At 38.3% G+C, this 144,179-nt stretch overlaps 1 protein-coding gene and 1 pseudogene across 2 annotated transcripts; both read right to left on the bottom strand.

The window, feature by feature from the left end:
• Positions 1 to 5,690: 5,690 nt before the first annotated feature.
• On the bottom strand, positions 5,691 to 83,336 carry A1CF (APOBEC1 complementation factor). Of its 2 annotated transcripts, XM_065893809.1 has the most exons (12): positions 83,245 to 83,336; positions 57,923 to 58,066; positions 40,682 to 40,816; positions 38,752 to 38,882; positions 33,620 to 33,858; positions 27,164 to 27,328; positions 20,304 to 20,401; positions 15,582 to 15,855; positions 13,429 to 13,634; positions 9,813 to 9,949; positions 8,945 to 9,096; positions 5,691 to 5,888 (listed from the first exon to the last, which is right to left on the bottom strand). In XM_065893809.1, exons 2-12 carry the CDS (start codon positions 58,019 to 58,021, stop codon positions 5,737 to 5,739), a joined length of 1,788 nt encoding a protein of 595 aa, XP_065749881.1. In that variant the 5' UTR covers positions 58,022 to 58,066; positions 83,245 to 83,336; the 3' UTR covers positions 5,691 to 5,736. The 2 variants fall into 2 exon arrangements, with proteins under 2 accessions (XP_065749881.1, XP_065749882.1); XM_065893810.1 differs by lacking the exon at positions 83,245 to 83,336 and having other exon boundaries at positions 13,429 to 13,610; positions 57,923 to 58,021.
• A 56,050-nt stretch (positions 83,337 to 139,386) lies between these two features.
• Positions 139,387 to 140,349, bottom strand: LOC136136017 (heterogeneous nuclear ribonucleoprotein A1-like; annotated as a pseudogene).
• Between the last annotated feature and the right edge of the window lie 3,830 nt (positions 140,350 to 144,179).

Below are 144,179 nucleotides of genomic sequence, written 5' to 3' on the forward strand. Positions count from 1 at the left end.
GTCAGAAAGAAGTGGCAGGGCCTTTTAGTTTAAGCTGTATCTGCTCTAGAGAGGATAAAGCCAATTCTACAACAATAAAAAAAACAAAAAGAGCCATAAAAATGGGGTCACTGTATAATCTGTTGTCTAAACTGAGACAAATTTGAGAGTAAGGGGGACAGTTGTTCATTTTAATTGTTGATTGTTAATATTTATAGTGGGACAACAGACATAAGCCTGCACTGTCCTGGCAAACCAGGATGTATTGTCACTCCAGAGAGATGGTGTTAAACCATGAGTGGGATGGATGCTCTTCTGTCTTCAAGAAATTCCTGCTGGCAGCTAACTTTCTTTAAAGACCTGTTTCTAGGTATCTCTCCTCTCCCTAGACAAAGTACCATATGTGAAGAGAGAATGGGGTATATTATTTTTCTTGATTTCCCTCTCAAAATAAGAGAAAAGTCCACAAGGGAGAGGTGATGCAGAAGAGTTCTATATTTTATTCCAGGCACTTTTGAATGAATGGAGGCTCTGGTTTCCTAATTACTTTTTACTTCTAGATTGGTTATGAACTTCTCTTCACTATTAGCTAAACTATAAGGAGTTCTTTTATCTTTCCTGCAAAACTGAGGGTAACTGGGGATGCATAAAGTCTGCCGTTTCCCATGAATGAGTCTGTGTGTTCAAGGTATACATTGCTGTCCCTATTAAATTTGTTCATTCTATACTCTGTATCAACATTGTAAGAAAAAGCTGGCTTTTAAAATGTTGGACATTTTGGGGGCAATAGAATATTCTGTACCCATTTTTTATTGAGTAAAAAAAATATTTTTAATGTTTTACTCCATAAGTAAAGAGATAGGTATGGAGGTCAGAAAAAAAATCTTATTTTCCTAATAGTTTCACTAATTATAGCAGGACTTGCTTTGCTTTGTTCTAATGTTGGCAAACACAAACATACAGTTTGTGGATACTTTACACTTTCTATGAATATGTTCTCATTAAACTGAGAGCATTTTCAAGATGTCACTAAAATGAAGTGAAATTTCAACATCAGATTTGACAATCAATTTAACAAAACCCAGTAGATAACCGTTGCCTGTCAGGTAGGAATGTCTGTTGCCTAGTTTCTCTTTCAATAAGTATTTTAAAATTCCTAAATTATGCTATTACTATTTTCTCTTAAAAGTGTTTATCATAAAGTTCACTTATGGTGTCATATTTGAAACTTAGTTTTGTCTTTAGCAGATGTCTCTACAATATATAAAAATATATCTACAAAACATAAAAACCTAATTCTTAACCTAATTCTCTAGGTTAAGTTGTAACTATGCTTTCACCCCCTGGAAACTTCTGTATGAGTGCAAGGGGGGAATACATGATCATGGCCTTGTGTGGATACTGGGCACATTGTTCCCTTTTAGTTGTAAGTTACTTTCAGGAAATCTGGGACAGGGCTGGAGTTGCACAGCAGTAATAAACTTTATCAAACTTTGTAGCTTTGAATACAAGACAGTTTACTGAAAATCCTAACTTTGACCCTTATTCTGCCAAGGCACCCTGGAAAGTTTCCCTATCCCCATGAATTCAAATCGTGACCCAGCTGCCCAAGAAAGAACGATAAAATAGTCATTTAAAAATATAGCGAAAATTAACATAAATTAAAAATTATATTGAAGCAATATTTCTGAAAAGCTAATCTGTGTGATTGGAAGAATGCTTTTTAAAAAAACTTTTATGTAAGACTAAAACTTCCTGCATAGCTACTAGCAATACATAGCTATAATTTAATTTCCATCCATCATTAGAAAGTTAAACACCTGTGGTTTGGAAATACGTTCTCATTTGTTAGATATTTTTTGAAATACGTTCTCATTTGTTAGATATTTTTTGAAGTCGGTGTTTTCTTAACACGAGGTAGCTTTCTAGCAGCATTTTGGGTGCTGTCACCCGAATATCGTGTGGTTTGGCATGATACCAGGTTTGGGCGGGGATGGATGGGTGTGGATAGTCATCTAGGAAAATTATGTTTTGTGGCAGTTAAAGGCAGTTCTAGCTAAATTAATGGGGTGGGAGAGGAGTATAGCAATTTAAGAAGAGGAAGCATTTTTATAGATAAGAAATTGATAACTAATCACTGCTGTTTCATTTCCTCCTAAGTAACATAGGGCTGATTTTAATTCTCATTAAGCTATTAATTACCCAAATTTAGAAACCCAATCCTAATTTACTAGATGTTTCTAAATTATTGGTTTGGGTATTTTGTTGTTGTCACTTAGTGGGTTGACTCATTTTAATTTTGTTTCTATGAAGATTTTCTTCTATTAAGCATTAAAGTAAGAAATAGAAAAAGAGATATTGATACACAAGGTATGATAAGTATTAAATAAGTGCTAATTGGGCTTCCCTGGTGGCGCAGTTGTTGGGGGTCCGCCTGCCGATGCAGGGGACGCGGGTTCGTGCCCCGGTCCGGGAGGATCCCGCGTGCCACGGAGCGGCTGGGCCCGTGGGCCATGGCCACTGGGCTTGCGCGTCCGGAGCCTGTGCTCCGCAACGGGAGAGGCCACAATGGTGAGAGGCCCGCATATCACAAAAAAAAAAAAAAAAAAGTGCTAATTTCTGAAGTTCAAAACTATAAACATAATGCAAAATAAACCTTTGGTTCTACACTTGATTTTTTAAAAATCCCAATTTTTAAAGTTTCAAACTCATCATAACTGGAGTTGCTCTACATTACTTAATTTGGGCAAAGGCAATGCAAACATATGGCATGGCGAACACATTGATACTTTCTATGATTTATGTTCTAAATGGAATTCTCTAGATTTTACTAGAATAAAGTAAGATTTCAGCAAAAAATAAAACCACATCTACTCACTTGAATAAAACTAGTTCTCAGGAAGTAAATGCTATGAATACTTGTGACTATTTTCCTTGAGCAAGTAATGAGACGATATTCCAGTGGTAATTTTCTTGATACTTTGCTATTATTGTATATTTATGTCTCTGCTCTTAATCTTTTTAAAAAGTGATTATGATTTAATCTGGAATAATGATTTTTTCTCATAAAATGATTCCTGTATTAACTAATTGTTCATTTTGATTAAATTTAAAACTCTCTATCATACCTTCTTTTTTGCATATACTAGATATGCAGAGTGCCTTTTTATGTTTATTTTCAAAGATTTTAAAGAACATTAAAACATTTGTTCTTGGAATTTGGAATGCTTCTTTGGACTGATTAGCAATTTGCCTGCCCCCACTGTAATTACTCTCCTTGAGTATGAAAGCAGGTCTGTGGAGGAGTGTAAATTTGGACCTAAGAATTGCTTAAGGAGGAATGTTTCACTTTCTCATACTTAGAATTAGTTTGGCCCAAGAGTTAGTTTGAAGCCAATATGAATTATATTCACATTCATACTTTTCATGAGATGAACATATGTAAAAATATCTGGCTATCTATTTTAACTTAGACAATTTTTCTTGCATTTTTCTATTTAATAAAAGTGAAATAAAAAAGTATTAAAATACCAGCTTACCCTTCCCCCTCCCCATATCCTCAAGTTCATTCTCTAGTAGGAGAGAGTGTCATGGCCATATATACACTACCAAATGTAAAATAGATAGCTAGTGGGAAGCAGCCGCATAGCACAGGGAGATCAGCTCTGTGCTTTGTGACCACCTAGAGGGGTGGGAGGGAGGGAGACGCAAGAGGGAAGAGATATGGGGATATATGTATATGTATAACTGATTCACTTTGTTATAAAGCAGAAACTAACACACCATTGTAAAGCAATTATACTCCAATAAAGATGTTAAAAATAAAAAGTATTAAAATAGAGTGGAAATACAAAGAATACAGCAGTTCCCAAACTTAGTTGTACACTTGAATCAGCTAAGATCTTTAAAAACAATCAAACAAACTGATGTCCGGCTCAGATCCCAAGACATTCTGATGTAGCTGGTATGAGGTGTGACCTTGGCATTGGCAGTTTGAAAAGCTCTCCAGGTATTTCTAATATGCAGTCAAGTCTGGGAAACACCGTCCTCGGAAATATGAAAAGCAAAACAAAGCTGAAAGCATGAGGCCTTTCAGAGTTTCAGATGTAGCCTTGAGGCCTTTGATATCAGATTGGAGTTAATAGAACAGAAAGGTTACAAGGACTCTTAATTGTTGTTGGAATTTACCTGATTTTCATTGGAATCTGGCCTGATTTGGGGTAACAGAATTCCATTCAAGAGTTGACAGATTTTTCTATGCTTTGGTGTTTATGTCTTCCCTTTTAGTCTTGCAGAATTTTACAAAAGCCAAGGGAAATGGAAATCTAGTACTGTATGTCTTAAACCACTAATGAGACTGGAGTGGTAGTAATAGGTATTTTGTGTTTGGACTTTGATTATTTCTGTTTTGAACAAAAAGCCATCATTTATAAGTATGGAGAGAAAGCAGTGCCTTCTTCCCAGTTTTTGTAGCACACTCACCTCAGATGTTCTGGGGAAGAGACCCAAAACTCTAGGAGATTTTGATAAATAACACCCTTGCTGAATATCTGAAAAATTGGCTTCTGATAATAATCAGTGATGGATATAAAGTTCTCCTGTGATAACTTCAAAACCAAAGGACTCAGATATGGTAAAGCTGTCTGATACTTATTGAAAGTAAAAGGAAGAGAAGGCGGTGGATTTCTCATCAGATTTAGTATAAGTGGGTTAGATAGTCCAAGGCTGAACCCAGGTTAATAACTGTCTCTGAATGCTGGATGGTGGGCTGGGTGCTACAAAAACATCATAGAAACGAGAGTAAATCTTCACTCCTCCCTTTGAAATGACTTTTCAGCCAATTTGCTGAATAGCAAAAAGTATCATAAATGATATGCTGTAGATTTGATTTATTTTTTTTATGATATTGGAGATGAGCAAAATGAGATTGAGATGAAAATAAATCAATATGGACAAGTCAAAATGTTTAAAATGAGAAAAAGTCATTGCAAGTTGTCATGACTATTATGGTGTGGGCATCCTTAGGAAGCGTAGGAGTTCTAGGGAAAAAGAGGTGTGGGCTAATGAGTTTAATAAACGGTGGGCCTGGATTTGTCTTAACAATAGCTGTAACATATCACATCAATTTCCTAGTCCCCAGGGGCTGCAGGGGATGAGAAGATCCTGACCTATGACAAATTGACTGGATGGAATTTTCAGACTGAAATGATGCTGACTCCATTAAACCTTGGATAATCTGTCACGAGGTCCAGGCTGTGAATATGCCTCAGGCAGTGGGCAATGGGAAATGTGCTTTGAAAAGCATCTCCTACTGTCCCTCAGCCTTTTGTGACTTTGTGTATTACAAAAGCAGCTGTAAGCCAGGGGTTAAGACTCTGGAATTACTTGGCCCCCTTGGTTGTTACTGGTTGTCCAGGTCTGCTTAGCCCCTGAACTCTTGCGGGCTAAAAGATCTCTCTCCACTCTGTCAGGGTTTGTAAACATACTCCCAAGACACTCAGGAACCTTGGAAGAACAACTTGTGGGGGCAATTGCTCTCTAGCTTCCTGTTAGATAAATGGCTCCTTAACGTTAGATTTCATTAGAAATAAAGTTCTCATATCATGATTCTACAATTAGTATCAATGTAAGCTGTACAGTCTCAGGAAAGGCATCACTCTGGGACAAGTATTACTTGTGATCATTAGGGGACCGAGTTAGAGGTGTATTTCTTCTAGATTGAGTTTTGTGTGTTTTATTCTTAAAAGAAAGATGTCTTCAGAAGGTTCCATATCCATCCCCTTGGGCAGTCACTGCAAAAGTGGGGTAGACCTCATACGTTGCATATGCTGCTAAGTCTTGTCCCAGGGTCACCGCTTGCTTGAGCTGGGCTGCAGACACAGATGCAGTTGCGTTAGGGACAGCATAGCCTGGAGGAGAAGGCAGAGAAAACTTCATGAAAGGGATTCGATTTGCTTCCTTTTGGCTTATGGTCTTTATGAAAGATGAAAATTTAACGTATTGCTTAAAGCCAAAAGTTAACGTGTACATTTTAAAAGGTGCCCTCAGGGGATGTAATATCTGGACTCACTGATTAGGGAAGAGTGTTCCTCAAAGTGGGGTCGGCCATTTATATCGGAATCGTTTCGCTCTTAGAAAACTGGCAACGTGGGGGATAGACCCCAAGAAACAGAAACTTGACAGGATGCTGAGCTGATTAAAGTTTGATGTCCAGAACTTTTTCAGAGGGTCTCAGAACTTGTAAAGGAGGGGAGGCAGTTGATAGGTTGGCAAGGAGATCGGGGTGGGCCCTGTGGGTCTGGTTCTGCTGCATCCCCACCCTCACCTAAATAGAATATTAAAAACCATTGCCTTTACCCAGGGAGGTTTGTAGGGACTGGGTAGACCAAGAGGAGAAATAGTTAAAGTTTTAGCATATTTCTATATAGCACCATAAAAGCAAATACCTAGGGTGTCCACATTTTGGTCTAAATGGATAGGACAAACAATACCTCACCCCATCATCAAGCTGTGTTTGATGTATGCAGAGGTCTTCGTGCTCGTCCTTACTGTCAGAGAACTAAGGGGTTTGAGTGATAAGGAAATACTCATGTGCTTTTGTATTACTATCATGTCTAGCTGATTAATACTTTTGAAGAAAAGAGCATAATAGCTATTATCTAAAAGCAGTATTTCCCTGATAATGTTTTAGACCCAAATCTGGTTATTTCTGAGATGATCCCCAAATTGTGAAAGAGGATGAGAAAAAGGGAAAAAGTATACTTAAGCAGCAAATGGGGACCTGATTTAAAAAAAAAAAAAAAGAAAGAAAGTGCATTTGGTTTATGTGTTGTGGAAGTCTGCCCAAACCCAGGCACATTGATTTCTTTCTGGTGGCTTCTCAGGAAGTGGTGGTGGGAAGCTGGCTGGACTATTTGTAAAAAAATTGAATCCACTCCTTGGCTCGTGCACTTTGGGCAGTAATGCTGACTAATGTGCTGGTGAAGTTTGGTATATTTTCCAAGGATATGAGAAATATGTTAACAATTACTTTCATAATTTTGGAAACAGTATTTCTAAAGTAAGTAAGTAAAATATACGTGTATGTGCGTGTGTAGCGTAGGTTTTACCTTTAGGGATTTTGAAAAGAAAATTGAATTTTCTTTTTCAATTTGGCTAATTTCTAAAGTACAAGAGCATTTGTGTTTTAAATAGATTCTTCCCTTGGAGCCTATTATTCTTTGCTTGACTCCATAGCAAGTTATAAAAGATCTTCTCAAATTCTTAGGCATTCCCAAGGCAATTCTCATGCTCTAAATAATTTTTTATTTCTTGTAGGAGCAAATAAAAGTGAGGATAAGATAAAATATTTTTGGGCAAAGAGCAAATCCTTTCCAATGTAAAAGCAAACTTTAAAATTCTCCTGGCAGTGGCTCATTTATTTTTATAGTACATTAATTTGGTGTCTTTGGGGTACAGCTTTCTGCAAGACAGGGCCTTAACTTTCTGCAAGAACTGAGAAGCCTGGCACAAGTCCCCAGAATATGGATGTGTCAACACCCCGTTTCATGGAAAGCAAGCGCGGCGCTGATGGCTGCAGCACAGCCCAGGAAGGACCTGGCCCTTCGCAGTGGCTGCTGTTGCCTTGATAACCTCGAAGGGGTGCATCACACGTCTTCTCTACGTTCTAAGAACAAAGCTGGAATTGAGGTCACGTTTGTGTGGGAAGCATGATTAGTTTCGGCTTCACTTGCCAGGATGGAGGCCACATTTGCATTTGCAAGTTTTGAGAAATAAAAGGAAATGAGAGCCAGCTCAGGTGTTATGGATGTGACGTATATAGCAGTTCTCATACCTACACAGGACCAATATATGAATTAATCAATTGATAGGAATGTCTTATTTCTAGGTCTAGTCAGAACTCTCTGATTTGGGCTTATGGGAGGAGGTATGCCAACACAATGACAATTCAGAATGACAGATTTCTTCGAAAGACCTAAACTTTTATTACCAAGAAAGAGTGGAGTTGCTCAAACTAACTGCTGAGGGAAAAATTTCCAAAAGAAATTTCTTGTCTGGTCCTCTTTCATCTCTAGAGGATTCATTTTTAATTATTAGCATTTGTTGTAGGTACATAATAAATGGGGAAAAGTCTTTTAAATGTGACCCTGAAGGCATGTTGATCTACAGATAGACTTTAAGTAATCAGCATATGCCCCAGACCTAAATTATAGAACAGATAAAATAAGCCTGATTAGCCACTTACTGAAATGGTCTCTCTCTTTTTCTTTTTCTCCATCTCTCTCTCTCTCTCTCTCTCTCTCTCTCTCTCTCTCACACACACACACACACACACACACACATAGAGTTTTTGTCTTAAAATAATTTTTAAAAATCCGATCTACACGTTTCTTTCAGAAAGCAAAGCAATACAAGTAGAATTGAGTAGAACTGAAGATTAGAATTGGGGAGGGAGTCCATGGATTGCTTAAAAGCTGGCTGGCCTTGGCCAAATGACTTAATCTTTCTGTTGGTGGTACTTGGTTTCTTCATCTGTACAATGTGCATGACGATAGAACCTGTCTCTTGTGGTGTCATGAGCATTGCTGAGATAAGTCAGTGCCTGGCACATAGTAAGAGTTCAAATAAACATCATCCACGAATGTAGTAGTAGTAGAACGTAGTAGTTCTAAACTCTCTTACTAAAAGTAAAAACCCAAACAAACTAGACGCAGAGAGATTGATTCATTTAAGGTCACACAGCTGCTTATAGCTGAGCTGAGACTAGACCCTCCTCTGCTGCCCAGCTCAATTCTCTTGCCTTGTTAATGGCTCGCTCATCGGGCAAATTCTTTTTGGTCACAGGTGGTTTAAATCAGATTTATTGTAGTTGAAGTTCACAGATAACTCTGTGAGTCCATGGTCCCAAAGAGGGTCTCCCAAACACTCTCTGCAGGGTGCCATTTCTGGCATTATTTTTCCATACCTGGAAATGCGGTAGCAGAAGCGGCAGCAGCAGCTGCGGTCTGGGCATCGGCTCCATCGGTGGGGATGCCCAGGGTCTGCAGGGTGTACTCGGCTGCATATGTCTTTGCTTCATCCACATAGGCACTTAGCTTCGGGGGTGTGAAAGGGTGGCTGGAAAGCAAAGTCAGTCAGGGTGTGCATTTTAAACTTATGTAGCTGAGACAGGTGAAAACCTAAGGAAGGCGCTGTTCACTTTTTTGATCGGATAATGGAATTTTGCGTGGGGACTTATCACTCTCTGCTTTTAAAGCTTCCAGATATACATGCATGTTGGAGCATTTGTGAATGGACCTAGAACATCGGTGGACGATGACATTCCTGGAGCGTACTTGCAACTCATTGTAAGTTCTTTCTAACGTACGTGTGAAACAGGATGGTTCCTAAAACATGTAGAAATGCAGGCTCAAGGTAAAATTGAGAAGGTGATAACCACTAATAGAGAGGTTATAGCTTTGTTTCAAAACTTAAATGCAGGGCATGGTGTTATTAGGTATAAGAGGGCAGTTTCGTATGGTTCAACCCAAATACTACACAGATAAAAGGATGGGCTATAGTTTTCACTTCTATTACACTTAACATCTGCAGTTTTCCATTGGTTGGTGAGAGTACACAGTCTTCATTGTCTATATGAAATTTAGGGGCTTTGAGATGCTAGTCTCATAGCTGTCACATATATCCCAAATACACATCTCAACGTTTGCACTGAATGAAAAATGAGTAGGTTGTAGACTTGAATATTTATCTTATTTAGATAGTGATAAAATACACTTAATTTACAAGACTCATTCTAAAATCGAAATGATTAGGAATTTGGAGAAGTTACACACATGGCAGGATTCTGGCTGGACAGGGCAGGAATAGTTATTTTGTATAAGAAGAGTTGTCTTTGATCTTGTCCAATGGCAGAGTGCAGCTGATATACAGGTTGTCCCCAGTTATTTTTCTGACAAACTTCTTCTAATATCTACAAGAGCAAAAAAAAAAACAACAAAAAAAGTGACTTCCCTTCCAAATATCACATTTGCATTATTTCTCTAGCTTTCAGGTTTTTAAACTTGAATCTTCAGAGTTTAAGCAAATATAAGAAGAGATAAAATGCCACATGGTTTAATGACTCATAAAATTTAAGTGAACTCAATTTGAACTCCCATTTAAAATGTTGTGTCTATTAATTCAGGAAAATCATTTTCACACCATTTATTCTAATACACTTTTAGTTTAGTCCATTAGCTCTAACTTTTAATGTACAATTTGGTATATTTATTCCGTTTTTTAAAAAATTGATATTCCAGGGCTTCCCTGGTGGTGCAGTGGTTGGGAGTCCGGCTGCCGATGCGGGGGACGTGGGTTCGTGCCCCGGTCCGGTGGGATGCCGCGTGCTGCGGAGCGGCTGGGCCCCTGGGCCGTGGCCGCTGGGCCTGCGCGTCCGGAGCCTGCGCACCGGGCCATGGCGGTGGGGGGCCCGTATACCGCAAAAAAAAAAAAAAATTGATATTTTAGCACTGTGTAGCTGGATTTACTCATTATTACCCTGAATCCTTCTGTTTATAATGGTTTAGAGAAAATAACCTAAGGATTTATTCCTATTTCATGTCATTTGTCATAGGGTTTTAACTTTACATTTTCATAAAAATAGAGTTAAAAAGTTTAATGTGTTAGTATTTATTGATGAACATTAATAGAGGGGTGTTGAGGGGCTTCCCTGGTGGCGCAGTGGTTGAGAGTCCGCCTGCCGATGCAGGAGACATGGGTTCGTGCCCTGGTCCGGGAAGATCCCACATGCCACGGAGCGGCTGGGCCTGTGAGCCATGGCCGCTGAGCCTGTGCGTCCGGAGCCTGTGCTCCCCAACGGGAGGGGCCACAACAGTGAGAGGCCCGCGTACCGCAAAAAAAAAAAAAAAAAATAGAGGGGTGTTGATAGTTGCAATGTCTTTGTCTGGCAAAACACCACTTCTGGCTATTTTTATGATGATCTGATTTTTGGAATCTTCCTTCATGCTTCTTTCTTCTTTCATTACTCCAAACCAAACCTTGCCTGAAGGCACATATTTTCTTCATGCCGAAGCCATTTCTGGTGGCCCACAAGCCTTGATGCTCCCATTGGTCAGCAGATCCAGTAAACTGTGCAAAGCAGGGTGTAAGTCCTAAAAAATAACTCTTGGGACAAAACAGTTCCCAGGTTGAGTCTGTGGAATTTCTTATCTCATTTGCTCTAATGCTTATCCAGCTGTAATAGCATGACATTTTCCAGTTTATTGAATTTATAGATTGCTCCTATCTCCTCTATTAACTGTTGCTTCTTAATACTCTTAGTTTTGTAGCATCTCTTGTCATCTATAAACTGTTCTCTTAGGTTCCTGGGCAATAGTCAGTTACTTGAGCTGGCTGATATTCTGCCTGCTTGTTTGTGCCCATTGTGCAAACACATGTAAAGGATTCCAGCTCTAACTTCTGACTCTGCAGGGCAGCCTGCTCTTCTTGTTGGAAGTTCATAACTCCACCATGGAGTTGTCCAGGCTCCATCTATGCTGGTCGGGGGTGGCATGGCATCTTAATTTGGCATCTTAATTTCTAAGATGCAGTTGCAGAAATTCAGAGACAAATTAATTAAGAAAAACTTTCATTAGTTGATAGAGATAGTTACTCATATGTTACTGTATATATATTTTTGGTACATTTATTTTATTTATTTTTGCCCACGTTGGGTCTTCATTGCTGTGCGCGGGCTTTCTCTAGTTGTGGTGAGCGGGAGCTACTCTTTGAGGTGTGCAGGCTTCTCATTGAGGTGGCTTCTCTTGTTGCGGAGCACGGGCTCTAGGCACGCGGGCTTCAGTAGTTGTGGCACGCAGGCTCAGTAGTTGTGGCTCACAGGCTCTAGAGTGCAGGCTCAGTAGTTGTGGCGCACAGGCTTAGTTGCTCTGCAGCATGTGGGCTCTTCCTGGGCCAGGGCTCAAACCCGTGTCCCCTGCATTGGCAGGTGGATTCTTAACCACTGTGCCACCAGTGAAGCCCCCATATATTACGATAAAGCATGACCAATTTCTAACCTGGATTTAATATAAAACCAGAGATCATTACTCATGCTATGGCAGTTCTTAGAACTATTACACAGAATTTATGACAATGATTATTTTTTATTTTCTAAAAATATTTCTGGGTATCCTAGTACTTTAATTAGGTTGTTTATTTTAGGTTTTAACCCAAGATAGATTGGATTGACTAGCTTTTGTGTTTTCTGAGCAAAGCTCCATCATGGCACTTACTAGATTTTATTGTAATTATTATGTGTCAGGATCCTCTCACTGGATTGCCGTATGATTTTTGATGGCAAGGGTTGTGTTATATTCACTTTTCCATCCCCAGCACCTAGCACAATACTCGGTGCATAATGCGTGCCCCCCTATATGGTTTTTGAACAGACACATGTTACTGTTTACCACTCTGATAGGCATCCTTTAAAAAAAATTGTATGGGGAGGGGTAGCAGAAACCGTAGATGAGCTAATTTGTATGTATAAGAAAGCCATTAATACACCAAAAACAAACAAAAAAACCCAGTCAAGATGAGATTTTAGAAAATCAAGTTTTCTACTTGATTGCAATCATAAGGCTACTCCCATAAATTTGGGGCTTATACCTTCGGGGTGGGAATTGGGAATTTTCCTTTAGGATATGCAAACTGTCACTCTGAACAACTGGATATTGATTATTCAGCCAAAGTGTCTCTGCAGAGAGTCCAGCACGTACTGCATGTCCAGAGGGGACAGTGTAAGGGTTAACACAGATCCTGTTTTGTTTTATTTTTAACCCTGTTGTTCAGTTTCCGTACTGGAACAACTTTTATAACTTTTAATTTTCCGATAATAAAATCATAGCCTCATGCAGAAACATGGAAACTTAGAATTGTGAAGTGAAAGCAAAAAATTTACCTTAATGTTACTGCCCGAATACAGTCATTGTAGATGACTTGATTCGATATGGCTGATGGCATCTTATAGTTAATATGAGTAATGATACACCAGAGATAGCACAGTGTTTTCTCTTAGACACAGAGCTTCCAAGAAAAGATGTTCTAAATGATCTATTCATTCCCTGTCATGAGCGCTCTTCTTTTGCCAACCAGTCTTGCTTCATTTTATTCTCATTTAAAGTATTGGTTGATAATTCTTGGTCATGCTCAGAATCCTTGCATTTCGGTGGAAGATTACTTAAGATGTCAAATTTCATAATTTAAAAAAAAAAGAGTCTAAAATGAAACAGTTGTACTCAACACCCACTTTTCTCTCACAGTACAGTTGATTGGCTGCTATATCTATTTAATAAAACAAAACAAAACAGCAGCTGAAGTAGGGATCAAGTCAGATCCTTTGACAAATGGTGAATGATGGTCTTTGGCCCAACTTATACAAACTATCCAAGCTATCTCTGGAATAACGTTACCTACCTGTGGAGCAAGTTTAATTCCTTGGGGTTTTAGAGTGACAGGATTCATTGGGGTGAGCTCCATCCCAGGCAAAAGATCATAGAGTTTGTCTTCTCTCTTGTCTCCTTTGACCTGGTATCCTCGACCCAGGCCTGTGTAAGCCAAATAGCCACGGCCGCCCAGTCCTCTCACTCCCGCAGCCCCTACAGGTACATTCATGTAAATTTCTAGGAATGTAAGAAGGCATTAAACCGAATCAAACCACCAGAAAATCACCCTGAATCTTACTGTAATGGAAAAGTTAGCCCAAGTCACATTGATTATTTCCCTGAAGACAGATAAAACTCCAGGATTCTAATGTAATGAAACTCAACATAAGATAGGGTTCACCACAGGTGTCTTTTTTTTTTTTTTTTAACTGTAGAAGAAAGCAATACTATCAAAGCTATGGATAAGTACACATGCAACTTTAAAACTTTGGTACAGAGAAATTTTGCAATTTCTCTCTTTGGTTAACCTTTCGTTGATGTTTTTCTATAGACTAATAAATGTTGGGAAGGTATTTATTAAAACATCCCAGCATAATACGACCACATGTATTAAAATAAGTCTTGCCTTTTTGGCTTTGATCAGTAAATTAGAAATGAATTCTAGTTTCCCTAATATTCCATTCGTGATGGCCTGCTGGAAAACCAACATTTAGAAAATGTGTTTTAAAACTCACCATTTTCTCTCTTATATTCTATCAATGTGAGGCTTAAATTTCCATTGAGTTTCATTAATAGATTCCTTTTGATTTTTTGTTTTGCCACATTGCTACTTTGATTTCCTATTGGTGGCATAAAGAGATAAAAAATTAAATTGATTACCCTTTATCCATGAATATCATTCATTGATTCCTTTCTTGTTATAAGACAGGTATTTTTTCCCTTGGAGTGAAGTTTGTTTTTTTCCTACATTACAACTGGTTGACAACTTATACTTAATGTAGGGATTGTTTAATGATGTGATTTTAGATTATAAATGTACAGTGTTTTAATGACATAATTATCAAACCTATAGACAGATCATCTTGAAGGAAATCCTGAAGATTTCTTTCACATTACAATTTTGGGTGGAGTATTATGAGTATGGAAATTTTAAGGCTGTTGAAGACTAGAGTTCCTAGGATGGTCAATTCAGTTCTCCTGAAAAATAGTAAAACACAGTAAGATAATTGTTTTCACAGTAATCTGGACATGCCCCTTTGCTTCTAGTCAAACCCAAGAATAGAATTAAGTACACAGTTTGCTGTTGAATTGCTCAGACTGGTGTCATATTTGGCAGACAGATCTGAGATTCTGTAGGCATTGGTTCCTAGCAGAACCACTCTGAAGGATCCCATTAGGCAGAGACAAAACAGTTTCTTGAAAATAAAACATGCTTTCCTTATCTTTTACATTTTTTGAAATAACTGAGCTCAGAAAACTTCTTGAACATTTGGAATTCTCACAGGATTCAGCAGGAAAACGTGTTGTTTGGCAGTAAGATTGAGGTCGCGTTTTTTTTTTGTTTTTTATTTTTCTATTTGGACTTTACTATTTGTTTCCTGATATCCTGGAGAAACAAGTTGATTTCCTTAGTAACGTGGCTTTTTAGAAGGCATAGCACATATTTCTTGGGGGAGATCAGATGAGAGCATCTCATATATCTGTTAAATATATTTATGATGAATTGTGATTTATATATGGATGTGATGGCACTGACTCACCATCCAATACTCATGTGTCTTGATATTTGAGGTAACTGGTTTCCACTGAACCATACTGCTCTCAGTTGGAAGTTTTGTAATGAGTCACATATGACTTCAATTTGGTAGTACAGTGATAAGGAAGAAACTAATAATTGTAGACCCGAGTTTTAGTTTGTACACATTTTACGGGCCCATGCAAAGATTAAATGTGTACATCAGACTCATTTATACTATGTTCCGACCAAGTTTTTTCAATAACCAGTTGTAATGTGAAAAAAGATTCATATGGAAGGAAAACTATTGATATAATATTTGATTTTCAATAAACAATTTTCCAGTTCTTGTCTCCCAGTGGACCTGTCCAATTTGTCTAAGGCTATTGCAATACAAAGCATTTGAAATCACAGAGATTTTTTCTAAGGCAAGAGCTGATTAATGTTACCTCTAACAGAAGGGGCTCTGATAATGGCCCTGTTGCCAAGATGTCCTTTGGTGGCTGGGAAATGAAGGCTGGGAATTGCTGTGTAGGCCTGGGGGGCATAGAAGACAGGAGCTCCAAGGTAGGCTGTGGTGGGATCATAAACATGGCCCAAGGAGTAGGTGTACTCTCCCTGAAGCATGGTGCCCCTTCCACCTGTTCCTCGGGTGTACCTAACATAACTATCCTTGTCCACTGGTTTGGCTAGGGTCACTTCGATGGGGGACCCATCCAGCACCTGTTTTAGACAGCAAGGAAAAAGCAGTGTGAAAAGATATGAAGACAACCAGGTGTGGCTGAGCCCTAGTAACACGTCTCCTTCTAAGTGTTAGTCTAGTTGCTGCTGTGTTTACTGACTGTTTCACTTATATGTGTGAATGGAAAATATTGCCTCTCATATCACTAAACAAAGGATGTTGCAGCCATTGAGCCATCACATTACATACTCCCCCGACGGTGATCCTGAGGAAACTCAGGATGTGAACACACAGGATACTGGCCCCAGAGCGCTGAGGTGCATATCAAAGGAATGATTTCAATAAGCACAGACTCTTGCATCTTCCTATACATAGAAAGTGCCAAATTCCTTAACTTGAGATATCTGGCTTTCTTTAACTAACAGTAATCTTTTGGTGTTCCAACCACCTGGTCTTTGTTGCAAAAACTCCTACATATCCTGGCTCTTCTCTTCCCTCTTCGGAGCAATCCCTTAGAGCTATCTGAGAGGCTGTCTCCTGGGCTTGAAGTCCTCAGAATATCCACAGAATAAGACGTAATTCTCAACTTTTAGATTGTGTACTTTTTTTCCATTGACATATGTATCTTATCGTTTCATAGGTTCTTGTTTTGTGTGCCAGCTGAGTTTTCCCTGAGTGGTTTGTTGGTAAATTGCATATAATCTATCAACAGGTTTGACAGTGAAAAATTGGCCACTGTCTATTGACATATTAGTTACAAATGTATTAAGTGAATACAGTTACTGAGACAGAGAATTATGTAATATTTATATGTGATATATATTTTTAATTACCTATTTATATAATTATTCTAAGAAATTTTCGGTTAATTATGGATGGAATATAATCTCCAGTACCTAGCACAGTGTAATGAAGATAAAAGGAAACCAATAAAAGATCTTACCAATTGTTAACACCTTGGCATGGGCAGCATATCAGGCCTTTCCAGCTGCCGGCCAGGTATGTGTCTTACTTCTTGGTACTGTTACGCAATAGGTGAATTTTTACTGGAAGAGAAGTGAGGCTTAAAAGTGGGGCCCTACTTAAGAAAGAGGAATCATTGAGGGTACTGCATTGTCCCCTGTAGGTGCTTCCTTAGGAAGCAACCTTTTGATCTGCTAAACAGCTGGGAACTAACAAACAGGGATGGCAGGGCAGTACTGAAGTTTCTCAAGTCAGGCACTACTTAAAACTTGTCCTCAAGAATTGTTGAAGTGTTTTTTTTCTGACACAAGTTTCTGACATTTTGTAACCAGATCCAGATATTGAAGATAATGGCTGTGTGTAGATCTACAAGTGTGACTTGCTTTTATGTGCTGCTTGCATACACAAAAGATAAAGATAGCTCTCAACAAATACTTGATAGATGGGTGAATTTCTTATCAAAGGGACAAGGTGTTTTGAGGAAACAGTTGGTGGCTTCTTTCAAATAAGAATGTCGTTTGTTATAAAGAAAAGAAATGATGTAAAGCGTTCCTGCAAAAACTCCCTTTCACAGCAGCTCATGATTTCATGAGTGATTCAGTGGCTCCTGCATCACTGATGTCTGCTGGACAAAATTTGTGCTTTATGGTCATCCTGATCATTTTGGTCAGCCTCTCGTTCCTAGTTACATGTATCTACCCTACTTTTTAGTAGCGGGCGTCAGTATCAAATACGTTAGATGGACCACACGGAGAGATAGAATTCAGCTCATACTCAACTCTATTATATTGATGTTGATGTAATTAGAAGAAACAGACTTGGAGTATTAAAGAAATGGGGTGACCTTGGATGTAATTCTTTGTCTTCGGTCCTGTCTTGAGGAAGATAAGATACCCAGATAGGTCTCTGCTTATAGGAACTTCCATATCAAGAGATGTTTTAAATATTTTAACTGCAAAGTCAAATTTCTTACTGTAATAGATTCTGTTCTGCATTACTCTGCCCCTCTAACCGTGTTTTAAACCCAGTACTGTATTTCACTTATTTGGTTTTGACGTTTCAAGATCTAGGACAATATCTTATTAACCTGTATAGCCACAAGCCCAGCAAAATTTCTCTCACATCGTAGACATTCACAAGTATTTACAGAATAAGTGAATAATCACGTGCAAACTTCAATTCATCACCTTTCTTTCCAAATAGTTTTCTCTTCTTGACTTCCCTATTAGCCTTCTTCTGGTCTCCTATATTGAAAACCTATAATGACTCATCTTTATTTCTCACTGCTATATACAATCAGTTGCTTGATCCTTTGAATTCACCCCCCCATATTCTTGTATAGAGATCTCTCCTACATTTCATTCCCACCCTTATTCAAGCCCTTATTTCTTCCCATCTGAGCGACTATAATAGTTTTTTAACTAGTTCCAATTACATCTCTCACTCTACTCTATGAAACTTCAACTCTTAAGAGGTTAATTTCCCTAAATTGTTAACATGATCATTACTCCACTGCCCAAAAAAAACTTCAAAGCCTCACCTTGTCTAACAAATTAAATATAAATATTCATATGTATACTTAAAAACCTTCATAGTTCCTAGGCAAACTTACTTCTGATTTTCCCATACCACGTTATAGTTAAATATTATTATAATATTTAATATATATATTTATAATTACACTGAATATGTATTTAACTACATAATACATGTATACATTGCTATAAAAATATCTAGCTCTAAATATATTAGCTGCAAAAATTGGAAACAATTCGAATACTTTTCCATGGTGATTATTCCAATGTAATTATTTAGCATTTAATTTATGATGATCCCTTCTCAGTAAGCATCATATATCCCTCAAGAATGTTTTCAAATTGAGAAACTAATCTACAAACTGTTTTCAAAGTAATAACATTGTTTTGATAATAAATGTAATCATCAATGAAGAAGAAATAATGTTTTGCTTCATAGATATGCAATTAAATATACATTAATTTTTGCGCTGCAGTTTTCCTTTTGTGTTTTGGAGTCAGTACTTCCCCCACCCCCCACCAGGATTCAAACACTTCTGTAGGCTCATAAGCCCAGGCCCCACTGTGTCTGAAGGGCCTGTGCTGGGAGACCATTTATTTGCCCTCCAGATCCACTTCCCACTGGTCTCCAGCCTCCCAGCTCCGGGAGGGTGTTCTGCATGGCATCCTCTTCAGGGTCCTGGGCTTTCTGGATTATGATTGGATTTGGCCAATGGAGAGGCCTGGCAGGAGGTTGGAGGGAGAGAAAACAGTGAGTTCAAGCTATTTCTTCTCTTGCCTCCCTCTCTGAGAGGTCGCCTTGGCCTGGACGTGTCCACTGGCCAAAGTTCATTACTTTTCTCAGAGACCTGCTCTTTAGAATCCTGTCTCCTTTAGATTTCCTGTTCCTTCTGTAGCCCCTTGTCCTCTTGGGTTCAGGAGTGGGTGAGCCCCATTTTCCTGCACTGTCTCTTTTAATTCCCCTACCCCACACTCACATGTTTGTAATTAGTCCCTTTGCCAACTGTCTCCTATTAGGACTGACTGATGCAAGGTCCGGCAGGTGAATCAGCCCTATGTGCATTAGGTTCGTAGCAAAGCAATCTACTTTTACTGTCTCCAATCGTATCTTGCTCTTTCCAAATTCTGTGCCTCTGTCTGAGACTACCTCTCCTTTTCCATGTTTTTTCTTTTGGAATTCTGCCCAACTTTCATGGCTTCTCTTAAATATTATCTTCTCATATCCATGAAGGTTTTCTGATTCTTTATGACCCACTCCTCTTTCCTTTGAACATTCTCACCACTTCTTTTTTTTTTTTTTTCTAAACAAAACTTATCTGGCTGGACTTTGCAAAAGTTCTGCATACTTGTCTTAATCTTCCAGCTGACTTTTAACCCTTTGATAAACATCTTTGGTTTGATCCTTTTTGTATCCCAAACATTATTTAGCATGATAAGTGGTCCACAAAAGCCTTTTAATGTTTATTGGAGTAATAAGTAAATATTATATTGGTTTCTATATACAAATCAGAAGTAAGGATATAGTATCTGAGTTTTCCCCAAACCTTACTCTTGGCAAGGTGAAGAGATTCCAAGGCTCCCAGAATTTGGAAGATCAAACTCTGAGGGCAAAATGATAACCTTGACATCTTTTTAGATTATTAGCCTCCAAAATACTGCACTACAAAGGTGATAGTTTCTTTGAAATAGAGAAAACTGAATTGGGAAAAACACCTCGGGATAATCCACTCCAACTCTCTCTTTGTAAAGAAATTGAGGGCCAATGACATGCCCAAATCAGCCAAAATTAGAGATAGAATTGGACATATGAGCCGCATCTCCATTGTATTTTCCATCACTTCTCTTTTGTTCATCTTAGATGGATTGAGGCAGCCATGTCAGAGATGGAGGAAGGCTGAGTAAGAAGGACTTGCAGGACTGTTCCCTTGAATAAAACTTCCACACCAAACTTTGATGGAACCTGTACATATTTTTTCTTTGTCCTACATTACCTTCCCATTTAAAGCTTTCATAGCCTCCACTGCATCTTCTCTGTTAGTGAAGTGCACGAAAGCATAGTCTCGGATCTTCTTTACCCTCTCCACAGCACCTGGAAGCAGATTGAAAGTAGCCCCATTAGCAAACCTGAGATAGCATTGAACATGATATCTTTAAGCATTTGGCTTCCAAGAATATTTTATCCTTTTTTTTTGGAGACTCTATTTAAGTAAGGAGGTCATTGAAAATATTTCCTGTGTCTAGGTTTAAAATTCTGCACATTCAACAGAATATTTTTTTCTAATTTTTAAATAATACTTATATTCTGCCTTATTATAATTAGTTGTGGATTTGTGTTTCCACTTCCTAGATTATAAGATCTTTGAGGGTAGGAACGGTATCTTGTTTTGCATATTATATAATATAAAAGATAGTAACTTATACATGGTAAAATATTATTGAGTTGAACTCAATTATTGGTCATATTATAAATATATATTTAGGTTATTACCTTTTAAAATTTTATGGATTTTTCCCCAGAAAAATACCTTGTCTCTTTTGATTTATATAATAAAAAGTGTTAGAGTTAGGAGAGACTTTAGTAATAATTTAATTTTTAATTCATTTTACCTTAATTTATTTATTTTTAACTTAATGATTTGGAATGTAAGGTTCTGATAAGTTATGCAAGGTTTATGAGTTCACACAGCTAGGAACTAGAACTCAGATCTCCCATCTGCTTATCTCATACTCCCTTGATCAAAACAAACAAACAAAAAATAGTTTGTGAAAGAACGTTTGAAAACCAAGATAGTTCCTTATGATGCTGTTCATAATATCTAAAAGTTGGAAACAATGTAGATATCTACTAATTCTACCTTGAGGTATCTCTTTTACAGAAGCATTCACACGTATGCAAAAAGATCATGCATAGGGGTATTAATTATACCAGTCAGTTGAAATAGAAAAAATAAAACAATGTCCAATTTCATGAGAGTGATTAAATTTGGTATATTCTTTTTTTTTTTTTTTTTTTTTTGCGGTACGCGGGCCTCTCACTGTTGTGGCCTCTCCCGTTGCGGAGCACAGGCTCCAGACGCACAGGCTCAGCAGCCATGGCTCACGGGCCCAGTCGCTCCGCGGCATGTGGGATCTTCCCGGACCGGGGCACGAACCCGTGTCCCCTGCATCGGCAGGCAGACTCTCAACCACTGCGTCACCAGGGAAGCCCTCTTCTTATTAAATAGCACTAAGGAGTCTTTAAAGAGAACAAATAGGCCTATATATACATGGATAGATTCAGAGCCTGTTGTTAAATTTAAAAATTTACAAAATAATAAGTATAATATCATAGCATTTATGTTTTCAAAAATCCCAACCGGCATACATGTGCACATAAATATGAATACACATACACACAGAAAGAGAACTGGAAGGATAAATATCAGACCATTAGTAGGGGTTACTTCAGGAATGGGGAGAAGAGTTGGGGAGAAGAAAGGGGACTTTGATATTTTAATTTATATTCTCCAGTATTCTACAAATATTAACAAGGCTTATTTATATTATTCGTGTAATAAAAAAAATAACAAACCAAACTATCCTATTTTCATGTAGAGGGATTGCTGAATATGTTGATGGTAATGTGTAAAAATAAAGTTCTACTGAGATGGTTGAGCTTTATATTTTACATTTTATTATGAAATGTTGCTTACTCAATTTTAAAAATAGAACTTTTGCCTAGAGTGAAGGTAAGATGGAAACTTGTTTAACATTAACCTGTTAGTTTAGCATGTAAATTACCACCTTTTAGTTATAGTCTCTTGGGTATATCTTGGGAGAACAGGTTTTCTTCTATCTTTAGTTTCCAGAGACAACCTAGGATGGGACCCCATGGCAGGGAGGACCAGAAGAGAGGAGAGAAGTCCTCCTTTTCCCCTCTCCCTGTCAAAGTTCAGTTATCTACCCTCTTAGGTTCAAGGTCACAAAGGCAATTAGGCTTCTACTCTATCATGTGGTTCAATGGCTATAAACTGTCTTCCTTTGCAATAATGTTAGGGTTCTAATGGAAGGATAATTTAAAAATATTGCAGTACTTCTCTTCTCTCACCGCTCAGCATTCAACCCATGACTTCTTATGATAGTGGTTGTACAGAGCAAAATGGTCTGGCTAAGCTGAAAATAAATAAAGGTATTTGAGACCATGAACCATGAGACATGTGATTAACCAAACTTCTAACGTGGTCCCTTTATTCCTTCAGTGTCAAGTGGGGTAATTTTTGTGACTTAACCTTATGGCTTATCTTGGAAATTAAGTAAAATGTGGGCCAATGAGGACCTTTACCTTTCCAGTGTTTGCCCCATTCATTCTCCAGTGCCATCCTCCACCCAGTCTCCACTGTTAGCTCCCAGAGGCATTTTGGTATTGTCTTTACCCTAGATCCTACCTAGTGTTTTGTACACAGGGGCTGAAACCAAGTAGGGCCCTCTGGGGCCCCCAGGCACTGAAACCGAGTGGGACCTGGGCACAGAGGATGAGCAAATATTATCAGTCAATTCACACTCCAACTCCTATCATTCACGTTAGTTAGGTGGCACTTCAGATGATAATGGATTTTGATGTTCTCAAATTCTGCTTGAAGATATTGAAATCAGCTTGCATTTTTGAACAGTAATGTCCAGCCACACATGCTTTTGGAAATCTTCTTTTTTTCTTTAACTTTATTTTATTTATTTATTTATTTTTGGCTGTGTTGGGTTTTTGTTGCTGTGCACGGGCTTTCTCTAGTTGCGGCGAGCAGGGGCTACTCTTCGTTGCGGTGCACGGACTTCTCACTGCAGTGGCTTTTCTTATTGTGGAACATGGGCTCTAGGCACACGGGCTTCAGTAGTTATGGCATGCGGGCTCAGTGGTTGTGGCTCGCAGGCTCTAGAGCACAGGCTCAGTAGTGGTGGCGCGTGGGCTCAGTTGTGGCCTGTGGGCTCAGTAGTTGTGGCACGCAGGCACAGTAGTTGTGGCGCATGGGCTTAGTTGCTCTGCGGCATGTGGGATATTCCCAGACCAGGGATAGAACCCATGTCCCCTGCATTGGCAGGTGGATTCTTAACCACTGCACCATCAGGGAAGTCCTAGAAATCTTAAGATGTGAAAATTTAACCTCATAAAGCAGACAAATTAGAAAGTGAGAGTTTTTATCATAAAAGCTTGTATTCTCTACAATAGTATTCAACATATGGTTTATTTTAATATGTTCCTTCTTTGTGCATAGGAGTTTGATTATTGATTGATCCTCATTTGGCAGAGGGTGAGGCAATAAAATACCAGTGGTCATCCGTAAGACTCATAATGCAGAGAACTGGAAAACAGTTACTCTGTTCATTACCAACTTGTCAGAGACACATCAATTACCTGAAGACAAACACATCTGCAATCCCAAGGGGAGACTTTCAGAGGGTCATGGTTCCCAAAGTGTGGTCCCAGACCTGCAGTATCAGCTTCACCTAGAACTTAATGGAAATGCAAGTGCTTGGGCCCCACCCTAGACGTACTGAATGTGAAACTCAGGGGGCAGGGCCAGCAATCTGTTTTAACAAGCCCTCCAGGTGATTCTGAAGGTAAACCCCTTTAGGAAAATCAGATTTTATAGAATGACTATAATTGGAATTTCAGCAGATACCCTTAGACTACACTGGGGAAGAACAAACATTTTCAGGCCCCAGTTTTTGTTCTGATTGTCATTTATTTCTCTGAGTACCGATATAATATTTTCAGGTTAATCAGGGTTAAAATAATACATTGATAAATATTTGCAGGGAATATTCAGGATCCTCTGAGGGATCCAAACTTCCAATAGAATTTTTAAAGAGTTATTTTTCTGTTTCTCAAATTTTTCTAGGTAAGTTTAAACACATCCTTTCCACTGGAAGAGAAACTGGTTAGCTCTGACTTTGTTTTTCCCCAATACAGCAGATGTCTGCTAGTAGTCCACCCTTTGCAATTCGTTTTCTTCTGCAGAGTGCCAAGAAGCAGCCACACATCGTTATGGAGCCCTGAGAGTTGTCCCCAGCCTGAGAGAGAGAGAGAGAGAGAGAGAGAGAGAGAGAGAGAGAGAGAGAGAGAAACACACCTGGCATTTATTATTTTCATTATAAATAAAAGGGCCTGGACACTTGTCTCTCTTCAACACACAGACTGGGAAAGCTGATAGCCAGTGACTATGAAAGGCAGCAGCCTTTTAGTAGTTTCTCATTCCAGCCTTTCCCCCCTAAAAAGAGTAATTTTTTAAAACATCTTTATTGTAGTATAATTGCTTTACAATATTGTGTTAGTTTCTGCTGTATAACAAAGTGAATCAGCTATACATATATATATATCCCCATATCCCCTCCCTCTTGCATCTCCCTCCCACCCTCCTTATCCCACCCCTCTAGATGGTCACAAAGCACTGAGCTGATCTCCCTGTGCTATGCAGCTGCTTCCCACTAGCTGTTTTACATTTGGTAGTGTATATATGTCCATGCCACTCTCTCACTTTATCCCAGCTTACCCTTCCCCCATCCCCGGTGTCCTCAAGTCCATTCTCTACATCTGTGTCTTTATTCCTGTCCTGTCCCTAGGTTCATCAGATCCATTTTTTTTAGATTCCATATATATGTGTTAGCATACAGTGTTTGTTTTTCTCTTTCTGACTTACTTCAAGGAGTAATGTTTTAATTACATAAAAATAAGAAGTATTATTCACTATGGGAAGGAAGAAAATCAACTTAAAGTCATGGTGGAGCAATGCTTATACATTCACAGATCAGTTCTTATGCTCATAACTGCATCAACTTTCAGATCTCCAATTATACGTCAGTTCTCCTAAACATGCGTCTTCTCTACACCTCGGGAGTTAGGCTGCCATTGCTGTTATTCTTCTGGAGCATCTTAAACTCCTTCCACACACACACATCATACCTGTTAGCTCCTCCCACTGTGCCTGGCACCCATGAGCTACTGAAGCAATGACAGGTGAATGAATGAGTGAGTGAATGGAATAAGCACAGAGCACAGGGTCCTAGAGTTGTTAAGAACATGCTGTTAACCAGACCTGGATTCAAGTCCAGAATCTGCCACTTGCTGCTTGTATGCTGGTTGTACGACCCTGGACAAGCCACTTATCTGCTCTGGGTCCTGGTTTTCTTATCTTTAAAATAATGGAAGTAGTAAGGTACCCTACATCATAGGGTTGTTGAGCCACACCGTTATACTAAAGTAGCAGGGAAGGCAGAGTTCCTGAAGGCTGGAAAAAGACAAATCTCTGATGAATCTTTAAAAAGGGAGAAATGATAACCTTACTAATTACCTTTAGAGTTAATTATCAATTTATTCTGTTATAACTGACAGAGCAACCAGAGTTGGAAACAGGCAACATGACTATGTAAAGTGAATATCCTCAGGCAGTTTTAAGACGATGGCATCATGGCCCATGCTTATCAACAATCTAGAGAGTTACTACCTGAGAAATTCTCATTTATGGAAAGATGTCACCACGGTGATAGACTAATACGCTCCAAAGCATGCTAATACCACAAGAGCTGCCAAAAAATGGGATCCATGGCCCCCAAATTGGGAAGTGAGTTATCCTACAACTCTTCTTTTGGAGACTTCCAAAGCAAAGTAGAAGATGAAGGATTCTGGTAAGTCCCACAAGCAAACAAACCTTTACTTTTGCTGAATCTGTTGTTAACAAACTTATTTGACCATGGACCCCTTTTATCAGTAACATCTACTAACAGTTAATAGAATTAATGTTATGCAGAACTGGCTTTGGGAAATGCTTGTTTGGACATTGTTTCTTAAAATGTTTTACTTGTCTCAGTGTTGCAGTTTCTATATGAGAAAAAAAGAGATAGGGAGTCGATCTCATGGCTTAAAATTGATAATGAAAAGTATTGGCAAAATGAACAGTAATTATTCTTCTCCACCTTCCTTTTTGCTTTCTCTTCACCCAAATTAGTTTCCTAGAACATATTGTCACCTCCTTACTTATGTACCTAAAGTCACAGTCATATTCCATTAGACCAGCAGTTCTCAAGTGGGGGCAATCTGCCTTCCCAGGCACAAAAATGTCTAGAGACATTTTTGGTTACAAAAATTACAAAATTATAAAAATGTCCAGAGACATTTTTTGTTATTACACCATGGACTGCACAGGACAGACCCCCACAGCCAAGAATTATCTGGCCAAAAATGTCAAGAATACTGAGGTTGAGAAACCTGCATTAGATCTATAGTTATGGCCATGCATTCATTAACACAGTTAATGTTTATTGAGCATCTACTAAGTCCCAGGCACACAGACAGGAGCTGAGGAGACAATAGAAACAAAAAGAACTCATGGAATTTATAGTTTAATGAAGGAAATATGTATTCATTAAGTAATCACACAGAAACATGTACAATTATATCAATAAATGTTATAGGACCTTAGGTCCCTATTTTCTAATCCAAAGGTAGGAATATAGTTTTAATAGTCTATGCAATTATGAAAGTAAGTGAAAGCTATCTTATTTAAAGATACAGGAAGTCATCACAAGCATAAGTGTTTTTTGTTTGTTTTTTGTTTGTTTGTTTTGTTTTTTGGCGGTACACGGGCCTCTTACTGCTGCGGCCTCTCCCGCTGCAGAGCACAGGCTCCGGACGCGCAGGCCCAGCGGCCACGGCCCACGGGCCCCACCGCTCCCTGGCACGCGGGATCCTCCCGGACCAGGGCACGAACCCGGTCCCCTGCATCGGCAGGCGGACTCCCAACCACTGCGCCACCAGGGAAGCCCAAGCATAAGTGTTTTTAAAGTATGTTTTGAAAAAGTAATGTTGTCTGGTATGTCCTACCTGGTTTAATATTGTTGAATTCTTTCTCAATCATCTCTTCAGAGGTAGACAGCATTAGGTTTCTTACATATAGGATTTTCACGGAAGACATTGTGTCTTCATCAACTTCTACTTCTGGTTCTGCCCAGTCTACTGCAATAGGATGTCCCCATAACTGAATTCTTCCTGTTGAGAAAGATCACAAGTACGATTAATTATATAGAAATTAGGACATCATCTCAGTTCATACTAATGGACTTTTAAATTGAACCTTGAGGTCTTGATTGAGCAAGAAGACTAATATTAAAAGAGGTGATTATTGATTTTAAGAGACATTTCAAATAAGACCTGGCTAGAAGGGAATTCTGTATGACAAGAGGCTTATTATAATGATAGGGTATAAACGGAACTAGAACGTGGTTTAGGAAAAGAATGGATGTAGGGCTCAGACATAGAGTCTAGCTTCCTGAAGCATTAGAGAGGTCATTAGGAAGTATATCTGCTGCGGTTGGAATCTGAGTGATTAGGTGCCACCACTGAGCTGTCCAAAAATGGTGCATGTGAAGGGTGGGTAGGGCTCAGGTACCCCTAGTTTGTTTCCGGTCGCTTACACTCGGTCAGAGCTCTGATCAAATATATTCCCTCCTGATTCTCGCTTTGTCAGAACATAGACAACTCAGAAATCTGGAGAAAAAGTTATTATTATTTTCCAAATTAAGACAAAGAGCAATGAAGAGTCTATGATGGGAAATTGAACTCATCTTGAAAGGGTAGCTGTTATCCATGACTACATATATATTTATATTCCTATATAACTGCAATTTATTGAGTGTCTTACACTCTACTGTGTATTCTCTCAGTCATAGTAACTCTGTGGGGAGGGGAATGACTTTCCCAATTTTACAGAAGAGGAAATGAGCTTTTGAGAGGATACCTTACCCAGATCTATTTCACTTCTCCACTGCTCCCTTTTGTTTTTTGTTACTCAACCCCTGTACCCCTACACAGTACAGATCCATGTTGAAGTGATGAGAGGAGGGTGAGGGTCAACTCAGTTTCTTAATTTGATTGGAAATGTTTGAATATTACACAAGAGGCAAGTATTTTTAATCAAAATGCATCTTTTTATTCCTTAAAAAACAGTCAGTTGGGGCTTCCCTGGTGGCGCAGTGGTTGAGAGTCTGCCTGCTCATGCAGGGGACACGGGTTCATGCCCCGGTCTGGGAAGATCCCACATGCCGCGGAGCGGCTGGGCCCGTGAGCCATGGCCACTGAGCCTGCACGTCCGGAGCCTGTGCTCCGCAACGGGAGAGGCCACAACAGTGAGAGGCCCGCGTACCGCAAAAAACAAACAAACAAACAAACAAAAAACAGTCAGTGAAAGCATCTGTAGCATTGACATTCTAAAACTCAAACAAAGGATAGATGCATCCTAATGAGTTAGCGAATCCCAGTGAGTTAGCGGGAGGCTGGCTCCTGCCATCCCAGTTGGCTGGCTACCTTGTTCTGCCTTGTAGCCCAGACGATAGTTTTCTCCATCACTCTTTTCCCCCTCCTTTCCACTCCCCTTCTACATCTCCTTTCCTTTTTATTCCATTCCCTTCCTTTCTATGCTTTACATAGACTTTACTACGGGTCTTATCCCCAAAACCCTAAGGCTCCCAGGTGACTCTGGTTTCTACAGCTCAGTGGTTCTCAATCTTGGCCCCATAGTAGAAGAGCTTACAAAAATATGGATTCCACTGTGTGTGCTGGACTCAGGTCCTTTCTACCTGCAAGAATAGACTGTTAAATTTTCAGAATTTTGTGAGTCAATTGATGTCACCTTGGTGGCTTGAAATGAGCCACAGTGGGAGCGTTAACAGTATAGAAATCCAAAAATATTACAAATCAGTGCTTTTGATTTTCCCCTGGGAATCGTCTCATCACTGACCTCTGGACCCTCTTTTCCAATTCTGATTTATGTGGTCTAGGCCTCAGGATTTTGAAGAGCACCTCAGTTATTTCAGCCAAAATTGAGAACACTGTTCTAGCCCATTGGCTTTTGCCTTTCCAGACTGGGACCACGGTAAGTCATTCACAGGCCTGAAGATGTGGAAAAGGTTAAAGTGGATAGAAGTGAGAGGAGGCGCAGGGAGCAGTGATTTCCATAAGCATCCCTGTGAAAGTCAGTGTTGGAAAGTGATTTGTGAACTTGAGCTTTGAAGTCAGACAAGTTCAAATATCAGATTAATGATCCTGGCTAGGAAACAACCTTTCTAAGCATCAGTTTCCTCATCTGTAAAATGGGGCTAATAAAAGTACCTGCTTCTCAGGGTTGTTGTGAAGACAAAAGAAGGTGATGCATTAACGCATATATGAGGAATCTAGGAAAATGCTACAGATGAACCTATATGCAAAGCAGAAATAGAGACATAGACGTAGAGCACAAATGTATGGACACAAAACGGGGAAAAGGGGGGTGGGATGAACTGGGAGATTGGGATTGACATATATACACTACTATGTGTAAAATAGATAGCTAATGAGAACCTACTGTATAGCACAGGGAACTCTACTCAGTGCTCTGTGGTGATTTAAATGGGAAGGAAATCCAAAAAGGAGGGGACATATGTATACATATAGCTAATTCACTTTGCTGTACAGCAGAAACTAACACAACATTGTAAAGCAACTATACGGCAATAAAAATTTTTAAAAACCCACCTATTTAAAACTTTAAAAAAAGGGACTTAATTTATCGCTTTTAAATGATAATTCAATAATGTACATTCCTCTTGAGTGTTTTTGATCTATTTTTTGGGATGTATAGTTTCCTCAGAATATGCATTCTTTGTGTCCAATGTGAATAGTGTCACTCACTCAAATTAGGTATGATTTTTTTTTAGAACTTTGTCATTTAGAAGAAAGCAAATTACATTGTAGACACAATAAATGTTTCCATACTGAATGGTTCCCCAGGTGTTGCTATTTACTTCCCATGCAGGTGAGTGGCTAGTGTCATTAGCTGATAGATTTAGCAGTGGATCACAAAATTTGGCTACACAACAGAATTATCTGGAAAACTTAAAATATCAGTGCTCCAACGCCGCCCCCCAGAGTAGCAGATTCAATTGATTAGAGGTTGATTTGGGCACTGGTATTGTTTAAAAACCTCTTCAGATGATTCAGATTTGTAGCCCACCATGGGCCACCCTTGATTTAGATGATCAGATCTCAAACTTGTGGTCTCAGGGGCAGTTGCATCCTGGGAACTTGTTATAAATGCAAATGATCAGACCCCATACCACACCTACTGAATCAGGAACTCTGGGGTTGGGGACCCCAGCAATCTATGCCTTAACAAGCCCTCCAGGTGATTCTGATGGAGGTTAAGATTGCAAACCACTGTTGGAACTTTTTTTCAGAGTATCCTTAGAATGCTTTGATAATGCCTGAACTGGATGCATCAACTTTGTTCTACGTACACCTCAGTAAAGATGCAATGTCAAGAGGGAGCTTCCACTGTTGGAGGAGGTAGGTGGTGGGAGGCAATATACCACTTTAGACCACAATTTTCTCTCTGTCTTCAAGTCTGGATCAATTAAGAAGGAAAAGCTTCTTGTGGTCCTTGCTTATCACGTTTCTTAAAGCTCTCCTTGTCCATTCAAACTGGGGTCTCCAGAGGATTGCCCATTACTGAAATCCTGTAGTGTTGCTTAATCTATGGTGAGGTCATAAGTAGATGTCCAAATGGGTAATAGATTTTACTCTCAGGCTTCGGCAAAAAGGAAGCAGTTTGCTCTGGCTGGCTTACTCACCGCCTCTTGTTAATCCGCTGCTGAGGCAGTCTGACTAAACTCCAGCGGACTGAAACTCAACCAGCTGAGGCCAACTTAAAGGGCAACAAGCAAAGTGGGCGGGGCTGCCTCACATCATGATGAGGATGAGAAAATGCCTGGGAGAGTGAGGCAGCCTATATATTGCTGCGTCCTGGCCAGAGCATCTATAGGGAGAACTCAGGATCTTGGGTGGAAGCATAACAACGGTGGTTGAGAATTCTTGCCGCCTAGCTGCTCAGCCTTGCCCGGCCTAGTCAGTTCAACTCAGGTAAAGAGAAGCTCTTTCTGTGGGTCAATGTGCTGTTTTCTTTGAAGGAGGGAAGCTGACGGGAAGTTTTAATTTCGTAGGAACACTGATTGGCTGCTGAAAACTCTTTCTCCCATTTTGGACCCTCTTTCACTGCCATCCTCCCCCATCCCCCAAATGATTGTACGTATCTGTTTTTACAGGTAATGAAGGAGGAAAATGATTAATGTGGGGTGGAATAGTGGAAGCTGGTTTCTCAGTGAAGTGGTGGCTAAGCTGGGGCTTTGAATGCTGTGAGTCAGTAGAGACGGGGAGGGGCAGGTCATTCTAGGAGGGGATACAGCCTTCGAAATAAAGGATACAAGAAACGAGCATGGTGTTGTCTAGGACACTGAGTTTGTCCTGATGGAAAGGAGGGTGTTTATTGTGAAAAAGAAGGTCCAAATTATGTTTGAAAAGAACTGGGGCCCCGAGTGAAAGGCCGTGAATGACAAGCTCAGAGGTTTATGCTTTATCTCATATGCAGCAGCAAGTTGGTGAATATTTTTGAACTAATGAGTGAGTGACATCATTCAGCCTCTTAACAAGGAGAGATTGAATTCCTACTATTTGGAAGAACTTGTGGAAAGGATGATATGTTATTTTAGGACCACTACTCTGGTGGTAATGTTTAGGATGGAGTAGGTGGGGGAGGTGGGGGGCTGGGGGGCATCAAAGAGAAAGTAGAGCTGGGAGAATACTTAGGAGACCTTGAAAAAAAATAATCCAAGGTTGGGAATATATGTGTTTAGCCTACAGTGATGGCCTGAGAACAAGATGGATAGGAGGCACTTTTCGAAAGCAGAATTGTTGATGTTGAAGAGGACAGCAAAATATTAAGTTCAGGTCACTGAGAGGCTAGGTAAGCAGCGTGGGGAGTTCTAGTGATTCTATGCACCTGTGAGTCAGGCGACTTGACCACTGGGTAGCGAAGAAGTAGTGAATGGAAGCTTCCCCATGAAAAATATCCACCTCAGATCAAAACATTTTTACTGTCAGAATTTTAAATATTGATTTCATCTTCCCTAGTCTTTGCAAAATTTCTCTTTCCTATGTTTTATAGCAATACTATTACACATGTATAAAATATATTAATAATATTATATTGAATCTAAAATATGTCCACTTCTCAATAGATTGAGCCATTTTGGGGGATATCTCAAATTTTTTCACTTTAAGCTGCCTTCATGAAAATTTTATTAAAACATATCCCCCAAGCTCAGAAGCCATCTTTCAATTTTGAAAATTTCTGGAGGGCTAATCCTATTGGTTTTATTTAAAAAAATAAAAATAAATGTAGGTGTTTTTGTTGCTGTTTTGCTTTGTTTTAGATTCTGGTGACTTCCAGAGTGCTTAAGAGAATCCTTGATTCCAGTGTGTTCAATATGCCATTCTTGACATACTTATCATTTTAATATTCATTTTAATACCTTTGTGTAAGTTTGGGAAATATTTTATAACAAGCACAGGACTTTCAACAATTTTTCCTAAGTTGATCTTAGTGGGGCAGTGTCTTGGTGGAGTCTTCTAAACCCAGGAATCTATGGCTGTTGACCAAATAGGACCTACCTCGTGGTTGTAGCATCTAACTAAGGTGTCTTTCTATGGAAAGCTATTATTTCTATTACCTAAAATTAGACAAATTATTAGACACTAGGGAGTTATAATAAAAGTACGTCATTTTGGGCTTCCCTGGTGGCGCAGTGGTTGGGAGTCTGCCTGCCGATGCAGGGGACATGGGTTCCTGCCCCAGTCCGGGAGGATCCCACGTGCCGCGGAGCGGCTGGGCTCGTGGGCCATGGCCGCTGAGCCTGCGCGTCCGGAGCCTGCGCGTCAGGAGCCTGTGCTCCGCAACGGGAGAGGCCGCAGCAGTGAGAGGCCCGCGTACCGCAAAAAAAAAAAAACCACGTCATTTTAATTGTCATTGGGATAATGTATCACTTGCATATTTATTATTTCTACATTATAATGGATAACATACCCTATTTCTAATAAGCCTGATAACAAAAACTATATACAAAGATAACTGTTGACTGATAAATTACTTTTAAGGAGATTCTTCAGTTTAAAGATTCAGTATGGGGTTGCTATAACTTCAAGTTCTGGATTTCTCCTGTGCGATATACATTGGATTTAATGCACGAAGTGAATAGTTTTCAGAACCCAATCTGTGAAAACTTCAGGGAACTGAATCAACTGTGAGATAACTAAGAAAGACCGAGAGTTTAAAAAATGTAACATAACCAGAGATAAAGAGCAAAAAAAAAAAAAAACGAACAACAGGCTTCTGTTTCCTTTGCTAAGGAGCACAGCAGCCTGAGGCAGGCAGGACGGAGTGGAGAAGTCTCCTCTTTGAGGAGGGGTCCTAACCTGGCAGAAGCTTCCTCCGGGCCATGGCAGCTGCCCGATGATTCTCATACTCCACGAAAGCAAAGCCCCGGTTTTTGGTTTTATCGGCAGCACTTGGGTAGACAATGACATCCACAACTCCTTCGGTGACCTTTTTCATCTCTGATAAGATTTCTTCTCTCTTTTTGGTTTTTGGGATTCCCCCAACAAATAATCGGCAGTTGTCCACGCTGGCACAAACCCCTAACAGACGCCCATTTCTGCGAAAACAGCAGGGATTTTGATTGGGGAGAGTCCTTGCTTGATTAAGGTTTAAGACGGCAAATGAAAATATATATTGAAATTGAAAATATCAGGCCGGGACCTGATATGGCCTGTGGATATGGAACGTTTGGTCATCTTAGTGTTTAAACTGGTTTTGGAAAGTGGTAGCTGCTTTTGAGAAACTGGAAGTTCTGTCAACCTTGGTTCTGCATTTTTAAAGGAAAAAAATAGTTGAAACTGAGTTGCGTCTGCTGTCTTTAGAGTATATGTAGATTCACTAGTTATTGTGAATCCTCGACCCTCCCTAATACATCATCAATCCTGAGGTCTTTACACCTGGCTCAATGTACTCTTGTATCCTGCCCTGGAGGTATCTGAGGTTGCAACCCCTGGTGCTCCCTTTTTTTCCAACCAAATAGAGAAACTATTCTGACATGATCATTATTAAAGATAGTCCCTTATACAGAACAGAGTTTCACATATTATTTGGCCGACACAAGGAGCCCGTGAGATGCGCAGAATAGGTATTGTTTCCATTTTACAGTTGAAGAGCTTGAGACTCCAAGATATTAAGTGACTTGCTTAAGATTTTGTGGATTTTGAGAGTTAAAATTGGCCTCTGGATTCAGTTTAATCCCTGTTTCTTCCACTGTGCAGTGTTGCTTATCAGCCAGTTGGTGGATACCTTCGTTGGCAAGGTGTAGGTTGGTTCAACTTTTCTGGGGGACATGTGGGAAAATGTATCGAAAGTCTTAAGTGTGCGTAACCTTTGGCCAAATAATGCCCCTCTAGGGGAGTGTCCTTAGAAATAAAGATGAGCATCAGCGTTTTTGTGTAAGGTTATTCACTGCTACTATTTACAATAGCTCCCAAATTGGAAATGAGCAAAATAGTCCATCGTGCAGCCCTGGTTTAATGTGTCTCAGCTGAGGTGACTGACTCTGGGGCTGGACATCTCCTCATTGTATACCCTGGTATGTTTGTCATCCCTGGTTCTTGACCACTAAATGCCAAGTGCCACCTGTTAGGTCATCCAAGAATGCCTCTTCATCTTTCTCTATGTCCCTCAGGGGGACAATATTGCTCCTGGCTGGGATGCACTGGTATATAAAAGATGAGCGTTCATAACATAGGATGCTCCGTGGTCAATGAATAAACATAGTAACGTAGGAGAGTATTTGATGGTTGAAAATACCAGTTCGCGCTATGCTGCTGGGTTAAACAAAATGTAAAATGAGTATATGAGAAAGCCATTTTGATCAAAACTATAGAAAATCTAGAAAGACTATAAAAATTCAACATGGTGATTCTCTTTAGGCAATAGGGTAATGAAGGAACGGTTTGAACTTTTATTGCTGTTTTTTGGCTGTTTCTGTGTGTTGTGTATTAGGCCATGTGACTTTTGTAATAACTCAAAGTTATTAAAAATGGGTAAAGTTTGCTTAACGGAAACCACTCATTCCTCCTGAATAAGAAGTGCTCAGCCAGGTGAGTGGGAGATTGCTCTGATTTCTCAGAACTAGTGGCTCTCAGCTGTGTGGCAGGTGTTCTCACCCAGGTTGCACCCTGTCCCAGTTGTCTTCTGTGCTTTGTTGAAGAACTAAGGACCGCATATCAGATATGTAACAGGTCCATCTCCGTTTGTTGAACATTGTCCTAACAATGTGTTTTTTCTGGAGGGAGGGAAGGGTCGATAAAATGATCTTTCAGGGTTTTTTTTTTTTTCTTTTTTAACTTAAACCTTTTGTTCCAAGATACTATTTATTTAGAAATTTATATTTTTGATCATTCGGGGGCCGGTCAGTTACCAGTAGGGGGAGCCTGGAGCCTCCATATCCTGTTTTTAAATCTATGTGATTTGTCAGCAAATCCCAGAATTGCTTGGAGACGAAAAACTCTCAAAAGCTGAGGGCATGACTTTAATGTCGCCAGAAGCCAGGCATTTAGACGATGCTCAGTGGATGTTTGATGACGAGGAGGATATGACACCTGTGGGTCTTTTCTGTTAAGAACCTTATCTATCCCCTCAGAGACAGTGGCTAAAAACAAACCAAAGGTTTGTAACAAGAAGAGGTAACAAACAAACCTCTTCTCTACAAGAAAGGTTCTCTCTCTGACAACATCCAAGGCAGAGTGGAAGTAGGTGAGGTTGGCCCTGGGGTGTCATTTCTGCTATTTCACGTTCCATTTATCCTACTCATTAAAATCCAAAGTCACTCTGTGCCTTCACCTTGCTTCTGGCATCCAACCTGAACTTTAACTGGAATTTTGGCCACCAACTTTCTCTTTCCAAACGCTTTGCCATATTTTTCCTCTTCCTTTTCTGCACCCTCCTGCCATCATCATAACCATCAGCAAACATTTATAGAGCATCTGATATGTGTCAGGCACTGAGCTTTACATGCGTTATCTCCTTTATTCTTCCTAATCCCCTCCATAAGGTAGGTATATTTTTGTCTCTATTTTATAGATGAAGACATTGAAATTCACAGAGAGGATACTGTTACTTTTTAATGGCTTGTGTTCATTGTTCATACCCCATCTATTTTCAGAAAGTCTTGACAGGCTCCAGTGTGTAACAATGTATTAAGTAGATTCAGCGAACTTTGTTGATTCCCTACAGAAACAATTCTACATCCATCTCAACTTAAAAGCTATTTTGAGAATAACCTTTGCTATTAAGATGTTTGGTTTCTATGAAAGACCAAGGAATGGAGAATCTTCTAATTCCTGAAAACATCATTAATATATCTTAATATAGCTTTTTATAGCCCTTTATAAAATAACAGTATATATTATTTCATATGATGGATGCTTGGAATAACTCTGTGTGATCAGGTGATAATATAAAACGGGTGCTGAAAAGAGGGCAAAGGATTTGTCCAAAGGAACCTGGGCTAGACCTCTGGTCTCCTGATTCTCATACCAAAAAATTTTCCGTATATCAGAGCTCTTTTGGATCCATGGTGGCATGTGTGGAAGGGGAGCCTCCTTTATGTTTTTTCCAAGAATCTGTTTCAGAATCCAATCCTGGTACTGAATGACTAGGCTACTAGTAGTTGCCAAGTCCAATCAATCTTTTCATGGCTAAGGGGTTTAAGATAAATGACCCAGTAGTTGACTGACTACAGAATTACAAGGATAATGCAGGACTTATTTTGAACCTCTAGGAAGTGAGAGAAAACTAACGACAGGAAATCTACTCTCTGTATTCATTAAATTTAAGATTTCCTCAGTTTTAAAGTGCATCTCTGTTACAGGAAGAAAATATAGGTGAAAGACTGCATCTCAGAATTAATGTGCTAATACGTAAGAGTTCTATCACTAATTGACGGATTACTATGTTCCAAACACTAAGCTAAACATATTGAAATCTTGATAACATCCCCATAATAAACCTATGAAATAAGTAGTATTATTCCTACTTTATAGATGAGGAAATTGAGGCTCAGAGAGGTCAAGTCACTTTTTGACACTCAGCTGATGCCCATCTGACCCCAAGCTATTGCTTTTTCATCTAACACACTAATCTTTCTTCCGTGTGGCCCTGGGCTTCCTTAAGAAAGGATTTATGGCAGTTCCCTCTGGTTTAGATTTTAGAACGTAGATAATTTCATGTCTTGTCAATTTATAAAAACCAGTTATTGATTGTATGGGGTCAGTTATGTCCTGGAACCCTGTGCTAATCCCATGGCTTCAAATATTGCCTATATTTGGCTGACCCCCAAATTTACGTTCCAATCGTGACCATTCTCCGGACTCCAATATCATACAATCACCTCCCCAGCAACTCCCCTGGGACGTCTAATGTGCATCTCAAATGTAAATTGTCCCAATCAGAGCTCTTCATGTTTTCCTGTTATTCTCCCAGCCTTTTCCATCTCTATGACACTATCACATCCACACAGACTTGGACCAAACTCCTAATTTTCCTCCCTGAATTATAAATACACTCACACTCTAAATCCAATATTTAGCCAGTCTTGTCTATTCAACCTCCAAAATATATCACACATCTGACTTTTTACCACCTTTACCACTAACCCCTTATGCAAGCACCACCGTCTCCCGTCTAGTTCTAGACACAGCAGCAGCCTTTGAACTGCCTTCCCTCTTCCAGTCCTTACCCTGCTACCGTCCATTCTTCACTTAGTAGTCAGAGGAATGGAATGTTGTAAAAAAGCATGAATCTAATTAAAACCTCCTGTAATTTCCCCTTTTTTTTAGAATAAAATCCGAATTCTTAATGATGAAATATAAGACTCCCCAACTGTATTGCCTGCAACCCTCCTCTCTTTACTCTGTTCCGAAGGTTGCCTTTCTTTCTGTTCCTTTAACACATCATGCTTATTCTCATTTTGAGACCTTTGCACTTGCTGTTCGTTCTTTCTCTGAAAGGATTTTCCTCCAGGTCTGACTGTCATGGCAGATTCTTTTCATTCAAGTCTCAGATCAAATTTTACTTTCCGGAAGAGTATTTTCTCAAATACATCAAGTTAGAGTAGCAACCTCCTCATACAACTTTACCCCATTTCCTGGTTTTTATTTTTTCAAACTCTTTTAAATCTTATACATCCGATTGCTCACTATGAGAGTAGGAAAGTGTACCTTGATACTTCTAATATTTTCAACAGTGTCCAGCACATATGTTTGAAATGGATAAATCAATGAATTTTGCTTCTTTGAACATGTCACAGAACTTAGTCTGGCACCTTACATAGTGATGGTTAAATAAACATTTCATTAAATTGATTTCCAAGAAAAAGAACTAACCTTTTATTTCTGTTTTTGGCTATAGTTTGCATATACTATATTAGATAAACTTGATGGAAGAACAGGTAAAGGTACATTGTCTGATTCACTTTTAATCTAGAAAAGATGGGTCTTACCTAATTTCATAATTATTAAGTTGCTTGATTGCATTCTTGGCTTCTTGTTTATTTGAGAATGTTACAAATGCATATCCTCTATTGTTGCCATTAAAATCCATCATCATTCTCATTTCATAAATTTTACCAATCTACAAGTAATAAGAGAGAATTCATATTTATACATTTGTACTTCCAAATGAAAACACACACACGCATACACAACATTTTCTGAAGTCTCTGCCGTGTTGGTATTTGCATCCCATGTGTAATAGTTTGCATGTTTTCATGCTGGGTTCAGATCTGTTATCTGACTCATGGGCAAAGTCAGGATAAATAAAGAAAACACGTACAAGTGGCATTTCAGCCGGAGTTGCCAGAATGTATATTTTTGGCAGAGCAAGTGACCTTTCATCACACAATTATCTGGGGATTTATACGACATCTTAGGGACCAGAAAACACATTTGTCATCAGGAGCACAATTTCTTGATAGATTTGTCCTTGCCCTTTACATTGGCCTCTGAGGCCTCCATAGTTTTTATCTTTACTTGGTCAGACTCACCAGTGATGTTTAAAACCAAAACCAAGAACACTCATTTGGAGCCTTGTGAAACTGACTTCTTAGCTATCTTTTCCACCTACCATGATATAAAGGTGAACACAAAAGGTGTGTTTCAGAGGATGGTCCTGGGAGCCCTGTTTTCTCCATCTGTAGGCTGAAGGTAAATGCTAGCCTCAACACAACTGATCCAGGGCCAGCACCTCCATGGTACTCATGTGTACTCACTCTATCCCTCTCAGTGTAACTCCTCTGCTTTGCTTATATACTATTCCCTCCTGCTACCCCAACTGTTCTCTATAATCCAGACACAGTAATTCATTATTGCTGGCTGCTGTAAGACGGGTGGCCCACACAGACGTGAGGGACACGCGTGGGGAGAAGAGGCATCATTAAGCTACTTCTATTATGTCAGTGGTGTCTGACCCACAGGTCAGCCCCACGCCACCCCCCGGTACTCAGTGATGGACACCTATTTTTTTCTGGGCTCATTAGGAAAGAGTTCAAGCATATTTCATCTCTGCATTTCAAGTGTTTCTTGGTGCTCATTTTCATGTTCAGTATATAAGATTCTTATAGGATTAAGTCCTTGTAATTTATGCACGTGCCAAGTGACGTTGTTTGTATAAAATTAAGAGTAGTTCTGAAACTGAGCTGAACTACACACACACACACACACACACACACACACACAACTGATTTTGGCATTTAGGAAAAGAAATAGCTAAACTCTCATTAAATTTTCTAGGAATTTTAAACACCATTTGGTAAATTACCGAAAATGTTAATTTTGTATTTTTACTTTAACTTTGGGTTTAGTAGCAAAACATCATTTGGAATTCAAACTGAGGAAATTTATTCCTTAATTATATAGTGACTTTGAAAAACCATGTTATTAATCTTGTTGATTGCATTCAAATTTGTAGAAGGAAATTTCATTCTCGATCAATATGTATGGGGACACGGTTGAGCCATGACATACATATTTTTTAATGTGAAAATCTTACACTTTATAAAACCATATTAACATTTCAAAGTTGAAGCAATATCTTATCTTAGACAGGTTGTTGTGGTGTTATTCTAGATTGATAGACCAGTTGAGTTTGTAGTAAGATGGCTATGCTAGTGGAGATGGGGGATTGAAATATAGATTAAAAAGTCATCAGCAATGGTAGTTTCAGCTGTCAGTAACAGGACAGCTGAGTCAAGGCAGTGATAATTCGGGGCCAATCACTAACAGCTGGGAAGGTTTTAACTTTGTCCATGATTGAGGAATGGTAATTGGAAAAGAAACCATCACTGACCAAGAAGAATGAGAGTGAAAGCAAGGTGAAGAGAGTAGTATTTTTTTCCTTGAAAGATTAAAAAAAAAAACATCTTTTAGACTCACTTTTTCACATAATGGTATAAGTTCATCTTCAAAAAGGTCTCGGGGAAGTTTTCCAATAAAAATTTCACAGCCCCTTTCTGGGGGTGCAGCATCCCAACCAGGCGGGGGACCACCATATTTTCTTTGTCCATTTTCCTGCAAATCCCATGTGGATTGTAGGAGGGAGAGAAGAAAGCAATAGAATCTTTAGTTTGAGTTCCTCAACTATTTTCAAAATCATTTCTCAATAAGGAAGATACTTATTGACAAGTAATAGTAGTGGACTGGTCAGAGGATAAAAATGGACGTCTCTTTTGTATGAAGTTTTTAAAAAAATATTTATTTGGCTGCGCCGGGGCTTAGTTGTGGCACATGGGATCTTTAGTTGCAGTATGTGAACTCTTAGTTGTGGCACGCACGTGAGGTCTAATTCCCTGAGCTGGGATTGAACCCAGGCCCCCTGCATTGGGAGTGCGGACGCAGTCTTATCCCCTGGACCACCAGGGAAGTCCCTCTTTTGTGTGAATTTCAACACCGTGCTCTCGCTTCAGCGACTTGCTCCAGAGAAGCACTGTGAAAACTTATAAAGTGCTGGACAAATATAAAGGGTTATTTTTTTGGTTTGTTATTATTTTGCCATTCAGACTCACCAATGCCTGATCGTCAAAGGATATGATTATAATTTGAATCTGGGGTTCTGATTTAATATTGAAGTCTATGAGGTTCTGGACCTGAACTACTTGGCTCCATGACCCACTAGCTGTGGGGCATTGGGCAAATTGCTTTACTTCCCCAAACCTCGGTGTTTCTCATATATTAAGTGGAGATACTATCCGCTTTTGATTAAAGGAGATAATGTATCAAATATGCATGGCACAGGTCTTGGCATGTGATATATATTCAATAGCTATTAATTCTCTTCTTGCCTCCCTGGATTGAGGCTGTTTCATGCACTGAGCAAGGCAATGTAGGCCCCTAAATAGAAACATCATGAAGGTTAACATTTGAAAGAGTGGACTGGCTAATTTTGGGGGTAACCAGTAAGGCACTTAAATCTGTCTTCAAAGCTGACAAGATGGTGAAAGGTGTTTACTAATGTTGCATCTCTGTGGAGAACAATGCTGTTCTCAGTCCAAATACTGTAGCATTAGCTTCTATTTTTTTTTTTTTCCTTTGTTCTAAAAAATCCTTGGTAAATTCAATGTCCTTTTGTCCTTTTGGGGGAGGAGTAGCACTGATGCTTGTCTGCCCTGCTGTCTGTATTTTGCTGAAGGTTAATGACCTAAACATAACTTCAGGGGCCCCAAAGTAAAAGATAGGCCTAATCCACTATTATTGAGCTGAAATAATTCATTTGCTGGAGAAGAATAAATTTACTTTCCACTTAGGTATAGCCAAAGCTCTTTGTTATACTTTAAGTGATTGTCGGAGAAAGGAAAACATAAAAGACCAAATATCAGTATTATTGCTAACTTCTACAATTACTACTTTAAAAAACTTTTATACCGTAAAATGATGTTGGATAAAACCTAGTAATGTATAAAGTAAAAAGAAAAATTCCCCAACGCATCACCCTACCCATCTGCAGAAATAGTTACTGTTAAGTTTATCTGCCTTTCCAAATATTTTTCTATGTATATTTTCAAAAGACATGTTAGTTATTTAAAGACATTGTTTCTCACGATAGTTGTTTGTCAAAAAAAGAATCAAAGTAAAGCAGCTTCTAGTTTCACTGTTAAATCTTTATATATACTAACTTGAGACTTTCTCAGTTATTTTATAAGTGGTAGTACAAAGGCTTTTTGGATGACAGTATTTAAGTATTTAAATGATGTCTGTTATTGCAATCATTTAAAAAATTCCTACTAATTTAATCATGTTGCCTTAAGTTAAAAAGATGTCATATGGGTGTTCTACATTGCCTTGATTACTTTTTGATTCAAGCAAGTAGGTGCTTTTCATTTTACTAAACGTTGAAATGTTTGCCTCAAGAGTTCTTGTATTTTTTTCTTCCCCTATATTCTTGCAGGATTATCCAGTAGAAAAACTGTCACTGAAAAATCTGAGAAATAAAATGTTTTATACGTACAGGAAACAAAACAAAACAAAACGTAAGAATTCAATGAGCATATCTCAACCAAGAACTTCCTAAAAAAATGAATCATATTTTCAGAGACATATTTAAAGTTTTCTTACTTAACAAATGCCTGTATAACACTTAGTATATGACAGCACTGTTCTGATTCTCAATATCATGGGTTAAGGGCTATTACTATCCGGACCTCACAGAAGACAGTTAAGCCCACAGAGATTAAGTAATTTGCCAAGATCATGTGGCTGGGGAGTGGAAAAGTCAGGATTTGAAGCCAGGCAGTCTCATGTCAAAGGCCATCAGCTTAATCCCTACTACATTTTGCTTTGTTATGTGGTAGCCTAATCACTTATAACAGATTCACACATTTAAGTACTTATTTATGAAAAAATTATCATGCCGCTGAATTGAAAATTCTCTGCTGCATTTAAAATCCTTTCCGATTTCCAATCGTTTTACTACACAAATTTTAGGGAAGAACATTATCTCATACCTACTGCTTACAGAGAGATGTATTTCTATTGCCATACTACAATCTACTTCCTTGGGTCGACTGTCACCATTTGGTTTATGTTGTTCCCTCTGAGGCCATTTCTGTATTTCTTAAATGTCTGGAGATATACTATTCAATGGATTATTGGAATACATTTAGTATAAACTTGGCAGTATTTTTACTATTCATGCTGAGGAAACCAGACTTTCATCGCATCATAGTGAAATGGTTATTCCAGAATTTCTCATTTGACAAGCTCTGTCTGATAGCTTGAAAATAAATAGGCAACCAGCAGATTGACCTTTAGAATTTTCCCCTCAACTTTCTTGCTATAATTGTTAAAAAAAAAAGTCACAAACTATTTTGTGCATGTCACGTATATAGGAGAATTCATCTGCTTATAAGCCAAAATGATTGGGTAGGAGAGATGATTAATTCTGTTGTTTCTGTAAACAATTGAAATAAATTCACCAAGAGTATTTTGGGGGATCACCAAGAGTCTGACTGGTGAAGTTCAAGCACTGGGGGAGATTTGCCCTATGAGCCACCCACTGGGCTGGGAATGCACCAGTGGTGGAGGTCCAGGCCACTTTAAGACAGGCGCTGGGCATTAGTCATGGGGTTGAAATAGCTGTCCGTTACTCGGAAAGGACAGTTGGGAGCTGGATTGCTGGTATTTTAGGCAGTATTTTTATAGTTGAGGAGTTTAAAATAGATAAAGCCTAGTTATAGCTGCTCTTTCCTCTCCTGGCTGATGTCCTTCTTGTGAGATGAATTCCTCCAGCAGCACAAACGTATTAGTCATTCAGAGAGAGAAAATATAGGTTTTTGTTTTCCATGAATGTTTGTTCATTGAACTCTGGGATCTTTTATTTTTTCCAAAGACTTGGAAACCATTTATTCTCTCAAATCACACATAAATAGGTGAAGACCTTCAACTGTGTAAATTTAAAAATTAAAGACCTCATTCTGACTATAAATCCAGTGGCTTTAATTTAAATACTGGATACTGAGCCTACCCAGTAAGTATTTGGAAGTCCCTTCTGTTGCAGATATTTTAAACCTTTCATGAAGGAACCATAGAGTCTTTAAGAAATTTTATATGCCATCTTCTTGACCTTGGATAAAACCACCCAACCTTTAGTAAATGATTCTAAGCAATAAATCTTAGCGTGAAGGACAAGTGGACGGAGTTAATTTGGGCCACCTGGCATCTGATCTTTTAATACATCTGGGAAATCTGGGCAAAACTGCCTTTTTCCTATAGGAGTTAAAAATAGCAGATACTTGCTTTTCTAGTGTCCCTTGCAACTAGGACAGTAATGGTTATAATAAAGTTAAATTGAGTTCTGGTGCAGAAATTTTCAATGTGCTAACATTAGTGTTGAATCCTCCTTGGATACATTTTCTTATCATTCCAGGTTTGTGGTGTGGTTTTGGGTTTCATTCCTAAAAACTTACTCTTTAAAAAATTTTTAAATTTTACTTTATTATTAAAGTATAGTTGATTTACAATGTTGCATTAGTTTCAGGCATACAGCAAAGTGATTCAGTTACACATATACATATCTTTTTTTTCCCTAAAAGCTTACTGTTGAATCTAGTTCTCTAAATTCAAAATTTCTGTAAACCAGCATCCTTTTAATAAACTCCCTTTCTGCTTAATCAGCCAGAATTTACCTCTAATACTTGCTCATGGTAGTAACAGCAGCAAAAATCAACAGCTAAAACAGCGCTAACTCTGAGTCAAGCAATGTGCCAAGTGCTTCCCAGGTATTAATTCATTTAATCTTCTCAACAAACCTATGAGGCTGATACTACTATTACTTTCATTTTGTAGGTGAGAAATCCAAAGACATAAAAGCAGTAAGTGGCAAAGACAAAATCTGAATCCTGAGTCCATGCTTGTAGTTATAACATTTTTCTCTGTTTTTTTATATTAACCCAATATGCTCATTTTACAGATAAGGCAACTGAGTCCAGAGATGTTATGTGACTTCCTTAAAGTTACACTGGTTAAATTTATTGCAGAAAACACTAGACTAAATGTCCTCTGATTCTCAATCTGGTGAACTTGGCAAATATACTGTTCAAAAGTCGTGATGACTTTTCTTCTCAGGCTTACCAGCCTCACAATTTTGTATGTTGTGTGTCACACCTGCTTTCTTGTTCAACTTCATCAAACATGGACACCAGATGGTTGGTCGTCTCCCATAAATGAACCGATTCATAAACTAGAAGAATATTAATTAATGAACCCTCATTCAGTCTATTTTTCTGAGTAGTAATTTCAATTCCTTTAATGGTTCTTTGGAAATTTTATATTCCAAATCTGTAATCATCTTTGTGGTTCCCTTTGGTCCTTTGTATTTTCTTGCCAAGAGGGAAGAAATTGTGTATGTTTCCTTATTCAACTGCTTTCAGCTGTTCTCCTACCCATTTTCCAATTGACTATGTTTGATCGCTCAGGTGCTGGACAATCTCCCCATGCTTGGTGACGTTTCTAACGTTCACAAGCATGCCAGTCGCCACCGCCATACCAAGAACAATGGTTCCATGGCTAAACTCCTGTGGTCTCTTCTCACAGCTGATACCAATGCATTGAGAACAGCTTTCTGGACTGTGTCTATTGCAGTTCATAAATTAATACCATATTTTCTTGGTTGTTGATTTGAAAGATTGAATAAAGGTCTTTACAAGGCATTAGTTTTATTACCTTTCACCTGTGTACCAACTATATATCTCAATATGTGATAGGGTTCAAGGCAAATCTAAGGGGCCTTAAATAAGATGTACCAAAAGAATCCTCTTAGATGTGACTTTAACTTTGGTCTGCTAATGCTGTTATTGTTGTTGAGGACAACAGACGGTGCTATAGGGAATGTTTATTTTGTTAATTCTGTATGGAAGATAATGATCTGTTTTGTGTATTGTTTGTTTACCTGCACATCTTAAGACCAGTGACTTCATATTGGTAAAATCTATTTTAGGCTAAGAATTTTTCGAAGGCAGAATTTATTTAACTTATATACTGTGGAAGTTGGCATTACCATTAGCTATTTTTTAAAATCTTTGCATTCATATATGAATGCCAGATATTTTCTTTAAAATAGAAAGAGCAATGATAATTGTGGTGTAAAGACTGAATAAATGGAATGTTTGAATTTGTAGAAATGTGGTACTATAGTTAGTAACAAAGAGGCAAAGTTAGGGCAGGAGCATAACACATGAATATAAATTTAACTTTATCATCATACAGCCCAGAGTTTCTCAAAATATTTTATGTGAGGTAATATTAGGTGGTTTATAGACCAATGCTTTATTTTAATAGTTATGCATTTATTTTATTGTACATCAGGAAAATATATTTATCACATAAAACCTTTTCCACTTACGTAAAAGTCTACTTTTAACACTAAACTCAGTATTTCTATTCAAGTTATTTAATGAATTCTAAATAAATATTATTTTTGGCTGTATGTGTTTCTGGCAAAAATCACAAAGATGCAAATAGATTTTGGCTTTTTAAAATTTATCTTTGTTTCAGTCTTCAAAAAGCTTCCACATTTGATATTTTTAAAAAAGTATGGTTCATAAAAACAGCTATCAGCAAATTATGAATCATGTTCCTGTATCACTTGGGAAGACTGACTGTTGAAAGCCTATTGCCTAGGAAAATAGTCCTAATTTCATTTCAAGTTGCTAGTTGTCTTATGGAGGCAGAACTAACTTGTTATCAGATGATGCCTTTAATAATATCATCTTCTAATATTTTCCCTTTATGGATTATGTGTGACAACCACCCTTGAGGAATTCAGTATCTCAGTTGTTGAAGTATTTAAGAGCAAACAGGCTTTGAAAAATAACTTGCATTTTGTAAATCTTATTATACGTTTTTGGCCAATTCATGGGTATATTAAATTCAAGAATATCCTTACATAAAATTAGAGATCAGAAAATTTATTTTTTTGGAGTGTGTATGTGTGTTTCTACATAAGAGAACAAGTAAAATGCCAATTAACTTCTAAGACCCTCTGTTCACATTTGCCATGAGCTTCACTAATGATGGACTGCACAGCATATATTACCTTGAGACCAGGATTTGCTGTGTTCATGCTCACTTCTGGCTCTGGGCAGTTGCCTTGTCTTACTGCTGCAATCTCCAGGAACCTATAAATTCCATCTACAAAATAACTAGGTGAAATCTTTGGTGATTCCTTTATCCATTTGGGGCGTTTATCTTTTTGCAATGTGTAATTTATTCAATAGGCCCATGCAACTTTTTATTATAGATACAATTTGCCTTTCTGAATTGACTAATAGTAGTCAGAGATCTGATTAAATGACATAAAGATATCCCCATGCAAATAAGGACATTTGGCCTTATGCAGATAATGAACATTTGGTTTGGGTTAATTGCTCTTCTATCCTTTCCTAGTTCAACATATGCCAAGGAGAATTCCATCAAATGCACTTGTCTTTTAGCATGTGAGAAATTTTATACAGTAATTAATCTCCTTATCACCCCCCATGAATTTTTACAAGCTGAGGGTCTCGGCAAGACACTAAATTTCTCCTGACTTGAAATTCTTCATTTAAAAGGGAATAGGGTTAACTAGGTGATTGCAGAGGTCTTGGGAGGGTATTAGGATGGTTGTGAAAGGGAGGCTGACTTTCACTATATTAAAATGTGGAAAAATGTTCATAGGATGTTTTCTGAGTTAGTCAATAGGACCCTTAAAGGAAATGTAGGGATTTTTAAAACCAATGTGTCTCCATTGCATATCCCCTTGACACCTGGTCCATTAATTACTTAATGACTTTCTTTGCATTGATTCACTTTCTTAAACTTACACAAAAAAGAAAATATCGTTCTCATAAGTGGAGTATCATTTCCCACAAATGGAAGGTCACTATAAAAGAAACTGCAAAAGAAGGAAACCATGATCAAGTTCTAGCCGGACATCGTTGTCTACTAAAAGTTCTGAGCCCTAGTTCTGCTGTTTAAAAAGATTAGCAGAGGGAGGGGATATGGGGAGATATGTATACATATAACTGATTCACTTTGTTATACAGCAGAAACTAACACAACATTGTAAAGCAATTATACTCCAATAAAGATGTTACAAAATAACAACAACAAAAAAGATTAGCAGGGGCTGGAGAGGTGTTTAAGACATACCTTCAATGACTTCCCTCATCAGAAAGCTTAAAATAGAATTGAAAGTGGAATCATTCTCTCATGATGAAATTCAAGGTTATTGAATCCTCTGTCAAGGTATGGTTTAACATCAGTTCGGCTCTCTACCCTGCATCTCTGAAACAATGTTGAAAAAAGGATCACAGCTACTGAAGTCCTACCCAAATTCATTATTGTATGTTTCTGTGATCTCATTTTTTTCTCCTTAGCCTATGTTAGAGGCTCTCTTTGCATGTCATAATAACATTTTAGTTTCTGAAGATGAAGAGCCACTTATTTCTGATTGCCGATTGGTATTAACAGGTAACAATTTAAAAAATCCTGCAGTTGTCTGCAGACAAAGTCTAAAGTTCAAAACAGCCATCTATGCTTCTGTGTATTTGAGTCATGAAATTTACACCAGTTTTTAAGCTGATAAAATGGAAACCCTTATGTGCTTCTAGTTTAAGGGAAAACACTATAATCCATATTTTGCAAAGATTTTGAACCTTATATTGAAGACCTCATACATAACCAACTTTCTACTAGGCTATTGGAGGAGAAATTCATTGTTGTTTGAAAATACCTCCTGGAATGCCTTTCTATTTCGTGGGATGCTGAAGTTCCCATCACATGTCAGGTACACACACTCTCCACAAAAGGATTCACAGAGCTGCTGCTTCATTTGGAGTCTTCCACACCAGCCTATGGCATTGCTGGCTAGTAGAAGCACGGCTTCTAAGGAGCTTGATAATTAAGTTAGCCTGTGGGTGGCTGGAGTGATAAGCTTAGGGAAACACGTGCCTGTGATGATCTACTGGTCCCACCCTGTTCTCATGCTTAGTGCCACTTTAAGGAATTAGGTCATTCACCAAGTGCATGAACGATAAGTCCTTGGATAGTGGGGACAGGAGCAGTTGGTGAGAACAGGCAATAGAGGAAAAAGTAGGACCCAGGAACTATATTTTACCATGAAGTCAAATTCCTTTTTCTGTCCCTAGGATTTTTGTGTGGTGGTTGGAAAAGAATGTCAGTGCCACAGTGTTCCTCCATCTGCTTCTCACTGAGCTAGTCTAGTCGAAGCCATTTGTAAACTCTGGGATCCTAAGTTACTTATTTTTTATTGCATTATTTGTAGGAAAAATTGTAATTTGAAAAATACCCAAGGAAATTTACTAACGTACATTATACCAAACCAGAGAGATAGGGAAGTTAACTTAGTTTGAGGCACACTTAGCAGAGGGATGGTCTCCTAATCAGATCTAGTGCCATCCTTTGTACCTTATGGCTGATACATATCTATTGAGGAACTGAATAAGTTAGAATTAAAATATGCAGTTGCAGTGAAACTCCAAATAAGAGAACACACCTAGAAAGCAAAGTTTGAGAAATGGGAATTAAAGTCTGTATTTTATTCTAGTTTGAGGAAATTGGTCCCAGGAACAGATTGATGACTGATTAAAAAAAGGAAGAGAAGGATGAAGCTCACTGATCTCTCATTTATCTGCTGTAATCTTACTGGATCTTTGAAATTAAGACATACTAATGTCTTCACCGCTGGAAAATGTGCATTTTACAAATATGTTGGTGAATCAGTATCACCCAAGTGGTCCCCTCTGCCAAGGATGCTGTTTTGTCCTTGGCTCCTTGCAATGTTTGTTTGCTCTCATCTTCTAAGTCTCAGCTTCAATGTCATCTTGTCTGAAGAAGGCCTCCTGCCATTGTCATTTAACCTGATTTATGACATTCATAGCACTCAACATGATGTCATTATTTTATTTCTTGTTTATTTTCTGTTTTCCCATGAGTAATTTTCATGAAGGCAGGCACCGTGTCTCTCTTTGTGGAATCAATAAGTGAATGAATGAGGGTTTAGACTTCATTTGGTGGGTAGGACAAGGAGGGATGCCCCTACTTCCTTTAAGGAATCTTAAATGCTCATCTATGTTATAGGAAGTTTTCTTTAAAAACTGTGAATTAGGCATAGAGAACAGACTTGTAGTTTCCAAGGGGGAGAGGGAGCGGGTGGGGGATGGATTGGGAGTTTGGGATTAGCAGATGCAAACTATTATATATAGAATGGATAAACAACAAGGCCGTACTGTATAGCACAGGGAACTATATTCAATATCCTGTGATAAACCATAACCATAATGGAAAAGAATATAAAAAAGAATATATGTGTGTGTATATATATGTATAACTGAATCACTTTGCTGTACACCAGAAATTAACATGGTAAATTAACTGTACTTCAATTTTTTAAAGAAACCTGTGAATTAACTTATAGCAGAGTACTAGATTAAGGATAAGAGTTGGGAGTCAGCAAACTTTCTCTATAAAACGCCAGATAGTTGATATTTTAGGATTAAAAAAAAAAAACCGACCTTTTTTTTTTTTTCTTTTTTTGCGGTACGCGGGCCTCTCACTGTTGTGGCCTCTCCCGTTGCGGAGCACAGGCTCCAGACTCGCAGGCTTAGCGGCCATGGCTCACGGGCGAAGCCGCTCCGCGGCAAGTGGGATCTTCCTGGACCCGGGCACGAACCCGTGTCCCCTGCATCGGCAGGCGGACTCTCAACCACTGCGCCACCAGGGAAGCCCAAAGCTCCGACCGTTTGAAATTGTGAGAATCACTCATAGCCTTCAATCACTACAAAAACAGGCTGTGGCCACATTTGAGTCGTGGGTCAGTTTGCTGACCTCTGGCTTATGCCTCTACTGAATTGTATAACTCTGGGGCTTGTCTTCCAATGTAAAATGGAAAGGGTTGGATTATACCAGTATTAAATATACATGTAGTAAACATATAAAGAATTAGAAATAATAGCCTAATGAACCCAAGCACCTATCATCCAGCTTCAATAATGAAATTTTCCTCATGAAACTTTCCCAACTCTTCTATTCCTAACCAAATGCTTCTTATAAATTTTTTCTACTTCATGAGAGTTTTTTCCTTGACATAAAAATAATCCATATTCATTATAGAAAGTTTGAAACATAAAGAACACAAGGAAGAAAAAACTACTCTCATCAGAGATTACATTTCATTATCTCCCAATATTTGTGTGTGTGAATAATTTCTTAAAATATGATCTGTAAACTGATATATACAGTTTTGCATTCTAATTTTTAACATTAAAATTTGGACATTTCTGCATGTCTTTGAAATCACAGTTTTACATGACTATATAATTTGGAAATATAAGGGTGACATATTTTATATGACCAGTAATATTTTATTGGACACTTAGGATATGTCCAATATTTTTAAACAAATTCCACTATGATGAGCATCCTTATGTCTAAATATTTGTCCTCATTCCTTAGGTCAAAGACTATGGTCAGTTTTAAGGCTCTAAACAGAAAGGTAACACCCACAACTGTATTGCTCACTTAATGCAGTCTTATGATGTCCTTTTAAATTCTGGGTAAATTCATTTTTATTTCAACTACTTGCTATGCATTTTAGGTCAGCTGCTACACCTTATACTTCTATAATGCCAAGGACCAATGCTAACACATTGTGTTCAATAATAGGGACTAAGGAAACAAAACAAACAAGAACAAAAAAACTTTAAGGACAACCACTGGATTAAGCAAGAAATGGGACTGACATACCACGTAAATATTTGTTGTAATAATTTTTAGAAAGTAGATTATCAGGGCTTCCCTGGTGGCGCAGTGGTTGAGAGTCCGCCTGCCGATGCAGGGGACATGGGTTCGTGCCCCAGTCCGGGAAGATCCCACATGCCGCGGAGCGGCTGGACCCATGAGCCATGGCTGCTGAGCCTGCGTGTCCGGAGCCTGTGCTCCGCAATGGGAGAGGCCACAACAGTAAGAGGCCCGCATACCGCAAAAAAAAAAAAAAAAGAAAGATAATAGATTATCAGTAGGGTAATTGGACAGTGTTAATACACACCATATTTTAAATCACTTAAAAATAGTATATAAGAAAAAAAAAAAATAGTATATAAGTATCCTGAGTCTTCTTTAAAAAAATATTCAGACTACTTGAGGGTGATCTTTATTAGCTATATATTTAGCTTTCCTTGTAGTAGAATTAAAACTGATGTAAACTGACTCCACATTGGGTGGAAAGTTTTCTGAAAATGTTCATCTATGAAAATGTATTTTTCTAGATTTAAGGAGAAAATTCCAGCTGAGAGAAGCATCGCATGTCACAGAGTTGATGACCCACGCTAGGGATGCGTTCTGGAGGAAAGGTTCATCATAATGTGATTTTTTTTTTCCTTTGAGTCTCAAAGACATGTATAGTAGTTTTAGAACATCTGGGAAGTACAGTTAAGAGTGAAAAAGTGAGGGAAAAAAAGCCCCACACGTATTTCATTGCCTAGAGAAAAAGTCTGTTTACAAGCTAACATAGTGGCACACATCCAAAATCTTTTTGTGTGGCATAATGCAACTAAGTTGAAAGTTTAACTTGTCAATATTACACAATTTTTATCAATAATATTTATTGAACCTATATATGCAGAGTATTGCATTAATGTTCTTTTATTCTTTAAAGAACTTTGATAAAAATTTTAGCCATGAATTCTAAAGATATCCAATTGTTATTAAAAAGATATCACAAAACATATTTTCAGGCCCTCACAAGCACGTTTTATTGCATCAGTTTGTATATAAAAGACTGGCTCATGTTATTAAGTAACCTGCAAAATTCTATTTTTGACCACTGTATTTGTCCTGCTAGTGATAAGAGAGCACAAATTAGTCCCCCTTTCTTTTTTGAAATCTTGTTTTGCAAGTATTCAGCATTCAATATCAGAGACTGCAAAGAAGAGCAGAAGCAAATCCTTCAATCCCTAATTTAGCAAATACCATAACATTTAAAAATATCATTTTATAGGTATGCTCCCTGAATTGTATTAATATATTTCCCTTCATTTGTGTACAGAGATTTTTAAAAAAGTAAACCCCATGTTCTTTTTTGTTTTTTTTTTTGATGACGATACTAATGTTTTCTCTAATCCAGAGTAGGAAGAGTGAAGTATTGAGAAGGCTAAAGGCTTTTCCCTAAATTGCAGAGTTTGAAGCTATGTCTCAATACATGCTGGTTTCCTCTTCCAGTTAGACAAGTTTGCTGACCAGTCACTAGATTGAGCAGATGCTAGAATCACAAAATCTTGACTAAGAGTGGGGTAGGTCCTAGCCAACCTTCTGGGAAATTAAGGCTGAGAGCAGTTAAGGGACTTGAGTTTGGGATTAACATATACGCACTACTATATATAAAATAAGTAAACAACAAGGACCTACTGTAGAGCACAGGGAGCTATACTCAATATATTGTAATAACCTACAATGGAAAAGAATATGAAAAATAATATATATATATATATCACGGAATCACTTTGCTGTACCTCTGAAACTAACACAACCTTGTAAATCACCTATACGTTAATTTTAAAAAAAGAATTAAAATATAGATCATACTTGCGTGTGGTAGGTACTGGGTTGAATAGCAGGTCTCTGATTTGAAGTCTTGGTTGATTTTCTACACTTTGCAGCCAAAATCAGAAGGTATTTTCCAAATCAATCAAAGTGGTTGACCCAAGTCACGTATATATTTACATCTTGATTAGAGGCTTTAGATCTAGATAGCTAGGTTTCAGAATTTTAGGTTTCTACATTACTAGAAAATTTCTGTTCCAGTAGTCATTCTGCTAACAAATAATTACTTAAAGTGAATCGTGTTACAAAGTTTAAGCTCAACAAAATATTTTTAGCACGCTCTGCCATGCTAATCTCTCAAACTGCAATCTTAAAGATAACATTATAACAGCTCTTAGTTCTGTAAATCTTGCCAGAAATTTTGGCCAGTTGCAGTGGAATTAAGATGGCCTATAAATCTTGGGCAAGCTACCTAACTCCTTGAGCCTTGTTTTCCTTATCTGGAAACTGGAGATGATCATAGTAACTACCTCATAGTGTCGTTATTAGTATTAAATGAGTTATTAGACACAAAGCAGTTAGAATATAAATGTCCAGTAAATGTTTACTATTTTGTAATTGTTATTAGCTTGTGATCTAAAACCTCTATTAATATTTTCTGAATGTAATTGAATATATAAGATCAAAGTAATAGGCAGTTTGGCCGTATATTTTTAGGGGTATTATATTTGAAAACATTTAAAATGATAAAAGTAAAATAGCCTTATTGTTTTTTTCCTTTTTAATGCAAATGTTCGTAAATTATTAGGTTTATGAAAAGATCTCCATTGCTGTTTGAGTCGCTTTTAAAAATGTATTGTTATTTGCAAGCTTTTTACATTGTTCTAATATGTTAAAATTTTCTGTTCTGCAGAATTTTCTAAATGATCACTTAATGACTGTTTACGTTTCATTTGTAACAGGATTTTAAGATGGAATGGGATTATTTTGGCCTCTGGTTTGGATACGAAACTGTAACTGGGCCACAAGCAGGACAAGGAGGTAGGGAGAAACTGTTTGACGGTTTGACATTCTTTCCCCTTGGATACGAAACTGTCACTGGACCACAAGCAGGACAAGGAGGTAGGGAGAAACTGTTTGACGGTTTGACATTCTTTCCCCCCCCCCGCACCCCGGTACGCGGGCCTCTCACTGTTGTGGCCTTTCCCCTTGCGGAGCACAGGCTCCGGACGTGCAGGCTCAGTGGCCATGGCTCACGGCCCCCGGGCCCAGCCGCTCCGCGGCATGTGGGATCTTCCCGGACCGGGGCACGAGCCTGCGTCCCCTGCATCGGCAGGCGGACTGTCCACCACTGCGCCACCAGGGAAGCCCTGTTTGACGTCTTTAACTGAACACCCCCTACCCCTCCTCATCCCTGAATTTAGAAAAAAATATTGAAGAGTTTGAAAGGAATTTTTGGAGTCGACTCAAAGATATTTGGAGCCCACTGCTGGTGTGTTGTGAATCCTAGTTCCCCCTAAGTGGGAGGAATTTTGAGGTGCTTCTCAGCTAACCTAAAGCAGGGGAGACGAGTAGGAAACCACTCAGAACTTGCTATGTATTCCCTGCTGCTGGGAACACACGAAGCTGGTGGGTCTAACTCAGTCCTAAAGTATCTAATGGCAAACAATGGGCTGGCCTCCTGCTTTGATGGTGGTGAGAAGGAGAGCTCATTGCTTTGTATCACGTGCACTTGCAGGTTTTACTGGGTCAGAATGAGTGTTTCCAGGGAACTAGAGTTTGGCCAAATGTAGGAATCAGGGGTCATTTTCCATCTTCTCCAAGAGGGATGCTTGGGGTGTTGAAAAGAGCTCTGCCAAAGGAGACTGAGGCCCAGGGAAGGAGCCTCTAGCTAGAGCAGAGTGTAGCCAGTTGAGAGACCCCTGGCAATGGAATTAAGGAGATCTTTGATGACCCTACAAAGTATCCCAGGAGGTTTACACACCTGCTGGGCCCAGAGCCCAATGCCAAAATCAGTCAAGTAGAAACTTTCCTGTCCCCTCTCCTTTGCTTTCACCCCTTTCTTCTGCTCCAGCTGAGTCAGGAATTCTAGTTAGGAAACTGATGTCGGAAACTATACTTCTGAAAGCATAAAGGAGAAAAAATAGAAATTGCCCTCCACCCTGACATGCTTGGAAAAGGGAAATGGCTTTCACTTTGAATAAAGTTAAGTTTTTATTCTACTGGACAAGACTTATTCATTATTTAGTGGAGGATCTTTTATTAGCTGAAAGTTACCAAAAAAGTCATGAGACTTTCCCTGAATTTCATCTGGGGGGAATGAAAGAACCAGTGCCCAGAATAAAATTAGATGGACAGTTTATATTGTTTTAGGATTATTTCTCCTAAAGTTCTGTTTGTTGAGTATGCTTATATATTCATAGTTAATAATTTCCTTTTATACATTAGGTTTATGATATTGAGATATTAGAAATAGCGTCACACTAGAAAGGCTTATATATGTTTTCATCATTATATTTCAGATCATTAAAGGTTTGTTTCCAGAAGGGGAGTACACTTATGTATGAATATTGACAAATTGGTTTTCAAAAGGGTTTAAGTGCTTTCCATTACCACTATCTTTGCATGAGTGTTTCAGATACAAAGCAGTTAAAAAGATAAACTGATATAAAACATTTTTGATTTTATAACATTTATGAAACTGCTGACTACAAAAGATAAAAACATTTTTTCAACTAATTGTACCTGAGCAAATGTAAAAAATTATTATTCTAAGTGTATCTGTTTTATAGACTGTAAACGCTATAGCATTTTCTCTATGGATTATGAACTACCCCTTTATGTGGGAAAAGACTGCATAAAAATTTTCAATCAGGCGTTAATTTTGAAGCACATTAAATTTGGAGATGAAGACATTTAAAAGTTTAGTAATGACCCTAAAATAGACTTTTATTAAGTATTAAAAACTAATAATACATTAGTATCTCCCTTGACTTAAATGAAACTTTCAGAAGGCTTCTGTGAAATAATACTCTCTGAAATCTTTAAAAAGTCTAAATAAATACTCTTCATTAGGATGAAAAATTAGAAATAACTTTGAGCATTATATTATCTCTAACAAAGCGTGCCATGACTTATAAGATTATCGCAAAATGTACTACATTTAGTTTTCAACTGATCTGACAAAGGAGCATGTAATAAAGGACACTATTGTATATGTTATTATTACCCACTTATGACTTTCGTATTCATAATAGCACAAAGATTTGGTTAAGTTGGGAAAGTATGTGATAAAATATAATAGCTGAACAGTAAAATACTTTGTCTTACTGTAAAAAGAACAACATTTAAAAAAGCAACATTATTTCTTCAAGTAAGATAATTAACTTATATGTCTAAAACTAGTTTGTTTTTCAATATATCATAAGCTCTCTAACAGTTTATCATAAAGACAATAATAATGTACAGACAATTCATAACAACCAGTGATAATGAATAGATAGTTTTAGGATAGTTTTTCTTCTTTCTTTTTCAAAAATGCTGAACATGGAGAGAAATTATTATACATCCTAAACAGATTGAATAGGTATTATGAGAAAGCATCCTGGAATAGCTAGGTTGACCAGATGGTCAGTTCTTGGATCCTTCATCTAGAAGTTGTTTTACATCTGCAGTCAAAAATCTCTCTAGACACTAAGGCAAGTTCTTGGATAGTTTGTTTTCTTCTGGTTCTTGAAGCACCAGCTGGGTTCTCGTTCACTGACAAGCTCTGGGTGGTGAATTCCAGCTGCCTTTTCTTATACTAAACTGGCCTTTCAAAACTGTGATAGTCTTTATGACTGTTAACACTAGTTCTGCTTCCAAATGGCAAGGCAAAATTGAGTTGATAACCCAGAGTAGAAAGAATATCACCTGGAAGATCACCTACAAAACTGAAATGATCCAACTTCCTTCCCCCCTGGAAAGGAATGTCCAACTAAAGAGTTATACGACTGACCGATCACATTTTGCATGTTAGGATCGCTAATATTCCCACCACGCTGAATTCAGTGGTGAGTTTCAGCAGATGGCACAAGAAGTTCCTACCTGGACCAAGCTATATCCTGTGCGCTGGACCAGTGCGCGGAGGGCTGCTTCCTTCTGGGTGCCGCTCAATCCATCCCCGGATTTGTGATTTGATTCCATTGAGAGTGATTATCAGCAAAAAATCAGGTTAATTAGGGTTGCTCACTGAAACCAAATTTAAGATAAATTAAGTAAATTACTATTACCAAGTCCAAACTTGTCCTTTTCATGTAGGACATCTTTAGGAAACATTCTCTATAAATTACTCATTAAGGTTAGAGCAACTAACAGACACCCACAAACCAGGGCAGTTAAATATCCTCATTAAAAAAAGTTAAAAAAAAATGTTCAATTATAGTTGAAATTTAGAAGTCAACACTGAATAATGTCCTTTTTCCACTTAGAATGCAGACCAGTAGTTCTCAGTCCAATTATCTCAGAATGTCACCAAATGCTCAAAAACAAATTCATTCTTGCCAATTAAAAGTATGAGGAATGGTCCTTGCAGATGTGGGAAGAAAGCACCATTACTAAATCAAATTGACGAGGATATGGTATGAAGATCCTGAAAGTTTTAGCTTCATTTATCTATTCTGTCTGTTACCTGAGACATTTATCTACTTATTCTTCAAAGATAAATTTCTAGATCAGAGTGTGCTGGTATCAGATGTACAGAAGTCATCATGCAAACTACTCTGTAATAAAAACGTCACATGGGTTTTAACAAAATAAGAACAATGGATCCTTTTGAATGGTGTTGGAAGGGCCTACTGACACCTGGATCGTATATCGCATAGACCACTCAGAAAAGGACATGAAGCCCTTTGTAAAATCTAAGAAATTAGGAAAATTTACATATGTCCATGTTGATCTATGTAGATGTGAATATGAAACTTCAGCATTTCGTTATCTATACTTTATATCAGGGAACATGGTTTGAACTCCATTCCAAATCTGATGGTTGTTCAAATTCACAGGTTCCCAGCACAAGGACTTGTCCATGGTGAAGGTCCCAGGCTATGATGGTGTGAGCCCCTGGAGGCTCCCATGTACAGAGGCGAGTGCATTGACCCACTGGATTAGAGTGGGAGTGACTCAGTGAAGGTTCTGTGCTGGGATTTCTCTCTGCTTGATGCACTCTGCCAACTAAGACAAAGGAAGCTTTTTTTTACACTGATTTGAATCACATGCAAATATAATGTATTTCACTATAGGCCCTTTAAGAACTTTTCTGTTCTATGCATTGGGATTTCCTGTACCACTTTGGTTTTCATGTAAAGGTTCAGGGTAAAGGTACCATTAATAATACAAGGAATGGGTAAACAATTGGGTGACAAAAGTGAAGCCGAGATAATCCGAGTAAAATGCAGCTTCAAAGTATTCTATTATGAAAGTAATAGAATAATATAGCAGAAACTAACACAACATTGTAAAGCAATTATACTCAATTAAAAATAAAGTTCCCAAACAATAGACAAGCATCATCTAGAAAGTAATATTTTCAATATAATTTAGAAAACCAAATTAAAAAACAACTAGATTCCAGCGAGAATATTCATTAGCTGTTACAGGGATAAAACAATTTCATGTTCTGTATATAAGCATGGCCGTTCTTGCCCTAGACTTTTCTCATAATTCTTGCTTGCTTCTGACCCAGATCAGTTCAGTTTTCAATCATTCATTCTCTCAAGAAGTATTTAGTTAGTGCTGTCTATATGGCAGCTTCACTCCCTGCCCAGCTTTAGGGCATTGTGTTTTACGGACAGTTGGCTAACTCAGTTAATACACCAGCTTCTGTGTCTGTTACTTTGCAAAAGGCAGTGTTTTGTTTGTTTGTTTGTTTGAATCTTTTTATCTTGACTAAGACAAATTGGAAAGTATTTTCTGATTATGGTGGTTTGATATATATATGTAGCGATTCAGATTGGACGTGTAGCTTTAGTGACACATTTATAGTGTAAGTACCCTTTCTATGGATACTACAAGGTAGGCATAAAACGAGACCTACATTCAGTTTTTAATCCTAAACTGCTGTGAGTACAGTCGTAGAAATCTCTATGAAACAATACAATCCTCTTAAAAGATAAAACTACAAAGGCATTTTGTGCCACTTGCAGCAACATGGGTGGGCCTAGAGATTACCATACTAAGTGAAGTAAGCCAGACAAAGACGAATATGATGTTGTTTATATGTGGAATCTAAAAAAAAAAAGATGCAAATGACCTTATATACAAAACAGCAATAGACCCACAGACACAGGAAACAAACTTATGGTTACCAAAGGGTAAAGAAGAGGGAGGGATAAATTAGGAGTTCGGGATTAACATATACACATTATTACATGTAAAATAGATAACCAACAAGGACCTACTGTATAGCGCAGGGAACTATACTCAGTATTTTGTAATAACCTATAAGGGAAAAGAATCTGCATAAGAATATATATATATATTCAGTTTTGTATATATATATGTATATATATGTGTGTATGTATGTGTATATATATATATGAATCACTTCACTGTGATGTACACCTGAAACTAACACTAAGTTGTAAATCAACTATACTTCGATAAAAAATATAAATTAAAAAAAGGAATTTTGAAGATTTACAAAGAAAAACTAGCCTTTAAGACTAATTCTAACTCATGCACTTTTCTCAAATGTTACTAAAATTGCCTTTTCATCAGGATACTCTCAAATGCTCCCACAGTGCTGGATTTAACCTGTAAGAGCAGTGAGGCCATGGATGGACTGGGGTCTGATGAGGTTAGTCTTGCATGTCTTAACCGAGGTTGGAAGGCAAAGTCTGTTGTCTTCTCGCCAAGTTGTAGGTTTGCTCTTTGCTGAACTTCATCTTCTCCATCAAGAGATAGCAATTCATGGCGAGACAAGTTTTATTTGTAAAACCTGCCTTTAGTTTTGGTTAATTATTAATAAAGGTGATTAAAAATATTTTAACATCAGAATGGTCTTTTGATCACACATAGGTTCACTCTGACATTGAGAAAATCTGTATAATATCTCAACATAGAATCAAGTCATTGGAAATCAGGACATAGAAACAAAATTCAGAATTTGCCTTAAGAGACACTTGATCTTCAATGTTTATTTCTCAGAAACAACCCCCTCTTTCAACATTGACTTAATCTAAGGAGTGAACTCGAATCCAAGATAAATATTTTCTTAAGCAAGTCAAACTTTTGTTTAAAAATTTGGTCAAATTTGAAAGAAACGTTTTGCAATACATTTTCTAATTTAACACCTTGCAGGTTCTTCAGATCTGAGCTACTGCATTTTGAAGAGTAGCTCCCAGTGTAATTTATTGAGGCAATAGAATTCAAAACCTATATATAGCAGGCATTAAGACCATTGGAGCTAAAGGAAAGCACTCATAAACATGTATTACTTATTCATTCAAAACTTGTTTACTGGGTACCTACCATCATCCGAGAATTTTTGAGACACTGAGAATCAGAGAGCAAAACAAACTCCTCTCCGCGCAAAATCTCATGGAGTTTTATAGTGGTTGTGAGAGACGGTAAACAAGATAAATGAGCAAAATATACACTGTGCTTATGTTAATTTCTGAGGAGAAAAAAATAAAGAATGGAAGAGCAATATGAAGTATATGTGTTGGGAGGAGGATGGAATTTTAGATAGTGTGGTCCTGATACAGTGAATTTGGAAAGGAACGTGGGTGAAATGAGGGATGTATTTGGGGGAGAGCATTCCAAGAAGTTGGAGGGCCCTGAGGTGGGAGCTTGTCGATGAAACAGTGGCCTATGTGGAGAGGATGGAGCTGAGTGAATGAGAGAAGTGGGAACTGGGGTCAGGGAGATAATGGCGGACCAGGTCATGAAGGATCTTGTAGGTCACGGTAAGGACCTTGGCTTTTGCCCTGAGATGTGAAGATTTTACTTATGTTTAACAGACTCACTCTAACCGTCGAGAAAACACTGAAGGGAGTCAGGCAGCGTTGGGGCTAAGGTGAGGCAAGGGTGGTCAGGCAGTCACTCTGATCCTGTTTTTATTTGAATTTTGCCATTTTGTTCATCATGGATTTGTTTTTCCATTGATTTTTATTTTTTTTAATTGCATTAAAATATCATTTGTCTTAATTACTGAGTTTTTTGATGGCTCTTACATTTTGCATTTGAGGCAGTGCCTCACTTGCCTTGCTCTGGTTAGAGGGGTCGAGGGGAGAAGCAGGGAGACCAGTTAGAAACACTGCGACATCCGGGTACGAGAGAATAGTGGCTTGGATTAGAGTGGTGACAGTGAGCGTGCTGAAAATTGATCGAATCTTGGAATAGATTTTACAGATGAGTTGGATGCCTTGTGAGAGAGAAAAACGAGGAGTTGAGGATGACATCGTTTCTTGGCCTGGGCAACTAGAGGAATGGAGTTGCCAGCTTACTGAGATGAGGAATAACGAGTCTGTGGAAGAAGAGCAGGAGCTCAGGTGGAGGCACATTGATTTCGAGATGCCCATTAGGCAGCCACGGGAAGAGGTTCAGTGCACAGTTAGATATCTGAGTCAGGATGTTATGGGAGATTTACAGACAGGAGATATCGATTTGGCAGCTCTCTGTGTAGAGATGATGATTAAGCTGTGAAATTGGATGAAATCAGTAGGGACGGAGTATAGAAAATAGGTCCTACTTTGGGGTACTCTAACTTTTGGAAGTTGGAGGGACGAGGAGGAATCAGCAAAGGGGAATGAGAGGAAGCAGCCGGGTAGGTAGGAGGTAAGCCAAATGAGAGAGGTGGATTGGAAGCCAAGAAAAAGAAAAGGATTTTGAGATCAAGTGCGTGGTCAGGTGTGCCAAGACCTGCTAAGTCAAGGAAGATGAAGCCTGAATAGGGATGCGGACCCTAGAGCTAGACCTCCTGAGTTCAAATCCTCATTCTGCCTCTTACTCTGCGCCCTGGAAAAGTTCCTTAACCTCTTGGTAACTCAATATCTTTAACTGAGGAAGCAGTAACATTTCTCTGGGGGTATTGTATTACATGAGTAAATACGTTGGAAGGGCTTTGGAAGAATTCCTGGAATGTAGTGAGTGCTAGACTATTGTTAGGCATAGATAAGTAAAATATAAAAGCAGAAAGGGAGAGGCAATCACCCCAACTTCTCAGAGATTGTGCAGTAAGAAATTCCAGAGGTTCATGGAACAGCATGGTTATCTAGATGAGAATGGATGAGGGAAGAAAGGGGCAAAGAAAGTTGGATGGAGAAAGAATACAGGCAATATTATAGGAAAGAATCATGGACTCCTCTCCCCCCAGCATCAGTTTGCTCATTTGTGAATTGGGGTAACAGGCAGGCTGTGACATTGCTGTTGTGAAGATGAAATGAGAACATACCTGTCAAGTGTTTAGTTAGGTCCGGCATACAGCAAGTACTCCCACCTGACTTACTGCTAATCACTCATGTTGGAGGGGAGGAATAGCAAAGACATTGTAGAAAGGACCTGCTGGACATGACAGCACTTCCTTGTGTAATTTCCTTTCCTTCTCCTCCTTCCTTATTCATTCTGAAAATGAGTGAGGGAGGAGCTAATAATGCAAAAAATGAGAGGTCTCTTCCAGCTCTGCCAGCTTCCACTAATCTGCCCTCAGTGTCTCCCATCCTCTTTTTTCTCAGCAAAGTAATACTTTGTTCAACTGTGTACTCGCCACCAAACCTGCTGTATAAAAATGCTCCCCTCTTTTGTTCCTCTGCTTCCATTCAGTGGAAACTGAGTCTCAGTTTCCTAACATTTAAAATTTAGGATAATATTAGCTCCTGTTTCATAGGGTTGCTTTTAAGGATTAAGTATTTTGAATGTATTCTTACTTAAAGTGGATCCTGATGATTACTAACTGCCCAGGAAGTGTTAGCTGTTTTATTATTTAATTATTATTATTATTAATCTCTAATTCCAAGGGGTAGAATTGCAAAACCACTTGCTGGGAGGATAAAGTCAAGTCCTTAGCATCATACCTCATCTCTTCAGGACTAGCTCCCAGACTCCACTTCCAGTGTCATTCACATACCCTGCCACTGGGAGGTCCCGTGTTTTCTTATACTTCTGGGCTCTCTGCTTCAAATGCCCTTTCCTTCTCTTCCCTTCTCTTATCTACAATTCTCTTCTCACATTGGTCTCACTACACTGACCCTGTTGATCCTGCCAGACTTGATTGAAATATTATCTGCTCTGTGATGCTTCCTTTGATCCTATCTTTGGGTGATGTTAGGTGCCACTTCCTTAATGCTCTCAAGAAAGCTTGTGCATCCCTCGGTTGTTGCAGACGGTACTATAATTATTATAGTTTAGTTATTACCTAACTAAACTGTGAATGTCCTGCATGTACGGACTATGTTGTACTCATCTTTACCCGAGAGTTTTAGCCTGACATTATGCTAAGTGCTCAGTAAATACTTATGGAACAAACCAAAGATTTTGGATCAGCATTTTATAAATGATAGTGACTTGCACTGGATCAGAAGTAAAATTAGTCTGCGGCTAATTTCCTAACACTTATTATTATGCTTGTTCCAGTCGCTTCCTGAAAGTTCTATCCTAGAATGAATTTGCTCTGTGTGAGAAATTGATTTGCATGGTTTCTCTGCATTTTTGAATGTGTCATTGTATTTGGGAGGGTAAAATTTTGTAAGACTAAAATTTTGAGTGCAAAGTGATTCAAAAATAGAGTTGATGTTTGGATTCACTTTTCTTCTCAATGCCTTTCTGGTTTAGTATTTGCAATGTTACTGCCTATTTGATGAAGATAAAAAGAACCTAGAAGTTATTGGGGGTTCAAGATTTCTGCCTTCCTTAGAGTCTCAGGTGGACTGGAGTGAACAGCTCACCTCATCGCTTGGCTGATACCGATCAGTAGCAATTTCCAGAGTTCACTGTTGGGCAAGATCAGAGCTGCTGTTCCTGACCCTTGACCCTGATGTCCTCCAGTGCCAGTGTGTCCTGGCTCGGGGAAGGTGGCAGGGAACAAAATAAGAAGGAAGCTGGAGGAGAGCAGCAGCTAGGGTGGTAGATTATGACTTTTCCGAATCTAGAGCTGTCAGGAAGATACTGTATGCTGCTCTTAAATTATAACCCTAATCTATAAAGAAAAGCATACATAAAAATTGGGCTCACATACAGAAGCAAGTTGTGGAAGGAAAAATATGATAATGTGAGAGAATTTGGGGTGATGTTTGTTTTCTAGGTTTGCCTGAAGTTATGGCAAAGTGGGAAGATATTAATGCCCTGGTGGAACATAAGTTGGCAGCTAGGGAAACAGAGAAAGTGGGAAAACAAGTTTTTTGTTTGTTTGCTTTTAAAGTCTCTCAAAATAGTAAATTGGGCAAGACATGAGACAAAGGTAAGAGAAGTACACGATGGAAAAGCACACTTAAAGAGTGAAGAAAGGATGACTTAGAAAAGCAAAAGCTGAAATGGTAGCTGTGAATGATAGGCAGAGAAGAACAAAAAGGAGATGAAGGATAAAGGCAGAGAACTAAAGTTAGAAGGTTTCTTGGTAAAAAACTAAATGAAGTAATTATCCTCAACTTTAACAAAAAGGTCAATAAATGTTTAATATCTTAAAATGTTTAATATATTACAGGCATACAATGCCAGCCATTGTACTAACAATTTAGAGTTAGGAAATGGAGTAGTTTTGTTAATATTATCATTTCTATCTTATTTGGTTTTTTTCCAAAGAGGACGGATAAGGAAATTGAATGGGAAGTAAGCCTATTTCTGACTTGGTAAACAGAGGAGAGGTGTCCTTTGTGATTGTGGAGGGCCTGTACTAGCAATGTGCCAGGTGCATTTCAAATTGATGGTAGCTTCACTTGCCTTCCGGACCTCTCCAAACCCAATCCAGTCTTTCCCTAGTGTCTTATTGTATACGGATGTTGCATGATGTAGGCTGGACATAACTCTTAATGCAACATGCAAGTTGTACAAGTGATTTTATCATGAATTTCAGCCTTCTAGTATCTCCTGGGAATTTTACACCGAAGGAGTTCCAAATTGTGTTGAAATGGTTTGTGAAGGATTTATGACCAAAGTTTACACATTTGCCTAATGAGGCTAAGTAAAAATTACTTTGTGTTACTTGATAAAAAATGTAAATTAGCTCTAATATTCTCTTTGGAAAAATGTTTACAATCAGTCTTAAGCTCATTTTGGAAGTGAATTAATGTTATAGCTGTTTATTTGGCCGTGCATCATGAACCATAGCAAAATTAATAGAGAATACGCATACATAAAATTCCAAAGCGTAACCATAAAAACATCTCACAGAGTCTTAATATGTGGCATCTTAATTTTTAAAAAGCAATGGATATCAGCAAAAAAATCAAATTAACCAGAACCCCTTCTATGTTATTCAGGCATTAGTAATGCATTAAGTTGGGCCTGGTCAATTTGAGTTTAGACAAGCCTTAAAATAAAGAAAAATAAAGTTTTTCATAGTAGATATATTAATTTTACTGGTAATTATTGACAAAATCCTCTTTCTAGAGTAGGTTTCACATTTTTAGAGAAGGACAAGCTTGCATTTAAATTTCAGTTCTGCCACCATGATTTTCACTATTCTGGGACACTGTTTCCTATTTTAAGAAAAGAATAGGAACACAGATACTTAAATGTTTTTCTTTCCTTTTTTTTTTTTCTAAACAAAGGATTAAATAAGTCAGATAATGGATATGAGAGCATCTAACAAAGTGCTTGACATACAGAAGATACCCAGTAAACATTCCTTCTTTGTTCCTTATCTGCTGCTTTGGTTGACTTTTTAACCACCATCTATGGCTCTCTGAGTGGTTATTCTCCTTTCTAGAAACTGTCCGGGGTGAAGAAAAGTGCAGTTTTGAATGTATTATCTTGATTTCTTTCATATTGTTTTAATAATCCAGTTATTTCATTTGTTTTCATTTCTCAGTAGGAAAAATCTTTAAAGTCCTCAGTGTGTGTGTGTGTGTGTGTGTGTGTGTGTGTGTGTGTGTGTGTGTGTGGTGTCTCATACAGCATGTTAATTTTGTAATAAAAATTAGACACAATCTAAATATCCGATGATGAAATATATTAATAAGCAGTGGTACTGTACAGCTAATAAAACTGATGTTCTAGTAGAACATGTTATTTAAGCAGATATTTGTAAAATATAATCAAGTAAAAAAAGGCAGATTACAAAACAATGTATAGTCTGATTTCATTTGTGTTAAGTTTTATATTCATCAGAGTGATTATAAAAGGCTAACTCGTTCTATCTTCTTTGTGCATTAAAAAATTATTTTTATCATTCTTGCTATTTTTAGCTGTCTGTAATATGCAGCTCTTACTCTAGTTTTTAAAAGTTAAATTATATTAACAAATGAATGTCAGTGTAAGCAAGTCATCAAAAACTATGAGATGTGGTCAAGATTAAATTCTTAGGAAACTTTCTCTTCAGCATTTTTCTAATAAGCGATAATCATTTGACTAAGGAGGCTAGGAAAAAGCAAAAGAGACTAAAAGAAATCAGAAGGAATTAAAGATAAAAGTAAATTAATAAAACACAAAAATCTGTAGACTTGAAAAATACATGTAAGAGCTGATTGAAGAGATGGGTAAATTAGCACACCTCTGGCAATCTTGACAAGGTAAAAAGAAGAAAGCCTATTTTAAAAACAAAGGGAAAATGAATATAACCACACATCAAGAGACTTTTAAAGACTATGTTTTTATCAATAAATTGAAAAATTAGATGCAGTAACCAATTACCTAGAAAACTGTGAATTTTCAAAATTGCTTCAAGGGTAAGTAAAAAATTTGCATATACCAATAACTGTAAACTGTATTGAAAAAATTCATTGTATTCCTCCCAAATAACACATGGTCCAAATGGCTTTATTAGGCAAGTTTTATAAACTTTAAGTTTTCTTAAACGAGTTTTACAGACTCATTTAAGAAATATATTTTTTATTATAGAAAGCTTTTGAAGCATAGAATAATAACAAAAAACTTATGAAATTATTGACAAAGTTAGCATATCTCTGATACAAAGCCAGACAAATATATCACAAAACAGAAGACTATAGATCAGTATCACAAATATAGATATGAACTGCATACAGCAAAATATCAAAAGACTAATATACAATAAACACGATGGGTTTACTACAAGACTACAAAGATTATTCAACATCAGGGATTCTATTAGTTTAATTCACTTCATTGATGAAGAAGAAAAAAAATCATCATCCCAGTAAATGTAAATTCAACACCCACTAGTGGTTTAAAAAAAGAAACTCTTAGTAAGTTAGCAATACAATAGTAATTCTTAAATTGATACAGTATCTATCAGAGACATGTAGCAAACATCACACCAAATAGTGAAACACTGCAATCATTCATTCTCAGTCAAAAGAAGTAAATCAACTATATAAAACTATTAGAACTAATAAAAGAATACTGCGAGGACAGTTATAAAAATGTTCCGTATTTAAGCAGAAAAAAATGAAATGAGAATCTGAACAATATAAAAAATATATATATAATAACAAACAATGTGAAATATCCAAAATCTATATGAAGAAAATGATAAAATTCTACTGGAGGATCTAAAAGCCTGGGTAAATAGAGGTCTTATTATTATAAAGATTAATTCTTCCAAAATTATTAATCTAGTGCAATACCAATTTAATTTCCAATTAAATTATTTTGAAATTTGACAAACTGATTCTGAAGTTCATCTGGCAGGGAAAACGGCAATACATATCACAACATGCATTGAAAGTGTAGAGTTGTTTGGAACTAGCCTAATCAAAAGTTAAAATTAAAACAGGCAATGGTGATCATTTGGTAATATATAGAAATATGGAATTACTATGTTGTGTACATGGCATTAACATAGTGTTGTAGATGAATTATACTTTAATAAAAATAAATACAATAGGCACAGGAATAGACAAATAGATTAATGGAATGGAAAAAAGTCTAGACCCATAATTGTGTTTATATTGGAACTGCCAATAGGTGCAATCATAGGGAGATCATAGAAAATTTGAGAAGAAAGATAAAGTTGGCATACCATCTCACAACACATACCAAAATTCTAAGTGAATTAAAGAAATAACCTTTCAACAACATTGTATAACTGCTAGAAGAAAATATGGGAGGACATTTTTTTAATCTTGTAATGCAGGAAGTCTTCCTAACCAAGCATACCAAAAGCCAGGATTGAAAAGACTAACAGATGTGACTACATAAAAATTACAAATATCTGTAATGACAACATAAAGTTAAAAGGAAGCCACAGACTAGAAGAAAATGATTGCTACTTACATAATATACAGAGAATTAATATCTGCAATATACAAAGAGTACTTTAAAATCAATAGTAAAGGGGCTCAGAAGTCAGTGGACAAAGAGCAAAGGACATAAGCAGTAAATTCACAGAAAAAATAGTTCATAAACTTATTTAAATATGGTCATTTAGTGGTCGGAAAAAAACAAAAATTAAACCAAGATACTTGGTTTTGCCTATTATGGGGCAATATTAGAACAGATTTCAAATAATACAAACAATAAACATAGCTGACATTAACTGAACGATTACTATTGGCTATGTTCTAAAAACTTAAAATGTAATTCATTTAATCCTTATAAAAACTTAATGGGGTAGGTATTGTCATTCCTCTGATATAGGTAATAAACCAAGTTAGAGAAATTAATGAGCCCAAGGTTACTTAGGTAATAAGTGACACAACTGTGATTTGAATCTAAGTAGCTGTCTACCTGTCTCTAAGTAGCTGTCTACCTGTTTCTTACTCCCTTCCATTCTTTAATCCTGTACTTTGTTCTCTCTCCTGCTCCTTTGGTGACACCCCTGGGTAAAAAAGTTGCTGATTCTATCTGGAAGGTACACCATGTTTTTAAGACAAGTTATTAACAGTTGTAGAGAAGCAATGCTGACAGACAAACTTTCTAAATGCTATTTTTTCAAAGATGTAAAAAGCTGATATTTTGATTACTGTTTGTTGATGTTTAAATCCATATACCATCTTACTTGGAGTCATTCCAAGTCCTAAATAGAGTAACTTAAAATAGCACATCCTAAGATACTGGGGAAATTGTACCACAGTAAAAATATCTATAGACAAAAATAAAACTATACCAGAGAAGAAAATACTATTGGGGCTACCAACTTAGAATTTATCAGAGAAAAAGAACAAGCAGAAGTATAATAGACAAATGATTGGATTGCAATATTTATACATTTCTTTGTGTATATAATTACACCTTTATATATATATAAATAAAGGTCTATATATTACATTCAGGGGATGAGAAGACATGTCTTCCCAACATTTTTAAAAAAATAATTAAAAATCAGGAGTCACACACAATCTCTTTTGAAAAGAAAATGTTACCCAAACTCTTGGGAAAGTTAAGCACATTCATCTGGCCCACAGATCATCATTACTGCAAAACAATCCTGACATCTGGAAATCCTTCTTGTATGAGAAAAAAGTGATTTCAAATGGTCAGAAGTTTTTATTTTCATTTAAAAAATCTGTTTAACATTGCATAATTTATGGTCCAGTGGAAACACCTCCTGCTCTTTAACATATTCCCATTAAGTAGATATTACAGAGGTGTATTTTATTGGCTTCAAAAGACATTTCACCATTTATTTGCTTCAAATGCCCTTTAAATATCAACAAAGAGCCTTTAAATCCCTGGAATTTAGCTTGAAACTATAAATTACACAAGGAAAGACAGGAGAGGAAGTGTTAACCTATGCATGTCTTGTCAAAATAGGACTTCAAGATTTAACTGCAGGTGTTTCTAAATTTTAGCAGAAACTATGGAGAAAGAACAGACTCCCTACCTGGCCTCATGTTATAATCACCTGTACTTGGGTATCACCCTTACGACCCCTAGAGGTGGCATCACCCTTACCACCCCTAGAGGTGGTATCTCCCTTACCACCTCTTGGGCATCACCCTTACCACCCCAACTGGTCTGGAGTGGAGCCCAGGAAATTGTATGGTTTAAAACCTCCTCAGGTGATAAAACGCAGCTGAGGTTAGAACTTCTGAACCTATGCATGTTAAAAATCAGTCTTTGCACGTTAAATGTCAAACAAAATGAAATATGGAGAGTAATTTATTCCACCTGCCAAATAGTTGGGACAGACACATCTTAAAAAATTACTAAAAAAAAAGAAAAAGTCTATAAAAGAAAGACGAGATTACAGGAGAAAGAATAATTCAAAATTGTCTCTAATAATTGTCCTGTCTACTGTTCATCACTTAATGAATAGATGTTTTCATAATTGCCAGTATTTACAAATAATGCCCTTGAAATACCAAAAAAATCACATTCTTCCTAGATTCTTGCCTAAGTGATTCATATTCAACTCCATTTCCATGAGGACCAACCGATAAGGTATTCATATTACCACTGTATGCATAAAACTCTATGTCGTGGCTCTATATATGGAGAGGAAGCAAAAGCTGTGAGGTACAGAAAGGATAGAGAGTAGAAAGTAAGGATGGCTTTTAGAAGAGAGAGGAGCAGATGTAGGAAGTAGTTGAGTCAAGTTAACAGTGAAGCACCTTAGCAGATCCATGAATACCTACAGCTGAAGTCCTTATAGCCTCTTTATCCAGAACCACCTCCAGCACAGGCTCCTCATGAAATCTGGATCTTGACATTTTCCTGCTCCTGTACATATGTATCCTTACTTGTTGCTCTTCTTACTCCTATCCTCATCCTCCACCCTCTCTTCCATTACTAGACTTAACTCAGCCAAAGTAGAATGAAACTTCACTGCTTACTACCCCTAGTTACTGCCTACCCCTGCAAGATCAGTCTCCCTAAAATGTCCCTTCTAATATTCTTCACTGGTCTCATAATTAACTATAAAGAAACAGTCCAACCCCTTAGCCTGGCGCCCAGTATCCACCATGATCTGGTCCTAACTCTACTTTTCTGACTATCTCTCAATCCAAGTCTAGAGCTATTCTGCGCTCAAGCCCATCAGGTCTCCCAGATACACCAGTTACTTCTTCTTAGGTTCCTTTGTTCTTGTTTCCCATTTTCCATGTGCCTAGAGTCCCCATCCTTATTTTCACACTCTCCCTGGCTGAGATGAGTTTATGCCTGCACCATCAGGTTGTGTGTGGTTGTACATATGTAGGAATGCACAAGCACATGTGTGGCTATGAATGTGTATATGTACATAAGGGTGAATAAACTCCTGGTGGCCAGTGTTGACAGCACAACATCACACAAGAAGTTTCCTTTTGTAGCTGGTTCTGACACCACCACTCCCTTACAAATCCTCCAGCTTCTGCTCAACTTGGATAAGAATATCAGAAACTCTGAACCAGAGATCCTCATAAGTGACCTGTACTTGACAACATTGAATATTGAGAGATGAATAGCAGTTTTTTTAATCCAAAAAAGATTTTGGAAAATTTTAACAGCAGATGGAAACTGTGCATGTGTTGGATGAAGGAGGGGGTAATGGAGAAGGAATGGACATCCTTAAGACCAGACAACATGAGGTGCTTTCTATTCCCTTAAGGTTATACTGTGATGGTTAATCTTACGTATCAACTTGACTGGGTCACAGAGTGCCCAGACATTTGGCCAAGCATTATTCTGGGTGTGTATTTGAGGGTATTTCTGAATGATATGAATGTTTGAATTGATAGACTGAGTAAAGCAGATTGCTCTTCCTAATGTGGGTGGGCCTCACCTAATCAACCGAAGGTCTGAATAGAATAAAAAGGCTAAATAAGAGAAAACACCCAGTTTATTACAAAAAAAAAAGAGAGGGAGAACTCTGCCCTGCCTGAGTGCTTGAGCTAGGACATCAGTCTCTTCCTGCATTCAGAGTGGAACTGAAACATTGGCTTTTCTTGGGAAACCTTCTGGCTTTCAGACAAGAACTACATGTTGGCTCTCCTGGGTCTCCAGATTGCCAACTGCAGATCTTGGGACTTATCAGCCTCCATAATCAGATGAGCCAATTCCTTATAATAAACCTCTTTATCTATTGATAGATAAATAGATTTATATGTATCTTACAGATACGAGAACAATGACAACACTAAAACCATGTAGGTATATGTATTAGCCAGTTAGGATTCCAATTGGAATATTGGTTCTGTTTATCTGGAGAACCATGGCTAATACGTATACATACATGGTTTTGGTGTTGTCATTGTTCTAGCACATGTAAGATCAGGGTACAGGTGGCTATTGTGTTATCTTCTCTCAATAATAATGCCCAACTCTGACCCCATGCCTGACTTTCTTAAAGATCCCTGGGAAAGAAAACTGGCAGAGTTTAGAAATTCTAGAATCATATAACCAAACAAGAAGAGTAGAATTTCTTTGCATGTATGTTGAATTTCTAAGTTGACTTACAAATTGGTATGGTGGTAATCACAGCATACAATGTAGATATCCTTCAGCTTAAAAGCAGATGTTTATCCAATAGTCCTGGGACCAATTATTTGTGTGGCTGATTACAGAGACCTGATGAGCTAGTGAGGTCTGGTGTTATCATGTCTCTTTTTATTCTCGTTGAGATTGTCCTTTTGAACTTAGTTCCTGCATCTGGTTTCTTCAGACCAATTTGGAAAAATTAAGTTGAAAACTCAATGTTCACCAAGGCTGCCAATCACTGACTAATGGAATACATTCAATCCTGGAGTGAAGCTTACAAATTCCAACGATCTAAAGCTCTGTAGTACAATGGCCCTGAGGCAATCTGACTCTTTCAATAAAGGACAGCCTTAAGTTTCCCTTAAAAAAAAATTATATGGATATTCTATAACTAGGTCACTGAGTAAGGGTGACTTGCCATCTGATATACCTTGATAAGAGATGTAGCAAATGGCTCTGCTCGGTGTTTTCTTTTCTTAAAAAATGTACCGTTGTTGTTTTTTTTTTTTTTTTGGCTGTGTTGGGTTTTCGTTGCTACACACAGGCTTTCTCTAGATGCAACGAGCAGGGGCTACTCTTCGTTGCGGTGCACGTGCTTCTCATTGCGGTGGCTTCTCTTGTTGCGCAGCACGGGCTCTAGGCATGCAGGCTTCAGTGGTTGTGGCCCGGGGGCTCAGTAGTTGGTGCTCGCGGGCTCTGAAGCACAGGCTCAGTAGTTGTGGTGCATGGGCTTTGTTGCTTCGTGGCATGTGGGATCTTCCCGGACCAGGTACGAACCCGTGTCCCCTCCACTGGCAGGAGGCTTCTTGACCACTGCACCACCAGGGAAGTCCCTCGGTGTTTTATGAATTGCCTGCAATTGTAATTCTCACAGAGTGGCAGGTGACAGTTTCCCGTAGTAAGAATTTCAGGGCGCTGACTTGCCCACAGTTGTATCTCACCGGGATGAGTAGCACAGGGCTCTGGCCATGTGTTCTTCATGTCCTCTACTTAGCTAGTCAAACCCAAGCTGACCAATTTGCAGCATCCGTCTCTCATCCCCGATCGCAGACTGCCCTCCAAAGATTCAGGCTTCTGAAAGAAATCCAGATCCTCTTCTCCCTGCTCTTTGTCAGCAACCCCCAATTCTGCCCTGGCCTCACATCTAGTCTTCCCCAGCCCTCCCAGCGTTACAACCATATGGCTGCTCCCAACCTGATGCGCTTAGAAAAAGTGAAAGATTAAAGATCAGATTGTGCGAGGCTTGATGAATGAATAATTTGAAGTGTTTGTTTCCACGATTCAGGTTTTTTTTCCACTGAAAAGCCAGAAACTTCCAAGACTCAGTGTCAGAAAATAAAGGGAGGGGGCAAGAAAAACAGCCTGTACCTCCTGAAACATCTATGAAATTTACTCATACAAATTCCCGGCAGTCTGACCACACATACAACTACTTAGATTTATAGTTCTACCTCTCAAAATTGGACAATTTGCTTCAAGGACAAGAGTCAGCTAGACAACATTTGAAGATGAAAGAAAAGATCCTAGTGTATGTCAATGGTTAAATTGTGTCAATGCAGTATTTTTTGGTTGCAAAAATAAAATCAGCTCAAATGTATATATAAACAAAATAATACATTTCAATCACAGTGAAAAAAAAAAGATTATATAAATTCTGATTTTATGCTAACTTACATGCATTGGTATAAACTGCCCTTATTAAATCCTTGCCTCCTTATTTCTAGTCAGCCACTGAGTTCTGATACTTTGCTTTCTTTTGAATTCCCACTGCCATTAATTATCATCTCTGCAGCCATCATTTAATACCTAGATCATCGCTGTAATTCAGCCTCTAGTCTTTTCTAACTCTAATGTCATCTGTACAACACTGGTTGATTTTCTTAAATATCCATTTTATATTACTCTTCAACTAAGATAATTCCAATGGACTCATATAACTCTATGAACTAATGTCAATTTTTCTATCTTATTACCAAACTTCTCCAATGTTGTACTTCATATTAATTTCTAGTGAATACATTCCCTCTACTCAGGCCAGTTTGAAGGATGGCTAGGAGTTAGGAGAAGGGAGAAGAAAGGGACTCTAGGGGACAGAGGTGTAAGTGAAAATAATATGGATGGTTGAGAAGCTGAGTATGATTAGAATGTTGAATTCAAGTTGGGAGGGGGTTTCTCGAGGGAGGGAGCGAGAGTGACAGAAGATAAAGCTGGTAAGGTAGGCAAGAATTAAATCAATATTGGCATGATAGAGCGTTCGCGTTGTATTATGAAGTCACTGGGAACGGCATGGAAGCATTCTAGGACCCTGTGTACTTTAGAAAGATAACTCGTGAGTTTTGTTGAGAGCAGCTTAAAGGCAGAAAGATTAGTTTAGAGACAGATGGAAAAGAAAAAGGAGGACAGAACATACATTCGTTCCTCATTCATTCATTGAGGAATGAAGGTAGGATAAAGAGAGGGAGGGCCATACACTCACCAAGGACATAACACTCATCTTCTTAGCCCTTAGCCTCGTGTTAGTTGGCATTTCATACATATTTGCTAAGCAGAATGGACATTTTATATCCTCTGACTACTCTAGACTTTGTCCTCTTTTTCCTCATTTTCTAGTTTCACCACAGGATATTAGAATACACAATATTTTGCACTGTGTTGTTCATTATTGGTTCACAAGTCTAAGGGTGTCATAGTCAATAATGAACAAAAAACCATGGAATCACGAAGTCATACTGACGTAGGTTCAAATATTGAGTTCCATCCTTTAAGAACTTTGCAAACTTGGGTTAAGTTATTTATAACTGGCTTCCAGTTTCTTCATTTCAAAATTGGAGATAATGATGCCTGCCTTATAGGGTTGTTATAGTGATTCAAAGTGATTGGATAAGTGCACAGCACGGAGCTTGGTACATGACACTCACTAATGTTTTTCTTTATCTCTTCTACCTCTTCGCCTTCTGTCCCCAATTAGGTGGCTATTTTATTCAATAAAGAGTACTGTGCCTTTGAATACTTTGATTTTTTTTTTTTTTTTTTTTTGGTCATAACAGTGAAAATAACAGAGCCTGAGAAGTTTGTACTCTGGGGTGATTTCAGACCAGATTTCTGGTCTGCTTCTCTTGCTAATTACCCAGGTTCCTTTAAATCACTCTATACTGACTGAATTAGGAGGCCCTGCCTATGATAGAGAACATCTCTGCCTTGGGAAAACTGCAACAGAGTCGGGAGAAATTGTTCCCAATTTGCACAGCAAGCCAGTCGTGGGGATAGTTAATTTCTAAGCCACTGACTTCCAGGCTAAAATACATTTTCTACATGTTGACCTCGTAGCCTCTCTCTCTTCTAACCGTTTTCCTCCAGTAAAGCATTGTGAAATCAACACAGAAATGAGATGAGAATTACAGCTGCAGTAGCTGGGGTTTATGCACACTTACTTGGCAATGTTCTAAGATCTTCATGTGTAATTTCTGATCTAATCTCAAAGCAACCTTGATTTTACAGCAGAGGAAATAGGCACAGAGAAGTTACCTTGCTGAAGGTCACATGGCTAGTAAGTGGTGAAACTAGGATTTGAGCCCAGGCATTCTGGGTCCAGAGCCTTCTGCTCTAACATTGCATTCATCTCCCTCTTGGCCATTCCAGCACCATGAATCAGCTTTGTTTCATTGGAATTTGGGGAATACTTTGAAATACTGAATTATTATTATTGGAAGTAATAACCTGAATTATTATTATTATAGTAAATATTTGCTCTTATGGCTTATTTTGAAAGGCAAATAAGAATAAGAGTTTCTAGACATTGTAATTTTTTCTCTTATCTTTATTACCCTCTGGGACCACATAATGGCATTCCCTGATTGATTCCAATTTAAGTAATGCAGTTGTATTAAGTAACTTATGAAATGAGAGACACGTGGAGGAATTAGTACCTGCTAAGTGTGATGCTCAAATGACTTTAATAATAAGTCAAAATTATTTAATAAGTAAATTCTTTCTCAAAAATCAGGCCAACACCTGCCATTCAAATACCTTCTATTATCCTCTGGTTACCCATGACACTTTCCCCCTGGGCCATCTCTCCTCTACGTCTTCTCTTCCCCACCATCAAAACTTACCTATCCTAAGTGCCATTTCCATAAGGCTTTATGAGACTAGTGAATATGCTAAGTGATTTTAGGCTACAGTGTTCCTGTATGTCAACACCTCAAAGCGCCTTGATCACTCCCACTCTGTATTCCAACTAATTTGTATTTTAAAAAGGAACTTCTGGAAACATACTCTTTTTATCCTAAATGAAGAACTCTATTGAGGCTGGTGGAGCTGCTATTTGGGTGCATCTGGGTTTCAATTTAAAGTTCCAAATTAGGTCAGTTTAAATATGGGATTCCCTTAGCATTCAGAGACCTAGCAACCCAATTATCCTTTCCCTGGGGAGAAGGGTGTGTCCTCCAGGTGGGAGGTGCTATGTCCTTTTCAGACACTAACAGAATTCGAGTGTAAGGCAGCCAAGTCATTCAGGACAATTACTTTGTATTTTCAGAGGTGACGCCACTGTGTTCCTGGCCTGTGCCTGCGCATGTTTCCTCTGTGACCTGGGCCTGGCAGTCTCTCTGTTCACAAGAGAGGTCTCCTTTAACTGTGTCTCGGACTGTGTCAGTCCCTGAATCTGAACATAACAGGGAGAGTGGCACTCAGAGTGAAGGGAATATTTCCTCATAATCGTGGAGGTCCTATTAATCTCTGTCTCAGAGTTTGCATAGAGAATCAGGATGAATTAGAAATGCTGTCCTGTGGGAGGTGGTATAATGGAAAGGACCTGCCTGAGGGGTGGAGTCCTGCACATGGGTTCTTACCCTGATAAAAAGTGTCTTTTATCCTTGGGGCACTCATATAGCTTTTTCTCTGTCAAAGGACCTCAACGTTTCCTTTTAACTCCAAAACTCAGCGCTTCTCAGTGTTCCATTTCTACTCTGTTTGCAGGGTCTATGTGCCAGACTCCTGGAGTTCACTCTTGTTTCTACCACTGATTAACTGTGTGATCTTGGGCAATTTTTTTCATGTCTCTGAGATGTCACCTCTTTACAGGAAAAATGGAATTGCACCAGTACCGATTCCAGGAGATTCCAGAGGATTGAATGAGTTAATTTACGTGTCTGGCATATGGCAGGAGCTATATAAGGATATAAGAGCTATTATTAATATCATTGTTATCATCATCATAGAGTGTCCATTGGCTGGTAGTAAATGCCTGAATTGTGAGGCAGCATTAGGGCTCTTCAGGAAAGAGGATTGGAAAGAGGGTTCCTAAGGGGGGCATTTGTATGTGCCAACAGAGTTTTCTCCTCCATGGTATCAGATTCTGATTTTTGACTTCCACTGCAAGTAAGCACAGGTTTTAGGCTAAGCCAATTCATGCAGAAGGCCCCAGCTGAGCCTGAGCACGAAATATAAACCTAATAGACAAGCTGGATAGAAGGATACTACAGATGGGTTAATAGAAGTGAAAATCAATTGCGTTTATACCTAATACCCTGCCAGTGCTCTGTCAGTTTTTTAGGAGATGTTATAGAATCTTCCCTTCTTTGCTTTCTTCACTATCTTAGTTACAGCATCTGTACTGGTTTAAATCTTTTCAGGGTTGTTTTCTTCTGGGACCTGCATGGGACTTGTTCTCTCAGCTTCCATCTGGATCCTTATGTCCTTTCCTCACAGTTTCATCAAACCTCTTAATTCATCAAAAAATCAGTTAATGCCCAGGACAGTAGTTGAAGGCTCCCTACGTAGTCTGCACTATTTCTACATACATGGAGCTAAGCTTATAAACTCTAGGTGAGAGCATCGTTCAGTGATGAATAATGACAATTACCTTGAAGAAGCTAGGATTACTGAATTGACTATGAAGAACTCTGGCATTAAAGAAACCTAAATTCTTCTGTATAAAATGCTTTGTAAACTAGAATATTCTATAGAAATAAGGTATCGTGGTAGTTAATTTTGCTATGTAAATCTAGTGTTAAGTCCACTGGGCATCCCAAAACAATGGTCATTTTTTGACTGCTAGAGGAAGAGAAGACATTGCTATGTCCTTGAAGGAGGCATTTTGATAGAATTGCAAACCGGTTTGCTTGCTCGGTCATTCTGTCTGGCCAAATTGTCATATGCTAATTCTCTTTAGCCATATTACTGACTGGGGCAGAACCCTGGACATAACCTTGCAAACTAGAGAGAGTTATCCTAATCCTTATTATTACTTTCCTCTTAATATTAGCACGAACTGAGTCCTATTGGAATAAGCAAACCTGGAAAATGTTTTCTGTATGATCAGTAATACCTACATATATAAAGTTCCACGTATATATCCGAATAAGGAAAAACCAAGCTTAGTGTATATCTTTAAAAGAAAATCAAATCTGAGAGCTTAAGATACCAGTATATTTTAGTCAAGACAATTTTTTTTTTTTTTTTTTTTTGCGGTACGCAGGCCTCTCACTGCTGTGGCCTCTCCCGTTGCGGAGCACAGGCACTGGACACGCAGGCTCAGCGGCCATGGCTCACGGGTCCAGCCGCTCTGCGGCATGTGGGAACTTCCCGGACCGGGGCACGAACCCGTGTCCCCTGCATCGGCAGGCGGACTCTCAACCACTGCGCCACCAGGGAAGCCCAAGACAACTATTTTAACAAAGAGAAATATTTTAATTTTTCATTTGGATCCATCAAAAATATTCATCACAAAATTCTAATTTATTAAAATAAAAATTTGAAATAGTTCTTAATGCTGATAACCTAGTTGGGTTAGGTTTGATGGAATAAAGAGATAAACCAGCTTTTCTGATCGAATCAGCAGTAAATATTTGTTAATTACTGCCTGGATTTTACTTTTTCAGGCCAAGGAGCAGATGGGATTTAGATTTCTAATACAGAATGTCACTGTAGTCGTGCTGCTCCTTTTCTAGATGCTTTCCCTGGGGGAGTTTGGACTGTTACGACTGCACTTTAGAAGAGCCTGGTTACTGTTTCCATGAATAAGATAAAATGGTGTTTATCCTCTGTGGATCAATACCATCTTGTTTGAACTTATTGAGTCATTTAGAGACACATAAGGTAATGAAAACCATTGTGCAATAGTACCCAGCGTACTACCCATACTGCCCAGGTTTCTGTAGGATGACAGTATTTTAAAAGATAGTTATTGAAACAGATTTTTAATATCAACTGGCTGTGTGATGAAATGAACACACACTGTGACAGGGTGTCCTGTGGGTTTCAGTGAAAAAATTCTTTTTTTTAGAATAAAAGAGAATGATAAGTTGTCTTATTTTCTGAATAAATGGAATGGGGTTTCACTTTGTGACTCATCAAAAAACTTCATTGTTTACATACAGCTTTTTATTTAAACGATAGTAGCATTGTTTTGACAAAGAGGAGCTAATAGGTAAGTTTGGAAAGTTTTAGGAGACTTTTCTGGAGGTTTTTACCAACAGGGAAATGGAAAGGGAAGAGAGTTTTGCTGAATTGCTCCTGTGTACCAGGGACTGTGCTTAACTATTTTGCTTTATCATCTCATTTAATCTTTACTAAATTCTGCAGGACAGATTTTGCCCCCATTTTACCTTTGAGGAATCCAAGATTTAGGGAAGCTGAGTATCATGCCCAGGGTCACAAACCTAGGGAGTTTGTGAACAAGCAGTCCAGCCCAGCTCTGTCAGGAGAAAAGTCCAGTGTTCTGTCTATAATTAATTTGGGAAGTCTCTAAGATAGGCATGGTCCTGTCTGACGAAAGATGGTTAGACTCTCAGGTACCTAAGAGGTTTTCAATCGTGATGATTTCAGTAGTGACGGTTTCAGTCAATTCTGGTTGTTACGAAGGCTGGACACGGGCTATAAAAATGACTTGTTCTGTCTTAATCTGTAGTCTGAGGAATACCATTTCTGAGAGATGTTAATAAATGTTACTGAAAGAAGATGTTCTGTTGTAAATTAAGCTTAGGAAACAGAACATTGCTTGCTCTCCTAGGTATTCAAGATGAATGAATGTGTTTACACACAGAGTAGATCTCCAGTCATTGTGAGAATCTCATGGTTCTATGCTTGGGCTCTGGAGTCAGACCACTTGGCTGCGGAACTTGGCTCCACCACCTCCTAACTGGGTGATGTTCAGCCCATTAGGTAACTTATTGTGCCTCAGTTTTCTCGTTTTGAAAAATGTTATAATAGTATCTACCTTATATGACTCTTCTAAGAATAACTTGAGATAAACGCATGGAAAGCGCTTAGAAGTGCACTTGGCAATATGCGTCATAAACGTCTGTTATTATTATTATTCAAAATACTCATGTAGTAACAAGACCTGCTTTAACTTGTCCAACCACCATTTCCTCAACTTACGGGACAATAGAATCCCTCTTTCTGAGCCACATATATTAACGTCCACTGAATACAGTGTAGGAAATGCTATATTTGAAAAGACACAAAAGCAACTTGGTATTAGCCCAATTGGAAATAATAACCAAATATTCAGTGTTTTCATATCCACTATGTCATTTTATGTTTGCCCATAACAGCTAATTTCTTTTTTCTTGACAACTATCTTTCTCCTTCCCTTACACTTGATAAATAATAAATTGTATTTATAAATAGTAAAATATGAGAACTGTCACAAATGGGCAGTATCAATACTATTCCAGAAAATATTGCCCTTAAAAATGAACCTGTAAGTCATTGCCTATTACCTGTGTTTAGCAGGGGAAGGCCTCAGTGCTTTGACAAGTTAGTGATTTCACTTTTGTTTCCAGACCTATTATGCTCCTACTGTATGCATCTCAGCACATATTAATAAAAAAGAATGTTTCAGACCAGATCGCCACATCTTTGATGATCTTAAACTGTGTACAACTAGAGTTAAATTTGCCAATGCACGTTTTGCAGAACACTAATCCTGCCCAATGCACGAATGATCGTGTGTTAGTCATCTTCTTGGAGATACACAGTACACATCTAAGAAGTCCCATGGTAAAGAAACTTGTTTGGGAACCCATTCTCCTTGGAACTTACTTCGGTAATCATAGAACAAAAATATCACAATCAGAGTATTTAAGAGATTTCTGGGAGGAATGGGATATTCCTGGTAAGCGCCCTGACTGATTTCTTTTTTTTTAGGTAAAATACCATTATAGTCTGATTGTGAATCATCTTGTTGGAGTGAACAAAATGATCATGTGAAATATATACACTGCAGCACAGTTGCCCAAACCGTCCTGAAAGGAAAAGATCTAATAATTCGCCAGCTCCAGGTTGAGATTTAATATACTCAAACCAATCATTGTTCATGACTGTCTGTGTGTGTGTGTGTGTGTGTGTGTGTGTGTGTGTGTGTGTGTGTTCGGTGGTGGTGCAGGATAAAGGAGGAGAGGAAAGAAGATAACTGAATATGTGAAGTCTAAAGTATGGTAGAAATTATGACCTATACAGAGAACTCAGAATCTGTCAGTGCTGTTAATACTATTTCTCTTCTTAATTATACTTTTACGCTTCCTGGGATCTGAGGACCAGGACAGTCAGTCAACCACAACTCTCCCAGCTGTCTGGCTATTGCTAAATACATTTCTCAGAAACATTAGCCTTACTCTTATACCCAAAGTGATAAATCTACATTTTTTTTAACCCTCAGAAATTGATTAAATCAAGGAGCAAAAACAGCTGCCATCTCATTTTGACATTATACGATCATTCTAATTTTCTTTTGTTGTCAGGTGGCTTCATTAGTATAAAAACAGACTAGAAAAATCTCTGAATTCAGCTCTATAGTGGAAGAGGATAAAAACTGTTTTCACTGCATTCCCACTGATCCACACCGCACAGTTTCACACAGTTGAAATAGAAAAAGCAAAACACATGGACAATACCTGAGTGATTTCAGAGATCCCCACCCGGAAAAGGTTTCCTTGATTATGGCGAATTCAACGTGTCACTCTGGGTATGCTCTAATCATCATATCAAACTCCAAAGGTTCAGTGGCTTTAGGTTTGGTTTACAATTCCTGGGAGTTAAACTTTAACTCACCCTGTCTCTTGCATCCATGCAGCCCTTTGACCAGATAATTGGGTCACTACAACCCAAGCAGAATCTACAAAACTACTGTTGTCATTTGTTTAGCATATTAAAATGGATTTTGCATTAAGAATCATTAATGTGAATATTATCTCGATGCCGTTTTAAGTGATATATATTTTAAGAAGTAGAACTCACTGCAATTTGGGTAACTAAGCTTTTCTTTATATTGGCTCCCTTGTTTTCTGCTATGCCAAAATGAAATTAACCCTATTGTAATTTAGGAGAATGTTTCCTTTTTTTTCCCTCCACACTTCCTATGTCAGTGTATTACATGGAATAAAGTGTGGAGTTTTAGGTCAAGTATGTAAATAAATGCAGGCTTACCAAAATAAAATACAAAAAGCATTTATATAACCAAATAAATAGGGTCAGCTCAGGTTGGGGAAAGCACGCTTCTTTTTATACAGGCTGCTCATTCAGATTTTAAGCGGGAGCCATAATAATCAGCCGTGTACTGAGGTTATATGAGAGCCAAAGCTATTGTTCATTACTTGTTCATTTCTTGAAGAATAGGAAAATGTTATTTCCAAAGATATAAACTCTACATTCTCAGTTCTCCGAGAAGAGCTCCAGTCTATAGAGGAAATTTCTAAGGGTCATAAAGCCCACTTAAAAAAAAAAAAAAAAAAACTAAAATTCTCCTAATTTTGAGCAAATTGTAAGGGTTTATAAACTACAGGTCCCCACGCTAAAATTAAAGGGCACACTTGGCTTCAGTTCTAATAAGAGGAGTCTGATTTTCTAGGAACCAACTATTAACAGAAGTACTTGTTCATTCTGTGCTTTTTGTTTGTTTGTTTGTTTGTTTTTACAAACAATCGTTCCATAATATGGACATAGAGGAAGATAAGTCAACTGCGCACATCTGGGAAAATAAAATATACTGTCAGAATGCTAGTTCTGCCCACAGTTTTCAGTTCTCAAACACAAGGAAGGCTTCATTTACCTAAGCTTTTTCCAAAGCAAGGCCTGACAAGGTTTAACAAAAACACTCCCAGAACAATTGTTTTGCCCTGAAATTTTGCCCCTGGAGTGAGACCTGAGGGAAGCATCATACCCCTCCCAGCTAGACAGCTCTCTGAGGGACGCATCCCTCTACAACCTCCTTGGGAGTGGACCCCCCTCACCAAGCAGTTTTATTGGTTTTCCTAGTGAAACCTCAGTCTGGGCTCGTTTGGGTCCCCAACGTGTGGGGAATTCTTTCCTTGAGTTCATCTGGTCCTGCAGAGAACTGTTGATATTGTAAGACTGTCAGTCTTGGGAGGATTATGGTTAGTTGTTTGGTATGGTAGATGCCTGGATGGCGAGTAGTAGAGATGAAGCAAAAAAAAGCCAGGGTTTTGAGGGTATCTAGTGGAACAGCAAAATACGATGGTAAAAGAAGGCATTATGTTAACCGGTTATTTAAAAATATATCGGTTTCCTATTTGAGCTGTCCTGGCTTTAACAGGGCAGGATCATAATCACGTTAAACCAAAATGTTTGGAAATAAGTTAAAATAGCCCTTAGATCTGACAATTCAGGTAAGACAATTCATATATTATTCATAAGCGCCAAAGGCAGTAATGGATTTGGTGGTATCGTTAAGATATTGCTGGAAAGTTTTCTTATTTTCTAAGCCACATGTGTGGCAGTGATAAGGATGTGCTGATAAGCAATGAAAAGAAAAATAGTGGATCAGCCTCTCTCTCTCCTAAGGTTACTTACTTAGGGGGCAATATGTGGCCTTGGGACAAAGAGAAACCAAATGATCGGAATGAGATCAAGTTCATGACCTTGGTCTCATCAGCCTAATCAAGGGAAATAATTGTACCTAGAATGGCAAGGCTTGCTTTTACTTCGTCCTCCTGGGGCCTCATTATCCTAGGAGAGACAAAGCAATGATCAAATAAACTGTTAATACAGTGGAAACAAATTCGGTTTAAACAGTGGTTGGTAAGTATTGTTTCATTTGTTGATTCTTGTTACCTGAGGACTTACTATCTGCTAAGTGTAGATGGGTAATTATTTAAAATGAGAGTTGAATTTATAAGTAGGGTGTAAAATCAATATACTGGGTCACATCCAACATACTAAAACTAGAATAGAATAGAAAATATCAAGCGCATTACTTCTAGAAAGGGTATATAGCATTCCTGAAACTTTTGTTTCAGTTACATGTATGTGTATGTGCGTACTGGTTATGATGTAAATTTTATTTTATTGTGGAGCACAATTTTAAATGCTCACAAAATATTGTTAGTCTTTAGGTATTCCATGGTTAACCAACCAGATACAGGGTATATGCGTTAAGCCAGTGCCCCCCCACCCCAGTGACTAATTTAGTTCTAAGTATTATGAGGGAGAAGTACAGGATGCTAAGCAGAGCATAAAACACAGGGACCTACAATTATACTTCAAAAACAAACAAGCTCATAGAAAGAGAGAACAGATTTGTGTTATTAGTGGTGGGGGTGGGTAAATTGGAGGAAGGCAGTCAAAATGTACAGACTTCCAGTTACATACAAGTACTAGGGATGGAATGTACAACATGATAAATATAATTAACACTGCTGTAATATATGAAAGTCGTTAAGCGAGTGAATCCTGAGTTGTCATCGTGAGAAAATTTTCTATTTAATTCTGTATCTATATGAGATGATGAATATTCACTGATATCACTTATTGTGATAATCATGTTAAAAAAAGAAACAATACAGGAACCTAACCTAGTGTGGGACTGTGTGGGAGTAAGGAAAGGCTTCCAGAACACCAGACATTTAAACTGAGACCTGAGAGATGTGTGAGTGGGAGGGTGGGCATTCGAGTAGGTAGAAATAGCACATGTGGACGCCCTGAGTTTGAATGAGTTTGAACTGGTAGAAAGCCAGTTGTGAGCGGCAAGAGGGAGAAAGTGGCAGAAAGTGGCCCCTAGAGGGCCATGTACGTCGTGATACAGAATTCCAACGTTATCCTGGGGCACCATGGGTAGTCACTGAAGGGTTCTAAGAAGGTGAGTCACATGATCTATTTGTGTATATTTTGAGTGTAGAGTTGAGAATAAATTGTCATGAGATGACATTGTCTGCCCCTCTCCTTATTTTAAAAATTGAGGTATAATTGATATATATTAGTTTATCTTTTTTTAAGATCAAAATATGCTTGTTTTAGAATTATTTTATTCGTGTATATGTTCAAATAAGAGTTAGTGGTTTGGATTTGAGGGAGGCAAAGCATCTAACAGACTAGATGGTGGTGAAGATTAGGGTGGTGGCATTGGAGTGAGAAGGAATAGAATTTGGAGGAAGAGGTTTGCAAAGTGGATCATAGTAGCTGCTCATTAAATGGGAGCTCGCATCAGTCATGTTCTCTTTGGCTTGTGGATTTTAACTAATCTTGCTTTTAATATTGGACTGACTTTGCCGCCTAGCAGAGCTGGTATACTTAGGCAAAATTCATTGATAGTTGCTGGCTTAGGTAAAATGAAAGCTTTAAAAAACTTAAACTATAATTTAAAGCCAAAGGTTACCAAGTGTAAGAAGCTTCCTTCCCAGCCATGATCCTTCCTCTCCTATCTCAATAAAAGATTTCTTCAGTGTTTTCAATTTCTTAGGAATTCAAAATTCATTTTGGATGTTTGATGGGTGGGTGGGTGTCATTTACTTCCCTAGAAGGGAGCATTCTAGATAATGAAAGGGCCGTGTTGGACACGTTACCTAGGACACAAGCCTAATTCTCTTTCCGTCTCTATTATGGAGAAAGAGCTTTGAGCCTGGAGCTGGTATCTGAGGAATCCAGGGCTAATGCTATCACTCAAGAGCTGCTTGACCCTGAGCAAATTTCTGCCCCTTGTCTGAGTCTGTGTTCCTGCCTTTAATGAGGCAAACCTCTACCCGCCTTATCTACCTCACTGATTATTGAGACGGTCAAAGTATATGTGAAAATGATTTGAAGATAGTAGAGTACCATAGAGTACAGAGTAAAATGATTGCAGAGCAAATGAAATCTACATCCTCACGGCTATGTCAATGCAACTTCTTGTTTTAATTTAACTGTGAAATAAGGTCTTCTAGGATTTTAAGCCTGCTCTTTTAGATTCATAACATTTCAACCTTAAAGCCTGATGCTATTCTTAATGCCTGCTAGACTTTGGAAGAAAGCAGAGTTTGATTCAGTGGGTTAGAATCCATCTGTTCTTTCATGCCACATCCCAGGATTTTCAACTTTTGACAAGTTATTGGTTTTGTAACTAGAGCCATCTAGTGTTGAACTGATTAAAACACACACACACACACCCCCACACCCCCACACACCTACCCACCCCTCTCTTTGCTTTGTGCTTTAGGAAATTGCATTTGGTTCTCCTGACATACTTGAACAGTATTTTCCATATCACATAATTGTAGGATTAAATGGGTACTTGAGAATTTATCTAAAGTGTAGGCTAAATCTAAAAATCATAGCAGCAAGTGGGAGGCTACCCTGACCCTGTCCTTTAAACATGAATTGAGTATCTCCCACTTTAGGATTCAAAAAGGAAACATCCTTTCAAAAAGGAAACATCCTTTCCATAGTCATTCCTGTGTTGAAATGAATGTTCTTGAAATTATAGTTTACAAAGATCATATTGCTTTTTTAAAGCAATATTATTTAGTTCAACCCCAAAGCAAAAGCAAATATGGATTTTTTGGTAAAAGAACAGTTTTAGAACAAGAAATCCAGTTGGTAATCTGGTGTTTTCCTTTATTGATATTAGAAAATACTGATCATTGGGTTTTGGGGGGTTTTTTTTGATCATTGGGTTTTTAATCTGCCTAATGCGCTTTGCTCTATTTTCTTTACTATAAAGAAAGTAATTCCCACAGAAAACTTGCTTCTAAGCTCTTAGATAACTTCTTGAGAGGAATTTATTATATAATCTCTCTCCTAATGGTCATGACATTACCTATTTCCTTGAGTTAATTTTACTAAGTTTTGACAAAAAAGATCTTCTTTTCAAAAGGTAGGAGACATCCTGGGGGATGCAGTTAAAATGCATATACACGTGTGTATGTGCACACAACACATACACACAAACACACACACGTCCCGGACAAGATAATTATGGCATAATCATAACATTTTTTCCTTCTTTCATCAAATGTACCACTCCTTATCACCAGTTGATACACTAAATTCTTCAGGGTCACGAAGCATCTGAGAAGAAATATATGGCAACTTGGGTAGCATCTTGAATTTTTTTTTCCAGTAAAACTAGATCTGGCCAATTTAGCAAATCTAGGTTTTCCACATCCAAGTAGAAAAACATTTATCAATGAACCCAAAAGGACATTTTTTTCTGATTTTCTTAAATACTAGAATAACTTTGGGGTTAAGAATAACAAAAATGGGATAATAAAATGCTAATTATTTGCATTAATACATTTTCAAATGGTGAAAGAAAGCTGAAATTAATGGCGAGCTGGTTAGGAAGAGAACATTAACTTTTCAAACATAACTGAAGCTGCTGATCAATGGGCCTGATTGCTAATTTGTGTTCATTGTGGTTTATACAAAATGGAAACTTACATTTCAAATGCACTTTGTAGTTTCCAAAACACTTCTAATGTGTCTTCTCAAGAACCATATCAGATTAGGAGGCGGTAGAGTAAAATGTTTAATAGCATGGGTTTTGCAGTCCAGTTGCTTGGGTTTTCATCTCAATTAATCACAGTAGCTACCTACCCTCAGGCAAGTCTTCTAACCTCTCAGAGCCTCTGTTTTCACATCTGGTAATAGGGATCATGGTAAAACCTACCTCAGAGTTCCTATGAGACTCAAAGGAGAGAAGGCATGGAAAGAGCTTAGTCCAAAGCCAAATTCATAGCATATGTTTACCTATTAATTTTATATTAGTTTTAAAAGGAGCCTTAAGGGTTAACCATCCTCCTTCCATTATACCAGTGAACAGACAACTGTGATTCCTTGTGGTCTCAAATGTACTGCTCTGAAAACTGGTGTTTCCTGTCAGATGGTCCGAGGTCATCCGCATGGTCTGGTGAACACCATGCATTTACAATGTGGAGTAAACAGTGTACTTGTGCTTTGAGAATCGTAGATCACTGTAGGAATTAAGATATTATATGTATGTATGTTTTATCTTCATAGCGACTCTGGGGAACGATTAAGGCAGGAGGGCAATTTCCTCTGTTTTGAAGAAGAAAAGATGAGATAATAAGAGGTTAAATGTTTTGTGCAAAGTGATGTTATACCAGGAAACAGTGCAGGGGTGGAGCAAAGCATACAGGCTTTTGCCATTTACTCACTGAGTGGCCTTAGAAAGTTTCCTAATGTCTTTGAACATTAATTTTTTTCTCATCTGTAAAATAGGATTGGTAATCTCTAATTTATAATATTTTGTTAGAATTAAATGAGCTTTGTGTTTGTACTATGGCTGGCACACGGTAAATTCCTGTCTCAGCTCCGGGTCTCGTTCTACCACACCCTAATCCATCCAGATTAGGGTTCCTACTCTGATTCTCCCACTAACAAATCGGTATTTTTACTTAGACTGCTTGAGAAGCCTTCTGCTTCCTGAATCTAAAGATCTAAGTCTTTCATCACTTCTATAAAATTCTTGATCATCGTTTCTTCAAATGTTGCCCCTGAACCCATTCTCTCTGATCTTTATAACTATGATTAGATATATTTTAGTAATTTCTTCAAATACACCTTTCAGTTCATTAATTTCCTTCTCAACACTGTGTAATCTTATGTTTTATTCATCTTAATGTATCCACTGAGTTTTTAAACTTTGCCAAACACATATGTACGTGTGTATGTATATATATATATGCACATATACATATGTATCTGTGCATATATATATATCTTAGAAGCTCTATTTGATTTTGTAACAGAGCTGTGCATTATTATTTTTCTTTGTTTTCAGTTCCATCTTTTATTTTGTGAATCGTGATAAACACATTCATTTATAGTCTGTATATGATTACAGTTCTATCTATGAAGAGATTCATGTCCAGTTCTTTTTGTTGTTTGTGTTAACTCTCTTTTAAGATGTCTTATGTCCTTGTAGTTTTGTCATTTTTAGGTTGTTATATTTAGTATATAAGTTATTTAATAGAGAGGTTATATTTCATATGTGCTTTTATATGTAGGAATTCGGGACCGCCTCAGTTTGCCAACGGGGTTGTATCCCTCCAGAGAGGTTTTGCATTTGCTTCCTCTGGGGGACACTTTTCTAAATTAATGTTTTAGCTTGGTATTTATGGTACTATGCAATACATATATACACACACAGACACACATGCATATACAGACACAAATCATCTGCGCGTGTCTGTGTGTGTACCTTAAAACCTGCGTAAGGATATATTAGGTTATAAACATTAGAGAAATTTTATCTCATTTAGATCTAAGATTGAGACAAATTCCATTTTAATTTTCCTTTGCCGGTGGGCAAATATCTTCCAATCTACATTTAGTTTTGGATGGCGTGGTTACATTCAAGAGTCCTGGCTTTATGAAGGGGCTCAATACCAATGCTGATGCTTATTGCAGGTCCAAGGTCCCCACCTGGTTGCAAGGATCCACTCCACTTGGTTACTAATAATCAGGTTCTGCCAATTTTTTGCTTTCTTACTGTTTTTATGCATTTATATGAGTGTGTTATATTCTATCCACATTTCTAGGTCTTTTAGTGGAAATTACCTATATCTGAATTAGGTTTGGATTCATATAATAGGAAACCCAAAATAGCAGTGATTTAAAGAAGATAGAAGTTTATTTCTTATGTAAAATAAGTCCAAAGGAGGCAGTGAAAGCTGGCAGGGTAGCTATAAGATTTTCTCAGGGACCTGGGTTTCTTCCAGCCCTCAGCTATGTCGTGACCCTCATCTTCACACACCTGGATCCTGATTAAGCTTGTCATCACACTTTTTTCCCAAAGGAACATTATTTATTTGTTTATTGGCTGTGTTGGGTCTTCGTTGCTGTGCGCGGGCTTTCTCTAGTTGCAGCGAGCGGGAGCTACTCTTCGTTGCGGTGCATGGGCTTCTCATTGCGGTGGCTTCTCGTTGCGGAGCACAGGCTCCAGGCACACGGGCTTCAGTAGTTGTGGCACGCAGGCTCAGTAGTTGTGGCGCACGGGCTTAGTTGCTCCGTGGCATGTGGGATCTTCCCGGAACAGGGCTCAAACCCGTGTCCCCTGCGTTGGCAGGCGGATTCTTAACCACTGTGCCACCAGGGAAGTCCCAAGCCGGTCATCACTTCTAAAATCCAGAATGCAGGGTACAGAAAGGGGTTTAGAAGTCGTACCTCCTCTCTTTAGGGAAATTCTCCCCAAAATCCCACTCAACACTTCTGCTTGTATCTTACTGGCCAAAATTTGGTCAAGTGGCCTCATCTAGATCCTAGTTGGAGGAATTATTCTTTCAAGGCCATCCCAAATAAGAACAGTGTTCTTTTACTATGTAGGCAGAACTGAGGTGAGCAACTAGTCTTTTCCGTCACAAGAAGTTTTTCAAGAAGTCTAGTCTATAGGATTGCACCTAAAGGAACAATGTTCATTGAACATTTGGATCATGCTTGATATGGGGGTTATTGGAGCCAGCAGGCATGGTATCTGTTCTCATGGGGCTTTTGTCTAGAGGGATATATTGTCATATAACTTAATAACTGTGGAGACAATTTCATGTCTCTGAATCTGTTTCCTCACTTGAAAATTTACATCCAATTAGGAGCTTTTGTGGTGATTAATTTTATGTGTCAACGTGGCTAGGGTGTAGTACCCAGATATTTGGTGAAACATTATTTTAGATGCTTCTGTGGAGGTATTCTTTAGATGAGATTAACATTCAAATCAGTAGACTTTGAATAAAGCAGATTACCCTCCATAATATGGGTAAGCCTAATTTAATCAGTTGGAGCTTTAAGAGAAAAAGACCTTCCCCAAGGTAGATGGAATTCTGTCAGCAGACTGCCTTTGGGTTTGAAATACAACTGTTCCCTGGGTCTCCAGCCTGCTAGCCTACCCTGCAGATTTTGGACTTGCCAAACTTCCAGGACTGAATTACATAAGCCAGTACCTTAAATTCTGTCTGTCTCTCTGTGGATACACACACACACACACACACACACACACACACACACACACAGCCCCTTGCCAGAGGCAGGCTACTATAAAACCTATGGTAGAAATTTGATAATTATCAAAAAGGGATGATAAAATTAGAAATGAACAATCAAGGTCAATAATCATTTGAGGAAAGGCAGATCTGTGATACATAAGCAACAAATTCAGAACATAGCATGTCCAAGAATTATTATCTTCAGATATTTGTTAGGAATTAGCATTTATTAAAAAAAAGGGGGGGGCTTCCCTGGTGGCACAGTGGTTGAGAGTCCGCCTGCCGATGCAGGGGACACTGCCCTAGTCCGGGAAGACCCCACATGCCGCAGAGCGGCTGGGCCCGTGAGCCGTGGCCGCTGAGCCTGCGCTTCCGGAGCCTGTGCTCCGCAATGGGAGAGGCCACAACAGTAAGAGGCCCGCGTACCGCAAAAAAAAGAATAGGCTACTATAAAAAAGAAATCTTGGGCAACTAAGAATGCTCACTTCAGTATTATTGGAATTTCAACAATAAGAATATATTTAGGTATTATTTTTAATACTAATTATTTTAAAAGTGAAATCTGTATACTACTGTTGTAAAGAGTATGCTAAATTGGTTGGTAAGGAGATGCTTAGTAAACCTGAATTTGACATGTTGGAATGTAGTTGGATCAAGAAAAGAGAAGCCTGGGAGGGCTCACTTTAAATTTTGTTCCCATCTTAGGAATGGCAGTTACTCTGTAAAGAAGGCTTTGAAGAGGGGTGTTGCCTTCACCAGCTGGTTTATCATCCACACCCTTTAAGCACTGACTTCCCTTCTTTTTCTGTCATTGAGGAAAGAGGTGACCTCTGCAAGGCTGGCAAAAGGTTGAGTGTAGTGTAGAACATCAAGACCTAGGATAAGCAACTCCCAAATTTGAAATCCAACTTTAAAACTTTGTTCTAAGTTAGAGTTAGGAGGTCAGTTCTGGAATTCACCGGCTGGCATGGCTGAGTAGTAATGCCTGGTGAGATGGTGCGGTGATGAAGCTTTCAGGCTCTCAAGCTTGATTTCCTGCTTATGTACATTGTAGCTCCCCCACTGACTACCTGTGAAATCTTGGTAAAATTATTTAACTTCTTGGTGCTTAGTTTCCTTCCATGTAAAATGAGGTATTTGGGGGATTAATTACTATAGTTATGTAAAGTGTTTAACCCATTGTCAGGCATACTCTAAGGATTCAGTGGTTGTTAGCTATAGGTTATTGAAGTAGAACATGAGTTCCAATGATATCATGAGTTCGCCATCCAGAAAGATTTCCTAATAAAGGAGAAAGGTAAGAGTTCCTTTATATTGTTATTTGACAGAAATATGAGAGAAAGTAGAAGGGCCCACAGTATATTCCGTTTGTGTCAAAGCGTAATTAAAATGCATGCTTGGTGTTCAGGGTAGCACTATTTATGCCTGAATCCTGGGGTGAGAGGATTGGAGAGGAAGGTATAAAACGCATCCCAGGTTGTGTTTGCTTTGGCCAGCTCCAATATTTCTGGATTTTGTTGCTGGCAATATTTTGACCTGGGCACACAAATTACTTCTACCCCATTAACTTCACACAGCGGAGAACCGCTGAAAAGAGAACAACCAAACTTTACAACCTCAGCCAGTTCTGTTCACTCAGTTGGAAAATGAGTTCCATGTTAATGGCATTTATTGTGATCCCTTTGCTGCAAAAGGGACATTCAACCAAAACACCAATTAAAGGCACATTTAATTCAGCAAGACCTACTTTGCTGAGGTCCTTTGAGTTCAAACATCTGACTGCTGACTTTACGCCAAGGAGTTTTGTTTTTTGTTCTTTTTTAATTTTTAGCATGGAAGTAGATTGACATTTTCACCATTCTGTGAAATTTCTACATTCCCATATAACTGTGACTAGGACAGGCCTTTAAAAATATTTCATCTCATTAGGGTAGTTATTTTGGGTTGTACAGAAAAAACAGGGAGCCAGAAAGATTTCAGTTTAATGAATCTGAGCTCTGGCAGGTCTGGCCACCACACACTTTCTGAGCCTTAGTTTCCTCATCTGTAAAATGGGAGTTGTCACACTTCAGAAGTGCTGTGAAGAGTAAGTGAGGTTGGTGCTGTTTAAAAAGCTTGTTACATGCTGAGCACACAAGCATCTGAGACATGTTAGTTTCCTTCTTAGGTTGATGGAGTAATGGCAGCTTCTTGGGTGAAACAATCACACTTAGGGATCTTATCCCCTCTCCCAGGCAAAGGCCCTTGGGTAGCCTAACTCAAATCAGTGACTCCAATAGAGTAGATTTCTAATAGGAGGCAGAGATCTTTTTTTTTTTTTTGAATTAAACCAGAAAAGTTTATCAGAATAAAAAATTAGCTACTGTTTAATGAGTCCAAACCCAGCTCTTCCAATACTGCCTCAAGGAAACTGTTATATGCACACGTATAAACCCAGAAGTTGGAAATCAAATCTAGCGATTGCCTGCTCTATTAGTTCCATATGCTTCTATTTAGGAATACGTTTTAAAGTTTTTGAAAACATGTTTATTAAAGTTTAGAACAGTACATTCTAGATTTTTAAAATAACTATTTTTTTAAATAAACTTTATTTTTAGAACAGTTTTAAATTTACAGAAAAATTGTGAAGACAGTGCTTAGTTCCCATATACCCAGCATCCAGTTTTCCCTATTATTAACATCATATAATAGTACCGTACCTGTGTTACAACTAATAAACCAATATTGACACAGTATTTCTAACTAAACTACATGCTTTATTCAGATTTCCTTAAATTTTACCTAATATCCTCTCCCTGTCACAGGTTCTCATCTAAGATCTATTGCATTGAGCCATCGTGCCTCCTTAAGTGCTTCTTGGCCGTGACAGTTTCACAGACTTTCCTTGTTTTTGGTGACCTTGACAGTCTTGAGGCATACTGATCAAGTGAGTTGTAGGACATCCCTTAATTGAGTTTTATCTGTGTTTTTGTCATGATGAGACTGGAGTTATAGATTTGGGGAAGAGCACAGAGGTAAAGTGCTGTTTTAATCATATCATATCAAGGGTACATACTGTCAACATGACTTAGGACTGTTGATGTTGACCTTGAACCCCTGGCTGAAGCAGTGTTTGTCAGCTTTCTCTGCTGCAAAGTTACTCTTTATTTTCCCCTTTCCATACTGTACTCTTTGGCAGAGACTCACTATGCACAGGCCCCACTGAAGGAACAGGGAGCTACGTTCCCCCTCCTTTAGAGTATAGGACCTACATAAACTCTTTGGAATTCTTCTGCATGGGAGATCTGGCACTTCTCCTCTATTTGCTTGCTTTTTTTGCTTGCTTGCTTATTTATCAGTGTGGAACCATGGATATTTATTTTACCCTTTGGGTTGTAATCTAACAGTACTTTCCTCTCTTGCTCAAACTGTTCCAATTTTGGCCATTGGGCTATCTTTCAGTTGGCTGCTGTGTCCAGGTACGCTTTTCGCAGTTGTAACTTTACACATACTTTTATGATTTGTTGATTTAATGCGGTTTCCTCACAAAATTATAAACTTTATGAGGGCAAGGTATATGTCTTATTGAGTTTGTTTGCCACTGTGTCCTTGGTATTTAGAAGTTGACTGGAATGTAGTAAGTGCTCAATGAATATTGAATGGCTAAATACAGGAACGAATGAGTAAATGAATGTGTCAGACACTGTGTCTGAGGCACATTATATACATCATTTGTAAACTTCAAAATAATTCTGAAAAGGAGGCATTACTATTCCCTGTTTTATGGATGGAGGAACTAAACTCAGAGAAGTAACTTGACCAAAGTCACACAGCGGTAGGCAAGAACTTGAACCCCAGATTGCCTGACTTGATACACATGGGCAACCCTGAATATTGTAATTGAGACATGTTAAAGATCGTCAAAAGTCTAATTATAAGGTTATATGCGTATATAATCACCGCTCTCACGATTTCTCTCCTTCTCTCTCTTTATCCGTACTTACATACAACCAGGTATCATCTATTGTTGTAAGTGGAATGAAAAATAGTGAGTATAAGTTCCAAAAAATTAAAAGTTTTACTAGTCCTTTACTCAATGCATAAATTATGCATCTTCCAACCTTTTCTCGCATATCCTGGTTTGTAGGAGGAATTCCAAAATTTGAGTAAGCTGTTTATTTAAATCACCGTAGGTTACTCCAGTATACTGGTGAGAGTTAAATAAAGCATCCTTCTGCTCTTCATGGAAAGGCTCAGAAGAGACCCCTGGTTTTATTTTACCCCCTTATAAATTAGTGACGATGGGCAGTCAGTGGAAAGCAAATAGTCTTAGGGGATGGAAAGACCAGGTTTGACTCATGGCTCTGCCATTTCCCAGCGGGAGACCTCAGGCAAGTTCCCTAAAACTTTCAAGCCTCAGCTTTCTCCTCTATGAAATGGTGGTATTCAAAGTGCCCACTTCATAAGTGAAGATGAAATGGGGCATTTGTGTGTTAAGCGCGTAACACGGTGGCTGTAATATACAAAGAACTCAATACATGGTAGCTGCTGTTTTTATTTTTGTTATCATTGTTATTCCCTTCTCTGGAGTTTAAAACATATTAGAGTTGTTTTTTTTAAGTGTTTTAATGGAGGACTGATACGGAATATAGGGAGACTCAAGCTGAGAGAACCCATAAACTACACGTGACCAATTTTGGAAAATGCTTAGTTTCAAGATGAGACTATTTTTCTGGCCAAAATATTAACTTGAATACAGTTACTCTTCAATTATGATCTAATTTATAAAGATAGCTCCCTGGCTCTGTTCAACTACCTCATACTCTTTCATAAACAGGCTCCACACATTTTTTTTAACGACCCACAGACTATCACTCACTCCACTTATTTAGGAATATTGTCATCCTCTAAACCAATGGTAGCAAATCCCCCTCTGTATTATGACAAATAATGTTTCATTCCATTTGATCATATTGGGTGTGCTGGACAATGAATTATAATGTAGATATTAATACCTATTGCCCTGAAGTTTCCATGCCCTTTAAGAATTGCTTTCTAATACTGTGTAAAGTTTCACCAATGACTCACCATTCAACCCATAAATCACTGTTGCCTTACAGAATCCTTCAGCACAGACCCTGTTGTTGGCCCACCTCTCCAGTTGTTTTTCATGATTCTAAAGGAGCAGTTCACAGTCAGCGATAGTGGGAGGTCTGGTGGCCTCTCAGCGGGCACGGTCTCATGTCAATGGTTAGAGGATACTGCAGCAATAAGGACATTTACTGGCATGTATACTGGTATTTAGTGATTCTAAGATGCACAATTTCCGTATTTTAAATCTCAATGTGTCTTACAGTCACTGTTGGCCAGACAGTGGATATAATGTTGTCATTGCCTCCATGTGCGTATCAATATTAGAAGAATAGGTGTTACTGGGTTGAAAGGCAGTCCTGAAGATAGTAGTGGACCGTTCTTGTGGGGGGAAAAAAGATAAAAGCATTGTTGGTATCCTTAATGGCATAGAAAAGGTTGGGATATATGGAATCCGAGGAGAGCCAGATTGAGTGTGAAGAAGTTTTGAGATGATCTTAAATTTGTTTTGCATGCATCCCTTATTATTATGTATGAAAAGGAGGTATAATTCCAATCTCTGCCTGAATAAGTCTAAAAGAGCTATTTCAGTAACAAAGTTAAAAAAAAACAAAAAATCTTAAGTGTAAGAAAGCATTATGTTTCAGGGACAGAGCTTTTTCTTAGTGGTGCCTATAATAATGGCATGTCTTACAATGGATGGCATATTAAATTTGATAAAATATGGCAGCTGGATGCCCTCAGGTAGCACAGGCTTTAGTTTTTTCCTAGAGCTTCTGGATCCATATTTCAGCCAACACTCTTGGTTTAATGTGTCAGCCCCTCAAAGTTAATTTGGTTCAGGCCTTACATGCTCACATAGCAAAGTCTAGAGGATGAGAAAGATCTTCATGAGCTCATTCTTCAGTTAACCTCTGTAGGGAAAAGCTATCCATTTCATGGCTTAAGTCTTGTTTTCTAAGCCAATTATTGGCAAAGGGGAATTTCATTCTCATGATTAAGATTAACCAGGGTTAAATCTGAAAACCACATGGGCTGGTACACTAAGTGGAAAGGTGAAGAGAATGTTGAGAGGCAGCCATACGGGGTCCACCACAGCGCTTTTCTTTCTCTTTGTTTTACACTGCGTCAAGGCAGTTTTTGTTTTCAAGGCGTACTTTTAAAGTTTAATGCTATTGTTGAAACCAAAATCTTTTCCCATTACCTGATTCAATAAGCATCAAATTTTTGTAAGTACTTATACAAAATAAAATCTATTTGCAATTTTCATATTTAAATATGGGCAAAGTTGTAAAATACTTTCTTGGAACAAACGTGTACAATATTTCACAGTTATCTGTTAGAATATTCTAGTACTTGAATATTTATATTATATCACAAATGTTATCAACATTTCAGAGAATCAAAGTTGAATGAGGGTATTTTAGCATAGTACTATCAAAATTGAACCCTGCTCTTTGGGAGGTTATTTGCCTAAAGTTGACTAGAATCACCCAAGTGTCTTTATAACCTGGGCAAGAGAACAGTTGTCATTTTCCGGATCTGAGAGAAGAGATGGGATCTCTTCTATATTCCCTAGGTGTGTGTTTTAATTTACCATCTGCTCTACCTCTAGGAAAGGATTTAAGGGCACACTACTGGTGATTTGTAGTTACAGAGAAGCAGGTTTCTTTCCTTCTTTTCCTTTTTCTTTTTTTAGATAAGATGATGGACAAGATAGTCAATTTCTTTATCCAGTGCAGGGAGAGTTGGACCTTCTGGGTTTGGGGTAAAAGGTTAGATTGTTTTTCTCCCCACTGTGGTATGAGAAGCAGAGGGTGGGTAAATACATTGGTGGTGGAGCCAGGATCAGAGCTTGAGAAATGCATCCAAACTTAACAGGGCAAGAAAACATGCAAATGGGAACAGAACGGTCAGAAATCCTGGAAAAATAAATGCAAAGTTCTTTTAGGTGACCAAAAATGAACCCCACCTGGGCTTTCAATGAAGCCATGTTAGTGGAGTAGTTAAGACAGTAGGCTCTGGTTTAGGTTAAATTCAGCTCTGCCACTTACTAGCTACGTGACTCAACTAATTGTGTAACCATCAAAATCAATTTCCTTGTCTGTAAAATAAGAATAATAATAGTACCTACCTCATTCTCCTTATACTGTGCTTATTTCTTTCTTAACCTATCCTGGTCATTACCTATTTCATTTCATTCGTTGGTTGTATTTATTATCTTTCTTTCCGAAGATAAACTCCGTGGTTGTAGGAACTTTGACTCATTCACTGCTGAATTCCAGTTACCTTGCACAGTGACAGTATAAGAAAATAAGGAGGTGATTTCAGCAATAATGTCTTTGAATAGACAAGAGGGGATAGAATCAAGGAGACAAACTGAAAAGGCTGGAAGGAAGAGGAGGATAGCTCAGTGCTTCTCCAACTTTGAAGTGTGTACAAATCTCTTAGGGATCTTGGTAAAAGTGCAGATTCTAATTCAGTAGGGCTAGGGTGAGACCTGAGATTCTGAATATACAACAGGCTCCCAGGTGATGTCAAGGTGATGTTGCTGGGACCATACTTTAAGTAGCAAGGTCTAGAGAGATTATTGAGTCAGACACTGGGAATGGGAATAGGGAACTGTGTTTTTAATAACTCTCCAGGTGATTATGACGCATATCAAAGTTGGAAAACTACTGGGCTTAATGAAAGAGGAAAAGAGATTTTAGAAAGCATGGAGGGACAGCTGAGTTGGAATCAAGTGAATATCTAATGACAGTCAGAGGCGAGGATTAATGTATGATAATGCTTAAGTGGACTTCTGGGATTCTCTAATGTAAGTTTTTATTATATTAAAAAATGGTGGCTTCAGCACTGATTTCAACATTGCTAAACTTCATATTGCTTAAAATGAGAAATTACATATCCCATCCAATTTAATGCCTACATATTCTGGTTACCTTAACTTGAATGCCTCTGAACTTATTGGCAAACACTTCAGACAGATTGAAGAGTTTTCTAATACCTGGTGCTGTTTTGTAAAGAACCAACTATGTCTAACAAATGAAATTTGCCTCTTAGGTAAAGCAATGGACCCTTATTGAAAATAATGAGAAAGAAGTAGCCAGCTTTTATTTCAGCTTCAATAAGCTTTTGATTCTTTTTCATATTTACAAATTAAATTTGTTTGCAAGGCTATATTTAGACTGCAATATCAGTGGCTTAATAGCAGTATTAAAGAGAAGAGAACTTATTAGGTAATATTTTATAGGCCTTTGGCCTTAGGCCACTGCTATGTACTATTTTACATGACTTTAATGATGGAAAGGGAAGCATAGTCTTTAAATCTGCAAAGTTGGCAGAGCTGATATCTCATGGATAGAATCTAAAATCAAATTGTACTGAAGGTGATGCAGAAGTGGTTTATTATTCACTCAATAAGTATTTTATTGTCTGATTATTATGTCCCTCATGTCTGAAGAGGACTTCCAGCAGAGTCAACAAATGTTTGAATGCCTGCTGTGTGGAGCAGCTATGCCAGGCTCTGAGCAGAATAGAGATAGAGGACTTGAGTGCCGACTTCAAGGTACTTACAGCCCGAAGAAGATGATAAGACAAGTACCTGAATAACTAAAGCAAGATACCAAAGGATGCATCCTACCAGAGGCGTCAGTAGAATCCCCCTGGGAATTGAAGGAGGTAGTGAGACTGTCTTTCAACATGGATTATAGACTTGATTTTAGAATTCAGCAACATTATTCAAAATGTAAAATACACATGCACTTTGACTCTGCTGTCATAGGTGCTGATCCAGGTTTTGTGGATCTTGAAGCATATATATTATAATTTTGTGGTTCTCTGGTTAAGAGGAAAAATACACCAAAAGACCCATGAAAGTGAGAGACTCTGAAGCTTGAGCTTCAGTGGCTTCACCGTGAATCTGTTTCTGTATAATTTAGCATCATTTTTAGTAGCAAAAGCCTGGGCTAATCAAATTGTTCATTAGCAGAGTACTGGTTAAATAAATTATGATATATTTTTACTGAAATATTACACAGCTGCTAAAAAGCATGTGGGAGGTCCGTCCCTATGTACCGACATAGAACAATCTCTAAGACATTATTAGACAACAAAAGCCAAGTGCAGGACAGTGTGTATAGTGTGCTACTATTTATTTTAAAAGGCGGGGACATGTATACATGGGGATATGCTTATAGATGCATTGAATAGCTCTGACACTGGCAGCATTGTTGCCTCTGGGAAGGGGTACAGGGTGGGAGTCAATGGTGGAAGGAAATGTAATTTATTTCCTCATACCCTTTTGCGCTGTCTGAATATTTACTATGTGCATTTACAAGATTACAAAAATAATGTTAAAAAGCAGCCACAACAACCGAAGAAAAGAAAAGAATTTGAGACAGTCCTTGGAAGAAAACAGCATGAAGATATGTTTGGCTGTTGCACAGGGTGAAGTTGGCTCCCAGTGTTGAAGAAGCTCTTCCATGGAGGCGTTGGGGAACCACCGAGCAGAGGACTTACCTGACAGCAGCTGTGCTTTGCAAATACTCATCTGGCCACACTGGCCTGATGAGTCAGTGTGATGCATTGAAGTCAATAGGCTGGTTCTGAGCCTGTTACGGTGGACCTCCAGGAAAGATACAACAAGGATCCGGGTGGTGTTTTGCAAGCAAGAGCAGAGGCAAAAAGATGGGAGTGGGAGAGAGATTGGAAGATGGACCACAGAGTCAGGGAATGCTTTAGGTATGGAAGGAAGTGATATAGAAAAGGGCTGCAGGCGACCCTGAAGAAATAGGCTTCATCTGATTAGGAAAAGTAGTGCCCAGTAGTGTGTTCTAAGTTGTTTTTCCTTTGGTGCTTGGTGATATATGTAAACTGTCTTAGAAAACTATTTGTTTGGGAAGGTTCCTGTTGCCATCAGCCTTCCTTCCTTTTCTCCTCAGTGCCTTGGGGAAGGACAGGCCTTCCCAAGGACCCTGGCTTTGGTGGTTTTTCAGAGGTTATTTTCAGTCCTTATCTTCTGAAAATATGGAGAGAAGCATAAAGCTCATTGGACCACAAAGAAATGAAGACTCGTTCATTGTGCATCTTGTGTAAGAGATAGCAAGTGTGGATAGGGTGAGCGGTCCACAGAGCAGGTGTGTCCCAGAGCTCTGGGGTACCTTTTCTCACAAGCTAAATAAATGGTCACCTTCAAGGTCTGATTTTTCTGGTCAACAGGAAAGGTTCCCTGGTAATCTGCAGGTAACCCTGCCTCCCTGAGGATGTTCACATTCCTTTAATTGAAGACAAAGATTTTTGTTCCTCAGAGATCAGGATAAAAAGCAGATTCACCCTGGTCATGGTAACTCAAGACCCTCACTTCACGCTGGGATGTGAAGGGTGCACTTTCCAGAGAAGATGTTTCCATAGAGGAGGCCATGAGTGACTGGGTGAAGAGGGGTGTAATTTGAGTGGATTGCAGCTGAAAGACTGCAGAAAATATAGACAAAGTCATTAATGATGACTTTTTTGACTTTGTAAGGCTGCCTACCTCGGGTCAGGAATAGCACACACAAGAGTGGGGTGATCTTGGCTTAGCTCTGGGTAAAGGGTTTCCCAGAATGGGGTATAGGATCACTTGAAATAGAATCACCTGGGACTCTTGTGAAAAATCAGATTCCTGGGATCCACCCAAGTCCCAGTTAATAATAAACTCAGGAGGGGGTTAAGGAGGAGTGGCTTGGGAATCTGCATTTTAAGAGCTCCCTGGTGATTCTTTTGCCCACAGAAGTTTGGGAATCATTGCCCTAGTAGTTTAGGATTTCTCTCCTCTTCTGTCCCTCCAAGTATCTTTCCATCCCTAACCTTTCTTTCTGCTCTTAAGCCATGTCATTCTGGGTTGGCTGCCCATCTTCTCTGCTCCTACAACACGAGGGTTTACCTCCATCAGAACACTTATCACACTCTCGTAAATAAGTCTACTTGTATTAGAATGTGCATTCTTTGGGTCCAGGAGCTGTGTATTTTATTTTTACATATCCTGTTCTAGAATTCTAGGCTAGGAACACCTCACCAAAGAGCTTCTCAATCACAGGGGGTTGGGATGGTGAGATTTGTTCTCAATATCAGTGCAGAGCTATGGCTTTCAAAATTGTTGAACGGAGTCAGGTCGGTTCAATGATTATCTGATTTCCCTGTAGCCTTTTGTGTCCTCAGCAAGAATCTGGTAGTAGCATGTGTATGAGCTCATTCATGGAGATGCATTTTGTCTTCTTTGCTTGGATCTCTCCCCAGGTTGCTTTACTCCCACACTATTAGGCTCTTACCTACCTCTAACAATAACTATAGGCACAGGCTACTATTTGCAGAATTCAGATATGAAACACAGAACTGGCTAAACCCAAGTTTCACACATAAATAACACCAGAGCGCTGGGCTCACACTACCTGCCTACACCAGAGATGTGAAAACAGGTCAGTGACAAAATTTAGGTCCTGATCTAATCAAGTAGTCTGGAAGGCAGCCAGCAAGTCAGGACAGCTCAGATAGCAGGCAGCATCCTTCTCCCTTCCTCACATTCTGCTCATAGGCTGTTAGCCTCCGTGCCTCAGCAAGAGCTGCTAAGTTCTTGAGTAATTTACAAAGCACTTTAAAATTAATTCAAATCAGGCCGTAGGTGGTTATGATGCAAGTTGTTGAACCAGTGTCAAACAGTGCCCCGGCATCATTTCTGGGATTAATTTCCCTCACGTGTAAAGAGATTATACTCCAATAAAGATGTTAAAAAAAGAATCAATTGGTTTTCTTCATAGCCAGAGATTTTATGGGGTGGAAAAACGAGGATCTGAAATAAGGAAGCCTTTGAAGTGTCCCTAGCATTTGGAAGTGCTCAGAACCCGTGAAAGGCCAGCTTCCCACACAATACACATCTCTGGAGCCTGGACAAAGAGGATGGCCTGGCACTGAGGCCCACATGGTGGGTTTAGGCTCTCCCTCTGAGCACCCCCTAGGCTCAGGTGAAGCTGATTTTCTTCTTGCCCAAACCTCCCTCGGGGCTTCAAGCCCACTCCCATCCTGCTCTACTGCTCACTCAGTGTTGTCTTCACCTGTGGATAGGACGGGGGTTCAACTTATTATTAAACATCCTTCAATCTGCTGGACGAGCACACCCAAGTCCATGAAACCATAACTCAGGTTCGATTTGTGTCTTTTATCTCACGTGGAATCCACTGGTGGAGGGGAGTGTGTGAGGGACTCTGTTACTCTCATCCACTTGTCCTCCAACCTCGGTGATAGTGGGCCACTTATGACTCCCACTCCACAGTTAATTACTCTTCTCAAGGTCCTGGGGGAAGGTTCTTCCTTCCTTCACATGCTTTTAAATTTCGGCCTTTCGGCTCCCTCTCTTGGGACCTTCCTCCTGGGGCTTCTTTTCTGGTGTTGGTTATCAATCACGCAGTTCCGTCTCTTCCATCAGAGTGGACCACGGTGGAGAGCAGTACTGGGGAAGATGCTCAGAACACACAGTTGTAACACTGCCATTATGGTCAGACTTGCACTCTGCTGTGATGCTCAAGCTCTTAGAGTGCTTTTTTGTGGCATATTCTTTCTTTCCTTTGAGTCACATTACCAAACGTCCCTTTTACCAAACATATGAATCTGCCTCCTTGGCTATCCCTTCATAAGTAAGATAAGCATATTCTCTGGGTCTCATTATTGGGAAGTTATATCTGAGGAGTGTGAGTATTTTTACAGGGACAATAGAATAAGATAATTGAAGAAAGGACTATTTGGATTGGAAGTTTTGAGATATGTGGTTGAGTCAGTATATTCAGGGGCTATGGTATCAGATTTTCCTTTGACCATCACACGTACTATTCAGAGTCTCATTCCTCATTCAGGTCCCTGACAGTAACAGGTTACCTCATTCATGTTCAATGAATGAATGTGATTTGCTCATCTTAATGATTTACCCATGCAGAGTAATGCTATTTTCATTTTGGGAAAGACTTTAACTTAAAGGAGAAATATCAGAATTGAATGAATTGAATTGAAGTTGTTGAAGATTTCAGGTGAACCTGGAATTTGATCTCAGTTTTGGCTCTTAGCAGCTGTCTTACTTTGAAAACCTCATTTAACTGATCCTCAGTTCTCTTGGGCTTGAAGTAACTGGAGACAGTAATGGTTATGCCCCATGCTTTAAATGTGTGCGATCTAGTACTTATCAAAATATGTTATGCAAAAAATCACCTGAAGAATTTGTTAAGACACAAGGTTCCTGGTCCCCACGCCCAGGAGAGGTTCTAGTTGGTAGGTTTGGGGTAGGCTTGAGAACTTACCTTTTGGAAAGACCTCAGGTGACGTTGCTGAAAGTGCACCGCATTTTGAATAGCAATGGCATAATCTCAGGTTAGCAACTGTCAAACCTGCCTGTGGAACGGGGAACCTGTACTTGTCTAAGTGACGGATTCTTATACTCTGTCTTTGGAGAATGTGATTCTATAATCCTGAGAGGGACCTGGGAATCTTTGTTTTTAATAAAACCCCCAGGAAATCCTTTGTTCTTGTTTATAACCTCCATAACATTGTTTTGGTTTTCACTAATTTTAGACTTATAGAAATGTTACCAAAACTGTACAGAGAGTTCACATATACCACTTATCCAGCTTCTCCTGTTAACAGTTTACATAATTTTAATATAATTACCAAAACTGGGAAATGAACATGGGTTCAATACTATTAACTACCCACGATTCAGGAAATTCTGACACAACCAGTCCGTAGCAAGCTGAATAATGGCCACTGAAGGTGTTCGCATGCTAATCCTGAGAACCTCGGAATGTTACCTTATATGGCAAAATGGACTTTGTGGATGTGACCAAGTTAGGGATCATGAGGTGGGGAGATTGTCCTTGATTATTTGGATGGATCTGATGTAATCACAAGGGTCCTTATTATCATAAGGGACACAGGCAAAAAAATCAGAACTAGAAAAGAAGGCAATGTGCTGATGGAAACAGGGAGAAAAGGTCTTTTGATGCAGGGCCATAAGTCAAGGAACAAAGACAGCCTCTGGAAACCAGGAGAGGCTAGGAAATGGATTTTCCCTTAGAGATTCCAGAATGATCCAGCTTGCCCCAGTACCTTGATGTTAGCCCTGTAAGGCTCCTTTTGGATTTCTGGCCTCCAGAACTGTTAGAAGAAATTTGTATTGTTTTAAGCCACTAAGTTTGTACTGTGTTGTTTGGTACGCTTTCCTGTTTTGAGTTAGGGTTTTTCAAAACACTCTTTCCTTTTGGATTCATCTTATCTTTTGGACCTCTAATTTGTTTTCCTTTTCATTCTTTATTTTCATCTGATCTTTTGATTTCTCTTTAACTCTTATCTATTTGAATCTTTCATTTTACTATATTATAATTTAACCATCCTGATTCCTTTTTTCTTGTATGTGTGTGTCTAGTTGAGAGCAAGGAGTACAAGATGAGATGGGGGGGTGGTTCTGTGTCCTCCAGGTGCTTCTGGCAAGAACCACTTTTAGTCCATTTCTATACCAGCAAGGCACAATCTGTTGCATGTTATAGATGCTGTCTATGTTTGTGGGATAAGTATGCAAAAATTCCCCTTGTCAAACTCCCTCAGATGGCAACTTTTCAAATATGTGTCTTGGCTGAGTAGAGGTCATTTCTTTTTTTTTAATTGAAGTAATAGTTGATTTACAATGTTGTGTTAATTTCTGCTGTACAGCAAAGTGATTCAATTATACATATATATACTGTTTATTATATTCTTTTCCATTATGATTTATCACAGGATATTGAATATAATTCCCTGTGCTATGTAGTAGGACCTTGTTGTTTATCCATCCTATATATATATAATAGTTTGCATCTGCTAACCCCAAATTCCCACTCCATCCCTCCTCCACTTTACCTCCCCTTGGCAACCACAAGTCTCTTCTCTATGTCTGTGAGTCTGTTTCTGTTTCGTAGATAAGTTCATTTGTGTCATATTTTAGATTCTACATATAAGTGATATCATATGGCATTTGTCTTCCTCTTTCTTACTTCACTTAGTATGATAATATTTAGGTCCAACCATGTTGCTGCAAATGGCATTATTTCGTTCTTTTTTTATGGGTGAGTAGTATTCCACATCTTCTTTATCCATTCGTCCGTCAATGGACATTTAGGTTTTTTCCATGTCTTGGCTATTGTGAATAGTGCTGCTATGAACATAAGGGTGCATATATATATATATATATATATATATATATATATATATATGTTTTGTTTTGTTTTTTTGCAGTACGCGGGCCTCTCACCGTTGTGGCCTCTCCCGTTGCGGAGCACAGGCTCCGGACGCGCAGGCTCAGTGGCCATGGCTCACGGGCCCAGCCGCTTCGTGGCATGTGGGATCTTCCTGGACCGGGGCACGAACCCGTGTCCCCTGCATTAGTAGGTGGACTCTCAACCACTGCGCCACCAGGGAAGCCCACATATATCTTTTTGAATTACAGTTTTGTCTGAATATAGGCCCAGGAGTGGGATTGCTGGATCATATGGCAGCTCTATTTTTAGTTTTTTGAGGAACCTCCATACTGTTTTCCATCGTGGCTGCACCAATTTACATTCCCACCAACAGAGCAAGAGGGTTCCCTTTTCTCCGCACCCTCTCCAGCATTTACTGTTTGTAGATTTTTTGATGATGGCCATTCTGACCAGTGTGAGGTGGTACCTCATTGTGGTTTTGATTTGCATTTCTCTAATGATTAATGATGTTGAGCATCCTTTCATGTGTTTGTTGGCAATCTGTATATCTTCTTTGGAGAAATGTCTATTTAGGTCTTCTGCCCAATTTTTGATTGGGTTGTTTGTTTTTTTTAATATTGAGCTGCATGAGCTGTTTATATATTTTGGAGATTAATCCTTTGTCTGTTGATTCATTTGCAAATATTTTCTCCCATTCTGTAGGTTTTCTTTTTGTTTTGTTCATGGTTTCCTTTGCTGTGCAAAAGCTTGTAAGTTTGGTTAGGTCCCTTTTGTTTATTTTTGCTTCTATCTCTACTGCCTTGGGAGACTGTAGAGGTCATTTCTTTTAGTCAGCTTACTTACTGAGCATCTGCTCTGTCCCAGACATTCAACTGGGCCTCAGCAGCACAGTGCAAAAGCGATGGGATAGCCCAGTGATTTCAGGTTTGGTCTCAAAGCTTGATTCTGCCATTAACTGATAACAGGATAAAAATCACCTGTTTTCTTTTTAATGATAATATTTTTGCTCATTTTATTTTTTTACCAACAACATTAACTTCCAATTAACTTCTTATCTGTGTTTTGATATAGCTCTCATTTATGTTTTCCTTCAAGTTTATTTATTTTAATTTTTAACTTGTTTTTTTCATTGTAGCAGGAAGTTTGGTCTTTGAGGGATAGGGGAATAATTCCACCATCAATGGAAAGTTTGTAGGCCTCTTTCTCTCTAGCCAGTTCTGCAGGGGTCACACTTAATAAAAGCTATATTCTACTCAATATTGGTTCTCAAACACACATACCTCACTAAAAATATTCAGAAACACTTTTGAAGGAAAATCACAGCTCTCCCTGAAAGATGACAGTAAGAAATGAGACTGTTTGCTGATATCATATGTGACCACTTGTTCTAAGGTCTTTGGGGAAGGGAACTTCCTGTTCGCAGGAAGGGGAGCAGCAGAGATGCTCAGGGCTGCTCAGGGAAGTCTGTCTCACTTCCCTTGGTGCCTTCCAAGACTGATATCCCTCTCTTGGGTAAGGCCAGAAGGTACTGTAAAGTTCCAGCTGTTCTTCAGATGCTCCAGCTGTTCTTCCAAATTTTATTTTCACAAGTTTGTATGAAATCTAGACTTTTGAAGACACATTTTTCACATTCAAGATGTTGACTGTATCAGTCAGATTTCTTGGTTGTAGTAAACAAAAACAAGCTCTGGTTAACCAAAGCCAGAAAACTGTTTCAAATATATTGGAGATAGCTCCCAGTAGCTTTTGCAGAACCAGTGTCAAAACACAAGCAGGACCAAGTGAGATCAGGGCATCAGGAATTTTCACCCAAGACACACCATAGAAACAGTCTGGTTGAGGAGTCACCCTTGGTGATCCCTTCCCTGCCCTGTCTCTGCCAAGGACTTGTCAATAACTTTAGAACTGCCTTGGCATCCCTCATCTCCATTCCCCAAAATTCAAAATGCTGTGTAGAAGCCGCCAATTGGCCAAGCCTTAGCCATCTTCTCTTATTCTGGCTGCCAGGGATAGAAAGAGAGCAAATCTCCCTTGACTTTCATAGTGGGAGACAGATTGCTAAAATAGGAAGGGTGTTCAAATGATGGGCAGTCAAAATATTACACATGACGCTACAGAGGCACACACAAAAGCAGTGGGAGATATTTGGGGTAAGTTCGTATCTTGTTCTCTTCAAGCCACATCATATCAGCAGTTCTTTACTCTCACTGTAAGTCTGTCTTATTGGAGTATCTCTTTTTGAAGTCTCTTTACTATTGGTCCTTAAAGATTTGCAGTTATTCTTTTTATCAAGGGGACTTCTTTCTCTCTGTCTCTCTTTTTTCTTATTGACTCATATATTTTTAAAGCTGGAAGCGGTCTTAGGACCCCTTAGAATGACATCTATTCAATAAGGATGATTCTGTCTAAAAGTAATGGAATATCCCCCCAAATGGCTTATAGAATGAGAAATTGTTTAATGAATTCTAATGTTGATAATTCAGCAGCTCAAAAGTGACAGGGGTGCCTTCAGATTCTATATAATCCTCTTATCTTCCATGTCAGGGTTGCATGATAGCTACCACCGCTCCAAGCACAAAAGCTTCCAAAGGCATGTAGGAGGGAAATTTATTTTCAATAGTAAGGAAAACCTTTCCCAGAATACCCCAGGCAGAATAATCACTTTCCACTGGCTGAGACTGATTATGTGTCTGTGTCCTAGATACATAGGAAAATGGAGAAGTGAGATGAAATTTTTAGCTTTATAGTGGGAGATAAGTTCCACTAGCAAAAAAGGAGGGGAGAGAATGATGTCTGGAAACCAACACTGTTTGCTTTAGCATCTAACTCAGCACTTGACTTTGGAGGAAACTGAGCCCCAGCGGGAGTTAAACAATTTGTCCAAAGTCACAAGATTCGTCAAGACAGATCCAATAATAGACCCAGGGAAATAAATTGAGTACTCCTTTTAATCTGTTTACTATTCCTCTGCTATTCAAATACTCCTATGCATCAGATAGTTGTATCTGAAGGACAAAAAATAATATTTACTTTGCAAATTTTCCACGTCATCAAATACATCATTATTAAATGAGGTTTGCAATGTAACCGTAGGATGGTTGCATTTCTGGAATGATGGGGCATTTTATATCAGGGTAGAGGATTTTATTTTCTATCTTCCTTGCCATAGTTTCTTAGACCCCTGTGTACTTTGTGCAAATGGACAATTTGCCATCTGTAGTAAAGTTTGTTTTCCCTCAGCAGTTGAGATTAGGGTTAACATACTGGGAGAATGGAGAAAGAAAGGCAAAGGGAGGTAGACATTTAAAGAGACCAGGTAGGTATAAAAGAGAAACCAGATTCTATTGTTTCAGAGCCATTCCATTCTTGTGAGTTGAAAAGAGGGCAATGTAGAACCCCCTTCATTCCTCTCTGGATCTGTTGTAAAGGGCATTTATGAACATCCCATTCTTCTTGCCCACTTGTCTCTATGGTACTCAATATTACAGTCAGAGTGTGCTGTGGCAGATGGAGAAAATTTGAGCACCCTCTTATCATGATTGCTGTAGAAGTGGGCAATCATGGTCACTAGATAGATGATCCATGTGGATTTTGCCTTGTTTCAATACTAAGTAGGTTCTGAAGGTTGAGGGCTTAAAGTGAAGGATAATGAAAGAGATGTGGGAGGCTGGCAAACAAATGTGAAATGGATTTGAATCAAGAAAATCTATACTAATCGCAAAGCAAGAAGAGAGGAAGGGCTGAACATACTATAAAACAACCTACAGATATTTCAAGGTAGGAATACAGAGGTTGAGTCCACTAAAGATGTTTCATCTCTTGCCCCTATCCACAGATTTTAAAACATTCTTCTCCATCCAAATGCCACTTAGACAGCGCTACATACTTTGGTACCTTGATACATCCTGGACCCAGATAATTGGGCCGTGAGTAAGCACCTTATCCAATATCTGCCTATGCACTGGTTAGACAGCAAATTTTTTATAGCTTGGCTTGAAGAGATGAGCTGGACCACTCAAACTCTGACTCATATCCTCTCCTTGTTTCCCCCCTTCATATTTGAACCGAGGAACTAAGACTGGTACTAGTTGGTGATGCACAGAAGGGCTGAAACTTTATGACATAGAGTTGGAACTGCTGGTCACATTAAGCCATGTGCAAGGTGAAGTAGAAGAAGCTGATTGAGAAGGGAAATGGACCAAACTCAGAGGAACAGAAGTTAGAAACCATGTAGTTCCTAGTTTCTAGTTAAAATTCTACCAAATGCCCATCTTTTCTTCACCCTCTGTTCTTGGCCCATGAAATGCCTGTATTCTTATCATCAATCCTACTTTGTATCTGTGCTAGTGCATTTCTGCTTCTTGCAGGCAAAATAAATGGAAGACAGTAGGTTGCCCCATAGCCTGAAGCCTTCATTGTTGAAGGCTTCCTATCTTGAGCTAAACTTTATCCTTTCCAAGTGTTCTCTTTAAGAAGTGTTATTCCTTGAAAGGCAATACTCATATATCATTATATATCTTCTATTATAGTAGATTCTGTCTATGGGGGAAGATGAATTGTGGGCAATAAAGAGAGGGAAAGGAGAACTTAGTCATAGGTTTACTCACATGAATGTGAATTATTTTTCAAGCGACACTGTAGAGCAGAGGTTTTGAAGAGGGCAAAGCCCTGAAAGGAGGGTTGAGGGATTCCAGAAACAAATAATGATGAATTTGTCATTCTAAGGAAGGGCACTGATCAGGACAAGTGAGATTTAAGACTGAGCTCTTATCTTGAAATTAGGGGTGGGGTCAACATTTTACTCTTAGATCCTAGCAAAGTGTGTGGCCTCTAGCAAACATTCAGAAGTTCAAAATACTAGTTGATGATAGAGAAAATAATAGAATGGACATAGTTATCCCTGATGCATCACAAGAGTTCCCCGGAAGACTTTTAAATGAACGATGACCCCAGGAACTGTCTCATGTTTTCTCCTCCTCTTCATAATCAGCAAAGTTTAAATGGCAAAGGAAATCTTTATAAAATTTTAAGCCATAGGTCAGGGACTTTCTACTCGAAAAACTTTCCTTTACCCATTGAAGTAGGCTGATATTAAACAAGATTTTGCTGTTCATTCCCACTTTTTCTACCTTTAGTTTATAGAGAGGATAAGGTGGCCCCTCGAAATAAAAGATTAATCTGGATCGTCCTGCAAATGGCATAGTAATTATTAATTTTTTTTTAGAGCTTTGGTATTCTTTGCTTTTAAAAACCTTTGATCTAGGCTTATAAAAGACAGCAACAAGTCTTAGTAGTATTATTAGCTCCTCAGTGCAATCTCATGTTCTAGAGTTACGATTCTAAAATTACTAGTATAGAATTTAAGACACTGATGAGATTTTAGGTCATCTCTCCCTCCCTGATTTAGAATTCTTTCTCTAAGAAATATTAGCACAGACTTCTGTAAGAGATAAGACAGTTTTGGCTGGACTTCAGGTATGAGTATGTTAAAAAAAAAACAACAAGCATGAACACAACTTTCTATAAAAATAAGGTTTATGTTTATCCAAAGATCAGTCTCACTTACGTCTGTTTATTCAATCGAGAGCCATCCATTTTAGGAATGTTGGCTCAAAACTACACAAAGAAATAAGGAAATAAAAGAAAGCTATATTTCAGCCAAACCAAGTTGATTAGCAACAATCTACCCATAATTGCACACACTTGGGTGTGATAGACTATTAAAAATATATCTTGGCAACCAAAAGAAAAAATATTTTACTAAATGATAGAATTTTATTTTCAAAAGGCTTTCAACTTCAAAAGCTTTTCTGGGTTGGGGGTGGCAGATGGACGTAGGCAAGGGAAGCATGTCATTGAAGAAGATTAAATGTATAAAAGGAAAGTCTTGAAATCCTCCAGTGTTATAGACCTACAAGCTAGTGGGCTTCCAATGACTTTTCCCTGATTTTAAATTCTTGGTGATCCAGGGAGCCCAGGCGTTTTTAGGCTACATACTCTGTGGGCCCAGAAGAGACAGAGTTGGTGAGGTATTTCAAGGCCAATAAAGAGATGTGAGATGAGAGGGTACCAACATCAGAGGCACAGACTACTTCAAAGGCTAGAGTGGTGATGTGAGCAACCTAGATGAGCTTGTTTAAGTGCATCCTTTGTGGAAAGGATGGTGGAAAAACAGAGTAGTTGACTGTGGCCAGTTCCTTTCCCTTCTACCTTTAGGAATAGAAGAAGAATGGAAGGCATAGGTATTAGGCTGAATCATATTAGGACTGGGGCTATCTTAGCTAAACTATAAAGAAATCTTAAGGTCTTTTGGAATGATCATATCACTAGCTTAATTTAATATGATCATTCCTCTAACCAATAAAACAATTCAGTTTGTTTCTGGCTCAGCCACTTGGGAATTTCCCACCATGAGTACCCATTGGTCAGGTAGCAACAAACCTGCCAACCTTGAGTGATGTCCATGCTTAAGAAAAAATCTCTGTACCCATTCCTCTTCAAGAACCAATTGTTTCATCTCTGATGATTTGGCTGTGAGTCTGATTTCAGGCTGTGATTTTATATTAAATGAACTCTCTACACATCTATGAAGCTGCTCTTTGGCATCCTTTGTTTATGCTTTCTATTTCTTCTCCGGGACTTTAAGTCATAGAAAAAAAATTGAAACGCATTTTTATTAAGATAAAGATGACCTTATGGATACTTTATTGAGAAATATTTGCACTTTTAAGGAATGTACAGGGACAGAGAGGTCTAGTTGAATAAATGATAGGATTTCAATGTTTGGGTATGTTGATGAATTCATGACACATAACCTAGTAGTTAGTCTGAGAAGTTGTGAAGCCTCACTTTACAGTGCTTTTGGTATCCCTAGAAAAGTGACACCTTGCGGGGGAAAGAAAATTTGTTGAATACATACTAAGTTCTATTCCACTATTCAGAGGATTTATAAAATTTATCTCAATTATTCTTTATGACAACCCTTAGAGGAGGTGATAGTTATGCTCACTTTAGAGATGAAGAAAATTAGGGTCCAGGGAAGTTAAGCAACTTGCTAGAGGTAACATAGCCTGGAAGTGGAAGAGCTGGGAATTGAACTGAGCACTGTTTTGTTTCTTCATTCATCTGTTCATTCACTCACTCACTGACTTACTGTGTGCCAGGAACCAAGGATATAGCAGCATTTGAGAAGACAAGGCTTTGCTCTCATGGACTTTATGTTCTAGTGAGGGGGGCAGACAATATCAGCAACAACTTAAATTCAAACCGAAATCTTTCCGACACTCTGCTTTTTCCACGCTACCCAGAATAGTGGCTTATTTTGTTAGACCCAGAGAATATGTGTATGTATGTGTCATAGATGATATACACACACCTATATGTATAAGTAGTCAAGAAATACATGCTATATATAAAATATAAGCAGAATAACAGGAAAGAGAGTGACTGGGTTGGGGCAGAGGTACTGTTTTAGATAGGATGGGAGGAAAGTTTTTCTCTTCTCAAAAGTAGCAATTGAGTTGAGACCTCACTGAAGATCTATGCAAAGATTTGAGGTTAGAGCATTCCAGGCAGAAGGAACAGCTGTGCAAAGGCCCATGAAGAGTCATGTGCTTAGTGTGTTCAAGTACAAAGTGCTAAAGCAGAGTGATCCGGGGGAAAAGTGGTTGGAGTTGAAGTTGGAGAAAGAGAGGCAGGGGCTAGAGTACACAGGGCTTTCTAAACTACCATAAGGAGTTTGAATTTTATTCTGAGTATGATGGGGAATCAAGAATGTTTGAAGCAGAGGGTGACACTGGCTGTTTTGTGAGGAGTTGACTTTAGGAAGACGAGAGGAAGCAGGGGGACGAGGTAAGGAGTAACTGCTGTAAAATTGAGAGATGATAGTCATGTGAACTAGATTGGTACTGGGGAAGTGGTGAGATTCGTGACAGATTGATATTCCAGGAAGGGGAGAGCTCTCTCAGCCACTCTGGGCCTTTTCTTTTTGTCTTTCTGAAACTCATGTTCCTCTGTCCTCAGACCTCATGGGAGAGACCAAAGCAGGTAGGGACTTGGATGAGAATGTCCTTATCCTTTGTGAATGTGAAGCAACTCAGGACTCAGGAAGACCCTGATACTCTCACAAATTGTTGCCTTTTATCCCACATCAGGTATCACTGTACCCTTGACTCCAGGTGTTCCGGGATAACGCTTTTTTTTTTTCCTTTTCTTTTTTGCGGTACGCGGGCCTCTCACTGTTGTGGCCTCTCCCGTTGCAGAGCACAGGCTCCGGACGCGCAGGCTCAGCGGCCATGGCTCACAGGCCCAGCCGCTCTGCGGCATGTGGGATCTTCCCGGACCGGGGCACGAACCCGTGTCCCCTGCATCGGCAGGCAGACTCTCAACCACCGCGCCACCAGGGAAGCCCAGGGATAACACTTTTTAAAACATTTTAGTTTTTGTAGCTTTAGTTTCCAAACCTGTTTCCAACCTGGGACATCTAAGCTTTTGTCTGCACTGTGATTTCAAAACAGACCAGGATAGCACCTAGATTAGAACTTTCCCGCCACCAGGGAATCTGAGCTAGTCATTGCTGACCTGAGAGTGAAATGTGCTCATTAACAAAGAAAATTGGAAACTAGGCACCACTTTTCCATTAGTGCTTTGCTTTCTGAAGCATTAATGGATAGATCTTGCTACTGCTCCAGAAACTATTAATAATTCTCCCTATGGTGCACAAATACAATACTACTGACCCACCCTCAGCAGGGTGTGAGAGTTAAAAACTTTTCTAATTGTTTGGACAGTGCTGGTGATGGATATTATATTAATCAAAGTTATTTTAGTTCTGAATAACAGGAACTGACCTCCACTTATTTAACCCAAAACAATAAATAAAACACAGGCAATTTTTTATACAAGTTTATTTGGGGTTAATAAAATGAGAGAGTTGCAGCTGGTCCTCGTGGACCACTGAAATCAGAAATCTGGAAACCATTGGAAGCCCAGGCCATTTTCTTTTCCTTTTCTCATCCCAGCTTTTCCCTGCACATCTGCCCAGTTCTCAGCAACGGGACCAAGCTAAGTGGATCAGGCTTCTTGGGAAGCAGACCTTTGTCTGTGGCCACATCACTGTCAGCCTTTTCCTCGATGAGCAGTCAGCAGTTAGTATGACCAACTGTCCTGGTTTGCAGGAATTATCCTGGTTTTAATGCTGAGAGCCCTGCGTCCTGGATAACGGGGGAAGCTGGTCACCCTACATGCGGCAGTATCACATGTGGAAAGAGGATGGACGTGGATATTGGGTACACAGGTTCTAGTTCAAAGGAATTGGAACCGGGAAAGACCCAAATTAGGTCTAAATAAGAACTTCACAGCTGGTCTGTTAGGCTTGCCTAGTTTGAATTCAACCAGCTCTTACAAAGATAATTTAGCCACTTATGTTAGAAACATGTAGACACAAACTACATCTTCCAGGAAGCACCTACTGGGGATATATTTTCACCATTACTGTCACCTCCACTGCAACAAATACAGTGACCCACCAAACAAGAGAGAGTTCATTTTCTTTCTTTTTTTTAAAATTGAAGTATGGCTGATTTACAATGTTGTGTTAGTTTCAGGTGTACAGCAAAGCACATACACACACACACACACAAAACTTTTTCAGATTCTTTTCCCTTTTGGTTATTTCAAGATATTGAGTATAGTTCCCTGTGCTATACAGTAGGTCCTTGTTGGTTATCTATTTTATGTATAGTAGTGTATATATGTTAATCCCAAACTCCTTAATTATCCCTCTCCCACCCCTTTCCCCTTTGGTAACTGTAAGTTTGTTTTCTATGTCTGTGGGTCTATTTCTGTTTTGTAAACAAGTTCACTTGTATCTTTTTTTTTTTTTTTTAGATTCCACACATAAATGATCTCATATGATACTTGTCTTTGTCTGGCTTACTTCACTTAGTATGATTCTAGGTCCATCCATGTTGCTACAAATAACATTATTTCATTCCTTTTCATGGCTGAGTAATATTCCATTGTGTGTGTGTATGTGTGTGTGTGTGTGTGTGTGACATCTTTATCCATTCATCTGTCTATGGACATTTAGGTTGCTTCCATGTCTTGGCTATTATAAATAGTGCTGCAGTGAACATTGGGGTGCATGTATCTTTTCAAATTAGAGTTTTCTCCAGATATATGCCCAAGAGTGGGATTGCTGGCTCATATGGTAACTCTATTTTTAGCTTTTTAAGGAACCTCCATACTGTTTTCCATAGTGGCTCCACCAATTTATATTCCCACCAGCAGTGTAGGAGGGTTCCCTTTTCTCCACACCCTCTCCAGCATTTATTACTTGTAGACTTTTTAATGATGGCCATTCTGACTGGTATAAGGTAGAGAGAGTTCATTTTAGGCCAAGACAATTAAACAGTTACGGCTGGGTTTTTTTGTTTGGTTTGGTTGGGTTTTTGGTTTCGTTTTCTAGTTTTAGCAATGGCAAATCTACCCCAAGTACTATTTGATTTTGCCTTAGTTTCTTTCTATTCAGGTGTAGCAGAAAGATTAAACCCTGAACTGGGATTAGAGACTCCTCATCCTTTTTCTACCTTCATGACCTTAGGCCAGTTAACCTGCTATTAGCAGCTACTTTATTGTCAAATGGGTAAGGTGATTGCTACTTTCTCTCGAGATGGAAGATGAGGCCATATGGCTCTTGATCTCTGATTCCCTGTATGATTATAGAAAATAATTATATAGAAATCCCTCTGTGATTTCCTAAAGCCACAGGAAATCTTCCCATGCTTACTGTCTTAAGGCTCCCCATCTTTTTATTCTTTGCATTATAAGTTAAAATTCTGTGAGCTTTCCCAGCCCGTAGATCCAGAAATCATTTAATTTTATGTGACCCACAGTTATAAGGACTGTGGAGGTATTAGCTCTCTCACTTGTTTCCTGCATTCACTTGTACAATATCAGGAAATGCTCTGAAAGCAAAACCTTCTATTAATCATACTTTTCTTTCAGGTTTTCCTCTACACTGTCATTCTAAATGCACAGCTCCAGCAGCAATATATATTTTAAGATTAAATATGGTTTTAAAACTGAGATTTAAAATGGCTCTCCACAAAGAAGTTGAATATTTAATCAGTATTTAATATTTAGCAATATTTAATCCTTTTTTCAGCATTATTGAGATATAATTGACAAATAAAATTTGTTGTATATTTAAAGGGCACAAAGTGATAATTTGATATACATGTATTTTGTGAAAAGACTCCCACCATTGAATTAATGAACACATCCATCACCTTGCATATTTACCTTTGTGTGTGTGTATGTGTGTGTGTGTGTGTGAATACTTAAATTCTACTCTCTTAGGAAGCTTCAGTTGTATAATACAGTATTATCAACTACAATTACCATGTTATATTAGATCCTCAGACCTTATTCATCTTATAGCTGAAAGTTCGTACATTTTTATTAACCTCTCCTTACTTCCCCCAGCCCCTGCCAACCACCATTCTACTCTCTTTCTATGATTTTGATTTATTTTTTTTTAGATTACACATATAAATGATACTATGCAGCCATGCAGTATTTGTCTCTCTGTCTGTTATATTATACCTAGCATAATGCTCTAGAGGTTCATCCACGTTCTTACAAATGGCAGGATTTCCTTCTTTTTTAAGGCTGAATAATATTCCATCATATATACTTAATATATAATATGTATATGTTTAATACTTCTTAATCCAGTATCATGGAGAGTATAAAATTAATGTTTTAAAGTATTGAAACAATTTTTGTCACAAATTTTTCAAAACCATTTAAATTCACTTACAGTCTATAACCTATTTTTAGGTTATTGCATTCCTTTTAAGTAACAGTAATATCTGTACTTTCCTCCTAACATTTCAGTTTAGGTTCTTTTTTCATGCTGGCATTAAATGCCCAAGGAGATCCCTAGGTTTTAAACAGCCAATCAATTCCTGACATGCCACAGTGCCATACATGATTTGGGCACTTCTTGATTTGGGTTGTTTTCACTATCTGGAAATGATAAATTATATATTATAGACTCTACAGTTTGAGTCAGGATCTTTTAAACTGTTAACAGTTTAATTAATGTTCAGTTAACAGTTAATTAATGTTCACCCTTGTCACCCAATAATAATTTAATTTTTCTTACATATTTAAGAGGTGATTTAAAGGAATAACAAATATCCGACTTCTCCTAAAGGAGTGCCCAAATGGTTGAAACACCAGTTTTAAAATATAGTTTCTTAACGTGGTGGCAATTTACCCTTGAGGTGGAATGATTTGAAATAGGTTTCACAGAAAGGAGGCCAACTTTATGGGATAGATCAAACTCACTATATGTTTATCGCATGAAAGAAAAACAAAAGAGTTTATAAAGCCAATTTCCCAGTACAAGCTATTATATTTAGGAGCAAATTATCTTTTGGTTTTTAGAAACTTCCCACATGAAATAATGGATTTTTGACTGCATAGTCAAGATTCTACATTAAAATGTAAGCATTAGAATTGTCTAATGAAAGCATTAGAATTGTCCACAGAGTTTCCCATTGATTTGTGCATTCTGTTTGACACCACTGATTTTACTTATTTTTGATAAATTTTGAGATAAATGGCCTCATTTAATCTCTCAGGTGTGGTGCTGATCACCATTAAAATGTATCGCCTATTATTGGCAACGGCTTAAATCATATGTGACATTGCTGTAAAGTTAATTAGATAATGTGCAGACACTCTTCTGAACACTGTGTATGTATAATCTCATGTCAATCCTCACAAAATCCTAGGAAGTAGGCACTGTTAGACCTGTGTCATCAGTGAAGAATCTGATGCACAGAGAGATTTATCTAAAACTATCCCAGCCTAAATAACTCGGGGGAGGGGGTGATGGAGCTGGCTGGCTAACTTGGGAATCCACGCCTTTAATTACCCCACCATGGTTCCTTCCTATGGGCAAGGCAATCCCCAGACAGCCTGCTGGTTTTCACTATCCATCGGTCTGTCACCATACCAACCACTGCCTTTCCCTGAAAAGCCACAAATGCCTACTTTTTTAAACTAAAAATCTATAAACAAAACAAACTCCAACTCATCAGAGGGAAAAAACTGTAAAAGCTTAGAGTTGGGTAACCAAAGTGCTCTTGTTGTCTCTTCATGTTTAAAGCCTGTCTCTCATATTTGTATCATCATTCAGGCTCCTTTTCATGACATTTTCATCCCATTCAATATGTATCTACTTATCATGATATCTAGGAAAGTCGCGGCTTTCTCAACTTTAAATTCCAGATTCCTTACACAAAGCAAACAGCCCTTCCCTGCCATCAAACAAAAGCAATAAGAGTTGTATCAACCACTTAGACAAAATTGAAAAACCTAAGAAAATTGTTTTGCTTCACATTCAAGTCCCAAATCATAGCTTCTTGTTTGAGATATAATAAGCTCATTGTGTAGGAAGAAAGAAATTTAGTATTTCTGCTGAACTCAGTCCATTGTACAAATATAATACGTTTCCATTACTCACAAAATCTTGAAAGGATTCAGTTGAATTTGATGGCAAGAATGTCTTAAAACTAGGCAGGTAATAATTACTGTTATTTATGCTCAGTTGGCTTTTGTAAAGGTGTTTATTTTTTCTGAGTTGTCATTTAATACTCAGGCTGTCCCAGTCTTGACATTCATGACCGTAATAAAACATGAGAAAGCGAATTTAGAAATGTACCATGAGAGGGAAACAAAACTAAGCCCTCTTCAAAACTCTACAAAAAGACTGTATTAGACTGGAGTTAGAAGAAGGACAAGATTCAACACCTAAGTTGCAGAAAACGTAACACTAAGTGGCATAGAATTGTAAAGAATGTTCTTTGTTCATCAGAGCCCATTTTGCTAAGGTAGAAGGCTCTGGCTAGAAAAAAAAGGAACTGAAAACACTTGAATAACATTAGCATCGTTCCAAGTCAGCTTTAGTGTATGAAGCATTAGAGTTTATTGACTGTGCAGGTGAAACTTTTCTTGCAATTGACGACATTGTGTTCCATACTAAGGAAACAAGAAGTAACAGCTAAAATGATTTGAGTCACACTATTCTTGGTCCGTTTTCTTTGCACAATGCTCACGAATACTATAAAATGCATAGAAATGTCAATTACATGGAGGTGGGAGACCAGAAGGTTGAGGGGGGTGAGGGTCCTACTCCCTGAGATGATTGCAGTGCCTAACAGGAAATAAAAAAGACACCCCTTGTCTCCTGGCCAGGACTCAGTCCATGAAAAACCATGGACTCTTTGTTTACTATAACCCCCCAGCCCCGCAACTTTTTTCTCTCTCTATAACAGTGCTCTCCTTCCCTTGCTGTGCAGGGACTTGCACGTGGCTCGCCATGGTTGCAGGCCCCCAAGTTGCAATTATCTGCTGATCCCAAGTAAACCCATCTTTGCTGGAGAAATACCTGGCAGTCTATTTTGTTTTGTTTTGGTTTTTGTTTCCTGGCAGTCTATTTCAGGTCAACAGTAGTCAGCTTTGCAGTTCTGCTATGAAGACTATTTCAAACTCTTTAAAAGCAAGGACCTGTAAGGGCTCATGGCTTCACGATCACAACACATCCTTGAAATTTGTGTAAATATTCTAGTGATCTAAGCCTAAGTAAACTGCAGATCCTGTAAAAGGAACAAGTTCATGGCTAGAAGAAACCACAGAAATGATTTAGTTCAACCTTTCATTCTACAAAGGAGAAAAAGATAAACTGGAACTGTGATTGTTAAGATGGTGTGATGTGGTTGTCCTGAAGCCAGGGAGAAGGCAGCGGCCGAGCCCAATGGGGAGCCTGGGGCCTCTGACTCAGAATAAAGACCAGGATCTTTAACCTGGCCTCACGAGCTCAGCCCTCATTGCCTCTCATCAGAGGCTCCCCTCACTTCACTCCGGCTCTCCTACTATTTTATGTTTATTCAATTAATATCCATCGTTCTCCCCACCTTCCCCTCCACCCTGAGGACTGTAAGGGCATGGCCTGTGAATATTTCTCATCTCCATTCTACCCGTGGCATAGTGCCTGGTACACAGAACATATTCAACCGTATTGTTGAATGAATGAATACTGTAGATGGGTATATTATTTTCATTGGGGCAGGTTTGGTGAGGCTGGGGTTTATAGATTAAGCTGTAGTTACTATGAGGATGCAGAAAGAACTCTTTACTGATTTTTGCTTAGAGAACAAACTTTGTCTATTTCTTGGTTCAACCCAAAGTCCCTGCTGACTGCCACTTTGGACCCTGTGACATCTGGTTTCATCACAAATTGGATCTTCCTCCAGTGCTTTGGCAAGGACGCAAGTAACTCTAAGCAACGTAGGCACAGAAGGGCCAGTACAATAGACTAGAAAGCTGGAAAAGGCACGTCAACACTCCTAGTCAAACAGTCTATTTTACAGAAGAGGAAGTGAGCCTTGCTTGGTGACTCTGGCGGGGTTGGGGTATGGGGAGGGGCATGAAAAATAATTTTCCCTTTACCCTTTTAGGCTCTCGGCTGAGACTTCCCTGTAATAAAAGGCAGATTAAGAGGAGAAAAACAGAAGTTAAATAACATGTGTACGTCCTATATACGTGGAAGGTACCCAGGAAAACTGAGTAACTCCCTGAAATGACCTAAGCCACCTCCTTAAATACCATCTTCAGCTAAAGATAGAAGATGTTGATGGGAAGAGGAATGGCCAGTTATGGGGAGGTTACCAGGAAAGGCAGAGTAAACAAGCGTACGTTGTTATGCAGATCTAAGTCTCTGTCTTCTCCATTGATAAGATTTACTAGAGATTTTGTCATCTTCTTCTTCCTGGTACAGAGAGGGAGACACACTACAAATGGAGATTTCCCTTATAAATGTAAATGTCTCTTACTTTATTTGGTTTTCAGAGCTTTTCCTATGTCTGCCAGTTCTTAAAAATAACCAGCTCAAAATTATCCTTATGCCAAAGAGACATCTTTTGGGGTGGCATATTCTGTTCCCCTTCAACTCAATGCATTAAAATATTCGGAAAACTGGAGTGGGAAGGGAGGTCTACTGTTATTCCAATATTTGGTTATCAGAAAGCTATAAACATGAGGGCATTCCCATATTCTTTGGACTCATCTTGTCCTGCCTCAGTCTGAGGGATGTAGGTTTGATAAAGTACAGCCATTTACCCAGTTTTTTACCATCTTCTATTCCAAGGATTGTGAGGGAACCTGGTTGTCTATGTACCTGGCAGTGTTAGGGGCTTTCTTTAGGGAATCCTGTGAGACTTGGATAGCTCCACCATCTCATCTTGTCCTGGGACTTTGCCATGCCCTTTGCTCATGACAGTTGCTGAAACTGACAGATTGAATCACCCATGATTACTCCACTTGCCGAAGAGCTTCTGAGGTTCATATGTTACTGTTTCTTCCTTCTTTCATTGGACATTGTGGGTATTTGCAATTTTTATTTTTAGAATCTTTGATATAGCATTTTAAATGTCTGCATACTATTCTATTGCAAAAATGGTTCTTAACCAATCATCTATTTTTGGTCATTTAGGTTGTTTTCAATTTATCACTATTATATATTGCGAGATGAGTTTCTTGTATTTTTTCTTTAAGATAAATGCCCAGAAATCAAATTATCAGTCACGGGGTAGTGTTAAAAAAAAAAAAAAAAAAAAAAGAAAGAAAAGAAAGAACAGGTACGAAGGTGGAGTCACTTGCTTGCAGGACAACAAACTTAAGACTGAACTGTAGTTTCAACCCCTCTCAGGAGTGGAATTTTAAGCCAATCAGTCTGGAATGTCTGGATCAACAATAGTGAAGTAATCTGCTTGATGAGACCCCTGCTGCCCCTCCCCCAAATTAAGGCGACCTTGACTGAAACAATCTTTTTTTTCTTTTGCTAACTTTCTTATCCCATCCAGCTTCTGTATGGATGGGATAAGAAAGTAGCAAAAGAGAAATATGAACAGGTGTTCCTTGGCGCACCTCTCTCTTTACTAGATGAGATGCTGCCCAATTCATGAGTCATACAATAGAACCAACTAGATCTTCAAATTTATTCAGTTGAATTTTGTTTTTTAACAGCAGGAAAAATTCAAAGTACTTGGTACATGATCTCAAACTGGAAAAATCTTGCTTACTTAAGAAAGTCATACTAGTCTATAAGTTCCCTGTTAGCAGAGACTTTATCTTTTCAGATGATTGTTTCATAACACCTATTATAGTTTCTTAACACTTAAAACGGCCTTGCATATAGGTACTCAGTAAATATTTTTGACTAGTGTGTGGCTCTACTTAGAGTTGTATTAAGGTATTCCCAATGACCCTGGAGCCACGCTACCAACAGAAAATCAAGTTCTTTGAGTACTAATTTGTTATCAGTAACACAGAAGAAAATAAATCTGCTATTCACATTTTTTGTTTGTCTTCTATACTTAGAGCAAAAGTAAGTAGACTCTGGGTATATCTTCAAATAGAATCTTTGGTTTTGTAACTTTTTAAAGAAACTGGTTGATTCTGAACTTCTGTAGGTGATGGTGGTGTTGGTAGTAAAGGTAGGTATGTGTGGTGGTGTGGGCGAGATGAGGATAAGGGCAGAGATTCACTCTCCCCCTTCACCAGTTTAAATATTTAACTACCTTGGCTCTTGGGTATTGTTTTGTGATTTTTTCAATTACAACCTAATTAAAATGACATAGTTGCAAGTTTGCAATTTAAACTTTGACCTCACTCTACACTCACAGCAAATCTCAGTGTCCTTTTTAAAAGGTGTACTTGTTTTCCTCAAATTGCCTATAGAATTGTGAATTGGAATACTTAAAATCTTTTTGAGTTGCCAGCTTTTCTTAAGACATCACCGTTCTTAACACTAGATGGCATGGTAGAGTTATTATACCATTCTTGGAAAGTGAAGTCCTCTCCAAATCAGAAATTTTCAGGTTTGAGAAACCTGAGGTAGTGGGCTATAGCTTGGATACAGGAACAAGTGTGAATTATCTCTAGGCCCTTAAATGCTTTTAACTGACTGTGTATTATGCCTCTTTTTCAACTTTATTATAAAAGTAATAATGCTGATTTTAAAACATAAGTAATATAGAAAGGATTAAAAGTGGAAATCACTATCTCATTACTCAGATATATCCACTTAACTTTTTGGTAAATCTTGAGATCTTTAAATGCAGACGTAAGCATTTCTAGAGGATAGATATGATATATGAAAAATGCTATTTTATAATATGCATTTTACAGAATAAACCACAGGCATCTTTTGTGTCACTAAATATACATCAACATAAAGAAAAGATATGGTTACAGAGTTTTCCATAGAGTAGATTTACCATATTTATTTAGTTAACCAATCTATTGTAACTTTAGGTTGTTTATAGAATTTTTACTGGTGTAAACAATACTGAAATTAGGATCTTTAGTCTCAAAAAAAATATTTTTTTTACATTTTTCCTATTATTTTCTCAGATTTAATGTCTAGGTCAAATGATATATGTCTTTAAAATTTTGACATACATATTTAAAATTTTGACATACATATTATTGAACCAATCCATTTCCATTACTACCAAGAGTGCTTCAGGCTCATTTTCCCAACATTTATGCCAACAGTGGGTTTTCTTATTCTTTTAAGTGTTTTTCAGCATAAGAGGTGCAAAATTATACCCCATTGTTTTACTTTGCAGACTGAAAAAAATTACTAGTGAGAGTATACATTTTTTTTTCATTTTTTTGACATTTATCTTTCTTCCTTTTGAATCACATACTTCTACGATCAGCTGATGACTCCTCTGGGAACTTGTCTTTTTGAATAGTTTTATTTTCTTTAAGACAATTATTTTAAAGTTTTTATTTAGTACTGGTGTATAGTTGATTAACAATGTTGCGTTAGTTTCAAGGTTACAGCAAAGTGATTCAGTTATACATATGCATGTATCTATTCTTTTTCAAATTCTTTTCCCAGTTTGGTTATCACAGAGAATTGAGCAGAATTCCCTGTGTTATACAGTACGTCCTTGTCAGTTATCTATTTTAAATATAGCAGTGTGTACATGTCAATTCCAAACTCCCAATGTATCCCTTCTCCCCACCCTTCCCCTTGGTAACCATAAGTTCATTCTCTAAGTCAGTGATTCTGTTTATGTTTTGTAAATAAGTACATTTGTATCATTTTTTAAAATTCCACATATAAGCAATATCATATGATATTTGTCTTTCTCTGTCTGACTTCACTTAGTATGATAATCTCCAGGTCCATCCATGTTACTGCAAATGGCATTATTTCATTCTTTTTAATGGCTGAGTAATATTCCATTGTACTTATGTACCACATCTTCTTTATCTATTCATCTGTCAGTGGACATTTAGGTTGCTTCCATGCCTTGGCTATTGTAAACAACACTGTAAAGAACACTGGTGTGCGTGTATCCTTTCAAACCATGTTTTTCTCTGGATATATGCCCAGGAATGGGATTGCTGGATCATATGGTAGCTCTATTTTTAGATTCTTAAGGAACCTCCATACTGTTCTCGATAGTGGCTGTACCAATTTACGTTCCCACCAACAGTGTACGAGGGTTCCCTTTTCTCCACACCCTCTCCAGAATTTGTTTGTAGACTTTCTGATGATGGCCATTCTGACTGGTGTAAGGTGATATCTCATTGTAGTTTTGATTTGCATTTCTCTAATAATTAGTGATGTTGAGCATCTTTTCATGTGCCTGTTGGCCACGTGTATGTCTTCTTTGGAGAAATGTCTATTTAGGTCTTCCACCCATCTTTTGGTTGGGTTGGTTTTTTGTTATTGAGCTGCATGACCTGTTTGTATATTTTGGAGATTAATCCCTTGTTGGACAGTTCATTTGCAAATATTTTCTCCCATTCCATAGGTTGTCTTTTCATTTTGTTTACAGTTTTTCTTTGCTGTGCAAAAGCTTTTGAGTTTAAGTCCCATTTGTTTGTTTTTGTTTTTATTTCCATTACTATGGGAAATGGATCAAAAAAGATATTGCTGCAATTTATGTCAAAGAGTGTTCTGCCTATGTTTTCCTCTAAGAGTTTTACGGTGTCCAGTTAAGACAATTGTTTTAGAGCAAAACTGAGAGGGAGTTATTGAGATTTCCTATCCATTCCCTACTCCCATGTGTGTACTCTCCCCCATTATCAGTAACCCATGTAGAGCTGTACGTTTGTTACGACTGATGAACCAACAGATATCTGTTGCAGTTTTTTTACACTATCAATGAAATATCAGAAAGATAAAGTTAAAGAAAAATCCTGTTTAAAATTGAATCCAAAAAAACCCAAAAATCTAGGAATAAACTTAACCAAGGAGGTGAAGGACCTATACTCTGAAAACTATAAAACATTGATGAGGAAATTTAAGGTGATTCAAAGAAATGGAAAGGTATCCCATGTTCTTGGATTGGAAGAATTAATATTGTTTAGACTGACAGCTTAACCAACTCAAATGAAGTTTTTAAAACTTGAACAGAATTGGCCTAACATTTAAATTTAGTCAAGGAGGAAGTTGTTTTAAATTAAGATGGTTATCACTGGAAAGATACTATAGGTTAAGGATATTATATTATGGAAACAAAGGTAATTAGAAAAGCAAAGCACAGATCAGAAATAGTACCTACTGGAAAATTTTCCTTCTAACTTTATGGGTTCAGCTGGAAATAGGAGAAAACACATTTAAGCAGAAGGACTATAGTAAGCGAATGTAGTCTAGCTTTATACCTACATATTCTAATTAAAGATTTGTGCTGTTGGTGGTGTTAGGGGTTTCTGATGTAGTATTGTGTGCATATTTATGTTGTTGTTTTTAGCCCATATATTAAACATTTACTAATTTAAAAAATGTTCCTAGCTAATATGAATATTAGAGTCTGGAGGGGAAACATAAAAAAAATAATAATCACATCTCTAGTGTATCCTTTTGAAGGACAGAAATATGGGCCTATGAGAGTGTATAGCAGAGGATCCTGACATAGATGGGGATCAGAAAATGTAGAGTTCTGAAGAATGGGTAGGAGTTATACAGGTGATCAGGCAGTATAGAACTTTCCATGTAAAGGATCAGCCCATTGAAAAAGAACTTGTCCCAGTGAAGGATCCTAGCATATGCAAGGGTCAGAAATGAGGCTAATGTGGCTCGAACGAAGTAACTGTGTAAAATGAAGGTGGTGAGGTAGAGGGCGCCTAGACTAGATACGCAGGACCACGTTAAAAATGCTGTTCTCAATTCCAGGAGCAATAGGAAATCACTGGGAGTTTTCAATTTCAGGATGACATGACAAGAGTTGCTTTTTGTAAAGTTCACCGTGACTGCAGCGTCAGGGGTGTATTGAAAAGGGACTAGAGTAGATGAAGGGGACCGATGTGCAGATTCCTGCAGTGGTTCAGGAGATTGATGATGGTAGCGTGAACTAGGGTGGTGGCTTTGAAGAGCCTGAAAGGGAATGGCTTTAAGAGATGTTGAGGAAGTGAGATTAACAGAACAGAGGGATAGATTGAAAGCGGATTTGAGGCAGAAGCATATGTCAAACATGACTCTTAAGCTAATGGCTTTAGCAGCAGAATGGATAGTGGTGGATACTGGAAGAAAGGGTGTACGGGAAGACATACGGATTTGAAGCAGAAGAACATAAGTCAAGAACAAACTGCAAATGAGAAGTCTTTCAGACATAAAAGTGGAAATATCAGCTTAACAATTAGATATCTGGTCTGGAGCTCAAAGGAGAGATCTAGGTAAGAGATACATTTTAAAACTGTTGGCATATGTGTATGAACTGAAGTCATGGGCGTGGTAGAGATTATATAAGGAGAAAAATATTGGGGAAAAATGAAAAAGGCCTAAGGCTCAGCCTCAAGGAAATCAAACATTTATTGCCTAGACAGAGAGCATAATCTTGGAAAAGAACCTGAGGGTAGCCAGAGAGGTGGGAGGACATCTAGGAGAGTGTGGTGTCCCAGCACCGCAGGTAACCACATTCTATTTGCTGTGATTCCAGTACCATGGTCATGGCTATTGGGCAAGGGGTAGGCTTTTGACCTAAAGGCAACTGGCCTGCAGACTAACCAGAAGCCTATTACGTTTTCTGACACAAATACCCCTCCCTCTTTTGGATGGTGGGTTAATGAACAAAATGGATTCTCTACACTGGAGATACCAGATGCCAGATGCGCATAAAAAAGTGAGTGTTTGGAAGGAAGGGCAGAAGACAGTGACTTAGAAAGAAGCAGAGGCAGAGGGTAGTTTCACATCACAGCAGAGAAGAAAGCAAGGAGCTCCTGTTGCCCAGGAGGAGGAGACAACCCAGTGTCTAGAGTTATGTTGGATTCTAAACCAGCTTCCAATTTCTGAATATTTCCTTCTATGTGAAGCCAATCTGTGTGACTATAAATTTTTGTAAGTTCACGGCATGTGATCAGTCTCATCATCCTTATTTCCACATGTATCTTATATTAAAAACAAAGTACTACAGCTTAAGTCTGTTCCTTGCAACTTAAACTGCCCATGCTCTCCCTTTCTGCGGGCCCTTATTATTATCTCATTCTTGTTTTCACATGAATTTCATCCCTTCAGCCTCTACCAGCCTCACTCTGATTATGTCCATATGTATCCTGTGGATTCTTTTATGTACAAACTGCAGCAAAACTCATAAACCATGACCCACTAGTCCAGATTTGGAGTAGTTTGGCATTTAAAGAAACATGGTCTCAACAGGAATTTTCGTCTTGTCTCTTTAATGGAGCACAAGCAATTTGTCTACACCCACTCTCATCAAAAGCTCCTTTTCTAACACCCCGACACTCCACAGAGGGTCTCACTCTCCTACCTTAACCAACAGTAGCAGCACCAAGAGATAAGCAGAGAGTGAGCTTTAGCTAGGGTAAGTGAATGTCCATAGCTTTGCATCTGTTCCCTCCTCATAATCATTAATAGTGCCCCTTACCACTGTCAAAAGTACTTCCATTTAAACAGAATCCAACTGATCAAGCTTGGGCCCCTCAGAGACCATGACTTTCATCTCATTCATTTGTCCCGTTCTGGAATAATTGGGTCAATAATGGGCTTTCAATTGATCAGTTCATAACAATATCGTGACACAAGCCTGTTAACCTGGTTGTGAAGCATCAATTCAAGAAATCGATGTCATAATTAGAAAGTATGTCACCAGTAACAAAATGCACTTTTTCTTTTTTCCTTTGAGTCTTTAAAAACCCAAATGAATTGGGTATAAATACTTCTCCTTTTAAAAGTATTAGAAACCTTCTCAAGTGCTTAGCATAACAGGGTCTACTTACAAGATTTAGCCTCCTTAAACCTAAAGTCATCCATTTCGTTTTCTTGTGTATTTTTCAAAATATTCTTTTATATCAAAAGTGAAAGTGAAAAAAAGGCTCATATTTGTAGGTCTCTTAAATGCTATGTACATTGTTTAAAAAAATATTCTTATCTCCCTCTCTTGAGGTGCATTAACTCATTAACCATTTGACACGGTCTTCTAGATGTGCAGTCCCATTCCTTATAGTAATTGATGCCTTCTGTTTTCTTTGTAATAAAGGTTAGGAGTATTGGACTCTAATCTCAAAGCTCTTGAGTTTGAGTCCCACCACTGCCACTAATAATTCTGTGACTTTGGAAGCTTATTCAATATCCTTAAGCCTTAGGTTTTTTTCCTCTGTAAAATGGAGAAAATAATAGTTCTTATCCTGTATGATTCTTGTGTGAATTCAACAATAACTTGCATGTAAAGCACACTCCCTTGTGTAACAACTAAATAAATCTCAGGAATTCTTGTTACTGTGATTGTAGAACAGGAACAGATTATCAAATGTGAGAATCTGTATCATCCCAAGCACTTCTGACGATGATTCTTTCATCATTTAATGTAAAGCCAATCAGATTTTTTAAATTTAAGGTGCCTATAGTGGGGAAAAAATAGCAAAATGTCTTAGCCCACTGATGGCATAAAATTCAGACTCAAAGTCTGTCTGAAAGTAAAATTTTGCATCCAGGTTAAAACAATGAGTCCTTTTAGACATACAGCTTTCTGGACGTGTGCAGTCTGTGGAGTTGGCCCATTATAGGCAGATGGTTTTATTGTCAGATTGCAGTGATTAAGTAATAAGGGAAGTCTTATTGTAAAATATCAGTCTTAACTTTGCAGTTAGTCAGTCCTTAGAGACTGTAGTTGTCATAAAACATCTGAATGGAAAAGTTGTATCAGAGGAAAACATGAGCAACTTTTTCATAAAAGTTGACTCCATCCTCTGTCTGCCTCCCTAAATTGCTTTGTTATAGAGCAGTGGCTCAAAGGGACTTGGCATTAGCTGCTGTCATTTTTTGTTTCTTCACTAGTAGAAGAAAAAAAGAAAATGCAAAGAAGGCAAGCCTATGGCCATGGAAAACCCATTAAAACATAGCTGAAGTTTAGCATAACAATCATTTTTCTTCTGAAACCCTTTGTAGTAACTTATTTACTCTATTTCAATTAAAAACACTTCCCTACATTATGCGTCCAAACCATTTAAAACGAGTGGTTGACTTCAAAGGAATATTTAGAGCTTTATTTTGTCCACACATTTTTTCACTCTGATAATGACATAATTGACATACTTCTTCTTATCACAGATGATGCCATTTGGAAGACCTCCACAATGAATATAGAGTGGCCTGTAAAGTTTGCATGTGATTGATTTCTATAAACGGTACCACTTAATTACACTCTTCTTTCGCACAGGCTTTTGCTGGAGAACTTTTCTGTATAACAGGTTATCTGTTTCTCAGCTACAGCTGGCTGGGAATTCGGGAAAGGGCATGGTTAGCGAGGAGGAAGGGATGGACCCCTCATCCTTAGGAATGTGGAGACTAAGGCTTTTACTCCTGCCTCTTGGCCATATTCTTGACCTAAGGACCTCTATCCAGTCTCTCCTCATATAGCTCTCATTTTGTGTGCTGTGGAAGGGAAGGGCAGGTAGCTTCATGTGAAAAAACCAAAGTCATGCTTGCATTGATGAAAGTGGGGGCCGACTCACACGTCAGTATGTTCACCAGAAGTCTCCATGATGAAGAATGTGAGCTTTGGAGTCAGATCTGAATTTAAAGCCCAAATTACCTTACAAACTAGATGTATGACGTTGGACAAACCATATAACCCAAGGTCATGAAACTAGTAAGGTTTGGAATTAAGATTAAATCCCACATTGAATTATAGCATTTATGAGATTGAAGAATTCATATTAAATACATGCATCTGCCTACCATAGGCAGATCAGACACCACAGATAATTTAAAGGGTGTCTGAAAGGCACACAGAAAAAATCATGGAGCCTAAATGTTCTATTAGTTTCATTACTTATAAAATTAAGATATCTAAATATCTTAGTGATAACTGTATTTTGTGTGTGATATGTGTCTATTTCTCTGTATATATTGTAGCTTGTTAAAGACTTTTCTCCTTTCCATTAGTTCTCATTTACTCTTTGATCCACTATAATTTGGCTTCTTTATTAAATTGAAATAATTGTTGAATTACAATATTGTATTAGTTTCAGGTGTACAGCAAAGTGATTCAGTATTTTATATATGTATAACTGTACTTTTTCAGATTATTTTTCCATTATAGGTTATTACAAGATACTGAATATGGTTTCCTGTGCTTATAGTAAATCCTTGTTGCCTTTCTATTTTAAACATATTAGTTTGAATCTATAATCCCATACTCCTAATTTATCAGTCCCCACCCTCCCTTTCCCTTTTGGTAACCATAAGGTTTTTTTCCTATGTCTGTGAGTCTGTTTCTCTTTTGTATATAGGTTCATTGTATTTTTCTTTTTTAGATTTCACATATAAGTGATACCATATAATATTTGTCTTTCTCTCTTTGACTTTCTTCATTTAGTATGATATTCTCTAGGTTCATCCATGTTGCTGCAAACGACAATATTTCATTCTTTTTTATAGCTGAGTAATTATTCCATATATATGTATGTGTATATACATACGCATCTTCTTAAACCAACCGTCTGTTAATGGGCACTTGGGTCGTTGGGTTTTTATTACAGAGTATCATGTCATCTGCAAATCATGGCAGTTTTACACTTGCCTTCCAATTTGGATAACTTTTATTTCTTTTTCTTGTCTGACTTCTGTGAGTAGGACTTCCAGTACTATGTTGAATAGAAGTGGTGAGAGTGGGCATCCTTGTCTTCTTCCTGAATTTAACGGGAAGGTTTTCAGCTTTCTACCATTGAGTTTTATGTTGGCTGTGGGTTTACCATAATGGCTTTTATTATGTTGAGAAACGTTCCCTCTACACCCAATTTGATGAGAGTTTTTATCAGAATGAATGTTGAATTTTATCACGTGCTTTTTCTGCATCCATTGAGATGATGATGTGATTTTTGTCTTTCCTTTCTTTAATGTGGTGTATCACATTGACTGATTTGTCTATGTTAAAACATGCTTGAGACCCTGGGACGAATCCAACTTGATCATGGTGTACGATCCTTTTTATGTATTGTTGGATTCACTTTGCTAATGTTTTGTTGAGGATTTTTGCATCTATATTCATCAAAGATATTGGCCTATAATTTTCTTTTTGGTAGTGTCTTTGGTTTTGGTGTCCAGGTGATGGTGGCTTCATCGAATGACTTTGGGAGTGTTCCCTCCTCCTCAAAGTTTTGAAATAGTTTGAGAATGATAGGTGTACATTTTTCTTTGTATATTTGGTAGAATTCCCCTGTGAAGCCATCCAGTCTTGGCCTTTTGTTGCTTGGAGGTTTTTGTTTTTTTTTTAATTACAGACTTGTCCATGTCTTCTAGGTTGTCCTATTTGTTGGCATATAACTGGTCATAGTGTTCCTTTATTTTTTATATTTCTGTGGTATCAGTAATTATTTCTCTTCTTCAATTTCTTATTTTATTTATTTGAGTCCTCTCTCTTTTCTTCTTGGTGACCCTGGCTAGGGGCTTGTTGATTTTGTTTATCTTTCAAAAAAATCAGATCTTTGTTTTATTGATCTTTTCTATTGTCTTTTAATCTCTATTTTATTCATTTCCTCTCTGATCTTTATTATTTCCTTTCTTCCGCTGACTTTGGTTTTGTTTGTTCTTCTTTTCCTAATTCTTTTAGGTGGTAGGTTAGGTGATTTATTTGGGATTTTTCTTGTTTCTTGAGGAAGACCTGTTTCACTATGAACTTCTCGCTTAGAACTGATTTTGCTGCATCTCATAGATTTTGTTAAGCTGAGTTTTCATTGTCATTTGTCTCAAGGTATTTTCTGGTCCTCTTCGATTTTATCAGTGATCAATTGGTTTTTTAGTAGCATATTGTTTAGTCTCCATGTGTTTGTTCTTTTCTCATTTTTCTTTCTATAGTTGATTTCTAGTTTCATATTGTGGTTGGAAGAAAATGCTTGATATAAATTTGTTGAGGCTTCTTTTGTGACTTAGTGTGTGTTCTATCCTAGAGAATGTTCTATGCAAGCTTGAAAAGAATGTGTATTCTGGGGGTTTTTTTGGATGTAGTGTCCTGTAGATATCATTTAAGTCCAACTGGTCTATTGTGTCATTTAGGACCTCTGTTGCCTTATTGATTTTCTTTCTAAAGATCTGTCTGTTGATGTCAGTGGGATGTTAAAAACTCCTACTCTTACTGTATTCCTGTCAGTTTTTCCGTTTATGTCTGTTAGTATTTGTTTTATATATTAAGTGCTGCTATATTGGTGCATATATGTTAACAAATGTAATAACCTCTTATTGTATTGATCCCTTTATTATTATATAATGTCCTTTTTTGTCTTTCTTTATGGACTTTGTTTAAAAGTCTACTAGTTTGATATGATTATTGCTACCCCTGCTTTCTTGTTGTTTACATTTGCATGAAGTATATTTTTCCATCTGCTCATTTTCAATCTGTGGGTGTCTTTCAACCTGAAGTGAGTCTCTTATAGGAAACATAGTGTAGGTTCTTGCTTTATTTTTTTATCCAATCTACCACTCTATCCATTTTGATTGGAGCATTTAGTCCATTGACATTTAAAGTAATCATTGGTAGTTATGTACTTATTGCCATTTTATTCCTTGTTTTCCAGTTGTTTTTGTGGTTCTTTGTTCCATTCTTCTTCTTTTTGTTTTTCCTTTTGTGGTTTGATGATTTTCTTTTGTAGTATGCTTGAGTTCCTTTCTTTTTGGTTTTTGTGAACTATTGTATGTTTTTGATTTGTGGTTTCCCTGGTTTTCAAGTATGTTGACCCATAACTGTATCTACTTACTTTAGACTGATAGTCATAATAGTTCAAGCACATTCTAAAAATCTACATTTTTAACTCTCCTCTCCCACTTTTGTAATTTTGATGTCCTATTTTACATCTGTATGTTTATTATTTTGATTTTAATTGTAGTTACAATTACTTTTACAAAATTTTTGGATGGTTTTTTAATCTATGTCCTGGCTTATCTAAGTGATCTTTAGTCCTGACTATATATTTGCCTTTCCTATTATGATTTTTGTTTCTTTTCTATTTAGATAAGACCCTTCAATGTTTATTTTAGGGTAGGTTTAGTATTGTTGAATTCTTTTAGCTTTTGCTTGTCTGAGGAATTCTTTATCTCTTCTTCTATTCTAAATGATAATCTTGCTGGGTAGAATATCCTAGGTTGCACATTTTTCCCCTTCAGGACTTGGTCTGCACAGTTTCTGCAGAGAAATTGTCTAATAGCTTTATGTGGGTTTTCTTCTAATTGACTCTTTGTTTTTCTCTTGCTGCCTTTAGAATTCTCTCTTTAACTATTGCTATTTTAATTATAATATATCTTGGTGTGGGTCTAATTGGGGTCATCTTGTTTGGGATGCTCTGTGCTTCCTGCACCTAAATATCTGTTTCCATCTTTAGGTTTGGAAATTTTTCAGCCATAATTTCTTAAATACATTTTTTTAAGTTAAGTATTTTTTTAATTAATTAACGAATTTATTGGCTGCGTTGGGTCTTCGTTGCTGTGCGGGCTTTCTCTAGTTGCGGAGAGTGGGGGCTACTCTTCGTTGCAGTGCATGGGCATTTCATTGTGGTGGGTTCTCTTGTTATAGAGCACAGGCTCTAGGTGCACGGGCTTCAGTAGTTGTGGCATGCAGGCTCAGTAGTTGTGGCGCACAGGCTTAGTTGCTCCGCGGCATGTGGGATCTTCCCGGACCAGGGCTCAAACCTGTGTCCCCTGCATTGGCAGGTGGATTCTTAACCACTGCACCCCCAGGGGAGTCCCTTAAATACATTTTTGATTCCCTTCTCTCTCTCCTTCTTCCTCTGGAGCCCCTATTATGTGTAACTTGGCATGCTTTGTATTATCCCATAGATCTTGTATTTATTCAAATTTAATTTTATTTCTCTGTTTTTATACAGGAGATCTTATTAGTTACCTAGTTTATACATATTAGCGTGTATATGTCAATCCTAATCTCCCTATTTATCCCACCACCACCACCACCACCACCACCACCACCACCACCACCACCCCAACCTGCTTTCCCTCCTTGGTGTCCATACATTGTTCTCTACATCTGTGTCTCTATTTTTGCCTTGCAAACCAGTTCATCTGTACTATTTTTCTAGATTCCACATATATGCGTTAATATACAATATTTGTTTTTCTCTTTCTGACTCAATTCACTCTGTATGACAGTCTCTAAGTCCATCCACATCTCTACAAATGACCCAATTTCATTCCTTTTTATGACTGAGTAATATTCCATTGTATATATGTGCCACATCTTCTTTATCCATTCATCTGTTGATGGACACTTAGGTTGCTTCCATGTCCTGGCTATTGTAAATAGAGCTGCAGTGAACATTGTGGTACATGACTCTTTTTGAATTATGGTTTTCTCCGGGTATATGCCCAGTAGTGGGATTGCTGGGTCATATGGTAATTCTATTTTAATCTTTTTTCCCTAGTGATAAACAAATCTCTATCCTACTAAGTACAATGGCACTGAAACTGAGGGCACCAAAGGGAGGGCTCAAAGGAAGCTATGTACAAATAACAGTGATTGGATATTAAGTAAACTGTTATAAAGTTTTAGAAATCATTTTCTATACAAACAACATTTTAGAATGGTTGTGTCATCTTGTGCCATATTTAAAGGAAAACTGCAGTTAGCATAAATTAAAGTAGATAATATGGTTCCTTACCATATCAGCAAATTTTTATCTCCATATAGATAATTACTAGTGTGTCATTCCATAAACCTATATAAAGACCCACCCAACCAGAAGAGAAACCACAGTTTTCCTTTAATGTAAGCCTGTTTTTGTGTTAAGAGTAAAATCCTTACTGGTACTGGTCAGTTTAAAAATGTCTCCTGAAAACTTCTAATTTGTGGATTTATGGGGTGGCATTAACCAGCATCTGGTTTCTATTCTCTGGCAGAGTTGTTTTTTGTTTGTTTGTTTTTGTGGTACGTGGGCCTCTCACTGTTGTGGCCTCTCCCGTTGCGGAGCACAGGCTCCGGACGCGCAGGCTCAGCGGCCATGGCTCACGGGCCCAGCTGCTCCGCGGCATGTGGGATCTTCCTGGACTGGGGCACGAACCCGTGTCCCCTGCATCGGCAGGCGGACTCTCAACCACTGCGCCACCAGAGAAGCCCTCTGGCAGAGTTTTGAACTTGAATTGTGATAGAAGCATTCAACATTATCAGGGGTAGTGGGTAGGGAAGGTCCAAAGCTCTGCCAGTCCCAAATCCATACAGTTGTCATTCCAAAGAAGAGGGTATTAAATAATTTGATTACATATGATAATAGATGATACACAAGCTTCATTCCCACCTATAACTTTATCTGGTACCATAATTCAATTTAGATATATTGCATAGGATATGTGCCAACAATCATATTAATAACCAAAAAACTCCATGACTTTGCTTGGGTGACCCTTTTCACAGTGAACTCCAGGTCACAACACAGTAACTGTCAGTTCAGCTACACCGAAGTTTCTGAAGACAATAGCTTCTCCACCAAAGCAGGCTGTAAGTAAATTTTGAATGGAATCTGGCATCACCCTGAAGGAATTCTAACTTCACACTGTTGGGGTAGTTTACCAGAATGGCTTCAGAGTAGACTAACATTACACAGCACATTTAATAAAAAGACACATTTATTCAGCGTCATGATCAGACTATTACACTTAGCAGTCAACAGCATGGGTACAAAAAAAAAAATCGACATTAGAACCCTTTGTTGGAATGCTTTACACTTTCCACAAAACAGAAACTAAGATAATCTGTTATACAATTAGTCACAAGTACAGTCCTCAAGTTCTTTTGCCCATACACATGAGTACTGTCTAAAACATGTCTTCTTTGTAGAAGCTAGGCACTGCCACCATGGTGCTTGGCTGAGTTCACAAATCTCTTGTACCCTGTAGCTTCCCTGTCACTTCCCTGGCTCTCCTCTCCTGCTAAGCTTTGTTTCCTGGCAGTAATTACAACCTCCTGCCACTGCCATAGCTACTGCTGCTGCTGGAACCACCATAGCTACCTTGGTTTCGTGGTTTGGCAAAGTATTGGCTTCCACCACCATAGGGGCCAGAACTTCTGACTCCAAAGTTTCCTCCTTTCATGGGTCCAAAATTTGAAAATTGATTGTTGTAATTGCCAAAATCATTGTAGCTTCCACCACCTCCAAAATTGCTCCCATCATTACCGAATCCATTATAGCCATCCCCACTGCCACCATAGCCACCACCACTGCGGCTGCCACCAAAGCCACCTCAACCACTGAAGTTTCCTCCACCACCAAAGTTGTCATTCCCACCAAAAACACCTCCACGACGACCACCAAAGCTTCCAGAACCACTTTGACCTCTTTGGCTGGATGAAGCACTAGCCATCTCTTGCTGAGATAGGGCTTTCCTTACTTCACAATTGTGGCCATTCACAGTGTGGTATTTCTGAATGACAGTCTTGTCTATGGAGTCATGGTCATCAAAGGTTACGAAAGCAAAGCCTCTTTTTTTGCCACTGCCTTGGTCGATCATAATTTCAGTCACTTCAATTTTCCCATACTGTTCAAAATAATCTCTTAGGTGATGTTCTTCAGTGTCTTCTTTAATGCCACCAACAAAAATCTTTTTCACAGTTAAGTGGGCACCAGGTCTTTGAGAATCTTCTCTTGAGACGGCCTTCTTTGGTTCCCCAACTCTTCCATCCACCTTGTGTGGCCTTGCCTTCATGGCCGCACCCACCTCCTCCACAGTAGCATACATGACAACCCGGAAGCCTCTGGAGCGCCTGGTGCTTGGATCCCTCATTACCACACAGTCTGTGCGTGCTCCCCACTGCTCACAATGGCTCCTCAGGCTCCCATCGGTTGTTTCAAAGCTCAAACCTCCGATGAAGAGCTTCCGCAGCTGTTTGGGCCCTTTGGGAGACTCTGACTTAGACATGACGACAGTGGAGGGGGGAGACGTCAACGATGCTTACTCGGTGGTGTCTATGGGCAGAAAGCTATTTGAATTTTTTTGTTTGTTTGTTTGTTTTTTGCGGCACGTGGGCCTCTCACTGTTGTGGCCTCTCCCGTTGCAGAGCACAGGCTCCGGACATGCAGGGTCAGCGGCCATGGCTCACGGGCCTAGTTGCTCCGCAGCATGTGGGATCCTCCCGGACTGGGGCATGAACCCGTGTCCCCTGCATTGGCAGGCAGACTCTCAACCACTGCGCCACCAGGGAAGCCCAGCTATTTGAATTTTTTAAGGAACCTCCATACTGTTCTCCATAGTGGCTGTATCAATTTTACATTCTCAGCAGTGCCAGAGGGTTCCCTTTCCTCCACACCCTCTCCAGCATTTGTTGTTTGTAAATTTTTTGATGATGCCCATTCTAACTGGTAAAAAGTGATACCTCATTGTAGTTTTGATTTGCATTTCTCTAATAATTAGTGACGTTGAGCAGTTTTTCATGAGCCTCTTCACCATCTGTATGTCTTCTTTGGAGAGATGTCTATTCAGGTCTTCTGCCCATTTTTGGATTGGGTTGTTTGTTTTTTTAATATTGAGCTGCATGAGCTGTTAATATATTTTGGAGATTAATCCTTAGTCTGTTGAATCATTTGCAAATATTTTCTCCCATTCTGAGGGTTGTCTTTTTGTCATGTTTATGGTTTACTTTGCTGTGCAAAAGCTTTTAAGTTTCAATAGGTCACATTTGTTTATTTTTGTTTTTACTCCTATTACCCTAGGAGGTGAGTCAAAAAAGATCTTGCTGTGACTTCTGTCAAAGAGTGTTCTTTCTGTGTTTTCCTCTAAGAGTTTTATACTATCTGGCCTTACATGTAGGTCTTTAATCCATTTTGAGTTTATTTTTGCGTATGGTGTTAAGGAGATTTCTAATTTCATACTTTTACATGTAGCTGTCCAGTTTTCCCAGCACCACTTATTGAAGAGACTGTCTTTGCTCCATTGTATATCCTTGCCTCCTTTGTCATAGATTAGTTGACCATAGGTGTGTGGGTTGATCTCTGGGTTTTCTATCCTCTTCCATTGATCTGTATTTCTGTTTTTGTGCCAGTACTATATTGTCTTGATTACTGTAGCTTTGTAGTATAGTCTGAAGTCAGGGAGTCTGATTCCTCCAGCTCTGTTTTATTCCCTCAGGATTCTTTTGGCTATTCGGGGTCTTTTGTGTTTCCATACAAATTTTAAGATTATTTGTTCTAGTTCTGTAAAAAATACCATTGGTAATTTGATGGGGATTGCATTGAATCTGTAGATTGCTTTGAGTAGTATAGGCATTTTCACAATATTGATTCTTCCAATCCAAGAACATAGTATATCTCTCCACCTGTTTGTGTCATCTTTGATTAATTTCATCAGTGTCTTATAGTTTTCTGAGTACAGGTCTTTTACCTCCTTAGGTAGATTTATTCCTAGGTGTTTTATTCTTTTTGTTGCAATGGTGAATGGGATTGTTTCCTTAATTTCTCTTTTATGACCTTTCATTCTTAGTGTATAGGAATGCAAGAGATTTCTGTGCATCAATTTTGTACCCTGCAACTTTACCAAATTCATTGGTTAGCTCTAGTAGTTTTCTGATAGCATCTTTGGGATTATCTATGTATAGTATCATGTCATCTGCAAACAGTGACAGTTTTACTTCTTTTCCAATTTGTATTCCTTTTATTTCATTTTCTTCTCTGAATGCCAGGGCTAGGACTTCCAAAAGTATGTTGACTAATAGTGGTGAGAGGTGACATCCTTGTCTTGTTCCTGATCTTAGAGGAAATGCTTTCAGTTTTTCACCATTGAGAATGATGCTTGCTGTTGGTTTGTTGTATATGGCCTTTATTATGTTGAGGTAGGTTCCCTCTATGCCCACTTTCTGGAGAGTTTTTATCATAAATGGACGTTGAATTTTGTCAAAAGCTTTTTGTGCATCTATTGAGATGATCATATGGTTTTTATTCTTCAATTTGTTAATATGGTGTATCACATTGATTGATTTGTGTATATTGAAGAATCCTTGCATCCCTGGGATAAATCTCATTTGATCATGGTGTATGATCCTTTTAATGTGTTGTTGGATTCTCTTTGCTTGTATTTTGTTGAGGATTTTTGCATCTATATTCACCAGTGATATTGGTCTGTAATTTTGTTTTTGTTGCTGTATCTTTGTCTGTTTTTGGTATCAGGGTGATTGTGGCCTAGTAGAATGAGTTTGGGAGTGTTCTTTCCTCTGCAATTTTTGGAAGAATTTGAGAAGGATAGGTGTTAGCTCTTCTCTAAATGATTGATAGAATTCACCTGTGAAGCCATCTGGTCCTGGACTTTTGTTTGTTGGAAGATTTTTAATCATAGTTTCAATTTCATTACTTGTGATTGGTCCGTTCATATTTTCTATTTCTTCCTGGTTCAGTCTTGGAAGGTTATACCTTTCTAAGAATTTGTCCGTTTCTTCCAGGTTGTCCATTTTATTGGCATAGAGTTGCTTGTAGTAGTCTCTTAGGATATACTGTATTTCTGCGGTGTCCATTGTAACTTCCCCTTTTTCATTTCTAATTTTATTGATTTGAGTCCTCTCCCTCTTTTTCCTGATGAGTCTGGCTAGTGGTTTATCAATTTTGTTTATCTTCTCAAAGAACCAGCTTTTAGTTTTATTGATCTTTGCCATTGTTTTCTTTGTTTCTAGTTCATTTATTTCTGCTCTGATCTTTATGATTTCTTTCCTTCCACTAACTTTGGGTTTTGTTTGTTCTTCTTTCTCTACTTCCTTTAGGTGTAAGGTTAGATTGTTTATTTGTGATTTTTCTTGTTTCTTGAGGTAGGATTGTATTGCTATAAATTTCCCTCCTAGAACTGCTTTTGCTGCATCCCATAGGTTTTGGGTCATCGTGTTTTTGTTGTCATTCATTTTAGGTCGTCGTGTTTTTGTTGTCATTTGTCTCATTTTTGTTGTCATTTGTCATGTGTTTTTGTTGTCATTTGTTTTTTGATTTCCTCTTTGATTTCTTCAGTGATCTCTTGGTTATTCAGTAGTGTATTGTTTAGCCTCCATGTGTTTGTATTTTTTATGGGTTTTTTTTCCCTGTAATTTATTTCTAATCTCATAGTGTTGTTATTGGAAAATATAATTGATATGATTTCAGTTTACTTAAATTTACCAAGGCTTGAATTGTGACCCAAGATGTGATCTCTCCTGGAGAATGTTCTGTGTGCACTTGAGAAGAAAGTGTAATCTGCTGTTTTTGGATGGCATGTCCTATAAATATCAGTTAAATCTCACTGGTCTATTGAGTCATTTAAAGCTTGTGTTTCCTTATTAATTTTCTGTCTGGATGATCTGTCCATTGGTGTAAGTGAGGTGTTAAAGTCTCCACTATTATTGTGTTACTGTTGATTTCCTCTTTTATAGCTGTTAGCATTTGCCTTATGTATTGCAGTGCTCCTATATTGGGTGCATATATATTTATAATAGTTATATCTTCCTCTTGGATTGATCCCTTCATCATTATGTAGTGTCCTTCCTTGCCTCATTCTTTATTTTGAAGCCTATTGTATCTGATATAAGTACTGCTACTCCAGCTTTCTTTTGATTTCCATTTGCATGGAATATCTCTTTCCATCCCCTCACTTTCAGTCTGTATGTGTCCCTAGCTCTGAAGTGGGTCTCTTGTAGACAGCATATATATGGGTCTTGTTTTTGTATCCATTCAGCAACCCTGTGTCTTTTGATTGGAGCATTTAATCCATTCACATTTAAGGTAATTATCAATATATATGTT

Source organism: Phocoena phocoena, chromosome 16 (genome assembly GCF_963924675.1).
Source record: "Phocoena phocoena chromosome 16, mPhoPho1.1, whole genome shotgun sequence".
Taxonomy (NCBI): Eukaryota; Metazoa; Chordata; class Mammalia; order Artiodactyla; family Phocoenidae; genus Phocoena; species Phocoena phocoena.

Coding starts and splice junctions, on each gene's coding strand:
- A1CF (XM_065893809.1), bottom strand. CDS start 58,021: ATGGAATCAAATCACAAATCCGGGGATGGATTGAGCGGCACCCAGAAG. Junction 27,329..33,619: donor CCGGAGGAAGCTTCTGCCAG/GTTAGGACCCCT, acceptor CTTTCTCAACAG/GAAGAATTCAGTTATGGGGA. Junction 20,402..27,163: donor ATTCAACAATATTAAACCAG/GTAGGACATACC, acceptor ATCTGCTTCCAG/GTGCTGTGGAGAGGGTAAAG.